Genomic DNA, 112,968 nt, shown 5'->3' with positions numbered 1-112,968 from the left:
TTAATAAAATTTATATAATTATGTAAATTTTTAGTATATGAATAAATTCAAAATTATATATATATACACAATACTTAATGTAAATTACGTATTAAGAGTTATAATTCGGAATTATTCATGATGTAAAGCATGTAGCATGATGATGTAATGTTTTAGAGTGATGTTTACATACTTTGTAACTCTGAAATGTTTCTCAAGTTGTTTCATCTGCCCTCGATTTAGCGCAATGAAAAGCAAACGGGGTATACGATCTACAACTTGTTAACTATTGCTAGAATGTATGTTACGATTTCGGCATATGCGATAAATAATTGGATTGTATAACTATATAACTTGAATTATCAAAATTTTTATAGTATTTATAATGAATTTATCCTTTAACAATTTGCATATTTATTTTTTTACTGGAAATTGGTTATAGTATTTGATAGTGAAGAGCTTATCGACAATTTCTACATTCTGAGTTAAACTTAATGGCATTAATTGCTATTTAAATAAAAATGATTGTTATAAGTGGCAATTAAATGAATAAACTTTGAATACTTTCTCTCAAATTTCTGTATTTTTTTTTTTTTTTTTTTTTAATTTAGAAAGTGAAAAATGTTTTGGAAAATAATATATTTGTAGTTTTTATGGGAAGAAATAAATTGAATTATCAGCTAAATATATTTTGCATACTCATACCATGTAAAAAATCCTAAAATATATTTAAATATAAGTGATTATTGAGTTTGTACGATGTAAATAAAATTTAAAAAATCGGCATATTAATTATCATAATAGCTAATTAATTAGATTTAAATGTAAAACATGAAGCATCCTTTCTGTACTGAATAAATATGAATGTTCTATATTGAATAAAAAATATTCAGTTTCTCTTATAAAGTGCTTAATTATTATTTCATCTTTTAAATTCACTTTTATAATAAATTATAATCATATCAGACAGAAATATTTCTAATTGCTCTGTCCGTTCGCTTGTCTGTCTGCTTCGGTACTTAATCATAACATTCAATAGAGAGTTCGAGAATTAATTTATTAGAGATAATCTCGTGGGTTTCCATCTGGTTGTCTGTCCGAAAACTTTTCGCAAATTAATAATTAAATTGTGTGACTGGTAGATATTAAATTAATATGGACGTTTTCATTTCGTAAAAACGAAACTTAATTAAGAAGAAAAGTGGTAAATGATTAAAAGAAATAATTAAGTGAATTGTTAATTAAATTTTCAGCTAAATTTTTAATTATTTTCGAAAACTTGACAATACCTGTAGTAATCAATGATTATAATAAAAATTATTGTTTTTTTAAGTGTTTATTTATATCACAGTACTTGATTTTGTATTTTTTAGTGATTCTATTAAACCATAATGAAAAAATTCTCGTCACCATATGGGAACTAAAGTAGTTTTCTCCAATATATTTACCAGTACATATTGGGAATTAATAAATACGAAATTATAATTATCATTGATTAAATTTAGCAAATAATACAATATACAGGATTGCCCCAAAGTTAATTAACAGAACTTTTTTGCAAAAAAAAGCATTCATCGTTAGTAATTTTGTCACAGACAATGTACGGTAGAAGTACGTTAAAGCGTTACAATTTGAACAAGAAGGATCTTATTTTAATAAAGTTTTTGGCAAATTTCATAGTATAAGTGTTTCAATAAGACAACAATTTAGTTTTATAATGGTTTTGGCCCACCCTGTACATTCGCTTATTTGTATGCCTGATAAAAAATTGAAGTGGAATAAACATTATCATCTATAGAGCAAAACCGGAAGCAATATCAACAATATAGGGTAAGAGAAGGTCACGTGCTGCATTACAATGCAGCACGTGACTGAAAGGTCACTTTTTAGGGTTTCAAAGTAAAAAATATGTTTATATGTTATTGTAAAATCAATAAACTTTTTTTCTTATCTTACTAAAAAGGGTATAATATAAATTGATTTATTTTACTTTATTAATGAAATACATAAAAGATGATGGAATACGTAAATGCTTTCTTAAAATATTCAATTTTAATTTGTAAGATTTATTTTTTATTTTTCTAAATTTTATATAAATCTGCCTAAAATCATAATATTAATTAAATCAATCATTAAATAAGTCGATGAAAATATATAAATTTATTTGAAAAATAACAACGATAACACTAGAAAATTATAGAATTAAATATAGAATGTTTTAAATTATAAAATATTGTCTTTATATTAATTATTTCCCATTTAATAAAGATAAAATTTTCAAATAATAATTATAAAAAAAGCATTTAATAACTTTTGCATGATCAGATTTTATTTCTAAAACCGAGTTTGAATCAAACTCATTTTAAGTTTTGTGTTCTTGAAAAAACTAATTTATTTTGTATAATTTATAAAATTTTCATGGTATAAATCTAATAAGATAGATATATTTTATACTTTTAATGGAATTTTATAATTAATTATGAATCAAATGCATGAAAAGATTAATAATAAAGACATTCAACAGTAAACGATGAGTGAAATCAATACCAGTACAATTTTAACACAATGACAATATTTATGTAATTTAAATAACTGAATAATTTTATTTTTATTGTAATTTTAGTAAGATTTGTGAATAGATTTAACATAGATTTATTCAAATTTAGTAAATTCAATATTATAAATTTACATAAATTAATATTAGAAGACAAAGTATATATAATGCATTCTCGATACAGCGAGCTCTCAAAGAATTGAGTTACTTATTCGCTGCTAAAGTCTAGTACATGCATAAAAAATAGAAAAAAATTCAGCAGCGAGTTTCTTAATTTTCCCGGCAACATTTAGTTATGCCATCTGTTACCATATTTTATTTTTGAAACTTTTTATATTTTTAACTATTATAAAATGGCAAATGCTTAATTTTTAGGGTAGGTATGGGTTTTATAAAAAAGTTGTAAATGCTAATAACGAGTAAAATCGTCATTAAGTCTGACCTTACTGGAGATACACGAACCCCATTATCTCTCCACCCCTCTCAACCTTTAACCACCAGAATTTAATAGCATCAATCTCCTAAAAATCAAACCTCCCTGCAAAATTTCAGAAATTTTCGACAGAAAGCACAGGAGATATTAAGCTTCAAAAAGACGGTGAACAAAATCGTGCCCTCCCCATACACACTAACATCCATACATATAGAGAAAACCCTTTTTTTTGTTTGTTTGTTTGTTTCTCGACGTTTCAATCTCCCTTGAGTCCAAAATTGTAAAAATCTCGGAGGAGTCGTGTTTTGACCTATCGCCATACTTTTTCTGTAATATATGACAAGCCGGGAAAGTAAAAATAGTATTGCTTCGGATATAGCAATTTTGTTTATCATATTGGGCGTTCACTATATCAAAAGTCTACTATAATTTAACAAATAAAAACAAAATACCATACAATAACGGTTGGATTTACTACTAAAAAATCTAGCAATGAGTTGCGTAACTTTCCAAGCATGTTTGAGAATTTATTTAAAAACATTTTAAAAATATATTTATTTAAAATTTTAGGCGTAAACGTAGAATAATAAAATATGTTTAAATTGTATTAAGGCTCCCAGCCGCCCTACACCTACACAGAGTTGCCTTCCTTATAGGAGACAATAGTCCCGAAAATTTAATTAAAAAAAAACAAAGTTGTTGGTGTGGGAAGCCCATAAAAGGTAGCCCACAATCGGGGATTAAGCGGGATTAAGTTAATAGTTTATATTAACTTAATCCCGCAGCACGGGGAGACCCATAGTTTTCGATAAATAAAAAAAAAACTATGTTGAAAATAAGACCTGCCACCAAAACCTTTTCGACTCTGTAGCTCTTCTATAGATGGAAATTTTTATTATTTTATATTGGAAAAGCTTGGCTTGTAAAAATATTCATCAACGTACTTATTAGTGTTTAATTTGGCTATTATACTATTGTACTGTACATTAAAACTGTATATCCTGCATCTTTATTTTTTTTAAAGCTTGTGATATTTTAAACGTTTCGCTTGAAGTTGCTGACAGCGCATTTTTTGCCGCGAAATATTGCCAACCTTCCTCTTATTCATTTGACCCACCACCCACCGGTGTTGCCCGACACTCGATACTAGTAACCATAAAAGTAGTATTTTGATCTCGTATCTACTCACAACTTGCATCTTTCTGCGGGCTAACTTCTTTATTACAAAGAATATTTTGTAATAAAGATATTTTGGTCTCTGTCACGATTTTTATTATTACAATGCATTGATAAAAAATAAAAATAGGCTCACAGGAGCGGCAGATTCAAAAATAAAAAATTTTGTCAAGATATAACAAAACATTTCTTTCTTCCATGGTAGTTGCTACCAATGAAAGCGTGCCGCCCTACGCCCAGGCATATTCGGCGTACCCTTTAATCCGCCTCTGTGTTTAAATATATAATTTATATTTAGTTAAATGTTACTTTGAAATGAATAGAGTTAAATTAAATGATGAATACGTCAAATAATCAAAATGCCAAGAAACAATATTGAAATTTACTTAAAAGATGAATTAATAAAATGAAAACAATATTTGTCTTTTTTGTATCGTATTTCAAAAAAGCTTTTACTGATCATCATTACATTATAGTAATCTATTAGATAATAAATTAATGTTTATTAACAAGACCATAGTTAAGAGTGAGGTCACTTATAAATTTACAAACATTTAGCAAAAAAAAAAATTATTTTTTAATGAATAGCACTTCTATTCACTAAATAATTTATGAATAAAATAAAAGATAGAGTGAAAAACATAAAAATAAACAATATGAATTTATTAGAATATGGGAAAAGAAAGAAGAATCCTTTCTACCCTCTAAAATTGCTCTCGTGCAACACAAGTGCGAGTAGAAAGATTATTTTCTAGTCTGAAGTGTATTATATTACCTTGTGTACATATATGAAATCTGAAGTACTAGATAATGTAATGATAAGATGTTGTTTTGAAAAATTTACAAAATAATATTATTTTCTAACCAATCTAATTTAATATTTAACAAATAAAATGATACGAGTATATGTGTAGTTTGTTCAAACCTCATAGGATTCTTCTGAATAGCACGAATGAAACTCGAGAACGGGCCTTTCCCATGAACATTAAACCGTTCAGTATCCATGCATTACTAATTATTCTATTCTATTTTGCATTGTTTGAAATACTTCAATTTACTTCCACACTCGATTTAGTGCTAACTTCAGAGACCAACCGAATAATGGCGCTAAATTGAAAATTGTAATTCTATGGCCTTAAAAAATGATTTTAGTATGTACGAGGGGATTAATAGGCTATACACGATACATATTTAGGTCCATAAAATATATAGGAATAAAAAGTATAATTTAATGTATTATTAAGACATATTTTTAGTGAATGTTAATTAAATTTATCAAAAAACTAAATGAATTCTCTTGACTAGTTTTGTATTGATAACTCAAAATTCAATTGAAAAAATTAAGAGATAAGGTAAACATTATGTAATTTTAGTTACTTTAGTTAAACTAATTTTAGAAAAAATATTTACAAAAACTTTTAAAATTAAATTTAAACTTTGACTTTTAAATACATAATAAAAAGAAATTAATTAATTTTTTAAAAATATATATAAATTATAAATTATTTTATTAGAATTATTATTAATATTTATTATTAAAATAAAATATAAAATAAGAATTAATTTAAAAAGTGATATTTTTATTGAGAGAATGTTTTTTTCTGTTAATTTTTCAAAATGTATTATATAAAGAAATATGAAAGATATATTCAACAATTAAGAAAATTGCAATTATTTAAACATTCTGAAGTGAAATTTTGCTACTTAATGCTGTTCAAACTCTGTTAATTAACTTTATATCATAGAAAATAATTGTAATAATGTTTTCAATTTTTTTCTAAGATAAAAAAATAAATTTATAGATCTAGATATATTTCTTTTTAAATCATTAAATTGTCACAAAAGTTTTAACGATCCAATAAAACTATTGACAATACAGTCCAATTGCTATACAATGTGACAATTTGATGATGCACAATGATATATTATTTTATTTAACTTTTTCATACTGTAAGTATTGTATGAGATAGGTTACATCGGGTCCAGGGCAGTGACAAATATAAAGGGAGCTATTTCTCTTAGAAAAAAAAAAATATATGTTTAAAATCAATAAAGAAAATTTAGAAATAATTCTTTATCCCTTATTAAGTTTTGTATTAATATTTTTAATATAAAAGATTAAATTTTTGGGGCTTCTCTGATTCTGATTCCTATTCGAATGGTCCTGACTACTGGACTCTCCTCTACCTGGACCTTATAAAATTTATTTTTAATGTTTTGTTCTTAATTTTTAAAATCGGATCAATGAAATTTTGTATAGAAATCATTAAACTAATCATTTAAAATAAAGGTAATTAATTTTCTATTTAAATTAATTATTTCGATAATTAATACATTAATTTTAAAACTGACAAAATAAATCAATTAAAAATGATTTAAAGTTGCTGGAATATTATACCTAAACTAATTATATGCTTAATTATGTTCGAAACTATAAGAATTTCGGATCACATCAAGAACTTTAATAAATTTCGAACAGATATTTAAAGTTTCCATACGAATACTTAAATAAAAATACAATTTGATGTGTTATGGTAAAGTATTAACATTAATAACCGTAAATCTCGTAGAAAATTGCAAAAAATTAAAATTTCCTGGGAGAATTGTTCTATATATAAAGAATGTGAAAGAATCATATAAAGAATGTGAAAAATACATTGAAATATATAAAAAATGTTCAACTAATACAGTGGACCTCAAAAATAGACACTTCTAAACTGCGATAATTTTATCAGCAAATTTTTTAATTTATAAACAATTTACACAAAATAGTCTCAAAACAATGGCTATTTTTGTTTTCCTCAATGCCTGTTGTTTAGAGGTTTGGCAATACTGTGTTGTCAAATTTGTGAATATAAACTAGTATATGCTTTAAGATACATATGCCAAAACATACTATATGGCAATGTCAGGAAATACTAGAGGTACGCCTTTGACAATCTGCATTGGGCACCTGGACCTACCTCTGGTATTTTTTTTTTTTTTTTTTTTTTGGTCCTGGGTCCTATGCCTAGACCCAGGACGAAGAGGCGGTTCTGAAATGGGGTATTAAAATAAACAGTGTTATATTTTCTCAAATTTTAAATGTCGTCGCTTTGGGGGAAGATTCCGTAACGCTTAAAAGTAACCGTCCATTTCTATCCTATTTGTATTTTTAAATATTCTTTTTCGAAAAAAAGGAAGCCAAAAATAAAATCTTGCACAGGGCACATGAAAAGGTACTGCTTGAAGGATGGAAAACGTCATGAGAGGCTTTTTAGTCTTTCTTAGAGCAGAAAAAAATAAAATAATTAAACCAAACCAAACTTTAAACCAAAAATTAATTTTCACTCGGATGAGGCGATTTTGCACTCCTATGCACTAACTAGTTGGATTGTTTTTATCGCGTGCTATAAAAAATTGCCCCATAACAAAAAATTGCACTAGACAGTCAGGCAATTTTCTATCGCCTGCTATAAGAAACGATTGCTAATTAATCGAGTTATTTCGATGACGTTTCTTAGTTTGTTTCCATGATGCATAATTCACAAGAGTTTTATTTTAAAGTAAGCTACACTTATTTAAAATAAAAACACTTAAGCCATTTAATAATTTCATAATTTAGAGTGAAATACTAAATTAATAAGTTATTTTTAATTATGTTTAAAATAAGTTATTAGATTATAATTAATAAAATCTTTTAAAAACTTTTGAAGACCTTTATATATTTAAGCTTAACGCGAAAAAATGTAAGTGATTATGACATCGTATTAGCGTTAAACATCAGCGAAACTGCAAAAAAAAAAAGAATTTAAAGGTTTGATGTTTCATTCGAATGAGTGTGTGTCATTAATATTTTAGAAGAAATTAATTACTTTTGCAGTAACAGGCTGTAAATTTTTTCTGAAACTAAATTCTGTCAAATGACTTAACCTTTACAAGAACAACCGACTTCATACAATTAATGCAAAGTTTTGTTTTCAAGAAAAATTGAAAGGCAATGTTTTGTTTTTCAATCCAAAAGAACAGAAACAAGCAAAACAAATATCGCTAATGCACACAGTGATCGTTTGATCATTATCCATGATACTGTAAGTGACATGTTAAGTCTAATAAATTCTGTAAGTCCATGATAATTCCTCAAGAGTATTACTCTTAATACATCAACAAATTATTTATTCGTGTTATATTTGAAAATTAATGTAATTCAAAGTCATCCAAATTTTGTTATTTTTATTATTTTATATTTAAATAAATTTATGCTTAGTTCGAACTCGTTTCAAAATAAATTTTAAAAATTCTGTACTAACGTATAATTATTCTTTCCTTGGATGATAGTTTTTGTTTAATTAAATCTATATTTACGCTTATTTTAATAAAAGATTAATTAATTAAATGAATATTTTAATGTATTTATTAATATGTTTAAGCGAATACAAGCATGAAATCTAATTAAAAGTTTGCAAGATAAATTTTTCTTATACGAAAACTTATACGAGAAGTTTTTATATTATTTTTGTATTATTTCAGGAAGCAAAATTTAATTCATATCTCTTCTTTAATTAATTTTAAATTAAAATTAATTAAATCAGCAAAAATATTTACATTATTTATAATATGCGGTTATGTAAAATCCACTTAGACTCAATAAAAAATAAGTACATAAATGATTAAGTATTCAATATGTTTATGTATACTTTGACACCAAGTCTTCAGCCTAATGGAACAATGCTTTAGTCTGTACACAAATCTATATTGGCAGGGAGAGATTATTTCGTTCTGATTCATTTTACGTACGTGAGAGGAATGTTAATTACAATAAACAACGTTGTCTTAACATGACTATTTTCCTTAAGGTTCAATTCACGCTACCTTAATTAGTAATGTCAATTTCTGTAATATCTTCTATTGGAGCGAGTATCGTTTAATGGTTTTAAAATGATTCTGCTTCGACTCGACTCTTTCATTTCATTTTACTTTTTGTAATTTAAGAGGAGTTTTGATTCTCTTAATTTTTACACAAAAGAATAAATCCTTCAGGAGTTTTTGAAGGGCCTTTAGGATTCCTCTTAGAGATCTTCCAACCTTATAGATTTAATTGAATGCACTATTTTGTTGTGTTCAATACAATTTGTTTATGTGGATGCTTTCGGGTTTCAATCCTCAAATTTCGATAAATAAAAATGAATTCTCATACGCATTCCTTATCTTTATTTAAACATATTCCTAAATATTATCATGAAGGAACACATCATTAATATGAGAATTGACGATTAACGTCCTTCATTAATGCAATGTTAATCGAAAACAATTAATTATGCTAAATATAAACAAATTTCGTGTTTCTAAACGTCCGTATAAGAAAATAATGACTCCTTATGAACATTCAAATTAATTATTCAAACCTTTGTAAAGCGCAAAATTATTTTAATTGAAGAATTTGCGGAATTTGCCATTTTTAGAGATTTAAACTTGCATTTTTTTCTACATTCTAAAGAATTGAACCTTCTCTTGCTAGCGCTACAATTTTAAAAACAATCCAGGTTTAATAGAGGAAAAGAAATGTTCTTTTTACATTTAAGAAAATTCAAAGTAATTTTCATTTTATAATACAATACTTTAATTTTTTGTATCAACAAGTATTACAAATAAGTTAATTATACAAATCTAAATATTACATGAGTAAATCTGCTTTTCATTATTATTTCTGATATATATAATCGTTTAATTTCACTAATTCTTCTCCTTTGTCTAACTTTCCTCAATACTTTTTCCATTTTTTCTGCGTGTCGTAGTCCATTTCTGCATCATATATGACACAAATATCTATTTTATACTTCTCAAAATTGGTTATTTTTTTTTTCTTTATTCTTATAAATAATTCTATATCGTCCCATATTACTATTACATTTTTATGTTTTCTCGGGCATGACTTGACGACAACTTTCCGTCAGATGCATTCCTCCTATGTTCCATTTAAGTAATAGCTTTTTTCTTTTCTTTTTTATCATTAATTGTATTTCGTAGACACTAATTAAAATAACTTTAAACTCTGATGAAAAATTGAGTAATAGATCCGACAGATTTTAATGAAAATAATTTTAAAATGGTAGGTATTTCATTAAGTTACTGTAAGACACGAGCCATTTGTAAGTGTTTTTAAACTATGAGTAATAATTAGAAGACAGTAAAACGTGTAGATTTAGTGTCTTACAAACATTAAATTTGCAAGTATCACTTCCTTCTAGTGTCTTTAAAACTATTATTAGTAACGTTAAAACTTTATAACTTTAAAACTATTAGGAAACTCTTTAAAACACTAGAAGAGAGTGATATTCGACAGATTTACGTTAGAAAAACTAGAATTAGATGCAAAGTCTAGATTAAATAGCAAATAAATTTTTACGTGTTTTATTTATCGCTCGTTACAAATGAATTTTTCATCTTTCCAAACTGATAAATTCAGTGTAGTGTCATTTAAGTTTATTGTTCTTCTCACATAAATAGAAAGTAACAGCCAGGATATATATCAATACATATAAAATAAAAAGTACATTTTACTTCATTTAATTTAATTTATTTTTTCTTCTTCACTGTCAATTTAGGGCGTTAGAGGTGTGTAAAATTTACTAAATTCCAAATACATGTACTTTACACACCATTCAGAAAATGCATTATTTGAATTAAAATTGTTAATGAATAAACGTGTTTCATATGTTCAAACTATAAAATATACGTTCAAATGCTAATATATATATATATATATATATATATATTTTATATAGTACAAATAACAAAACGCCTGGTAAGATTAGGAAAATGGAGTTATGATAAACAAGCTCTTCCATCAATCTGTAGAGAATAACAGAGACGGATGGAACTTAAATGCCTGCTGGCACATTTACCACTTATAGACGATATCTAAAATATTTTGTGTTTATACATAAAATAAAATTTACTTTTTGAAGAAAAGAGATAAATTTATCGCATAAATGATTATTTTTCTTTATATTGCAAGTACTATCAATGCTATAATTTACTGAAGTCTACATACTATTTTGTACTGAATCCGTGAACTTTCAGATTTTTTATATAGAGTGATCTACAAACATTTATAAAAATTTAATATTGTTAAAACGAAGCTATTTTATTTCGTTTATATTAAAGTACATACTGTATTTTTACAATTAACTTGTAAACTACGTATATGAAAATTGTGGATTAGCATTGATTTTCATGTTATTTTTCACAAATATTGAAAGGTATAAATTAAAATTTAATGCATAATTTACTACATCCAATCAGTATTCATTGTTATTTTAGAAATATAAGTGTTTTACTTATTATTTTAGTAAAAATAATGTGTTTTAGATGTCACTTCCCACTTTTAGTATGAATAAATTGAACTTTTGGCATATATAATAATATTTTTTATATTAATTTTAACTTAGGCCTATATTTATAATTATTAGATTCAAATGCTTGGTTTGAGTTATAAACATTTTCAGAATTAAAATATTTTTGAAAAATGAATCCAAAAAAATTCCAGCAAAGAGTTGCTTAACTTTCCCGGCAAAAAATTAAAAATTCTGGGTAGCGCAATCTGTTATGATATTTTATTATAAAAACTTATATATTATTATTATTATAAAATGTCAAAAAGCTTATTTTTGAGGGTAGAGATAAGTTTTATATTAAATAAAAATTGTAAATGCTAATAAAGAGGAAAATCTTCATTAAGTCTGACCCCACTCGAGACGATACATCACCCTTGTTTCCCCATCTCCTTGACCTTTATTCATTAAAAGTTAATAGTATCAATTCTTCTAACACACAAATCTCCCTGGAATAATCTTCAAAAATGGCATAAGAATTACTAAGCTTGTTTTTATTAAGTTATGACAAAGCAACACTTGGGCGATGCCTTCTGGGTGGTCTTTTTAACGGTAACTGGCCCTTTCCGGGCGTTACAGACGTGAAGAAAATCCGAAAAACACGCGGCCAGCCCGTCCTGGCGAGGCGCGAACCCACGACCGAGCTCCCAGTCTTTAGGAAACGGAACCGCTTGGCCACTGGTAGGCCAGAAATTACTAAGCTTCAAAGTGAATGAACAAAATTGTGACCCTCACACAAACACTAACATCCATACATAGAGAAAAACTCCCAGTTTTGTTTTTGAATGTTTCGGCGTTTACCTGAGTCCAGAATGTAAAAATCTTGGGGAGTCATTTTTTGACCAAATGCCAAACTTTTCCCCGTTTTATATTAATATAACAGCCGGGAAAGTAATATCCATACAATACTAAAAGTATAAATTAGCAATGGCAATATTAAAATTTAAAATTTTGATATGCGACTAAAAACTAAATAAATAAATGAATAAATAGAGGAAAATTTAAATTTAGTATTTATAAAACAATTCAGCGAAAAAATAAAATAAAATCGTTCATGTTCTGGTATATCGTTTGAAAACACCTCATGACCCCAATTTTTAGATCTATCGATTTATGTGGTGACAGCTAAAAGTCACGTATAAATCTCTGACATAAATCATTCTGAGGGTAAAAGAAAGGCTAAAAGAATTCCCGAATAAAGAGCAGTATCTGCATAAAGTATTAAATCTACTTAATACGTTCGATCGAAATTAGCAAAATACGAGTATCGTTAAGAAAATGCATCATTGAGGTTCGAACGAACTGAATTAAAATGTGATAATTAGTTCTAAAAATGATTAAATATCACATTAATCAATTAATAAATCTTGTGGTCTTCCGCAGCATGTTAATTACTATTTTACGCCATGAACATCTATTTTCAGCCGTCTCGCACAAGTAGAATAGGAGATTTAGTCCATTACCTTACATTGTCAAACCATCTGATTCTTCTTCCTTCTGCTCTTTTATTTTATTTTTCCAGCTGTTACAGCATAACACGGGAAAGTATTGTAATCGTGTCAAATTTCACCCTCAGAGTCCTTTGAAATCTCAACATTTCGAGATCCCTGAACTTAAAAAAGTGAATATATATATTCTCGAAATATGTGTGTTGGCTTTATTTTCTTTAATATCTCAGGTTTGTGTAAAAATTAAGGAACGAAATTTTGCATAATGACTTGTATATAAGAGGAACTGATGCTAGTAAATTTTGGAGTACAGAACACTACGGGGTGGAGTGATAAAAGGGGAGTCGTGTCATATTTCAAGTGGGGATCGGACTAAATGAAAATTTTACTCGTCATTGGTATTTACATTATTTTTTAAAAAATTATCTTTACATTTAAAATTAAGTCTTTTGCCTTTTTTATAATAGTTAATAATATAGATGTTATTTTTTAACATTTGTAAGAAATAGAAAAACGGTAATTCACTAGTCAATTACTGGTCGAGTCATTATATAGAAATATACAGGATAGTCCATTTTAATCAATTCACCAAAATAACTCGAAAAATACATAGCCTGTAAAAATATCATTGAACCGAAAATTTGACTTTAAGAGGGCCACAAGATGGAGCTATCGGTTTTATCATAGATAGCTTTAAAATCAATTTCATTTTCTTAAATAGAAATCCCCATTTTTTATTGCATATTATGATTTTATATCAAAAACAAACAAATTTTTATTTAAATCATTGTTTTAAAAGATGCACCCGTTAGAAGTTATAAGCTTTTGGACTTTTATGCAGCCACCACACAGTGCACTCACGAATCTGTGGAGATCGTTAAAAAAGAAACAATGCTTTAAAAAAGGACACTAGGACACTACTATTTGATGGAATCGCTCATTTTCTTCAAATAATGAACTGATACAAAACTAGTGCCACAGTATGTTAAAGCATAAAGAGAAAACGTTGATCAAGATTTCACAAAATTTACCTACTTTCCCAATTATCCTACTTTCGCCAATATTAAAAAAAAGTTAATAAAATTGTATTATGTTTGTAAATACAATTTGACAAAAACAAAGGTATGTTTTCTTAATACATAAGAAATGTAATTGAATGAGTAATTTTAACAAATGCTTTTGAGGCCCCATAAATGTAAAGCCAGAGTAAAAGTACCTTTCTGGCTCCCTGTGACAAGACATGCTGTAAGGAACCGAGTCCGGGCATTATTTTTATTTTATTATTATTTTTCGTTTTATTATATTTTGTTTGGGGCTTATGTTTAGTTAGGACGAAGGTTCCCCACCACTCTCTTATTAGTAACCAAAAAAGAAGATAATAAACCAACTCACGAAAGAACGAGCGCCGTAGGAAAAAATCACGCGCACTTGCGCTGCCCAGCGGAAATAAACAGTCCGCAGAAAAAAAAATGGAGGGGGAAATCCCCACACTCACTAGAAAAGAAATACTTACTAAACCGTTATAAAACATCCCAGAAAATTGTGCTAAATGCTTTGTAAACGGTTTATAAGATTTTGTCGGAGAATTGAAGCTGCCAGAAAGAAATTTGACGTAAAATAAGGGGTGTAACCTAGCGGAATTGTGACGTCACCTCACAGCATAAAACCAGCACGCTAACCGAAGACGATCGAGGTGTACTACCGATCGAAAATTAGGCGATCCAAGGTGTTTAAAGAGGAATTCGATTCGACGATAGCGAAAGGATTGAGGAAACAGGTTCCTAGTATAGTGAGGTGACGGATAGACGTTTAGTTCGTAAGAGAACTACTTAAGAACTATGAACATTTTGTTCATAGTTCTTAAGTATTTGATTTGTGGAATTTTCAAAGAGGAATTAAGATTAAGTTAAGCTAAGTAGCTGAGTTTTATTGTCGGGTTGACTTGTCGATTTTTGTTAATAAATTTTGTTTTGGATTATAGACAATTGTACATAGTTAAATTCGATTTACTAATTAAATATATTTGAAACTTTTGCTTTGACTTGATATTTGTCGTTATTCTTACTAATTTTTCGGTGCACGCGTAAAAGCCCAGGCCTGACAAACTACGCGGATTCGAGATTAAAGTACCGGTTAGGTTAACGGAAGTTTTACCGGCCGCAGTTAGTGTCGGTTTCCTAAGATACTAAAAATAGTACTTTACAATGCAACCAAATAAAACCTGCTGTGAAAGTGTTTTTAGGTCCATCAGTGCCCGAGTGGATAAAATCACTGAATACCGGTAGCTGGTCTTAGATTTGAGCCTAACCAACGTGGAGTTTGCTGGGTTTTCTTCACGTGTCTATTACCTAAATAGGGTTCGGTTTCCCATAGAAAGTCCTCCCGGAAGCCACCCTCCACTCATAATTTCTCATCTATTAAGCCTACGTAGAATACAATATACCATGTTAGTTTTTCATATCGCACTTTGTGTAAAAACTACATTTTATATAAAATTTAAACTGAAAATATAAATGATTTTTGTATAAATATATTTTTTTTAGTTTTCTGAAAAGCTATTTATATTTTAAAATGAATGAGAAATTATTTTGTTTTGGTATTAAATTGGAAAACAAACATATAAACATTTGCTGGATTATAAGCAGCACTGTATTTTCAGACAGTATTTTCAGCAAGTACGCCAACAAATATGGTACATGAAATCCTACAGGACATTCATGTATTGTACGTAAAGGTTTTGCACGTAATACTGTAGAATCGTGTAAAAGTTTTATAGTAAATTATATAAAATCCTATAAAAACTTTCATAAAATGCGATTTTATATACAATTAACTGCGGACGTTAAATATTAAAATTATAACATATTGATAAAATAAATCGACACGAAACTCATAAAACTTGTTAAATTTACCAATTAACCAGGAAATATGTCGATGTCTAATCGATTTTCCAAGTTTGTAAGTCTAAATGTACAGTACTCATTAATGTTATAAATATCATTACTAATATATTTGTTCACTAAGTAAGAATTTGGCTGAAAATATTGAATATAAGAGGAATTCCATTAATTAAACATTGTATCTATGAATTCCAAAGGTACTGTACATTAATGTATAATTCGTCCTACTTCCTAGAGATATTTATCAAATATTTTTTAAATGAGATTCTAATGAATTTATTCATTTCAGGAGCAGAAAATGGCTGCTTAAAGTAAGAAAATCATTGTTAAAATACGGGAATTGTATCAAAATGAAAGATTTAGTTGTTTGATAACTCGACATACGACTAAGTAAAGCTTTTATTTTAATTGTAAAGATATTCGATATCTTTCATCGTTGACTCAACCTATTGATTTTATGATAAATAAGTCGAATTTCTTCAATGAATATGTGCTTTATACCTTAAACAAATTTACATTATCCTTAATTAATTCACATTTAATTCATCTTCTGTAGAAAAAATGCCGCATTAATTGTCCGTACTAGTGTTAAACGTAAGATAATATCGTATTCGATATTTATCATAAAAAATGATGAATTTATCAAAAAGTGCCATTACACATGGGGAAAGTCCAATGTCTAGTGTCAACAAGGTGTCTCAAAACATAATTTTATAATTTTTTTAATGATAATCATTTATTTAATTTTAGACTCAGATTAGGAATCTCTTATAGAGCCATGTCCTATGAGAGGTGTCTTTAGCAAAGGGCAAAAACAGTTTCTGTATTTATAAGTACAGGAGTGACCCCCTGCAGTGACAGGTATCTCTGCAATTTCTCATCCGTAATATAATTTATTCTATTAATTTCTTTATTAATTAACGAACAAACTTTCGTTCCATCAAAAATAATGAAAGTAATTAATACATTTATCGATCCAAATCCAAAACCACTCCGATTATTTCAAAAAGACAATTTATCACTGACAAATTGTCATCCATCATTCGAAATGATCGTTTAATAAAGGAAATTCTAGCATTTCAGTCAAGTATAAAATGTATAAAACATTTACAAATATAGCTATCCGAAACAATATAAAGAATTTTTCTTTAAAAACTCCATATTATCCTGTTAATATTCATTATAAAATAGAAATTAAACTAATGAATTTATATACAGGTAAAATCCCAGTCAGCCCGAGTAACTGACTCTCTAGCAGATCCTACGCTGTCTGAGGCTAAAGAAGTGGATTTTCCTTAAAATTCTTTAAATAAGTGAACAATTTTATTTTTCCTTGCTATTCTTTACACATATATCAAACTCTTCACATAGTAAATGATTTACTTAATCCTTTGAGAGTTCATTATATCAGATTGTAACTGTATTTCTCTTAAATTACTGTGTAAATTTTATATAATACACACTAAATTCAATCTTTTTAATGTAATTATTTTCAATTTTATACTTTAACAACGCTGGTGCATTGAATTTCACACATAATTTGTGTACTTTTTACTAAATTATCTTATGTAATTTCTGTTTCTTAATATTTGTAATATTTAATTTTAAGTATATAAGATATTACTTTTTATCACTAATATTGTATTAAAACTAAATTAATTAATTTAATTTAATTTTAATTTATACAACTTACGTTAAATTAGCGCATGGGAGTTTTTATAATTGCATGTTTTTAGTGTTTTTGAAGAAAGTTAGCTTCAATTTTTAATTAATTTAAGCGATTTTATCGTTAAATCCTTCGTATTGTTGTTATACTAAACAACAATAAACACAATGAGCATCGAACAATGATTTTAATGAATTTAAGATGCGTGTTACGTAATCTTTGATTTAACTTCCGTGAAGCGTAGAATTAATTATAAATTATTTAAATTTGTATTATTACACTCCATGAGATAATTAATATCTGTTGTGTAAGATTCGGTACATTAATATAACTTAGGAAAATCAATGTATAGTACGCTAGAGTCAAGTTATAGAAAAAATACTGAAGAATAAATCTCGAATGATGGAATAATAAATGTATAAAATTATATAAAATTTTAAAAGTTGGGTAAGCGTTAATTTAAAATTAAACAAAAAGTATTTTTGTACAATTTATTAAATGTAATTAAGAAGTAAATGCCTTGAAATGAAGGAAAATGCGATCATTAACTGTACGAATAAAGTTATGACTTATGATCCTTTGAGAAAATGTATTTAAAAATAAATTTTCTCAAAAAATAAGTAAATGTACGAGTAAGTAAATAAAGATAATTATTTTCCTCTTCCTTTGAAGTTAGCTCTTTTAGAATATGAAATTAATAGCTTTTGTTAATATTTAGACAAAGAGCAAAAGAGATTCTAAAATTCTTACATGATGCAATATCTGAAATGGAAAGAGGGCAGCCGAGAACTTGTATGGGTCAGGAGTATAACGAGTCTCTTTTGCTATTATTTGAAGAAATGAAATAAGTGGAATGTTTATGTATAAAAAGAAGATTTAAAGACACACGGGCAGGAGCCATTACATCCCTCTACGTTTTCTTCAAAACCGAGAAAAACCTACCATAGAGGCCCACATTTACAAGTTCCCGAAAAACATCCCTTAAAAATTATTTATACCATTACATTTGTTGTGTGTAAAGAAAACTACCATTTTATTGTTAAATCTTGTCAAATCTTTTAAAAATATAATTATTTATCACTTATAACATACTATATTTTAAAAAGGCAAGTTAACGGATTTGCTGGATTTTGCTATTTGGTCCGAGCTACTTGCTTTTTTGAGGCCTCCTGTAATTTAAAATGTTCTGAAACTCGTCTAAAGGACCAACAAAATAAACAATTTTCAACTCTTAAAAATATAATTTCTAGACTTTGTATATAAATGAATCAAATCTTAAAATCTTTGCATCAAATTCGACCCTTTCAGTCTTGACCACAATGGAATCGAGCAGCATGGTTTAGAGATGGAACCGAAACTGTTCAGTTCTTCATCAATTATTGATGATTTTATTCTTAACAACAGAGGTATAATATCAAATAATCGTTGTTAGGTTTTCGGTAAGTATCTTTAATGTTTTTCGTAGTAGTCTAAACTCCTGCGAAAGAGCCCGTGCTTGCATATGTTTGTACATGTCTTGTGCTTCTAGAAGTGTTGTGTACTGTTCCATAAGTAATATCATAAACTTAAAGTCGGGCCGGTAAATTGCACAAGCTGCCCCGACTACGGTGTAGGTCTTTTTTTTTTTTTTTTTTTTTTGTTTTTTTTTGTAAAAGTTGGCAGTTAATAAGGCACTCTTTTTTTCTTTCGAAAAGCACTGAGAGAGTTACAAGAGTGTAAACTTGTCCCAGAGTGGGCTCATATAGTTAATCTATACCATTTCGGTTTATAATTTTAGTGGTTCTATTATATTTGTGTTGTATGTGTGGTGAAAAGAATTATGCTTACTTATGTTTTCTGAGTTTCCGGTTGGTGGTTTTACAGAATGACTAGTGCATTCCATTTAAAGGGTTATATTAAACCTCTGAGTATTCCAACTACATATAGCTTATTATACTAATCATAATAAAAATAGGGAGCTAAATCTAAACCTATACACAGAAAGGATACATAGTAAACGAAGACTTAAGTAACATATAATTACTAACACTAATACCCAAACGTAAATAGTACATGTAAGGAACACAAAACACAAGACAGTACACAGTTTTGTCTTTTCTTTATATATATATATATATATATATTATATATATATAATACACTCTGCCCTGTTAATCTGCACCCACTACTGCTTTCGTCTATCCTTTCGAATGATCAGTACTCCTCCTGCCTAGCACTGTAAGATTTCCTTACTGTAGCCTTCGGCTAGTTAATTATATTTTATTAGTTTATATATAATATATATTATATTTTATTATATATTAGTTAATTATATTTTATTAGTTTATATATAATATATATATAAACTAATAAAATATAATTAACTAGCCGAAGGCTACAGTAAGGAAATCTTACAGTGCTAGGCAGGAGGAGTACTGATCATTCGAAAGGATAGACGAAAGCAGTAGTGGGTGCAGATTAACAGGACAAAGTGCAGTAAAGTATAGTAAAACCTAACTAAGACGACCACCACAGTTCCTTCAAAAAGTGGCCTTTTAGAAAGGTGGTCGTCCAATACAGGTGGTGCGGTAATACCGTATTTCCGTACGTATTTTGCGCACTTTTTAGCCATTTCTACTAAGCAAACCTCGAGGTGAGCAAAAATAAACGAATTTTTTCAACGATAGAGCTATATTGGTATTGTATTTTATTCTTATCGGATAACGCGATTTACAGGAGTCGCCGTGATTTTGTAAGACAGATTTAATACCAATATTTTAAAGATTAATACAATACTCGCATTTTCTCGATTATAATTCAACTTTGTTTTTCCGACTTAATTACCGCGTTTACTAGAATATAAGACGACCTCGCATATAGGACGAGGTATGACTTTAAAGATCAAAATGAAGAAAATTAGATTTATTAATACGATTCTAATTTTACTTCGTTTAATCACAAATAAAATATCAAATGCACGTAAATGCACACATTGTCCCGCAAAAATTACTGGCATTTTAAACCAAGCAAAATCTTGTAAAATCGACAACGTATTTGTTCGTGTAAAGCAGAACAATCGGGAACCTGTTTTGACAATTCTTAACAGTCGAATTCACTCTTCGTCGACTACACTTACGAGTTTCTCCAAATTCTGATTTCCAAATAATCATCTGTTTTCACGTGGAAATGAATTAAAACTTATATCGGATTCCCGTGTAATTTTGGAATTCGATTCAAAAGCTTTGCTTTTCCTACTGCTATTCATCTTTCTCCTGACAATACACAAGAACGATTGAAACGACCCAGATAAAATACTTTTGTTTTTTAAACACTAGAAGGTGAGAATCCGGTAAAAAATACAAATACAGTCAAACCTGTTTTTATGCGATCAATAGGGACCGCATAAAAAAGTCTCACATAGAAAATAACTCAAAACCGTACGAAATAACTAGGAATTGCTTTTTTAAACGAAATCATGACGAGGCTTGGCAGCTACTTGGAATCTCGCCAAACTTTTTGGAATCTGATTTAGAAAATACGTAAATAATACAGTACATTTACCTTCAATTTACGCTTTGAAATGAATCTTATCTTAATGGTCCAGGAATGTGAAAGCACTTTGAAGGTTTAATTAACGTAATTAAAACAGCTGTCAGCACTTGACTGCATCGTCTTGTCTATCGTCTGTTTTACATATTTTTGTCCAGGTGGTGTTTTGTTGACTTAAAAAATAAATTATTTCATTTTTCGCATATTCATGCAATAATATTACTGTAATAGGTTCATTTATGCTATAATAAGTTTATTTAGCTATAATAAGTCAACGTGAGACATGACAAAACGCATGAGACTAGTCGCCAACTATACCGCACAAATAAAAAATCGCACAAAAAAAGACCGCAGAAAAACAGGTTTGACTGTATAGTTTACAAAAATTATACAAAAACAAAAAGAATCCTTCGCTCGCGCGTATAGGACGACCTAGGTTTTTTAAGCAGTTAAAAGTGGATAAAAACCTCGTCTTATATGCGAGTAAATACGGTAATTCAACTTGGTTCTTTTCGTTCGCTCCCAAGTTACGTGTATTACGTCATCGATATACAAGCGCACCCAGGGCCGGATTTACATAAGGGCATTTGGGGCCTGTGCCCAGGGCCCCCACAAAACTGAAAAAAATTATGTTTAAACATAATTTTTTTTCTATTACCGCGACAGCCTAGTGTGGCCTAATCATGAGGGCAACAGGCAGAGAAAACCAAACCCGGGAAAAAACCTATGAAACATCGGAAAATTTCGGGAAAAAATTTCACATGGGTATTTTTCAGTTAAATTAAAATAATTAGTTTTACACAATAAAATATATGTATGTTTACAATAACCTTATTTTTAAATGAAATTTACAACTTCCTAGTTCAAATCTAATTGAAAGTACAGTATTGTGTGTAAATTTTCTAAATCATCAAATTTGCCTACTCTTAAAGGGGGGACCCCCACCGAATTTGTGCCCAAGGCCCCTGGATTGGTAAATCCGGCCCTGAGCGCACGGTATCTCTCCATCACTTTAGTTTTGGTTTTGTTAGTTTAATCTTATTTTGAAAATAGTAATAGGCCACGATCCAAGTTTTGACTAACAAAGATACCACTCACTCCCTTGCTAGGGACACTCTGTTCTCTGCAGATCAGTCCAGTAATAATTATCACATCAAATGAATTAAGGGACACTGTGGCACTCCGGGTAACGAACGTGCAAGGAAGTCTGCATGTTCGTTAACCGTGGCTACCTCGTTCAGGGACATCAACCCAGTGTATAGCTATTTACCGGTCTCCAGATTAAAGCAGCTCCTCTGGCAACATACAATTGTAGAATGGCAACAAGAATGGGAGCATATCCCAGAGCAACACATTTCCCGGCAGTTCTTCCAAGAAGCCTCAGCTGGAAATGGATCCACCCTCACACCAGATGTCACAGCTGCTTTCAGAACATGGGAAATTCAATGTCTACTTACATTGGTTTCTACACAGTGACACTGACTTGATGTCCCAACTGCAATGTGTGTGATGGGTTAAAGCATTATCTTTTGTCTTGCCCACTGCTGGAAGACATTAAGGTACAAGCTCAAACTTTATGTTGAAGAAGATAACCTCAATTGGGCGTGTAAACTGGAAATTTTAGTGTTGAGTAAAACGTACTTTTTCCTTTCTCAAAGGATGGTCAAGCTTTACTTTAACAGAACACTAATACATTGATAAAGGTTTTCCCCACTTTTGGTATCTTTGTATTGCTGAAGATCTTATAATATGTTTATGCTTATTGTACTGTGCATTTACTCTGTGTCTGTTACTGTACAAGATCTGTACACCATTCTTGCCCTGGCGTCCATGTTCATGTGCAGTTTCATTTGTTTTCTTCAGGCCTTCAATGTACTTTCATTGTGTGTCTAAGTTGCACTAGGGTTGTACAGACTGTATCCTCTCATACTGTACACGTGAGCTTTTTGTTTTGACTAACCTTCACGCAAACTACAATGTCTTCAATTTCATGTTTTACCACATGACTCAGAAGTCATGATTTTATAGTTACGTGTATTTTGTATTCTTTTCTTTTTACACATACTGTCGGTTTTCATGCTTGGCATGTCACCTCTATGTACACTCTGTATATACAAGGTGCGTCTGAAAAGTTTGGTGAATGGTCCCATAGTTGAATAACTGTGCTGGTTAGGATGTTGTGCTCACGCAGACATAGTGAGAGACTTGCCAACTAGTGCCCCTAGCGTCAAAATCACGACAGTTAAACAGAAGTGCACGCAGCAAACAATGCAATGCAGTCAGTGTGAGAAGGAGTGTCACTGCAAATGGAGCAACGCATGAACATTACGGCACTTCCTCACTACACACCAGGTGACAGTTCTTCAACACTCTCCATATTCTCCAGATCTGGCACCTGCAGATTTCTTCTTGTTCCCTGCCTGAAAGGCCTACGCTTTTCTGACATTGCACAGATCCAACGTGTAACAACAGTGCTTCTTGCAATACCGAAAGAAGTGTTTGCTCACAGCTTCCAACAGCTGTACAACCGATGTCAAATGTGTGTTGTCGCTAATGGCGATTACTTTGAATGCCAGTAAAAGTATTTTGTTTGTATCTCTTGTTTCCTTTATTTTATGAGATCATTCACTGAACTTTTCAGACATACCTTGTATTCATCCTGACTGTGCCTAGCGATGTCGGACAGAATAAAGTTTATTTTCCGTGTGTCTGTTGTCTGCAAATTGAATAACCAGAGTGTTGCAATGGCCAAAAACGGCTAGCAATGGGTAAGAGATGGTTTTGTTATCAATGGATGAAATAAAAAACTGAAGATTTTTGTTTTTATTAAACAATGACATTAAACATCTTAAAAAATTTTTAGATCAATTTTCTTTGGAAAATTAACAATTTATATTACTTTATTAAATATATATTATTATTGTTGTTATTACAAATGAGATTAAAGCAGTCAGTGGTTTAAAACTCTGAATTTTTTTCAAAATGCAATGAAGGCGATACTAAAAGTATATTGAATATGGAATTAATTGACTTTTTTGTTTTCTTCCTGTTGTCTTAAGCAATCTTTTATGATTTTATCAAAGTTTTTGAGACAGAATACACCTATTAGACGAAAGGGTCCCATCAGAAGAATCTAAAATAAAAAATAAATATTAAAATTTGATATAAATTATATGTGTAAGTATTGAAAAATAAAGCTTTTAACACATTTTGGAATAAGATAGAATAATGTGACCAGTTTTTAAAGGAGTAAAAAGTCCTACATTTTAATGATACATTTTCATTTTTCAACATCATTTAGAGTGATACATTTTTCCAATCTTTCACTTTGTTTTTTCCTCTATACATTCCTGTATGTGAGATTCTGAATATTTTGAGCTAAAATATTCTTAAAGTTCATAGAAAATATTTTAAAATTAAATGTAATATTTTGATATTTTTATCAAAGCTAAAACTCAAAGAGAACAAGGAACAAATGTTTCCTGTGTTGACAGTTGGAGAGATCTTTATCAGCATGACATTCAGTCAGATGGTCTAAAATTTTAATCTCCATTGGAGGAGAACTTGAGTACATATAGGGGATGTGTGCCAAACTCGGGGCACATCAGTCCATCGTCCAGTATCCTCTTCTATTTGAATTGTGTGCCATAGCTCCTCATACAAGTAACTTCTGCCTAAAGGACAGAAGGTTTTCAAGTCAATTATATGGAGGTATTATAATCGGTATTTTGTGTAAACTCTCTCTCAATCTCACAATAGGGATTTAGGAATTTAATCTTAGGGATTTAACTGTAAAGTTGAATCATAGTTAGATTTTATTCAGTTAGTCCATTAGTATTCGTTTTGTTATTCATCAAAGTTTTTGTTAATTTGTTAATTGGACTTGACTCTAGTTCTCTGAATGGCTCTTATTGAGTTAACTATGCACTCCCCACTCGCTAAATTTTAAGCCCTCCTTTTAATCAGTATCTTAAGTTATTTTTATTGTGAGTTAGGATGCGAGATTTAAATAAATTCTATCCTAACTGGTGTCGGGAATCCTGACTGGGTGGAGATCTAACTATCCAAACCCAATTCGAATAGCCATCCTTGGACGTGAGATCGGGTTTAATCGCCCATGCCGAGTAAGCGGTCAGTTGAGATCAACCCCTGGTCCCCAGCTGCTCACATGTAAAACATCTGAATAACTAGAAATTTGACAGTACCAGATCTATGCTGTACCAAGAATGCAGAATAATGTGTAACTTCAGGTTATTAAGTGTCTTTGCTGTTTTCTTACTACAAAGCCTTATTCCTTATCTGCACTTTTCATGCAACCCAGATTTGGACCATCATAATTCTGACTGTTCCTAAAATTAAAAGTGTCAAAAGATCAACACTTCATTGGATACCAAAGTTCAAGTTTCCACACAGAAATGGATTGAAGAAAAATCAGAAAGTTTTCCCATGCATAGAATGGAAAAATTGACTGGAATCTTTGAAAAAAATGTGTTACTCTAAATAATGATTATGTTATAAATGAATATATAAAATTTAAAAAAACATTTTTTTACTACTTTCAAACTGGCCACATTATCCTCTCTTCCCAAACAAATTTTATAGAAATAGAGACTTTATTCAATCAACCAATCCTGATATATACTCTAACTTGTAAGTATAAACAATCATATATCATTTCACATGTAATAAACATAAGACTACTGTTTATTACTTAAATATTACATGTAATATTTAAGTAAAAACAGAACAAACAACTTATTACTTAGATGTGAATTAAGTATTACTCTTACTGTTACTGACTTAGACAGAATTATTTCTTAATTTCTGAAAATTATTTAAAAAATAAAGCTACATCTGTGAATATCTGCTTTATTTTTTATTGATTATATTGATATTGATATATATAAATGATTAAATATATATCCTTATAGAGCAGTATATGCTTATGGAAGATATTAATACAAAAGTACTGATAAGAATATCTCTATGGAAATACAATCAAAATTATTACTTTATGAAGTATTTATAAATTCATCCTTTTGGAAATGCCTGTGCTAGTTCAGCTCTTAATATCTTGAATAGAATTCTATTCAAGATATTAAGAGCTGAAATAGCAGACTTCTATTCTTTTTAAAAACTGATATTTCAACTATATTCTCCTTCTCATATTCTTTATGAGTAAACAAATTTCATGATTACATTTTACATAGAATTGTTCAAAAGTAATGTACCAGAGCAGCATTTCTCAACTGCTGGTCCGGCGGACTGGCACTGGTCCATGACCAGTCTGCGGGGAATTTTTACTGCTTTTCTTATTCAAAAAATTTTTACATAGAATTTTTACTGCTGAATTTTTCTTATTCAAAAAAATAATGAGGATAATAAAATTTTCATTTATTAAATTATGAGAAAAGATATTTTATACGAATTTTAAATATACATAATTTATGTTTTGCACGGCACCAAAGAGAAATTCTTGTGATGCATAATGTTAGGGAAAGTATTTACATCACTTGTTTATGTGTGATGTCATTTATTACTAGATGTTCGTTACAATATGTTTAACTGGATTTGACAAATATAAAAGTAAGTTTATTCATAATTTTTAATACTTTTATAGGCACTAATAAAAAAAACATTTTTAGCCCTTAATAACATGAACCGTGAACAAGGCATGCACTCTCATTTTTTGAATACCAGTCTCAGAAAAATGACAGTGAAACAGAATTTGGGCTTAAAAATTATCTTGAAAAACTCTGCTTCTACTGTACTATTTTAGATGCAGTTTTTTGCATTTTTAACTGCATTTTAGTAGGGTATGCCATGAGAATGCACATTAAGAAGGAATTTTTGAAAATTCAACTCTCCTAGGGAAAATGAGGAGAGAGTTAGTTTTAGTCGGTATAAAGTATAAATAATAACAAAGGAAAGTAAATAGTATACACATATATACATAAGTAAATAGTATGTACAGTACATATAGTATACATAAGTAAATAGTATGGCAGATATAGTATACATTTTGGAAATTAATAAATATTTTAATCATTTCCACTGTTCAGGTAACTCAAAAACAATAAATCCAAAATAAATGAATTTGAACGAATATTTGAATTTGTTCCAAATTCAAAAAATTCAAAATATAATGTTCCAAACAAGTTTTCTTAGATTTTAGAATTTAAAATTAATCATTTTATTTAAGTAAGGTTATCATAGCTCTTGCACCTGGTGAAAATGGGTAAGATCAGCTATATACTAATAATCTTAATTTTTGCTACTATTACTTTCTGCCCAAGCAATGCTGAGCTCATCTGCTAGTAAAAATATAATCTATGTCTTTCAGAAATAAAATGGCATTTAAAAAAAATAATCACAATCCAAAATAAACATACTATTATTAAATATATAAATAATTAGAAAGTTTTCTTTATACAAGTTCATATTCTGTTAGAAACCAATAATTTTTTTTTTACTTAGTGCTGTAAAATACCTGAATGAACATCTGAGACAAAGAGGAAATAGGGGACATGCCACAACATAAATTACTTATCATCCATCCTTCTACGCCAATAGTACTGGAAAATCTTCCATCCTAAAAGAATAAAATAATTATAATTAAAATAAAAATTGAAAGATGTACACAATTTGTTAAAATAAATGTCAGAAAAATATTATTTTATATTTTTGAGAAGTCAGTTTATCAAGATTTCTTCTTTTGAGTAAATTTCTTACATTACATGCAACAAATAAAAATTCAATTAATTTAATTCTTTAATAGAAGAAAACTTGAATGAAATTTTTAATGGATCTATGTGTGATGATTTTCAATGTTTTGAGTAATAATGATCTCAAAAAGATCATTATTACTCAAAGTCCATTTAAAGACAAAATATTTGTTGTAAATTTTATAAATAATTTAGAATACATCTTAATATTTGTGGAAATAATTCAGAAAATCAATCAATCAGTTTGTTAAATCCAGAAACTTGTTTTAATTTTTATAATCACTCTACAACTTATTCCATTTTGCTAAATTGAAAGAATGAAAAGAAATATTCCAGTTTGTGACTTTTTTAAAATGTTCCCCGAGAAATTTGCTGTATCTAATAAACTAAAACGTATTAATTTTTTTTCTGAGATTTAGGTTTAATTACAAACTATTTATTCTATTCTAAAAATTTATGTACTGTTTTAAAAAATTCTAAATTACTAGTTGATATATAAATCAAAATACATCTTGAGATAAAAACAATGGATATATTTTTCACAATTATAACACCTTATTAACATAAATGAATGTAACTACATAATTTTAAATCTAAAAATCAATATTCACCTCTTGTAGTACATTAATGTGAGAATCTAGGGGCAAATATTTTAGGTTAAATAGAAAATATTAAAATTTGTCAAAAAAGAAAACGTACATTAACCATAAATGAACTTTTGTTTTTGAAGGAAGTTCCTGATTTTATTATCAAGTCAACAAGGAAGTTTTTTGTTGCTTCTCTCCTCAGGTAACTTGAATAACCCCCGATGATTGGTTGGATGACTGTCCTATAAATAGAGTTCACACCAACCTCCAGAGCTGAACTGTAATTGGAACTATAACTCTCAAGAAAGTTGGTGTTCGAATGAAAGGGAGAAAGGGAGTTTTCCTGCCAAATATAGGAGAATGTGGCCAGCTCTGTGAACACTGACCATAACACTAAACTCTCTCTCTCAGGTTAGATTTAAGGGAACAGAGTATTAGATTGTCGAATGGAAACTTTGTTTATTTGTTCTTATTGTTGTTACTCAGGTATTTAATATATATAAATATTATATATATATATGTTTTAATATAAATAGTTTATTATTGAATTAAGTCTATGTGTCTAGCTCCAGCTCTATTGTCAGATCAAAACCCCTCCTGCCACTCGGATTTACCATTTAGATTTAGCCACCAGGGTCTATATAAATTTTGCTATATCACAAGTTAGGATGCAATTTTTTTTCCTTTTATCCTAACTGGTGTCAGGAATCTTGATGTAGATAAAGATCTTGCAATCTCTCAGTCTTTTTTTTTTAACATGATGGTGGCATGTAAGGTGTTAGCTACCCAAATTCAAATCTTATTCAGATTCTTGTAATTTATTGTTATATATATATTGATATATTTCCTATCTATACTATATTAGAGATTCTTGTTCAATAAAAAATTAAAACAATGGAGATCGATAATAATTTTAAAATTGTATTGTAAAATTCTAAAAATAAAGATTATTCTCAGATTAAAAGTACAAGTAAGAAACTACTCTTTTTTAACTGATTTTGAGTGATTTATATTAGAGAACAGAAGTTTAACTAAAGAGAAATACGATACTTCAACCATAACCAAATTCTTGTTGTTTATTAGATTCAAAAACTCCAAATGCATTTTGCTATTGTAGCCTCATCAGTGGATAATCCAACATCAAACAACTAGCTCACTTTATACTGGTTATTCGTTCCCAGCATGCATCGACATTCATACCGACATTTTGGTTTATCAAATTTGCATATTCAGTAATACAAAAATGTTCTATAACTCTTCTTTTAAACCAGTTTTCTACTTTATACAATATTTTTACATTATTCCTATCAATATTACAATGACAATTACTGCAGTGTTGGTACCAAGGTGACACCTGTCTTTTTAGACGAATTGCTGCCTTGTGTTTCCTTTAGGCATGTCCCAAGTAGACTGGAAGAAAACTCGGACACGCCTAAAGGAACAAGGCAGCAATTCGTCTAAAAAGACAGGTGTCACCTTGGTACCAACACTGCAGTAATTGTCATTGTAATATTGATAGGAATAATGTAAAAATATTGTATAAAGTAGAAAACTGGTTTAAAAGAAGAGTTATAGAACATTTTTGTATTACTGAATATGCAAATTTGATAAACCAAAATGTCGGTATGAATGTCGATGCATGCTGGGAACGAATAACCAGTATAAAGTGAGCTAGTTGTTTGATGTTGGATTATCCACTGATGAGGCTACAATAGCAAAATGCATTTGGAGTTTTTGAATCTAATAAACAACAAGAATTTGGTTATGGTTGAAGTATCGTATTTCTCTTTAGTTAAACTTCTGTTCTCTAATATAAATCACTCAAAATCAGTTAAAAAAGAGTAGTTTCTTACTTGTACTTTTAATCTGAGAATAATCTTTATTTTTAGAATTTTATAAATATTAGAGATTGGTGTATTGTTCTTCATTCTTCACTCCATTCCACAATGATTCTATTGTGGTGGCAGCTGGATAGCCAAAGCAGTAAAGATGTCAGTCTACTGCTCTAGGACCTTAACTTTAATCTGGGTAAATATAAATTTATCCAGATTCAAGTTAAGCCTTATAAATTTTTCTTTGGCAGTCTGAAACATCAAATTTGGGTGGTCAGATGATGACCACTCCTAATTTCTGAATGATGAATTCTTATATTTTAATATTTTTTCTGTTATCTTCATTTTTTCATTCACAAAAATTTACAATTTTTTTCTAAAGTAAATTATATGCGTTAATAATTTAATATACATATATACATAAATGTAATGGTAATACTCACCAAAGAATCATTAAAAATGCATTTTGCAACTATTTCTGGTGATAATACAGCAGCAGTTTGTGAAATTTGTTTTGTTTCAATTGGCTGCAAAAATTAAAGAAAATATAATAAATAAAAGAAATTAAAAAAATATATTAAATTTTTAAATATCTAAAATTTTGTTTCTTATAATATACTGAAAAATTACTAAGTAAATTCCTTAATAACCGATTATATTTTTATTTTTAAATTTTTATTTTAATATTTTATCTTTGCATTTTTAATTCTTTTTTAAATGAATATGTTATGTGATAGTTTTATTTTACTTATAGAATTTATAACTTCATTGACAAACAGAATAGGGTTAAAACTTTTTTCATCAAAATTGTACTTATACTGCTTTATACCAACATTTTCAACCTGATCAACAGGCCATCATCAGGTTATCAAGTCTCGAACATTTACAATTGTTCTATATTCGAACAAACATGCATTAACAAATTCAAATTTTAAACGGGTTCGAACATTTTGTTAAAATACCAAAATATACAAAAATACAAGTAATCCTATAAATACATAAAACTGAATGAATCAAAATAAACAGAATAGAACAAAATGAATAAAAATACAAATTTAATAACATAACATATAGAATTACATTGACCGCATGCTATGTATCAGATTTTAACAAGCCATTCCTGATCATATATTTCCAGACTGATGGTAACACTGTGGCATTCTTGTAATTTAAACATTTGCCAGTAAGGCTAGATTTATATATTTCAAACTTTTCTAAACTCAATGCCAGAGTCGATGAACACACTGGTGTATAACAATCCTGGCCTCAGCCCATTGAACCACTGAACCATCCATTTGCACCATTCTGGATAGTGCTGTAGAATCTGATTAAGAAATCTGATTAAGAGATTTAGTGAGAGATCTGATTAATCTGATCAGATATTTCTGTTTCTATATCAAAATTACTTTAAATGTATTCTAACTGAAGTAAAGTAAGATAAACATTAAAATGTGTATTATTTGTAACAAAACTTCATGTAAGAAAAACTTTTCAACACACATCATTAAGATTAAGAATACAAAAATATGTAGAGTGGGCACAGCACTCATTCTCAAGTAACAGCATTATAAATTAAATCTGACCACAAGTAGCACTGGATTAAAGAGATATTTTTTAAATTATCTCTTTAAACCTATATATATATATATATATATATATATATAATGTGTGTGTGTGTAAAGTAATAAAAATTTATTATATACCTTTGTTTTTTGTTCTTCAATAAATCCAGGAGTTTCAGTATCTGGCGGATAAGCAACTGTAATACTAATACTGTATGGTTTTACCTAATAATATAAAATAACACAATGTATTTTTTATTTTAATAACAACAATATTTAAATAAATATTTTGACTTACAAAACACAGTATCAGAATAGAAGGGATTAAAAACAAATTGAACATTGTTATTATAAACTGTACCATACAAGTCAACTTTTCAAGCCAGCAAAATCTTCAATGTTTAACATTAATATTTCAGTTCTGGCAACTATGTAAGTCTAATTCAAAGCTAAAAATCTTGAATTTTAAACTTAATTAGATTTTACATTTGATAACATAAGTCATATTCTATTTTCCTATATTAAAATATAGGTAAATATTTTAAAAAATATTTAAAATAATTTATTAACTCTAATGGCAAATTTTTGCTATTTTCAAGTGCAATTTTAGATAAACTACTTATACAATCAAATCATATACAACCTTTTAATAATAAGTTTTATAAGTCACACTCATGATATAACAAAGTTTATAAGTAATATTATGATTTTTAAAAATATAAAAATATCACAAATATATAAAACTCCTTGTTTCATTTTTTCCTCTTCCATTGTTTCAACACACCAATAACAGTCCAAAACAATTTTCATATATGTAAATGACCTTTTATTGGAGACACCACCTCCAACTAAACTGCAAATTAGAAATAGCATCCTCTAGTAATTTTTTGCCAATATCACAACATTTAAGTAAAAATTAAAACTTGGTCCACGGTTTTTACATCTTAAAAAATACAAAAATATCACTAATGTGCAAAAATTGTTTTGGACTGTCACTGATGTGTTGAAACAGTGGAAGAAGAAAACGAAAACAAGGAATTTTTTTTATATTTTTTAAACAAAATATATTATACAATTAAACCTTGAATTAAAACTATGAAAAAAAGGAACTTTCTTTTTTAAATATTTCATACAAGATTTTGTTTAAAAAAACTGTTCTCATGTCATGCTGTTCAAAACCAAGAAAAATAATAAAATAACAACAGAATTAAGAAATATAATGAGCAGCATACAAAAAGATATAACTCTTTTTGTATGCTACTCATTATATTTCTTAATTAAAGACATTTTATAATACAAAAGTACAGTGAAACCCTCTAAAAGACAATCCCTCATAAAGACAACTTTTGATTGAAACCATTGGTAGTTGCAAAGTAGAGACTTTACTATATATTTTTTCTGAAAAATTATTGCACTTTTTTATGGTATTATATTAGATAATTTAGTTATACAATTAAATAAAATTATCCAGGAAAAATTAAAATGTTAAGAGATAAATGTATGTTAAACTAAATAATCTTTCATTTAATTTTTTAAAATCAGGAAAGTAATAAACTCTGTAGTATTTGCAGAATTTATATCACTAGTCCATGTATATTGACTGAAAATTAAATATAGTTAATTAAATTTTTTAAAATACTATTATATTATATTTAAAGAACTTATCACACAGTAATATAATATATGCTAAAATAGTTCAATCTATGATTATAAAATTGTGTACATCCTTTAGATCATTCTAACATGTATTTTAGCAAAAAATTTACAGCCCTCTCAGTTAGAATATTTTGGCCTAAAAGTTTTTTAAAAAAGCTGTATAACAAGACTCATACAACAATACAACATCCACAAGTTTAAAATATAATTATACAACATAACCAAAGTTAAACATATAATGCAAATAAACAATTAGCTGTTGACAGGCACCATACATTTAACATTTCTGTTCAACACTTCATTCACATTACTATTACTATTGATGGAATCTTAAGCTAAATCAATAGTAATAGTTTTTGTTCCTAAAATGAAAAGATCATGATTAGAAATATACTGAAATAAATTAGAATCATTAGATAATAAATGAGGTAAATTTGTTTTAAAAATACTTATTAAATATAATTTTACTAATAAAATTATCTAAATAATAATTCTATTAGTTTTTAGGGAGTTAAAATATATCCTAAAGTTTATTGATATATGTAAAATAATTCACACATGGAAAAAGTAAAGAACAAAAAAAATATAAGTGTAGAAAGATTTTATTTTGTATTACAGTATTTTAATTATGAAATCAATGAGCTTGTGAATAAATATTCACTAACTATGTAAAGCAATATCAATGTTATATTATTATGTGATGTATCAATCATACACACAAAAAATGAAACATGTATGTAAGTAGTGAAGTATTGAACAGAAATGTTAAAAGTATGATGGCAATCGACAGCTAATTATCTATTTGCATTATATGTTTAACTTTGGTTATGTTATGTTGTTTAATTATATTTTAAACATGTGGATGTCCTATAGTATGAGTCTTGTTATACATTTTTTTTTTTTTTTAAACTTTTAGACCAAAAATTTTAACTGAAGAGAGCCATAAATTTTTACCCAAACTGCATTTTAGAATGGTCTAAAGCAAGGGTGTCAAACTCAAATTCCTTGAGTGCCAATTTTTTGTCTCGAGTATGACAGCGGGCCAGATTAAATATAAAATACAAATGTAATACTAAGTATAAGTAAGAAGTATATAAAAAATAATTTTATTAAAGAAAATAAGTTATAATTTTTTTAAGTAGAGAGGTATTAAACTGAAATAATATTTTGAGAATCCAGAAACTTGACTTCTTTTATACTTCATTATCTCCTCAATGTTTGGTGTCAACGATGTTGTATTGATTTTCAAAATAGACTGAAGATGTTCGTCTGTAAGTCTTAAATGGTATTTAGATTTATTAATCTTCATTGTTGAAAACAATTGTTCACACACACATGAAATTCCGAACATGCATAAAATGCGGGCAGCACGGTTCCTTAAGTTGGAATAGCTATTTGATTTTTGAAGTACGTTATATAAAATTCCAATATGTCAACTTCATTGAACTTCTTTTTAAAGCAGTATCATACTGCAAATTTATTAGTTCCATTTGCAAGTAAGTTGGTGCTTTACCAACATCAAGCATAAATAGATCATTAAAAAGAGGAAAGACGTACATATTGAGCTCACGAAAATCTGCAAAAGAACTGTCAAATTCAGGAATAAGATCAAGAAAACGGTTAGAAAAATCTAATAATTTATCTGCATTGTAATGCCATTTTTATGAATGCTAGGGTAATGGTCAAGTTTTTGTTCTCGCAGCTGCAACTCTCACAACTTTAATTTTATTTCAAAAGCTTGAACACTTCAGTACAGTTGTATAATGATTACATTTTTTCATTCAAGTGTTCCGTCATATTTACTAGGAATGCAAAGTCAAGCCACCATTTATTGCTGTGTTCAATCTGTGATTCCACTATTCATCACTGTGTGATTTAGGCTTCTACTTCTAATAAAATTAACTGTTTATGGGATTCACCTGATTCATTTTCAGCACTTTAGAGACCAAGGCTTCTTGATGTACAATACAATGAATTCCAACAAATTTGGGTCATTCACCTTTAATTTCATTTAAAATTTTGTTTCGTATTTTCGTCACAAAACCAGCATTTTTACCAACCATGGATGGTGCACCATCTGTTGTAATACTGCATAATTTACTTCAATCAAACTCATAATTTTGTACTAATTGCTCAACTGCTGATCTTGAGCTGTGGTAGTACTCTTCAAAAGGTATGCACTGCAGCAACTCTTTTGTGATGGTAAAATCTTCATTAATTCCATGAATAAATACAGTAAGCTGCGATGTATCTCTGATATCTGTACTTTCATTGGCTGCTACGGAATACCAGATAAATTCTTTAATTTTATCTTTAAGTTGAAAGTCCAAATTTTCTGCCAATTCATTTACTCTGGAAGCAATTGTATTTCTAGTCAGGGGTATTTCCTGAATCACTTGTTTCTGTGATGGGAATAAAATGTTGGCCACGTCTAGCATACATTCTTTCAAAAATCTGCTATCACTGAAAGCTTTTAAATTTTTTGCAATCTTTAGTACAATCAAATAACTAGCTTTCATTGCATTCTCACTGTCAGTTTATGATTTTTTTTAAAATGATTGCTGCCCTGCAAGTTTAGTTTTCAAAAATCCCAGTTTTTCTTGCCTAATTTCATCTGTAAATAACTCAAACTTGTCTTTATGATTCGTTTCATAGTGTCTTTTCACATTAAATTCTTTACAAATGACAATGATCTGATTGTGAATCAAACAAAGAGCTTTCCATTCAATAAAAAAATACAAAATTTCCCATTTTTGTTGGAAAAATCGGAACCCACTCTCAACTTTTCTTTTAGTTGACATTGCACTGGTAAAAAATTTTCAATAAGTACAGTCTATTAGGCTGGACTTGCACTCCGAGAAGATAAATGCAAGAAAGTTTTGCTAATCACAAAAGTGTTTCTAATATGGAACAAATTTGCCAGATGTTTTTAGCTTTTATAGTCTAAAATTTTCTAAAAAATAGCCCAAAAGTAGCCAACTAAAAAAATTCATTTTTAATCACCTGAGATTTGACAATAAAAAACAAATTCGTACTTTTCCAGCAAAATCTTTAATCACAGAACAAACATTTTTACAGGTCTGTAGACTGAGCCGAAAATAAGGATCGCAAGACTCAAAATACAAGCATAAACTGTAATTTACTACTAAGTCGAAAACACTCATTTTATATGCAAAATAGTGCAAATTCTGCAATAAATGATCTTGCCAAAACAGACTTTAATTTGAAATTCAAAAAATGAAATAGAGAAAACATAATGTAAACAAGAAATAAACACAAAAATAAATCAAATAAAATAAATCTCTCTAAGTAATATGAAGAAATAAAAATAAAAACAACAACAATAATAATAATTGAGTTTAACAATTTTGTTTATTAAGTATTATTTGTTTAAGTACAAAATATCACATTTTCTTTTGTATCAAGATAATAAAAAACAAACAAATAGCATTATTGAATTAATGTCGCGGGCCGCAACTAATTACCTCTTGGGCCATGACTGGCCCGCGGGCCATATCTTTGACATGCCTGGTCTAAAGGATGTACTGTACATAACTTTATAATCATAGATTAATATAATAAATGCTAAAATAGTTCAATATGTGATAAGATCCTTAAATATAATACAGTAATATTAAAAATTTAATTAATAATAAGAGAGCAAGAAGTTAATTGTAATAATTAAATATAGTTATTTTTTTTTAAAATAATAATAATGCATACCTCCATTTGAAGACATTCGGCCAGTCCTTTTAAAGCAAATTTGGAAGCAGAATAAGCTGAAAAGCCATATATGCCAAATAAACCGGCAATAGAAGATACAAATACAATTATTCCTTTTCTTCGTTTTTTCATACAGGGTAACACAGCTTTTGTTGCTTGAACACTCCCAATATAATTCACATCTATCATACGCTATTAAAAATAAGTTTACTGAAGTTATCCTAACTATTTTATACTATGATTAAAACAGGTTCTACAGTCTGTCTATGGAAAGAATCAACTTGGGTATTAACCAATGAGCATCAGCATTGATCGCTGCTAGTTATGGCTAGCTAATTCTGAGTTCTTCCTTATTTGTTAAACATGTTACTGCCATTATAAACAGTGTTATGGAAATGTATTTTCTTAGCATAAGGTTGCTGTTGAGAACAAATCACACAGGAACACTTTTAGTGGAAATAGGTTGGTTTATTGATAGGAAAGGATATGCATTTCGGGTTTAATGCCCCTCTTCAATCCTGTTATAACAGATTTATCAGCAAAATTATTACAGAGTCATATTTCAATACAATCAGTAAATCTTTACTGATTGTATTGAAATATTTAGGATACGCGTACAAAGGTTTATAGAATAAAACATAATTACCTGAGATTATAGTGACAGTTAGGACAACATGACTCGTGAGAACACATAGGTGAAAAAAGGGGAGGAAAGTGGAGCTAAAATTCTTTTAGCTCAACTCTTATACATACTAGAACAGTATAACAACATGTGCTAGAATAAAAAGGGGGTAAACTTAAATATAAAATTAAGTACAAAAGTAAGAGGTAGAATTTTTATAAAATTAATAAGGGAATAACTGTAGTGTGAAATAATTCCAATGAAATGTACAAAAAACATAGACCAGATGGGAGAGGTTAAAAAGATGTGAGTATTTCCTGTATCATTCACTAAATGTTTGGTGTGTTGACCTACACAGTGGATTAAGATGTACTACCTCCCTCCCTCTATCGTATCCCACTGTGTAGGTCAACACACCAAACATTAAATATGAAGAAGTTTGCTATAGTAGTTGTTAAAAGCAAGATTCTGTAGAGTTAATATATGCTATAAAAAATTAACACAATTAATGGAAAAATCATTCTGGCATCTAGTGAGAGAAAACAAAATAAAATTCACATATTGCCTGATATATTAAGCAAAAAGAGTTGACATTACTAGGAAATGTGCTGATTGATTTAACTGAAGCGACATCACATGACACTCAAGTTGATTCTTTCCTTAGATAGACTGTAGATATTATGTAGAGCATAATACATAGCTCTAAGTAATGCACAGAGCTGAAACTGTTCATAAATGAACAAAAATGTTTCTCTTAGTAAATAAAAGTTTAGACTACTGAATTAAGAATTCTGTTTTAAGTAAAAATAAGTTTAATTTAACAGATAAAAAAAAATCTCGAATAATTAAATTTAAAATCTTATCTTAAATAAACATATTGCAAAATACATATTTTTTTTAATATTCCTATTCAACAAGTTTGAGATATTGTTTTTTGTCTTCTTGTTCATAACACCGAAAGACAGTTTTATAACCTACATTAGTGAGAATTTAGGTGTTCATTATTATTTATCTGTTAATCTAAATAAAGTAAGACCCCACTTAATGCTGCCTTGATTAACGCTGATTCAATATAACGTGTTCCGCTCGAAGCCTAAAAAACGCTCAAAATTTACACTAATTCAAATTATTGCAGCATTTCATTGATTCATATATAATATGTTTATTTATGAACACAAACCAATCAGAAAAAGATGGCAATTCGTCATAGCACTGTACTTTCCTTAAATCTTTGTTTGTTTGGTGCAATTTTGGAAAAAATATAACATTATGGATGCCATAGGAAATATTGACTCGCTTGGCAAGAATTAGGCTAACTGATAAATATATAAATGGAGTGTGGAAGACGTTATGGCTGAAGGTATCCAAGAATTCGCAATGAGAATAACCTATCGCTGTATCGTTAGGTTGACCAAATTGTCAACCTAATCAATACAGCAGGACTAGGAGATGTAGACGAGCAGGATATTGAGGAGTTACTGCAGGTTTCTGGTGAGAGCCTTACCAATAACAACCTTCAAGAACTGGCAGAACAAGGAATTCATGTGCAACTGGAAAATAGAGATTCTGAAAACGAAGAACCCAAAAAATTTCTACAGATTTCCTTAGTAAAAGTTTGGTAACAATAACCAAAATCTTTGATCAAATTGTAGTGAATGATCCAGATTTTGAAAGGAGTGCAAAAGCAAAACAAGGCATTTTGGATGCAATCTTCCACTACTGACATTTGCTCAAGGAAAAAAAAGTGACAAATGAAACTACACAACTTTATCAAAAAAACAAGAATTTCAGAAAAGCCAGGACCTTTGTCACAAAAAATGAAGTTTCGATTTCTGTGTGCATATGTTTACATGTTATTTAACATATATTATTATGTAAATTAATATAAAAATAACTTAAAATTATAGTAAGATTTGTTTATTTTTGTTTGCATGTTCCACTTTCCCTATTTACTCTATGTTAAAATGACCTTGTTTAATGCTGTTTCGCTTATCGCTTTGTTGTCTAGGAACACATCCCGTGTTAAGCAGGGTCTTACTGTAATTAATAAACTAAATTTTCATTTGACTTCAAAGTAATTAATTATTTATTTTAAATTAAAATAAATACAGTTATAGCTAAATATAGCTATAATTTTAGAAGCAAGTTAAATAAATAAAATTCTGTTCTTTAGCAGGAAGGAAAATTCACTGAGTACGGTGTAATTAATAATGCCATACACAGCGAGTTTTCCTTCCTGCTATTTAAAATTTGGCATATTTAACTATTTAACATATTGTATTATATTCTGTCCTTTATCAACAAAATATTCACTGACAGAGTATATACTGTATTTTGCAAAAAAGACAATTTTATTCTTAAAACATTTCTAAATATTTTACTTATTGAATAAATATAACAATAAAAAATTATATTTAATTTATAAAATTACTTTAAAATCTTCAATAGATATGTCTTCAAATTTTTGAGCAAATGCTGTTCCTGCACAATTGAAAAGAATATCAATGGGTCCCAACTGTTCTTCAGCCTATAAAATACATAAAATTTAATTTTTATTTAATCTTAAATTAAAAATTAAAATCTCAATATATTTTAATTATATATGTGTAAATATATGAGTATTTCTAGAACTGATAAATAAAAATCAGGCCAACTTAATCATAGCCTAACAATGCAAAATGTGTTTACAAAAAGTAAACAATAAAAAATATTGCTGTGACCTTCATTGAAAATTTTAAGACTGCATCAAAACATTAAAGAATGAAAACATCAATAATGGGATTAGGTAAACTAATGTAATCACATATGTCATCCCAGTTGCCTCATTCTCCTAGGAATAGTGTTTCTTTCTTTGTCTATTGAATAAAGTTTAAAGTTATAAAAGAAAATATTTGGTTAAATTAGTCTGTAATGTTAGGTATAATAATGTATTTATTCAGAAACTAGTTGAAAATGTATATTTTATTACATAAACAGTGCACTTAGCAGAGATTTCAATCTTAGTTTAAAATCTCAAATTTACAAGTTTAAATGTAAATTTGATTATTTGAATATTCCTTTCTTGTAATGATTTATTACCAAATTTAAAAACCTGAAGATGACCTATGATAATAGGTTGTTCAATAAAAATGTTTGTTCAATAAAAAATGTTTTCTCAGCAAGCATTAGATGGTGAAGTAAGATTGTATGTTTTATTTTCATAGAGTTACAATATTATAGAATAATTTAATTGAATGTGTTTTTGGTAACTTTAAACTTAGGCTTTTTAAAACTTTGTAACTTGATATTATTAATTATTTTAATATTTAACAGACTAAACATAACAACTATAATGTTACAGTTTAAATTTTAAAGTTTTGTAATAAAATCTTTTAATTATAAAATTATTTATCATCATTTGTTTCAATGTAAAAAGCAAATAATTCATCAAATAGCTGAATCATAATGAACCTATAGATTCAAATGTTATGCATACTAAATCATATATATGAGAATATGTAAAAATGTAAATAACTTGTTTTAATGAATAATTATTCACTTTCAACTAAAATAAACTGTCTAATAATAGCATTGAGTTGATGTAATGTATAAAATTAGCTATGTCATAAGGGAGATCTAAATTTAAAAACATATGGCATTATACTTTTGAATCTATGTCTTCAAGCTGTTGTTAATTATTAACCTTATTTATTTTTTCGTGCATTGCTGTTTACTTACATTAATAATGTTATCATGATTAAGTAAATTTTATTCAGTAAATGATTACTGATAAATTTCTTGAAAATGCTATAAAAATAAAAGTTCTTATTAATCATTATACAATTTTTCACTTCTTACAATCTGTTTAGCAATGAGAACAAGCAAAAATAATATATTATATTTTATGATATTCAATTCCATTGCAATGTAATTTTTACTAAATATCTTTTTCGTTATCAAAAGGATAATAAAAAGTAACTTATAATTACTAAGAAAATTTTATTCAGAAAATTTAAGAATTAGAAATAATGACATAATACTATTATATTTAGCCAAACCCTTAATACTTTTTAGAAGCTGGATTGGAAATCTTTCTAATCAGTTAATGTTTGATTGTAACTGAATTTGGCTTTGAGGTGAGACAGGCCAGAATGCTAAATTCAAAAATATTTAACCTGATTAAAAATAATATATTTAACTTATTTTGTCATAATTCTTTGTTTGTATATAGAATTAAAGTTTTGAACATAAATAATAGAAAGCAATTAATAAGAAAACAACTTTAACTTTTTTATTTAAGACTATCTATACATTAAATGAAAAAACTGCATAAATATTTCTTATAACTTAAACCAGTTCATTACAATATGTTAGGGCTTATCACACAAGTGAATATGATCACAAAATTTCTTAAATTTATTATATATTTAAATCTACAAAATAAAGACGTTTTATAATAATTAAAACTAATATGTATACAATACATCCAAAATGCATTTTGGATTCTAAAATAATCCCCCTTCAGTTGGTATTTCGATAAAACTTACAAGATAAAAATACATAAAAGGCATCACAATTAAGAAACTGATGTTATCTCACTAGTGCCATTCAATAAATTCTATCTTTTTTATGTTTTCTATAACTAAGCCAGCCATGGAAAGTTAATTGATGCTTTTGAGGATCAATCCTTCAGAAACATTGATTTGATTGAATAAGAGTGATTAGATATTTGAGTGCTGGCTATCTGAATTAAGTGATTGTTTAATTAATTTTGTTTCTTTTATTAATTTGATAAGAAACGTATCACTATTTACTCAAATTTAAATAAAATAAACTTATCTATTTTATAATTTAAAATAATTGACTAACTTACCTTTTGAAAAACAACTTCAACATTTTCGTAATCCTTACTTATATCAATAGAAAATATTTTCACTTTCTGAATAAACAAAATTTATTTATTTGAATTATTGCATTTAAATATTACATTTCCAATATATTTTCCTTACTTGTTTCTGTTTATCTACTGCATAGCTTTCAACTTCTTCTTTAGCTTCTTCTAATCGAGCCTAAATAATTAAAAAAGATAAATAATGCAATTAATTAAAATTTAAATCAATTAAATTATGATAAATTAACCATTAAATAAATATAATGTTATAATTTACCTTATTTCGTGCTATTAAAGTAACATTTGCACCCCTAGATACTGCTTCTATTGCTAGTGATTTACCAATGCCACTTGATCCACCTGTTACCTGTATCATACAATTTAATCATTGTTTAATCATTTATAAATAAAAATGAAAAAAAAAATCAAATTTTTCTTTTCAATTCTTTTTATTTAAAAATTTATAACATTAAAAAGATATTTGCCTATGTGGCCTTCTCTATGACAATAGAGCTGCTGAAGTTTCTTATGTATAAATTAAAATAAAAAGATTAAGGAACAATTTAAAATATCACTTCTTATTTAAATAATATATTGTAAAGTTTGGCATATCCATAAATGAAATTTAGAATTTCTGTTTTTTTGAAATATTTAAGAAAATTTTATCTTTTAAGAGCAAAATATAAGTAAAATAGTGAATCAATTTTGTAAAATTAAGTACAAAAATTTATTTTGTAAATTTACATGTATTCCTTCTAGTGACTGGACATCAAGATCCTATCCTAATATTCTCATTACAAATAACAGAGCTGCTTTTCTGAACCATAATTGCAATGATAAATATGCCACAATGAAGTAAATTTTACAATTTCTTTCTGAAAGAGAATCTTTTCTTTATATTTTAATGAACTACTCTTTATATACCTATGTCATCAAAAACATCACAAAAATGTTTTAACGAAGCATGTATTTGTGTATCTGAACTTGTCATTACAAAATCAGATAATTTGCAACCTATATCTCAGAAAAGAAAAATAAAAATATATTTTCAATAAAGGAATCTGTAGACCAGCCAGTCAGAAACTGTCAGATATTGGTCTACTGCTGGAGGATATCAAAATATAAAACCTAATCTAAACTCTTAAAAATTTATCATTAGCAACACGAATTGAGAAAGGTTGTCGACAGCTTGTATGGGCCTAAAGTAGGCCCCTTTAAACATTTTATTTTTTTTGTCAAATGAAAATGTGTAGAATGTTTCTTTATTAATAAAAAGTAGTCTTAAAGGTCAAATTTTTTGTTAGTAGAAATAACATTAGTTTATAGGCATAGGAATCACTACAAGTCCCTAAGTGTTCTCCAGTGAAAAATCCCCAGCTCTCCCCTTCTCAATGATCCCAGATCAAAGTAATCATATATCGTTCATCCCCATACTTCATTCACACTACTCGATATAACCGTATATCAAATTTGTCAGTAACACGCGAAATTGTGGTTTTGTTCTACAGATGCACCCGTTACAGAATCTCTCATATATAGCCTTAATGTACCGGTGCATTAACTAATCAATCATTGTTTATTCTTGGAAACTTTATAATGTAGAATATAATGCATGTATAATGTAATTTAATGTTGTAATTTTCTATCTTCAATTTGTCTTTACAATTTATACTTACTCTCATAAATTATTAAATAATAATAAAGCAAATAATATTTAATGATTCAAAGTACTGTACATATTTCAACGTTTAATGAATACTTTAAGTCAATTTACATCAAATAACTTTAAATTCATAATTTAACTAATAATAAATAAATCTTTGATACGAACCAATACATGAAACGAAGAAATATCTGTACTATTTCTCATATAAACATCGAATAATAAATTCACAAGGATAAAAAATAAGATAAAAACACCTAGAACTAAATACCACATGATCTCGATCTAAACTGCATTAAAACAAATCTCCAAGAGGCATTTATGCATTTTATAGATGGCGCTGTAAGTTTATAGGTAAAGGAAACGATGTCGATGACAAAAAATCAAAAGATAATGCCAATGTAATATATTTTAGGATTTACTGGATAGGTGACATGGAGAAACTCGAGACATCTTTATCGATGTCGATGTATTTAGCCTTGGGCGAGCAGGTTTCAGCGCTAATATGTCACAAATAAAAGATTATAATTGATTTATTATCGAGAAGGGAAAAAACTTGATAAAAAGCACAAATAAAAAAGAAAAGTGTAATAAAGAAATTAAATTAAACTAAACTAAGGTAAATAAAGTAAACTAAATTAAAAAATAAGAAATAAGAGAATAATAACATAAAACCAGCTCGCATTTAAGCAGGAAAAATCATCGATAAATTGGAGTCGCTCGTTAAAAGCAGCGGCGTTTAGTGGCACGATGGCCTAGCACTTTGGGGAGCCTGGATCGAATCCGGACGGGCCGAAAAAAAATCTTCAGGAATTTTTCGGAGGGGTGGTCCGACGGGATGTGTCGACCCCCGTCCTTCACCACCCCGGTCGCCCCAGTGTCGGCCTGGCCGAACACATAATGGACTTGCTAAAAGAGGCCGTCTTAGTGCCCACGGGGCGCTAAGAGGGCCTCTTTTTAATTATTTTATTCATTTTATTTATGTACTTTGAGTTTTGCCATCCTTATTTGAGGATCAATTTGCAGGTCTGCTTCAGGCCTGTAAATTGGGCCGAAAACGTTTTTTTTTTGTGATTTAAGTTATTACCCGAAAAGTATGGAAGGTATGTTTTATGGTTTATCGTCAAATCTCAAGTTATTTATTTTAAAAAAATGTTAATCTTTTTTTTAGTTGGCTACTTTTGGCTACGTTTTAGAGAATTTTTGACTATCATAGCTAAAAATATCTGGCAAATCTATCCAAAATAGGGTTTCTCATTTCCTGGTCTTTTGTTTGTCTCGGGATTCCGTGATAAAAGTGAACTGTTTCCCGGGATCTCGAGAAATCCCGGGATAAAATTAATTATTTTTAAGACATACAAAATATCTTGAAACCAAACGATATAATTATTTTTCTATTTTTTAAAGTAATTTAATACGTTCTGCAACTTTCAAAATTATATTAGTAATACTGTGTAAGATATATATTAAAAATTACCTTTGAATTACGTAGAAATAGAAAAAATTTATTAAAGTTTGCTGGAAACTGCATACAACAACAAAAGCAAAGATGGTCAATACTCCGATCACTCAATCTAATTCTTATTTTAGTAATGAAAAGTCTTGCTACCGAGAATGCCTTTTCTGATTCAATTGATGAGATTGGAATCGTGTTTAATGCATTTAAGAGAAAACAAATATTATGTGTTTTTCACCTGTATCCTGAAAGATTTCTAGTTCGTTTTCAAGATTATAGTACTTCTTTTGTTCTCTAGTATTCTTGATTTATCTACTTCGACTGCTTTAATAGAAACATCATAGCTCAATAATTCGGCAATTCGTTTGCATTTAATAACTAGGTTGATGAAGAAAAACTTTATACTTACAGACTACGCACTCATTTGTATCCTTGCCCGATTTGCACAACCTGGCGTTACAGCTACGCAGTTACTGAAGCTACTGGGCATAGTTAAAAATTAAGACAGCATAAGCACAATTATTCCAGATATTACTGGTAAAGAATTTTGAAAGTCTTGCCACAAATAAGCTACGTATTGATTATTGATCATTTGTGACGTGTCACAACAAGCAAAAATTTAAAAAACTAATAAATAGGTTTAAAATGAATAAATACAAATGCATTCTGACAGTTTGAGTTAATTAGTTAATTAGTTAGTTGAGTTAATTTGAAAAATTTCCTCAACTTTAACATAAAATAAGAAAAAAAGTGAATTTTTAAGAAATTTGCGGGATTTCCCGGGATCCCGTTTGAGAAATCCTAATAAAAAAGAATTTCGAATGTTTACAGCAGACTCTCCTTATGCTACAGCTAGAACTTTGGCTCCAGCCAAACTTAGGACTACACGCGATCGAAGCGCTAGAAGTGGCAGAAATATTTATTAAACCAGAATAGTAGCATTACAGCTCTTGGAGGCGCAAGGCAAGGTCCTAGATCAGAGTTTCTCAAAGTGGGCGATAACGCCCCCTTGTGGGCGGTGAGTAAATCTAGGGGGCGCTGGAGGCAGGGTACTGAGGTGACCAAAGGCAAAAGTTGGGGGTCATTGACAGCCGTTCCCTTTCCTCTGTTAAACTGATAAGAGAAAACATTGCATTTAATGGTTTTCAGATGTTGAGAACAATGTACGGTAAGGGCACAAAGTGTGAGATTTATAGAAAAGTTTTCCTAAGAATATTTCCAATCCTTTCTCACATAAGAATTCCTTTATATATTCCATTCACACAAAATGGGTTAGGGGGCGTTGGATATAACTTTATGGAACAAATGGGAGCGGTGGATCGAAAAAGTTTGAGAATCACTGTCCTAGATTATAAGGTTGCCTCATAGAGAAGAAACGCTTCTCATTGGTTGCTTATTTGATGTCACTCATAGTCGAAAACGAAACATCGTACTGTCCTTGTGGTAAAAACATTACCGACCAGAGGCTCGAAGCTATAAATACACGCTAATATTTTATTAATTACGATTCTTACCTAATAAAATATAAATAAAAATGGATTATAAGTAAGAAAAATGTGGAATATTGAGCAAATCTTCGCAGTTTCTAGGTGCAAAGTTGAAATTAAAATGCGCTTTTCTACTTTGTAAATGAAATCGATTTTATCTATTTTATGATATTATAACAACAATAGTTTCTTAAAAGATTAATTTTGGTAAATTATACGTAGGTGATTTATATATAAGTAAATTAATTTAATTTATATCGTCAAACGACTTCTTTTTTAAAACCAAAAATTATATTGGTCTATTTTTTAATTTTTAATATTCATTACCTAAAACGATATTATTTACTCATAAATATACAAAAATAACTTTGTCAAACGAACTATTTTTTATGTTATAAAGATGTTTTTGATATCAATGTATACAAATTAAGTGTTACATAGAAATAGAATTAAAAGAAATCAAGTACAAAGTTTTTAAAATTTTCTATTGTTATTACAGTTTTTAAAATAGAATTTTCATTTTTAAAATTAAGATGTAAAGTTTTACAATCATTACATTTGAGATATTCTTGTGGTTTATCCTGTTTATTTACATCTAAAAGTTTTTCTATCAGGTTTTTTCTATTTCTTTTTAATAAATAATTCCTTCTTTGATTTGACTGATTAATATTGCCATTTTCGATATTTCCTAAATTTACTGTCGGTAAAGTTTCCTTTAGTTTAGGTTTTTCCAATAAATCTAATAATTCGGCTTTTAAATTTCTCTCAAAATCATTTTCTGTGAAATGATCAGAGCAAACATGACAAGAATCGTGATTGAATTTGTCTTTTACAATTATGAATCCATTTTCTTCTTATATTGGATAATTATTGGATCTTTAGGAAATCTAAAATAACCAACTTTCCTGTTTAATAACTTTGTGTTAGGATAGCTGTTATTACAAGTTGCAACAGCACATTGTTTCTGGCATCTAAAAATAATAATAATATAATTTAGCTATTTTTTTATTTTCCCAAATATATCTAATCAAGATATATTCTGAAGTAGAAAAAGTAGTATTAACATTTCTTACATAAAAATTATTATACAAATAAAGAACACTACAATAAATTTATACTATGTATAAAACACTTTTATATTTTGCATTTCTATGCATTTTACGTAAACATGCATATTTTAAGAAAGTTATATTAATTAATGATAAACATTTGGAAGCGGTGGAAGCAACGCTTCCACCTTCCAATGACCTTCCCTTGTATTTTATAAAATATAAATTTTCATATTTTAACGTACTTTGCATTAATTAAAATTAATATTTTATTATAACTGCATTATATATCTTTTACAAATTTCTATACTACATGCAAAAAAAAAAAAAAAAAAAAAAAAAACGATAAGATTGCTATTGTATATTCGAATAATTCGGTGGCGGAAGGAGTGTCGAAACCGGGTCAGTTTCCAATCAGTCAGATTATATAGGCATTGGCACTTGCAGTTTACAGAGCTCCAACCTCACCCGGTTTAGCTGGTAGAAGCAACACACGCGTAAAGCATCCAATTTTATATCTCGGACCGGTTTTGAGCTGTTAGCCCCTGCCTGCTAGATATTCGGCCGCCCTCGCCCGATTATGTGAATCATGAGTAGACTAGATCAATGACGGGCAACCCCCGGCCCGCGGGCCAGCTACGGCTCGCGAAAAGTTTCTATCCGGCCCGCGAGATCTTTAATAGATTATTAAATTGAAAAATGTAGTAAATGTAGTAATTAACTTTTTATTTATTTATTTCATATTTACAGACTGAAAAAATTACGAGTCACAAGAAGGCGTCAATTAACTACTACGGCCCGCGGAAAAAACGTAAAATTTATTCTGGCCCATGTTATAAAAAAGGTTGCCCATCCAGACTAGATTTATAACTTAACCCAACCGATAGGAGTTTACTGGCATGTTTTTATGATAGTTCTGTACAGTTGACAGGAGTTTAAAAAAAAATCCATTAAAATATTTGATATATTTATTCTGCATTTATTCTGCTCTCCCATCTTATATTACTTACGGATTTCAATGTTAAACCAGTGATATTACGATTTAGTATGTCCCATCTGCAAGGGGATGGAGAAAAAAATGTGTACAATTCTTGTATAATGCTAAAAAAAAATAACTGTTACTTTGGCAGCATCATTTACAACCAAATTTAATGAATGAGACGCACGAGGTATAAAAAAAGCTCTAGACTTTATTTTCCTTAAATTTACGATTTATGTATCGGTTGTCATAAAAATTTCTTTCCACTTCTTTCCCAAGACTACAGATATTCGAGTACAAAGTAACCGGTTTCGACTTATTTCTACTTAAGAAGTAGTTAAATAATTAAGCGATTAGGGAATTAGAAACATAAATAAAACCCTGATGAAAGAGCCGAAATTTTACTTAAACAGAAGCTTAACTGAACCAATCTCTTGCCGAGTACAGTGGGGACTGATCTCTTCATAATATTAGATGTAATAAAGACAGAAATTTTTCCAGTTCAATGAGAGTGACCGAAAAGTTGTAAATTTTGGAAATTTCCGTGAACACTTGGTCCTAAAACGAATTAGTTAGAAAACGAACGACGGACAATCTGTTAAGTTTAACATATTTAGATTTTTACAGCTATGGTGAGAAACGTTTAAAATTTACAACAGCCCTGTCGCGTTCTTTGAGATATACTAGTGATGCAACAAAAGAGGCATTTGACATTGACCGGTATCGGCACCCTCGGGATTTGGCACGCATACACCTACCTGGACCGTCTCTGATTTCATTCATTAGTCACTCGTAGAGAGCTATTTCACTAAGTGGATTGTTTTAAGTTTTAGAAAGTAAAGAATATTTTGTTATTTTTATGTACGTTTCTACACAAAGTTATATTTAATTATAAGTTTCTTTAAAAGTATATTCATACAATTGAAGAATTTTTGTACTAGGTATGTATATTCATCACACATTTTGTTTTACCAAGTAAGCTTTTTTTATAATTTTAATTTTAGCCCTTATATCGTGGCTAGTGATTAAAAATTTTATTTTAAAAAAGTTTTGGCTCAAGACCATATATTGAAAAAGAAAACATTATTAAAAGAGAAAGACCAATGCCTAAATTAAATATAAATACGTCGACAAAAAAATTTTGACATTTTGATGATAAAATTTATGACGAATGACGATTCTTTCGCAAAATTGAAGCAATTTGGAAATCAAAATAAAATAGAATTTAACATTGGTAGACAATATAAAATAAATATTGAAAATTATAACAAGATAATTACGATTAATAGATATATCTAAATTAATAGATGTTACATGTTTTTTCTCAAAGCAAGAATTGGCATGTAGAGAGCATAGGGAATTTATTGAATCTAATAACGGAGGTAATTATATTCAACTTTCTTATTTACTAAATACGTCAGATTGTGAAGATTCGTGACGAGGTGTAATGGTTTCCGCGAACAGACCGACACAAAATAATAATCGAAACACGTTACTTTTAACAAAGGTACGATTTTATTCTCGTCAGAAAGAACAGAAACAGGTTCTTTATGGATCCCAACTTTACAAAGAAAATCCTTTTACAGTCGTTCAGTCTTTAAGCTTAACGAAAGGGCCCGCTCAAAACGGAACCCGACAAATTATACACGTGCAGATCTTAAAACTAAAACTTATTCTACTTATAACTAAGGGGAAGAACAAAGGTATTCGCATTTTTCACCGGATGCTCGTCCTCTGGTGTTTAAAAACAAAACTATTCTATCTGGGTCTTTTGATTAATTCTTGTGTATTATCAGCAGTAAAGATGAATAACAATAGAAAAAGCAAAGCATTCTGTTGCGTTCTAAATTGCAATTTCAAAGATTTACGGGAGCCTAATATAAGTTTTCGTCTATTCCCACACGAAAAACAGATGACTATTTGGAAATCAATCGGTTATATTCAGAGCCGTAACTTGGGTATGGCCAACGTGGCTCCCGCCATAGGCGCCGATTTAATAAAGGCGCCAACGAGAAGGTTTTGGAATAATATGTATTCGAAATTAATAACACAAAAAAACTTCCATAATTATATATATATATATTTTTTTTTTAACTCTTTCCGCCCTGTGGGCACTAAGAGGGCCTCTTTTAGAAGGCCCATTATGGGTTCGGCCAGGCCCACAATGGGGCGACCGGGTGGTGAGGGACGGGGCCCGACATATCCGAACGGACCACCCCCGAAAAATTCCTGGGGATTTTCGACCCGTTCGGATTCGATCCCGGGTCCCCAGAGCGGCAGGCTGCCACCTTGAACGCTCGGCCATCCGGCCGTCTCCATAATTATATTTATATAGTATTTATTATCTGTAATTGTTATGAACATATATTTCAGAAATAAACCACCATTTTTATTTTTATTTAATAACAAAAATTAAAAAAGCGCGTCATTTTTATTCTTGGCCATAGGCGTCCAAAATCCTAGTTATGGCACTGGTTATATTTATGAGCTTCTCCGAATTCTGAAAGAGTGGATTAGACTGTTAAGAATGGGCGGTTTTCCCGATTGTCCAGCTTTACATAAACAAGTTATGCTGTCAATTTTAAAAGATATTTTCTTAAAGTTTAAAAAGCCAGTAATTTTGTGTGGGACACAGGGATTTAAGCATTTCGAAGCCCTAAACTGAACTCTGTAAGTCACCTTACCAACCATTTACACTTTTAGAAGTCAATCATAAAAAGAAAAGAATTGAATCAGACTGTCTCTCTGATTCAATACGGTTATTGGAAGAAAAAGATGTGAGGTTTCACTAGTCTTCTGTTTTATAACTAAATTTCATTAAACTTTTTTACCCATTCCATTAAAAATCTTTTTTAAAATTGGTTTTATCATTTTTTTAAAAAAAGATCTTATGTTAATTCTTAGAAAAAAATTAATGAAATACTACACAAAATAAAAAGTAAAGTATATTTTGTTGGTTTGTAAAAAAATGTTTATTACAAAATTCGACTTTAATTTTTTTTTTTTTTTTTTTTTTTTTTTTTTTTTTGTACAAATGTTTGAGGCTCTTTGAAAGTCGAAGCCTAAGCAACAATTTACATAGCTTTTTACTTGTAAATCCAACCCTGATAGGACAATGTCAAAACTGATGTTTTTAACACAAAGGGCACAAATATGTACAGTATAGAACGATCTTGCTCACTTGTTTCGATACCACATAATGAAGTATCCCGCTAGCAATAATTGTTTTGCTACTATAAAATTTCTTGATAAACAGCTACAAGCAGCATATATCATTATATCGGACAGTAATATATGATTAATTTTACATTACTAGTTACAAGCGACCAAGATAAAGTAGCCATTTTGTAAAAATTCTGCGCCCTCTATAGTTCATAAAAAACGCGAATACATGTAGAGATAGAAATAGACGAAGATTGAAATACTTTGGTGGGATACCGCTCTTGAGTCCTGTTTGATTTTTATAGGCTTCCCGTGTTCTTGGTGAATCTCTCACTCTCCCGTCGTATCCTTTTCTTTTCTTCTGCTGCTGACTTCACACCCCGGTCGAGATCGCTTCTTTTTCACACCTCTCTCCGCAGTCCAGTCCAAAAATGATTCACTTTCTCTCGTCCAGACCCTCGGCGTCGTCCCTTCTATTGTTCTATTCGTTGTCTCTTTCTTCGAAACGATAATCTCACTCAAAGGGTAAAAAAGAGTGGTGGGGAAAGTAAAGAAGGATAGATAAGACAAAAGAAACAAAGGAATTGCTAACACTAACTTATATTACATATTAAAAAAATATATAAAATACGCGAATAATATGGCCGACGGCCACAAGATAATCTATTAAAAATACATTTAAAGAAGTGTACGAATTTTACTGGCTTATCGAACAAACGAATACGAACTGGTCCTGACGCGCAATTAATTGATTGCTCTTGTAAGTCGGCTTCTTACAGAAACACAGCTTCCCTATCATCAAATGTCACGGCACGCCACTTATAAACAATATTTCTTTTTTACACCTCAAGTTATTTTAAAAGTGTTATCGGCCAGCTTATTATTTATCGGCTATTTCATCGTGCAGATACTATTTTTGTACACGTAGAAAACTATTCTTAGTATTTTAAAGTATTTTAGTAATAAATATATTTCATCCGTAATCATATTTGTAATTTCTACAGAAAAAAGTGTAAAGACTACAACAAAATATCAAACGGCTCTAGGAACAGTTTTGTTACTTCCGTACAGTGGTGTAGCGTAGTGGGGGCGGCAGGGGCAGCCCGCCCCGGGCGGCACTTTTAGGGGGCGGCATTTTTTTACAATAAATAATAATAATATCTTGTAAAAATTTGAACCATTTCATTCCATATTTTTTTCGTACCTACGATACGGACCGATTGAAATGAGCACGGAATTTTTCATTACTTATTCTGTGACGAAACTGGGGAATCTCCTTTCTTTAAATGAATGTATAATAATGACATCTTGCTCATTGTACTGACTGACAACACCGTCTGTACAGTACAGACGGTGTTGTCAAGTCAGTACAAACTGTATTGGATTCCCCGTATTTTATTTAAGAGGGGGGCGAAATTTTCCTCCGCCCCGGGCGGCTAACACCTACGCTACGTCACTGCTTCCGTACAAGTTTTATCGATGTAATTATCATGATTATGTTTATTAATAGTAACAACGATAGATATATTGGTAAGAAGAAGAAGAAGAAGCAGCAAGGACCAATATACTATCGATTCTGATAAAACACAGCAAGTTACAATGGACAAAATATGGTGGTTTGATAGCCGGTCGCCCCATTGTGGGCCTGGCCGAACCCATAATGGGCCTACTAAAAGAGGCCCTCTTAGTGCCCACAGGGCGGAAAGAGTTAAAAGAAAAAAAAAAAAAAAAAAAGCCGTAAAGAGTTACTTTTATATAAAATGTTTAAGACAATGGAAACAATTTTAATTCATTTATTAATATTTACTGAATAAGCATAAATATTCATTTATATTTAAAAATAATATCTATTTTATGATACAAACAATTTAAATTCAGAAATAAAACTGTTGAAAGAACAACTGTTAGATGGCGTTGTTGTTTAAACGCTGAATGTCACATGGCGAAAGATTGAATAATAATAAACCGATGATCTGTTTTGGATTTTATTTTGACAAATATAAGAATGGATCTGTTGGTTTTAGAGGGAAATTGGGGATTACCAAGTGTTGATCCAGTTTGCCTTCAAGTTATGGTGAGCAAGATTTTATCTATTTCCAATATTCAATTCTTGAGCTATATTTACTATAAGTGAAAACTGAAAATTTTATTAAATAAATTTGAATTTAGAACAGAGAGAATTTAAAACTGTAGCTATTATCTTCTTTTCAAATCTAATTTTTATTAATTTCATTAAAAGCCAAGAAGAAAAACGGAGTTAACTTTGATGATAATAATATTTTAGCATTTTCTTTACTTCGCTGTATCTGATATTTTCTAATTCTGAAGTCTACAATAAAGATGAATGAAAAAGAATTTTAATTAAAAAAAGATTTTTGGAAAATTTTCTAGTATTTGTTTTCCTTTTCCTTTGGAGGGAGCCAAGTTCCCTTGACCCCACCCCTCTGGGTGCACCACTGTATATATAACCTGCACTTACAGTATCTTTGTTAAATTTTTAGCATGGTCAAAAAGTAAAAGTTAAAAGATAATTAGTCAGAGCTGCCAAGAACCAGTGTAGAGTCCAGGATAAAAGTCCCTTTTGTCCTTTGCCAGCTTTCTTTTGCCTTTTTTTGTTTGAATAAATGAAATATACAGAACTAGAAATTCCCCCGTCAAGCATGACTGAATACTTTTTGCAAGAAAGTAGAGATTGAAGGATTGAGATTAGAGATTTCAAGACATTCAAGAAAACTTGCTAATATTTCTACAAATTAAGTAGTTTATACTATCTATTGTAACATAAAGAGCAAAAAACAAAATTTCAACTGGAGTGGACAGAAATAGTAGGAGATAGAGAATTCACTTACACACACAAACAAATTATGGCCTTTATATTAAAAAAATATTAAAATCTTTGTTTATAAAATTTCTTTATACACCACATTCTGAGTAAACACTCCATTGCTTTTTAAAATGTTCCCAATAACAAGCTTGTTAAATCGTTACTTCCAATTGGATAATAGAATGTCATGTGGTCACTATAGAAAGATTTTTAAAAACATTTGTTATAGAAGTGCCATGATCATCCATCATTTTTTTTTTGTTTTTTAAAGTTTAAATTTTAAATTTAATGAAGTAAGTTTAAAATACTCTATTTGCCAAAATATTTAAAAATGCAACTTAAGGGAAATTCTATCATTAAGCATGAACTAAATGAGGTCACTGACATCACTGCAACATAAGTGCAATCACCAATCTCAAATTGATAAAATGTTTATTCTATATCTAATATTTCTGCAAAAGTAAGTAGCCTATACTTTCTCCTTGAACATAACACAAATATTACCAAAATTTCATCTGGATTGGACAAAAATTGCAGGAGTTATAAGGAATTCGCATACACTTGGCAGCTTTTATATTGTTAATGATTCTTTATTGATAAAAAGAAGTCTCAAACATTTTATTTTTACTAACATTTGTTTTATAGGAGTAGGAGATTTTCCTGGGTCCAGGGAAAAATCCTAATCTTTCATTTCTGATAATCTTGGTGACAGTTAATTATCTTTAAAACAACAATGCTAACAATTAAATGATCCTAACTCAGGTGAAAAATATAACATTTGGAACAAAAATATTTGTTCTATTTGAATAAAAGTACTTCAGAGATGGTTTTTGCCAATAGTATAATAATAAAATAACACTTTATAACTTGTGGGCAAATATTTGCTTTATTGTTGCTTTTTACATTTTATATTAAATAATGAGATTGCAAAGGCTGTTAAAATTTTATATATTTGAATAGCGCATTCTAATAATGATAAATATTTACAAGAATGGGAAAAAAATGTAACATGAAAGCAAAAAGAATTAAATTCAGAAAACAGGTATTTTTTATTTTATTGTAGACTTTTTTGTTACAGAATGGAATTATTTTATTTTGGCATTTAAAAAAATACTTTTTTTCCGTGTTTGCTGATTTAATTCCTTTTAAAAATGTTTTAAATGCGTGTTCTTTGTATTTAGTTTCTTCAAATTTGTAATTCTTTTATTACAGAAATTTGGTTTTATTTGGAAAAATTAAATATTTATATGCATTATTTAGCCTTTTTAATGTTGTTATATTCATTTTAGTTTAAAAGTCAAACTCCAAACATGCAAAAAATGCATTTTTTAAAATTTAAATTTGAAATTAATCTGTTATTTATTCATTTATTTTAAATTCTTTAACAATGTATATTAAAAATTACAGTATTTTTATCTAAGTTTTTAAAACTGTGTTAACAATAATTTTCTTTTATTACAGGCTTACTGTAAATTTTCTGGTGCTCCAGTTAAAATAACAAAAAGTAAAGGAATAAATCAAGTATGCTGTAAGTACTTTTATTTTTTAATTGCATTTTCTATACATTTCAATATATTACCAAAGACATCTATAATTAAATTTATTGTTGACAAAAACTGTTTAAGGTGTTTCAAGCAAAATTGTTTATATTCTTAAATATTTTTATTTTATAATATTATCTTTATAAAACTTCTCTAAAAGAAATATGAAAGATGCTTTAATGAAGATAAATTCTTCGTAAATTCAGCAAGAATCACGGAAAATGTCCAGATATTTTCAGGTTATGATGTCCATCTCCGAGAAGTTCCTTTGTGTGGAGATTGTATTAACTAAAACAAAAGCATTTCTGTGATGATGATAAATTATATTATTAACAAAGTTGTTTATGTAATTAAAATTAGAATATAAATTTTAATCAATTAAAAATGATAATTTTTTTGTTCTTTTAATTGGTTTTAAGTGACATTTATTTAAATTTTTAAAATTACTTAAATAAGCTTATTGCTACAACATTGTATTATTAACTAAAATTAATAAACAACAAAAATTGGAAATATTGCTAAGCACAAATAACAACCTTGTTCTTCTTTTGGAATAAAAATTTAATAAACACAAATGCTTTTGGCCTAATTTATAGGCCAATATCAAGTCTAAAATATAATATAACATGTTCTTATGTATAATATAACAAGTTCTTATGTTGTATTTTGGGGAATGCAAAGGCATTTCATAATGAATTAACCATATTTGAAAATCTTTGGAAGATCAAGGCATTTAAACACAACTTCTATATATCTAAATATTTAAGATTTTACAGATATTAAAATTAATAAACTAAACATCATATTAATTCTGTACAAAAGTTCATATTACAATCATATTTGGCCATCATGTTTATGCATTGTCTGGGGGTTATCATAAAATGACGGTCAAGCTGCTAATAGCAATTAGAATCCTTGAAATTGATACAATTTTTCTTCTTTGGTGCTTTGAATATCTCAGGAATTTTTAAGGCTCTGATGTGGTCATATTGAAGGCATACTGAATTAATTTTGTCTCTCCAAGATTTTGCTCTTATCCCTGAGTCTGTGGCATACGTGGCTAAAGTGGTAACTAGTTTGTTTTTCCATGTTATTTTAATCTGTTGGCTAGAGACCTGTTAGTAGCGCCAATGTATACATTATTTTAACACCATGGAAATGCTTTTGTGTGAATTAAATACAATTTTCATAGCTTGGAACAGTTACTGTTTATTTTCAATTTTTATTCACATTCACAAATTCACTTTGAAATATTATATTTGGATTAATAATATTTGGATTATTCAATTCAGATATTGCAGTGGATACTAAAGATTATTATTTGTTATTGCAAGAATTTATAAAACTGTAGTTTTATAAATAATATAAGTTTTGAAAAGAATTACTTAATTTTTATTTCAATATTTATAAATCACAAATATATAAGTAATAATGAACTTTATTTAAATCTTTCATTGACTCCTTATTTTAACACTCAAATAAATTGTACTTAATTTAAGTCAAACTTGCTATTAATAATGTAACACTTTTGGCGTCCTTTAATTTAGAGTTAAAAAAAAACTCCAAATTAATTAAAGGACTCCAAAAATGTTACATTATTAGAAGCAAGTTTGATTTAAAATTAAATTAAATTAAACTTACACATTAAAATTTGATTTATAACAAATCATATATCCTCATTTTGTGTTCTATTTTAAAATTAATAACAGATTCTAAAGACAAAATACTTAATAATGCCATGAAGTCAGCTAATTTTGCTTATTATGAATGAAATGATCTCTTTTCTGATCATTTCTGATTGATCTCAAAATTGGTAAGGGACAAGGAACAACATCCAAATGAATATTGTCCATGGTAAATTGTAAAGATCTGGATGACTTCTGAAAATGGATTCCACAATAGTAGACTGACACTATACCACTGTACCACACAGCCAGATGCTTGCGGTGTGTGGTATAGTGTCAGTCAATTAGTAAACCTTTGAAACTTTTATTTAAAATTTAAATTTATATATAAAATTATTTGAAAATTTTTTTACATATAATATAGTTATATATCTATGAGATAACAAATTATTTTTAAATTTTATTTTCTTAAATGATCTTTTACTGAATTTTGTTTGAAATTTAATAATCTTTATGTATTTTAGATGATTTGCCATATTTCACTCATGGATTAAATATTAAATTAACAAAATTTAAAGATATTATCGCACATCTGAGAAAGCAGGTAATAATATTATATTACGTAAATATTATTTAAACATTTTAAATAATTAATATAATTAACTAAAACTTTCAGAATTATTGTGCAGATTTTGATTTATCACAAAAACAATGCTCAGATATTATAGCATATTCTTCACTGTTAAAAAATTCATTATATCCTGCATTAGTAAGTGAAAAAATGTTTAATTTTTCAAATAATATAGGATCTTATTATTGAACTAATACTTTGAGTTTTGTTTTAAATTATAGTTATATATCTCATGGATGGATGAACAGAATTATACAGAAGTGACAAGACCATGGTATGCAAAAATACTTCCTTTTCCATTAAATTACTTTATTCCTGGACACATGCAACGTAAAGCAATTAAAACAATTCATTCCCTTCAAAATTATGAAAATATTAATGAAGAACAAAGAGAGACTCAAGTAAGTAAATATGTAAATCGGATAATCTTATTGTACAGTATTATTTTACAGATATAATTAATACTTGTATGACATTAATTAAAAAGATTTTATTTCATTGAATAAATAAATACTTTATGGCTGCAAATAATTCTCCAAATAGAAGTTCACAATAAAATTCAATAAAGTCAAACATCTGCATCAATTCTAGTGAACAATAATCAATGCCTTTACAAAACCTTAGTCATTACACTATTATGAGAAAATTATACCTTATAAAGCTATTTTCTATATTGTGGGTCACAGGATGTTTAATTCCAATAGAGAATTTCACATCCTTTCTTTTAGAAGATTGCTACTATCTCAGAAATACCATAGATACAATTAATAGTGAATTTCTCATAGTGATTAGGATACATAAACCAACATCTACAAACCCAATGTACATATTTAACTACTATCAGACTGGAGGCTTGAGTAATGTAACTGGCAACACATCCACATGGTACGCAGAAGTTGCAGGTTCAAGTCCCGCTTTGATTCTTTTCTTCCAGAATTTTCTAAATTATTTAATTTTATTATAATTATTAAATCTAATAAGAGATTGCACCTAACATCTCCCTCTAGTGACAAATTATTTAGTAATTAATTTAAAATAATTGCTATTTAATAGCTTGATATATTCTGGTAGTTGTTAACTTATTATGAGGTTAGGATAGAAAATGATTTGTCCAATCAAGGTTAAACTCTGAACACAATGTTATTAGAAACCTAAGCATGTAAATTACAGGTGTTTTTAGATGTGATTCAGTGAGTAGAAGTGAAATATAACAATGCTATCTGATTGAACAAAGTTCTGCACTTTTGGATGCATTTAATTAGCCAAGAAAATTTTATGTACAGAATTGACTTCAATCATCAATGTAATCACCAACACTTGTTGTTGACCACTTCTTGCCAACACTTATGCAAGGAATGGATGCCATCTTGATAAAACTCTGGCAGCTGCGACTCGAAGAGGTTGGTCAGGCTGGCCTCCAAGTTGGCTTCATTGTTGAACTCCTTGCCAGCCAGGTGGCGGTCGAGTGTGGCGAACAGGTGGTAATCGGAAGGTGCAATTTCAGGACTATACGGTGGGTGGGGCAAGACCTCCAGTTCATGTCCAGTAGCTTCTGGCGGGTCTGCCTAGCCGTATGTGGCCGTGCATTGTCATGCAACAGGGTGGTGTTCTGGTGTTCCGGGTGGGTCTCCGCCAGTTTCTGCTGCAGACGTTGAGTTGTTCACAGTAGAAAGTTGCATTGATGGTTGTATTTTGCAACAGCAACTCAAGCATGATGATTCCTTTAGAATCACAGAAGACAGAGAGCATGATCTTCTTGGGTTAGCGATCTCCACTTATGAAGCATTCGTACCAATCGTATGCAGTTCTTCTGGCGATAGTGTCCGGACCTAATGCAGCATTGATGTCAGTGATAGAATTGGCCACTTTTTAGTTGGAATGATAGTCATAAACGAGCAGGAAAACTTGCTCTTTGGTTAGCAGATGTTAGTTGGTCATGGTAAAGTAGTGTGAGAGGATTGGATTTGGTATTTTCTTATAGCACGTACCCCGACCTGTTTATATACTACCATGGAACATTCTAGAATGTTCCAGAAAAAAGTTATTCTAGAAAGTTCCAAAAAGTGCAAGAACTCAATCAGATACATTAACAATTGATAATAATTATTAGAGCTATTGAAAGAGAGCTATATAGTCATTCTGACATTGCTATTTATAGTTGATGTGTATTATAGTTGAACAAAAAATAATGATATACAAAGGGTATTTTTTAAATAAGGTCCGTTTTTTGATAAGTAGAAAAATACTGTAAATATCGTTAAAATATATTTTTTCCCATAATTTACATATCTTTATCTACTTTTGCAAAGCATGCTGAAAGCACATGCTCATGCACACTACTGCAATTGCATGTCATTCTCACTCTCATTTACAAACGGACCTTATTTAAAAAATAGCCCTCGTATTATAGTTCAGAATTCAATTCACTGTAATTTATAAACATACACATTACAGATTTTTGGACCATTTATTTTAATTTTTTTCAGAAAGAATCTCAAGTATTTCCTGCTTTTAGTCCTTTTATCCTTACTTTTTAATTTGTTTTCTGATCCAAATATTTGAAGTTGATTGACAAATCTATAATAGTCAAGTTTGTTACATTAACTAGATCATTTATTTTATTCAAACCTACAATGTTTTTGTCGAAGCTATTGACAGCTTGTAGGGGACCTAGGAATAGCGTCAGCCATTTTTCCATTTTGTTTTTGAATCAATGAAATATGTAGAATGTTTATTAATAAAAAGCAGTCTTGAAAATTTTGTTTTGTTAGTAAAAATAATATTAATTTATAGGAGTCTCCACACTACAGATCCCTATTTCTTCTCTGGGCTCAACAAAAAATTCCCAGCTTTCTTCTCTCAACAGCCGGGTTTTTATTAATTTCAGTTGTTATTTTGATTTTTACTTTTTTTACTTTCACATTTATCACTTGATTTGACAAGGAGCAAAAAATTATTTAATTATTAATAATAATCTGAAAAATTTGTAATATTAATACGTATTCTTTACTGTTTGGTCCTTATTAAAGATTGGTCTCTGAAAAGTAGTTTCTTAGTATAATATTAATCTTTAATTATGAGATTATTTAAAAGATTATTTTATTGAAAGAATCTTTTATTTTAATTTAATATGAGTGACAACTTCAAACCTTTAAAAAATAATGTAAATTAACAATGGCCAAGTGAAAATGGTTAATGAGGTCTTGCCATTTTGAGCAACTCAGGTTTCAGTCTGAGTTGGATGCTTAAGAATTTTGACTCGAGAAAAGACTGACTTTACAATGGGCATGAACATTCATGCTTATAAATTAATGTAACTTATAAGCATTAATATAAATTTGATGATAAAAGTTTAAACTTTTTATTACTCTAAATAATAATCATTAATTTTTACATTTAATTATGTCAATATATTTTTATTTATAATTATTTATTTTATAAATATTACAACATCTTATAACTTAATGCACCTATAACAGTGGTGAAACTTGAATAATGCAAATGTTTTCAGCCCAGTTAATGGGACATCCTCAGGTATGGACAGTTGAATTTAGAATCAGGACTGCAAAGTTTGCTTTGTTCAAATTTCAATACTGTAAAAATTGCATTAATTAAACTGATTAACTACAGTAGATAGATCACCCTCATTTTAACATAATTTTTATTTATTTTGTATAATTATGATATTTTAAACACACTTTCATGTTATATGTTTGAATTATCCAAATACTATTTCCTTTTTATTTCAGATATATAAGAAAGCAGAAGAATGCATGACTTTACTTTCAGAAAGATTAGGTGAAAATGAATTTTTTTTTGGGAAAAGGTAATTATTTTAAATATGAATAAATGAAAAATATCAACTGAGATCTTCATGAATACATTTCCTCAGTTAGTACTGTATAATAAAAATATTTGTTTAGATACCTAATACATTGCTTAAATCATATTACAGAATAAAAAATTTACTACTGTGGTTTAGATTGATTTGTAGAAATTTCATTGATAGATAATATTTGAATGAAAAAGTTTTATTTATATTTAACATATTAAATCTATCTATAACATTTAATAACAGCAACAATTACATAAACTATAGATTAAATTTATTCACAGTAGGATTACATTGTGTAATTGAAACATCTATCTTTAGTTTACATCTCAATAAGCTAGTTATGACATTTCCAATATAAAATATCAAATAATCTGGTGTAAAAAACAGTTTTAAACATTTTAAACTCCATGAAAGTTTTGGTACATTGAGAATAGTAAGAAAATAGGTTTCTATGCCACTTTTATCAGTTGATTGAAAGTCAAACATTTGAGAAATTTTGAAAGTATTCGCATTATAGCTGAAACTTTAGCTTAGCTTTCATCTGTGGGCTATAGTTTTAGCTACAACTGTAATACACTCAAACCTGTTTTTATGCGGTCTTTTTTTGTGCGATTTGTTTTGTGTGTGATTTTTTGTGCGCGGTATACGAATTTCAATCAAATTGGTATACTGCACAAAAATAATTGCACAAAACACATTGCACATATAAAAAATCGCACAAAAAAAGACCGCACAAAAACAGATTTGAGTGTAGTCAACTTGGTTCATGATTTTTAGGCATTTAACTTTTTTAGTTTATCAGGTTATTGATAACCAAAGTGGATTTTCATATAATTGTTGAATTTAATTGTGAATAAACCAAGCCTGACTAACATAATTAATACAACAAATCTACAAATTCATATTTCTGAAAATGAGCTTTATTTATGTAACTTCAATAAAAATATGTTTAAAAAAATTGGTTCAAAATTAACCTTTTAACTGGCAGATTTGGTTTTTGCTTGGTAGGTTAATTACAGGTTAATTACAATAAGGTTAACAAGTAGTAGAAATTCTCAGGAGTGTTCATATTACCAAAAATAGCAGGGTAAAGTCAAATTGAAATTAAAATTTGACTTTACCCTTTTACAGCACAAACAGATATTTTAAAAATTTTGATTTTTAAAATATTTTTAAATGATTAATTAATTAGCCAAAATTATTTACTTATTGAAGTTGTTAATAGACTATCCTAATGATAAATTCATGTAATTATTAATTTGTGTATTGTCTAGTCTGGTAGAAAATCTTACAGATGTTATTATTTGGAATTTTTAAAAATAACTTTAAAATTCATATGTATAATTGTAACTCTAACATTATGGTGAAGATTATGATTTTCCACATGTTTGGAGGAAAGAATTTAAAAGAAGAAAATGATTTTGAAGGGAATTAAAAACATGAAAAGATAAACAAATGCAGGGGATTTGAAAATGTTAGGAAATTTTATGTGATTAATTTGTTTTATTCGATTAGAACAGTTAATATTCTTTCTTTTATAATGTACTATATATGAAGAAATTGAACTCAACTGCCAAAATCCATCTAAATATCCAGTCATCCATCTGAAAACCTCCAAAATTTATATGATTTATTTAAACATTGCATGAAGTTTAGATTGTTTAGTTCTTGGTATAAACATAGATACAAACATCCATTTCTAAAAAATTTACATATCTTAGCTTTGAACCTTTAATCTAGTGAATTAAGAACAATATTTTAGCAAGCTTTCTTACCAAATTGGCATAATTGCCTAAGGAAGAATCAGTATGAATTTAAAATTTATACATGTATTTTAAATGATATCTAATGTTAGATTATTAAAACGGTATACTTTACAATTTCTATAATTTAGCCAGTTAAATTAGTGCTTACATTAGTGACTTAACGTAAATAAATTAATATTTATTTAATTGTAATAATATGTATAATTATTCATAGTTTTGAAAATTCTATTAAAATATTTTTTATATTTACTACAAGAAATATTTTATTACATTTAAATTTTATGCACAAAATACTTATATTTTCAGGCCATGTTCAGCAGATGCATTAGTATTTGGATACCTTGCACCAATTCTTAAAATTCCATTCCCAAATGCAGCTCTTCAAAATTATTTAAAAAGTTGTGATAATTTAAATCAGTTTGTTAATAGAATTTTACAAAGATACTTTCCAGTTTTAAATGAAGGTAAGAGTTCTGTTTAAATGTAATAAATTTTGTTTAACACTGCATTGAAACTTATGATTAACTAAATAATAAACTCTTTAATTTGCACATACAAGAATATTGTAACAAATTTGAGCATGTTCAGACATTTTTGTCTATTTTCCACAGTATTTATAGATCATAAATAAAAATAAAAAACTTTAAATAAATTATTTTTATTCACATAAATGCACTAAAAAGTAAAAAATACACTTTTTTCAGCTTTCACACTATTCTTGGTATTATAATCAAAAGTAAAAGCCTGGGGTACTCATGGGAAACCCATAAAAATTGATAGAAAGTGTAACTAAGAATATTTCTAAACATGAACATTCCATACCATTATTTTTGGTTGCTTACTACCAAGAATAATACTGTGAAAGCTGAAAAAATTATTTTTTACTTTTTAGTGCATTTATGTGAATAAAAAGCATTTCTTTAAATTTTTTCCAAATATTTTTCATTTTCTATTTAGTTTTATGTATGAAACACTGAATTATCGAAATTCTTCTTGGCTTAGCATTTAAGTTAATTGGGAAGTGGGTAAAAATTGAGTTACAAGATTTTATGTAGACAGTATGACTAAAAATAAGCAAGGCCTTGCCACTTTTGCCAACTTAAAGAGCACTTACAATTTATTAAGAGTCACATAGAACTATCTTTCATCAGATTTTATTTACAAATTTTGATTGTTTGCTAATTGCTAAAATTATTTGAAAACTCTAGAAAAGTGTATTGTCATCAGGAATATATACATATGCGAAGTTTCAACTAAATTGGAAATTGGGAAGTGGGTGAAAATTTAGTTATAAGATTTTATCTGGACAGACAGCTGGCAGAGTTGGTTAATAAAAAGAGTAAAGAAAAAAAAGAAATAGTTTTAACTGTGAGATTAAATCAGAACTTAATTTTTCTATATTAGAAGCAATCTTGATTATTCAGCTGCAATTTTTGAATTGCAGACCTATAAATTCCCACTAGCATCTGTCTTGTCTTTCCTTAATCTCAAGAATGGAGTTAGCTAGATGAAAGTTGAGACCAGATACGGAAAGTTTAGAGACAGGAGGCCCCAATTAATTATGTATGAACCTCTGATTTAAACTGGAAGTTATGTCAGTTTAATTCAAAAATTTTCTCCGGAACAGAGTTAGATAATAGAGTTAGAACAGCATGATTTTATTGTTAACAGGCAAAGTATGATGTACAAGATAGTATTAAAATCAAGAAGATTGTGATGAAAAATTGCAGCCAGGCATTGTGACTATGTCACAATAAATAATTGCTTATTTACATGACCAAGATTTTCCCTTCCTTATTTGTTTTCGTGAGATTTTGCCATTGTTGAGACACTCACCTTAACACTTCTCCTTTAATAACTTTATAAACAATGTGAAAATTTTCTTGAATTGTTAACTTCCTGACAAATTTATTCAACTTCAAATTGTGTATTGAATAAATGTCAAGGAGAGAGGTACACACAGGCTGATTTAAAGTACTAAGGATCCTAAGATCAATAAACATCTCTAGTTGAGATTGAATTCTGCATTGACAATTAAATTAACACCAACTTTTTCCCATGGCCCAAGAAAGTCTCTAATTTCACCTGGAAACAGATAAGGGACCAATCAAGTTGTGAGGATTTGAAACAAATTGGAATGTTAGATTGAGGGACCCAATCTAAAACCATGTTCTTGGGACACAAGGCTCATTCTCTGATTCCATTTTCTGCCCTGCTCGTTGCATGTTGCCTTTGGATACTTCTTATTTTCTCCATTACCTCCAACTCCTTCCAACTTCACCAAATAATCTTCAAGGTGTGTGTATATTCCTTTCTGACAGACTGTCTTTTGAGTCACTCATAAAACTTTACAGTGAACTGCTCAGTGATTGTTCTGGGAAAATGAACTTTCCTTTCAGAATTGGTATCAGCATCAAAGGAGCATCAAGGAACTATTTTTTGTACAGTTTTGACCAGACATATAGTATGTGAATGTCTGTCTCAACAAATGACTTTTATTCATAAAAATGAATTCACCTTTATTCCAAATTTATTCACCCACTTTTGTGACTTCCTTCCACACACACCATCCAGTCATGATTCTTTCAATCTCAAATTTAAAATTTAACCCTTTTATTTCAATATCTGACTGTGACAGAAGTTGTATGACTTCACACTTTCTATTGCTGTAATTACATATTTGAAATGATCATGGACCAGCTAGTTGTGAGATACTATAAACACACCTTATTGATATCCGGCAATGAGTTTAATATATTAAAAACATTTTCAACCTATTCATAGGTCTTCTTCAGTTAGGAAAAAAAAAGAATTCAAATAAATTAACAATCTAGCACACAACCAACATTCTAAATTTAAAGTTTTAACATAAACCAATAAAAAAATGTTCCAATGATATGCCTAAATCAAGAGTTACAATCATCAGTTCTAAGAGCCTCTGGTGGGCCTTTAGAAATAATGCTGTGTAACTCTAGAAGGACCAGTGGACACTTCAGGTAGGTTCTTTATCCAATCTATAGTTAAAATTAATTTATAACTTATATAGTAAATAAAGGCATAATTACTTACTTTTAGGCAAATTTTAATGATGATTAATTTATTTAACCTTAATATAACTTAAAAATAATATGATTTAGGCTAAATTTTGAAAGCAATTCTCTAAATTTTACATTTTTAACTATTATTAAATTTATCCAAAGTTGTAGTTCAGTTTTTATATTTTGTCTTTTTAACCATGTTTTTATTATTCTGTTGCATTGAATTATTCTGTTTGTTTAACTTATCTGTAATAAACATCATATATACTTTACTTTCAGGTTTATTTTTCATTTTCTTTCTTTTAATAATTTTCAATGTTAAAAATATTAAGTTATTTAATTTTTTTTCAATATTTAATTTTTAAGTAAAATTTTAATAAAACTCAATATTCTAAGAAGAATTTGAAACATAAAACTAAATTTTGTTTCAAGTAGTTTGGAAGATGAATTAGAAAGTATAATTTTAGAAATTTAATTAAGTAATTTTAACATTGACAGTAATTTAATTTGTTATAAATTAATATAATAAAATGCTCAAAAGTCAGTTAAGTTAGCTCAAAATTATTTTAAGAATAGTTAAAATCTATTTGGAAGAACTGCATACTGCTGATTGTGAACAACAAGCATGTTCCAAACCAGTTTCAACTATTAAAATATATTTCAGTCAACCAAATTTTAGGATATTTTATATTGTAATAAAATTTTTTGATGTTATTTCACATATATTTATGTAAAATTATTTAGTTTTTAATAATAATTTAGTATAAGAAATATGCATATATAACAATGTTAATTTTTAGAAATTAAAATTCATAAATAAAAATCCTTTAATTTTGTATTAAATTTTCAATATTTAAGTTCAAACATTAAATAATTTATAAAAGAATATTTTAAAACTAATTCAAGAATATAATTTTAAAAGCTTTATTTTCAGTAGTCAAAGCTGAAAATACAAAGTTTGTTTTGATTGTAGAATATTTAAACATACACTTTAAGTTTGACATAATTTAAATTTTATATATGATAAATAGATAATGTAAATAACAGCTTTTATCTACATCTGTATATACGAATTTTTCTATGCAAGATTTATCAACAAGTTCAATATTTACACTACAAATTTATTGCATATTTTTGAATAGTATTATACATATTTGATAATACATTTAAATTGCTTTTTTAAACTTAACTGTATTCCTTTTAAGAAATATTTATTACTTTTCAGAGAATACAAACAGCAAATCAAAAAATGAAACGAGTCAGGATTTTCCACACAAGTGGCGAGATATTATATTATCTGGAGCTTTTGCTGCTTCTGCTATGGTATTGTATGCTTTTGGAAGCGGATTAATCAGCGTAAGTAACATTTTATATTGATAAATATAATTTTTTATTAATAACACTTGATTAAAGTTTGTTTTTTTATAATGAAAAGTTATTCTAAAATCTTTAATTATGGATTCCTAGTCTTATGTTTGCTTCATTATATTACTTTTATTTGTCAAAATGAATATTGATTTTGCAGATATTAAATTATAATTTGAAAATAATATCTATAATGAATCACAATATAAGTTTAAAAATTGCAGTGAGGACTTTTATCTTCAATAAATGATATTTGTTACATTAGTTGTTCAGTATAACCATGTAAAATAAATTCACTGTTATAAAAATACTTTTGCTTAATAAAATTTACAAAGAAAAACATCTTATATCACTACAGCAATTAAAATTTAATGAACTCAAAACATTTTCAGTTCAGTCTAATGGATCTTCAGTTGAAGAGCACAAAAGCAAAATAGAACTAAAATAATCCATTTAACATTCATTTTTTGGTTGTTTTACCCAATTTCTTACGCATGGTATTTCAATACCATGTTTTTTTTTATGCATTTTTTTAAACTTTACATTTTGTATCTTCTATTTCTTTTTTGTTCTGTAACTGAATAAAGATCCATTAAACTGGGTCAAAACGTTTTTGAGTTCATTAAATTTTAATTGGTGGAGTGATATAATGTGTCCTTTTTTGTTTGTAAGTTCTTTCTCAGACAAAAAATTAGCACATATAAACTGGAACTATACTGACAAAATTCACAACAAAGTTCTTTCTCCAGTTTCTAATGTTATTTACTGTTGAGCTGTATTTTTCAAATGTCTGTCTGTCCTTTGTTAATCTTGAGAACAGAGTTAGATGAAAATGAAAATTGAGACCAGATATGGAAAGCTTAGGGGCCAGAAGTCCAGTTTAAAAATTATATAAATTTAAAGTAATTATAAGTTAAAGTAAATGTAAAGTAAATATAAAATTAATTTAATGACTTAATTGTTAATTAGGAGAAGTATGATGTACAGAGGCACCACTAAAATGCAGACCAGACATGAAAAGCTTAGGGGTCAGAGATTCTAATTAACTATACACAAACTTCTGGTCTGGACCTGAAGTAACATGATTTTTTTTTTTTAAATTAAAAGATAATAAAAAAATTGCAGCCTGATATTATGACAATGTCACAAAAAACAATTACTTGTACTTAATAAAATTGTTTGAGAAGAAGTAATTCAAATCTAAGAAGGTACAGTTATCTTCTGGTCCCTTTTTGTGAATTTCCTTAGGATGATTCTTACGTCTGAGTAATGTGTATAAAATGCTAATGCAATTTTTTAAATAATTGAGTAAATTATATTGAAACTTGATCTATTAATATAGGTTTACTTGAACAAGTATTATCATTTTATGCATGTATCATTTGCAAATAGAAATGTAATATAATGAAGAAATGCAGTAAGAGTCAAAATGAGGTGATGCTTCTTCAAAAACAATTGAAAATCTTGTAACCTTTTCTCTTTGTACTTCACTTTGTACTTTGTATAGTAGATTTTCACTTTATTGTCACTTGCTTTGACTCCCTGCTTTTATGATTAGTATACATTTTTTATTATGATTTATGAAGTGTCAAATTTAAGTAATTAGTTTTTTATTTGCCTTGTCTGTATCATTATTATACAGTGTTATAAGTTCAATTTATGACATTGAACCTATGGGAAAGCAGTTCTATTTATAATGGATCACATTACAATAGTTTTTCAGAACCAATTAAACTTAATGTGTATTTATTATAATATCCACATGATTTCAATTTAACTATTAAATTGATAAGTAAAAATAAATTTCTGAATACCTAAATAAAGAAATGAATGTAGTAATTTTAGTTTCTAACACTATACCCATTGTTTTTTAATTATGAAAGATATTAAACATGTAATGATATTAGATAGATTCCTATAATAAAATTAGTTTATCTAATAAAATATTTTATAATTTGTAATAAATTTTCTATATTTTATATAAAATATTCAATAATTTAACTTGACTTCATTTTTCCTTTTAGTTACAGCTATATTACGATATGATTGAAATTCAAGTTGCTCTGATTGATAATTTTAACACTATTCAACTGTAAATGCTGTCTTTATACATACATTCTAAATGAAAATTGGTATCAAACATATTTATACTTAATATATGATTGGAGAACCAGCCAGTAGCTATATCATAAGACAATCTGGATTTGAACACAGTCCTGACCACAAAATTTATAATAAGTAGTATGAATCCTTGATATTATTCTTTATTCCTAACTTATGTGAATTAATTTCATTGTAAGTTACATTCACCTGTAATTGTGGATGACCATCTAACTTTAATACAATGTTGCCCCATGTTAACAAATCTATCAATTGATGAATCATTAGGAATATATATTTTGAGGAAATCATACTTTTATATTTTATACTTTTTAGATTAAACTATTGTGTTCAGATTATATCACTATAAAAATATATATATTATCTAGACATTTAGTTTAGATATTATATATTTTTGTAATCCTTACATTTTTTTTTATATGCAAACAAAGGGACTGAGAGAACACTATATCAAAAAACTAAGTAATATATATATATATAAGTTTAATTATTATTTATAACTAATATATCAAAAGTATGGGTTTAAAAATAATTAATAAATGATAATTCTTGAATCCATTTTCATTCTGTATTAATTAAGGAGTACAAGTAGGTCTATACTTATTTTAATGACAAATGTATAGAAACCAATAGTAGAAACTAGTAGAACATAATAATTATTCAAAACATTCTAATAAAGTCAGCTAAATGGTTTGATAACAAGGCAGTATTCTGTCACTATGATTGATTTGTATATGAATCACATAACTAACAAATATATGTATTGATTAATTTGTCAGTGCAAGAGATTAATACAGATGTGAGGAACTCTTTTAATCAGAAGACCACATCTTATTTTACTATTTCATAATACATGTTGTGCTATTAGTTGCATAAGCGTAAACATTCAGCCTATATGTACAAAAAACACGCATATAAAGTTATGTAGATATCTTTTTGGAATAACAAAAACATATTTTCTTAATTCAAAATCATAACAGCAAAGTTAAATTTATATCATTTTATATTTTATCAGGCTTAGTTCAGCCAGATAAAATATAAAATGGTAAAACTATAAAAAGCTTCATACAGTGTGAAATCTGCAGGTTTCATTCACCATTTCTGCAGTAGTAATTTTAATACTATACAGATGGCATACACCTCTATAGTCTATTAGTGTGATGATGTCTCAAATTATCATGTTAATCAATATTTCTTTCTTTTACAATTATTATTTGAGCATTTCAAGGCAAACATAAAAACTGTGTTTTTTTATAATTTTATTTAATCTTTATATGAAGATTTTTAAAGTTATTTTAACTTATAAATTTGCATGTTATTGTTGTTATTATATAAAATTACTTAAATTTCTATGAATTATTATATTAATCAATCAATAAATATGTATAATTTTTTAAAAATATTATGTTGTATGAGATGTGTGAATCAGAATATAACATTTTAGAATATTAAATGAAATTAGAATAATTTCTATAGGTTTGTATAGAATTTTTTGAAGTACTAAAGGAAATACAAGTAAATAAGGTTTGTAAAATATTAATTTTGTGTTTCAATTTTTTTCTGGGTGCAGTCAGAATTTTTGGCAAATTTAAATTCTATGCATTTTATTAATGAAAATTAGAGAAATTAAATGAATTAATAATGCTTGAGTTGAGTCCCAGCTTTCCCATTGAATGTATGAATGTTTGTCCACCTCATGTATAATTTCTAACTCTTTTCCAGGTTATGGACTAACATTCCTTAGAAATATTTTGATAGATTAACGATTTTTAACGTTTAATCTTTTATTTTATTTTCAGGTAGAAATTGTAAATGATCAAATTGAATCAGAGGAAGAGAGAGATTTTGAAGAAGACCAAAAGAAATAATGGTGTAGTTTTCATTAACATTTAACAATTGTGAAATTATTTTATAGGAACATTTTATAAATGGAATTAAAATTAATTCTAGAAAATAAAATAAAATAATATATTAGTTATTTTCTTTGCATTTCACTAGTAATTAAGAACTTTAAAAAGAAATAGGTTTTCATTTCATGCTGTTATTACCATTGAAAGACCATATAAATAATACATAATAAATATTAAAATATATAATTAAAGTATAAATAGGCTGCATGTGATTTGTAGGATTAAAATTTTTAGGGTCACTAGTGTAAAAGTTTGGGTATCTGATATACAGTTTGGTCCTAGAAAGATAAAACCAGTTTCTAATTTTGTTATAACTTTGGAAAATACAAACAGGAAATTGTTATAGACATGCTCATTTAAAAGTTGATATTTAGGAATTTGACAATTAATTCATGTAGTAGTTATTTATGAAGAAAAAATAATTAAAATTTTACACAAAACATTTCCTATAAATAGTTGTATTTGACAGAGAATAAGTAATATGTAAGTTATTTCAATTTATTGCAGTTTGCTCATCTACCAAAGCTTAAAAATTCAAAATTCTGATATTCTAAAAACAGTAGCTTTCAATATAGCTATAGTAAGAATAGTATGGCTTGAGCAAAATGGCTCGTCAGTTCTAGAAAGAGGAAAAATGATTGCACAAGCACAAAGGCTGTTTAACAAGACAAAATGGTCAGAAAAATATTCTGACCATTTTGTCATGGAATAAACTGTTCATATCTGAAATATGTTTTAAGATTGAAAGATAAATATGGAACAAAAAAGATTGATTAACCTTCCTGATTAATTACAACATTAACTTAACAACGATTTATACTGCAAGATGTCAACGTGAAATCTTAGCAAGAATGATATTTTTTGTCAAAATCAGCAGTTGAATTGTTGCATTATGTTCACATCTTCAGTATATGAAAAAATTCGCATATCCAGGGGCGGATCTACATAGGGACTAATAGGGCTTAAGCCCTGGGTCCCGAAGTGTCAAGGGCCCACAAAAATTGAATTATTATCATCATAAATTTTTAGTACTTTTTCATTAACAATGAGTACTTATCGTATAGTTAAAAATAGTTAATGATAATTTATAGTATTATCAATATTATTATTATTATTATATTATTTGTTTTATTGTAAATGGGGCCCCATTGGATTTCAATAAGTCCTAGGCCCCGGAAAACCTAGATCTGCCCTGAGCATATCATAATAATGCTTGAAATGTCCAAAACAAAAACGACGTGGACAGATTCCTAGCAGAATGTGATTTAAACTTATGAAAACAATTTTAAAAATAGACCAGATTGACGGCAATGTTATTGGCACGACCTTTGTCAAGACCAAAGAATCTATTCAAAACGGCAGTAAGGTAGTTGCTTTGTGATGGTCTGAGTCGGCTTCTGTTCGTTTTTGGTAAACTCCAATTGCAATGATTAACTGAGACGAATGTTCGACATTACCCTGAGAGTAGAGGTCGGAATTGTTCCAGATTCGGAACTCCTAGGAACGTTTCCACACCGAATGTCAAGACAGTTTCGGAACTACTAATGCATTCTTCATTTCTTATTTTTATTAATATGATTTTTCACAGAATAGTGAACTGTTTATCTAAATTTGAACTTGAACTAAATGAAAATGTTCTACGAGTTTTTAGGAATAATGAAATTGGTTTTGAGTATTTTAAATTTATAAAGATATTTTAAAAATTTATATTTTTATTAGAGTTCGTAATTGTTTTTATTGTTAACTAGCAGATACGTCTGGCATTGCCTGGCCTAAAAGTAAGAAGGCTAAACGTTAAAATGAAAATCATATTTAAAGTTTGGATATTTTAGCCTATTAAGTTTATCATAACCTGTCAAGGATATCAATTCAGGAAAAGAGTAGAGTCCAAATTTCACGGAAAACTATTTTCCTCAGGATCCCAGAGAATAAGTATAAAAAATTTGGTGCAGATTGGGGAAAGAGTTTAGGAGTTAATAAGGGAGACGAAATAAGGGGGGGTCTGGGTATCAGATTTCATGGAAGTCTATTTTCTACGTGGGTCCAGAGAGTAAGTAAGAAAGATTTGGTGCAGATCGGTCAAAAAGCTAAGAACACAGAGAGAGGCATTCTATTATCTTTCATACAAAACCGATGAGGAATAGTCTACTCCAACAGTTCCAGTTCCAGATGTTGAACTGGATTTCCTACCTGATTTTAGGGAATCATTCTTGCAATAGAAGAAAATAATACTAGTAGATGCTTACTTTTTTCATCGGAGTAATGCACCAGTGCATACATTAAACAGACTTGTTAATGAATTTTTGGCAAGTGGAATTTCAGTGCTCACCAATGGCGGAGTGGATAAAAACCACTGAATACTGGCAGTTAGTCACGGATTCGCCGCCTCACCATCGGACAGGCTATGTATAGTTTATCCGGTGTTCTTCAAGGGTGTCTAACACCTACTTAGTGGTTAGGGGTTACAGTTTTCCACAAAAAGTCCTCCCGGAGATATTAGTTGCGTTGCCGTAATGAATACGAGGAATAAAAAGAGTTGGGATGAGATTGGTGAGATTGGTGGGAACCAATCTCATCCCAACTCTTTTTATTCCTCGTGTTTATTATGAGTTCATCCAGATTGAGTGCATCTTATCAATAAATCAAATTGAGTTTTAAGTGTTAAGTGACCCTCGATGTCCGCTGATTTCAATACTATGGAGAATCTTTTGGGGACATTGAATCGAGAAATTCACGTTATGGATAATCAGTGTAACAGTGTTAATGACTTAAAGGATGCTATTGTAAAAAAATGGGAAGTGATTCTTGTTACTGTTACGAAATCTGATGAAATCTATGCCCAACAGATTTTGCGTTTACTAAGAAATTAGATGTGTATCTATATTAACAGGACAGCCACTTTTCTTGTTAATGTGATCATTAAAGCAACCAGAATTATGCAAATTTTAAGCCTATATTATGTAGTTGTACATTTACAATATAAAAATGTGTGTGTTTTGTTAAATTTACGTACATTTTCAGTATTTCGAGAAGTGACTCAATTTTTAAAGGAAAAGTATGATGTACGAGTACAAGGGCAAGCCACTACCACTACTAATTTGAGGCAGAGACCATATATTTTAAATTAAATAATCATTTAAAATATGGTAAAATTGCAGCCCGGCATTGTTACGATGTCACAATAAATATTTGTTCGTTCTATTTTGTTTTTCTAAAGAACAGTTTGCATTTAAAATTGGCCATCGTGGTTGTTTTACTTAGACATATAATAATCTTTACTCATCACATCGGCAATGCCAGATGTGATGAAATTTAATCGTAAATATATTTTCAGGTTGTTCTGTCAGGGTACTCTTATCTGGTCGAAGAATCTTAAAATATGAAAAACTTCTCTCAACTTCTAGAAACTACTGGCTACTAGAAGATACTCGCAATGGATAACATTTTACCCAATAAATACTGTATTTCATAAATTAAGGTGAATGTAACAAAACTGTCTAAAATTCTTTTTAAAAAATAAATTTTACGCACAAATACGAGATATGTCAAAAATTATCCAAAACATGTATTTTTTAAAAATATTTACAATTCGGAAGAACAAACAAACGAGGACGAGAAGCCTCAAATAAAAATCTGCTCCGCCCGTAAAAACTATTTTGTTTCTGAGGTTGTGAAAGAAGAAAAAGATGTGAAGACTTTTATTGTTTCTTCCGAATTATGAATATTATATATATTTATTGTCCTTGGTCATTTCATTAATTTTTGTATTAATTGAAATATTTAAAACTTATTAGTTACTATTATTTGTAAGCCGGATGGCCGAGCGGTTAAGGCGACAACCTACCGCAGTGGGAACCCGGAATCAAATCCGGACGGGTCAAAAATCCCCAAGAAATTTTCGGGGTGGCTGTCTGGATGTATCTGGAGCTCATTCCTCATCTTCAGTCTCCCATTAGTGGGCCTGGCAGAACCAGTAATAGATTTGCTATTAAAAAAAACCCGTCTGAAGTGTCCATAACACAGGGAAAAAGCTAGTATTAAGCTAGTATTAATCATTGAATATATTTTGAAATTCTAAAAAATAGTCGAATTTTGAGAAAGCTCTGTCGGCAAAGATTTTTCGATGTCCCCTTGTATTATTATTATATTTATGTTTTTTAATATATTGTTTTTTCTTTACAACCGTAACAATAATTTTTACTTTCGCCAAGAGATTTTCGTCATGATTTTAGGTAAAATTTGATAATTTCGGCAACATTACGTCATAATTTTTCAACTCTCCATATTTGGGAATCGAGAGTGCTCCTTTTTAGCAAGCCCATTATGGGTCGGTCAGAATTAAAATGGGATGGCCGTGTAGGGGAGAACGAGGTCTGACATTTTCGGACGGACCACCTCTGAAAAAAAATTTCTGAGATTTCGACCCGGAGTTGAAAAATCATTGCATTAAGTCAACATTTCATCAATTTGTATGTAGTAAGATGGTTAATTGGTTTTAATATTCTAATTGTCAAGTGCCCGTCAACTGTCAGTGTTCGGTGATCTTATCCACTCGGCCACTAGTGAGCTAGAACGATGTACGTACGTTTAGGTTTTAAAAATGTTTATTTAATTTAAATGATTTTGTATTTTTAAATTTAAATTTTATTGGGTGTTTTTAATAAAAGTAAGTGTTACGAGAAGCAATTTTTTAATACACATTATAATGTGCTTTATTCTCTGGAAACTCAAAGACCTTACCAACACAATTGGGATTCGCGGACCAGAGATTAAGAAACCTTTGCCGAATTATCTCAGGTGTCGAGCAACAAATGTTTATGCAATGCTCAGCATTAATAGTGGCAAGATAAACTTATCAATTTATTTAGCTTTTCTAGAAGTTTTACCTCACCTCTCTTAATAATCTTACCCATACCTTTTTTTATAGCTACACTTTTCTTTTGCAATTAATTTATACAATAAATGGTTCATTTGTAGTTATTTGCTTCTCTTATAAAAAAAATTAAATATAGCTCTTGTAATCAGTCATAACAGAAACATTAAGTAGATGATTGTTTGCTTCTTTGATATATCATGTTTCTTTATTTTCTGTTTGATTACATGATTCATATGAAAAGGAAAATGTTGTTAGATGTATTAATAGTGTAAAGTATATTGCCAGAAGTGACTAAAATCTTAAATATAGATTAAATCTTTTCCAAAAATTCTTATTTTCTCAATATTAGGATTTTAATTTATTCTTAAAAGTGTAGCTTAAAATGGAATATTCCTATTTTTAATTTCTCTTTCTAATAGTATCACTTTTCCGGCTGTTATAACGTAACACGGAAAACTATTGCAATCGTATCAAATTTGATTATCCGGGTTTTTTGCAAATCTCGACGTTTTGAGACCCCTGGACCTCATAAAGCCTCCCAAAAGAAAAAAAGTCTGCGTGTATGCGTGTGCTGGCGTCTATTTCGTTTAATATTTCAGGATGGGGTAAAGATTAAGAATGAAATTTAGCATGGTAACTTGTATTTTGAAATACGAATGTCAAGGGTGGAAAGACAGAGAGGATCAGGTATCATATCTTGAGTGGGATCGGACTTAGTGAAAATTTTACTCGTTACTGACATTTACAATATTTTTAGAACTCATCTCTGCCCTCATTATTAAGCATTTTTTGGCATTTTTATAATAATTAATAACATAAAAGTTATTTTTTAATAATGCCATAGAAGATGGCGCCAAACACGTTTTTAACTTTCAGCTAGTTCATAGATCTTTTTAAACTTAAATATCTTTTAATGGAAATTTTATCAAATACAACAAAATTACTCCTTTTAAGTTTTTTTTTTTATTGCTAAGTTTTATTCCCTAGTCTAATTGAAAATTATCAGACTTCCTAATGTCCCCTTAAAGTCGAGTCGAGCGAGGACTTTTACTAGCTTTTTTCGATATGATTAGAAAATGAATGATTTTATGTTAATAATTCTGGGGCATAATACATATCTTAATACCTCTTCCTCAACATATTATATATGTTACCTACATATTATGCGTGAAATCCAGACATAATCTAAAAATTCACATTATACCATCAAATGATACTTTGAAGATAATTTTTGCCAAATGTGGACACCTATTCTCTTATTCACCTTAAACTTCCTGATTCCATAAACATAATTGGAACTGTCATTGAATCGTTTCAATTAATGACAGTAAAAAGATCTGTGTGAGACTGAGAAGGAAAATGAATTTAATTTTCTATTCGTTTGGTTTACAAATTGCAATTTTCTAACGCCAATGTATTTATTTCTGTTAGTTTTTTTTTTTTTACTTGTCTTCATGTAACATTAGAAGGAATTTAACAATTTCTACAATCTAATTTTCAAATTGAATAGCTGGTATCATGTTTTAAGTAATTAGAAACTTTGTTACAAGTAATTATTCTTTCTAGTATAGTAATCTCGTGATATACTATTGCTACGAAGTCGTAATTATAATTTTAAAGTTTCTTTAAATATCGATTTCAATCCAAGGATACTTGATTTTTCTTTGTATACGGGTGGAAGATTAATTTAAATAGTTATTTTCAATATTAAATTAAAGGCTAAAATTCGAGTAAAAATGTATAATAAAGTACGTTATCGTGACTTTTCGTTCGTTAACATTATAATTAAATTACTATCACCATTTCTCATTTTTTTTATTTATAAAATTAATGAAATTCTTAATTAAGAATATCATTAATTTTAAATCGATAAGAAGAGTTATGCTTAGAAAAAATTATACTTATAAAAAAATTGTAATCATATTTATATAACATCATCAATATATAATATAAGATTAAAAATGTTATCATTGTTTAGACGCGACAATGAATATATGAACATACTTCGTGAAATCGCTCTATCTAGAGTGATCTTTTTTTTTTAATATCAGAAAATTCACAAAAATGGACGAAAATAAGTTTTTTTTTAATTAAGAATATTCTAATCATTGAAATATTTGAAAAAGTAAAATTGTTTTCTGAATTTTGAAATTAATTTTAAAAATCTTTACAAAATTCAATTGAGAAAAGAATAAAGTTAAGAAAGAATAGATGAATAACATTTATGAAAATGCTGTATTTAAAGATTTTATTCGGTATGAATGCGATGAAAATCCAATGACCGTGACTTCGAACTATTGTAATTGGTAAGTCATATTGTGATCAAACCGAATATTTAACAGGTTCTTTCCTGCTAGTAATGTTTAAAAATTTTTTTAAAGTGAAACGTGAGTTTAATTAAAGTGATGTCATTGATATTCAATTGTTTTGGAAACCAACCAGTGATATTGAGTGTAGAATTTATTATTTATTATCAAATTCTTCTAAATTTTACTCGATTTTCTGTTAAGATGAAGAAATATTCTCATATAAGCAACATATATAAAGCTACAACAGAACCATCACACACCATTGGGATAAAACCGCCTAGGACCCTGTGAATAGAAGGATCCTGTGATGGCTCTAAGCTCAGAGCAAAGTAAATAAATTAAAAAGTAAACTTAAATGCTTAACTTAGATAACAATAATTTTAATGCTTCTGAAGGTAAGTGCTTCATAATGACTCCTGCCTAGGACGATCGGACTCTGCAAGAGTTCGGCAAAGCGCAGCTGAGCTATTTGGAAATGAACTAAGCTGCGCCCATCAAGACCTATCTAAGTTAAGGTCTTGATAGGCAAGCTGAGAGCTAAGCCGACCTAAGCCGGAATGTGTTGCAGAAAAGCCCATTTTGAAATTAAATTGCATCTGTAATAATAACGAACCGGAACTTAGCTGATATGAGATTCTGGAATGCAGCTGACAGTGAGAACTGAGCTAACCGTCGAAATTCTGAGATATAGCTCAGCTCAACTTAACTCATCTGGTAGAACTCTAGCTTAACATTATTTAAATAATTTTCCATACCCCAGGATACAATAGTAAACTGGTCAAGAGCAAAAGTCAATTTATAAAAAAGTTCATAATGAAAGCATTAGTCGTCCCTGTATAATACAATCTTCATACAACATGCACAATATATTTAAGACATACGACACGTGTTGCATATATTGGAAACAATTAAAAATAATTTGCTTCTTATGTAACTTACTAATTATTATAAAGCAAACGAAAATGATGTTAAATCAAATATTTAATTTTACATCTGTTAAGTTTTTCATTAAAAAAGTTTATTGTTATAAAGTATTTTATTCATTTATTATATATTATAATTGTTAAAATTAAAAAGATCAAATCAATCGGGGGAATTGATTTAAATTACATTTTTTACCGTTTTACAAAAATAAAACTAATAATTTAAAATAAGAACATGCTTCAAATTTATTTCATTTTTATTTAAATGTTATTATTGTATTTTATTAAATATTAAAAAAAATCTTTTAACAAAAAAGTACAATTTTTTTTTCTTTTTTGTTTGTCTTCTTTGATATTTTTTATCTGTCATCTCCCCTTCGAAAAATCATTTTCAAAGTCCTCTAATGGGATTTCACTATCAAAACTGACAAAATGTCGACAGTTACTGTCAGTCTGCTCGATACTTTCTTGTCAGAAACGTGTTATTGCTTCACTTTACAGCTTTATCTATCGAAATTGTTAACTTGAACTGTTACATAATATCTTATTATAAAGATATTTAGCTGTCTATTACACAAGTCTACACAGTATTATAAGTAACGTGATTTTTGATTAAAGCATTACTTATAGGGTTGCAAAATATTGCATGTAACTAACAAATTGTAGACATAAACACACTCTTTTATGATACGATCAAGATAATTGATCTTAATTCTTAAATACAAATATAATTAACTTCTATCGTGAAATACAGGGTTGTTACTTGCTATATTTTAGAAAAATTCTTCAAAAATACGTATTTTTTAAAAGACTTTTTCGAAGGATATTATTTAATTATTTATTTCTTTAAAATTAAAACTTGAGAATGTCTTAACTTCTTCGTTAAAAAGTTTAAACAGCATTATAACTACAAACTCAAAGATGTAAGCAATGTTATGAAATGAAGATTGAAACTCCAAAAAATATTGTGAAACGAGGTTCCAAGAAGGGACTAAGTTACATTGCAGTTATGAATTTCATTCTCATAGCCATAACGATAACTCAGAACATTCTAGCTGATAAAGTCAAAGAATTATAGCTCTGAAAACATTCCATATAACATCTTAAATGACAATTTATAAATTCTGTTTAAAACACGATATCATCTGGCATCGTAGACTAATTATGAATTTATTTAATAAAAAAATTATTAACATTTAGAATATAAAATTTGAATTTATCTTATAATAAATTAAAATTCATTTAATAATTTAAAATGTGATTAATTTTATATTATCAAACCTATATATTTTTATAGAATTTGTAATTTAAACATATAGGATGATTTATGACACTAGTGCCAAACTTCACCTAAATTTATAAAATGATACGATAAACGACTTTGTTCCCATAAACAAATTTCCAGAAATGCACTGTTGAGACTGTAGATAGACAGGTATTCGGTATACCAGGATGCCGTGCAATGAGCATTACCTATATACAGATATGGGGTACAATGAACTTTGACCCATGCAATGTTGAAGTCACCCATGCAAATGGGTGACACCTTACAGTTTTCACCAGTTCGATAATAATCTGTCAACGTGAACACGTACAGTACATTACAGAAAAGTTAGTAGGCATGGATCGCATATATACAGAGGCTGTGACAATACCTCGACAGCAGAACGCCTGAACGTATGCATTTTCTCTACGGTCGGCATAATTTGCCTGAGAGAGACTGGAATGTTACAGTGTATACAATATGTCAGAGTGAAATTTGACTAGTATGTATGGTTTGAATGGAATTATCGACGACATTGTCCTCATAATCTCTTGGTCGTAGTTTCACTTTCGTCACTCTTTCACTTAGCCGAAGAATTACGTTACAGTTTTGCTGTTTTCATTTTCAATTAAACAAACACCATTATTAATAAATTTTTCATTATTCTGTAAATTAGTAAAATGAAAACACCAAAACTGTAATCAAAACTGTTATTTTTTAGCTAACTAACAAGAATAACAAAAGTGAAACAATGACCATGAAATATCGTTGATATCTACCAGGAGGTGCTCATTTTGCGTGCGCAATAGGTTTTTCTTTTAATCGTTGTGCACATGATGTCACCATCGAGAAATACGTGAGCTTTCAACATACCGTGGTGATCTTTGTTCGTTTACATTAGAAATTAAGTTTTGGTGGGTGTTCGGAATACAAGTATAAGGTAAAATTTAATATTTTCAAAGTATCTGTTAAATAGTAGTGTGTTGACGTGTGAATTTTTTAGTTAGTGTTCACTGATCAAGTTGAATAATGTGTGGTAGTCTGTGAAAATTACAATCAAAAGACTAAAGCAAGTAATGTAATTTATCATTCTTTCTCTAAGCATCCTACTCTTGGAAGTAAGTGGATTCATGCCTACTAACGAGAGGACAAAGTCAATGTTGAAAATGCAACAATTTGCAGTGCACACTTCTTTAAAGAGGACTACGAGAGAGATCTAAAAGCAGAACCCTTAAATATACCTTCCAGGAGACCATTAAAGCCTGATGCTGTGCCATCTTTAAATCTAGCTCTTGTTACATCTTCGGATGTCCAATGTAGAGCAAATGTATAAGATATACATAGCGAGAGAATCGAAACGTGCACTGAACAGACTCTCACCAAAAAAATTAAAAAATAAAAATAAAATTGGCCAGTACATATTAATAGAGATGCTCGTTGGCTTTCTTGGTCAAGACGCTTTGAAAGACGTGCTGCTTCTCCTGCTCAAGCGAATATTGTTTCAAAATAATGGCGCACTAGCTCATTTTTCTTGCAAAGTTCGCCGCTTCTTGGACATGAATTTTTCCAGCCACAGGTGCAAACTACATAGATGCAGTGCTGGCGCGTTCATACGACTTCATCTCTTTATACTTTTTCGTGAGATCATCTCAAAGCGCTCGTGTACGAGACCCCTGTCAGCAGAACGGGAAAGCTGATAGGCAGAGTCGTTGCAGTGTTTGACCAGATTCGAGAGATCTTGACATTTGCCATCGAGTTCGACAAATCTTTAAGCAGTTTTGTAAGTTGGGACATCAGTTTTAAAAGCTGTTGTAAGTGACCGCACATGATGCATTCAGGACCATTTCCTGTATGTGATCTGAGCAAAATGCAACCTGTCCAGCGATTAACGGCATATTTCCAGACAACTGTTTATAGATCAGTTATTTGCTGAATCATTATACAAATGTAAGTAAAGTATGCGCCGTTGTCATGAATAAAAGCCATTTTATGTAAGCATCAATGTTTAATTTCCACTTTTCATATGGTAATTATGCATAAGTATTGACAAAATACATTTAAAATCTTTAAAATTAGGCTATATATTACAATTTTCGGTTAAAGTTTACCTAGGGAACCCCAATGGCCGCGCTTCCGGTAATCTCGACGGCAGGCGATGTTAGAAATTAGGTGTAGGTGGCGCAATTTTTAAATAACGCTATCGTATGCAAATTTTTTGTTTTTCGTGACGGCTCGACTGCTGCGAGTGGTTTTTTTTCCCACCAGTTAAACATTTTTGAAGAAAAAATGCTACTTTCTGCTATTTTTAATAGTAAATAGGTAAGTTTTTATTCCGTCTACTTTTCGTGATGCAACGTGCAGCAAATTTAATAATTCTATCGTATTCGTAATTGTTGTAAGACGTTTTTTTCTTTTTTTTTGGCGACAAAATGGAAACTGCATACATTAATTCTGAAAATTTTTGGATTAATTGCACCTCCGGTCGTTTCTTTAGATTAATGTACTCTGGTTACGATGATTTGGCAATAGATAAGAAAATGCCTAGTGATGTGAAATTTGCAATATTCTCGAATTTGCAACATGTAGAAGAGGTATGCGACAAATGTGGGAAACGTCGTAAATTAATGTATAGAGCAGATAAAAACTCTGTATCGATGCGATGTAATGTTTGCAAGACGAATTATTCAGCTTTCCAAGGAACCTTTAAACGGAAATGTGGTCGTTTGTCGTGGGAGAGTATTTTGTCATTTATCTGGCACCTACTGTGTTTAGAGTGTTCGCTAACTGTTGCTGCTGGAGCTTCGGGAATCTCCAAAAAAACACCAGTCGACTGGGCAAACTTTTTACGTTTTGTTATGATGGTTTCCATTAATAACCTATGTACTGTACTTTTAAGATTGGCGGGATAAATGAAGTTGTGGAAATAGACGAAACAGCAATTGCAAAGAGAAAATACGAGAAAGGTAGAAAATTGAAGGGGACGAGGTGGGTTGTAGGAGGTGTGTGCAGAGAAGGGTCCGGAATCGAGCCGAAATGAAAAGAACCGGAGTCCGTTCCAGCTGCTACACAAAGCGACGAGTGTAAGAAGGGGAAAAAAAGTAAGGCACATTCGTGTGGCGAAACTAAAAAACGTGTAAAAATATCAAGTAAAAAGAGAAACATCAGCGATAGGGATCGCAAATCAAGGAAAAGCGAGAAGAAACGGAAAGGAAATGTATGACAGAGCGTCAAACACGTGAGTAACAGTTTGTTTTATATTTCATAGCTAGCTGAACTTGCAAAATAATCTTAAAACATTTATTTTTTACTAATGTAATTATTATTTTTTCAAAAAATTATACATACTAATTAATTTACATAATTTTTTGAACGTAGTACGCGTGCGTAGTACAGCAAACAAAATGGCGACCGGAAGTGCGGCCATTGGGGTTCCCTAGGTAAACTTTAACCCAATTTTCTATATTTTAAATTTTTTTGTTGCATGTAAATTATCCTATTTTTTAGATAGGTAGATAATTATTACATTTTATAAAGTAGCAATGAATATATTTATTTATAATCGCAATTTTTTATAGTCTAAACCAGTGGTCCCCAACCCTATGCCCGCGGGCACCATGGCGCCCGCCAATCGTTTTACGTGTGCCCGCCACTGTGCGACCACGATAAAAATAAAAATATTTCGGTTTTGAATAAAATGCTATGTAAAAGTTTTTTCACTTTGAATGATTAACCATTCAAAAGTAGAAATGGCGTCCAACACAGATGAAAGCAGAAAGCGAAATGCGACCGATCTCTTTTTCCCCTCCGCCAAATCTGCACCAATGCAATTTCCCATACCTGAAATGAAGTAAAACGGTCCGTTCTGAATACCGTAAAATCAAAGTAGGGAAACGTGTAGGGCCCGTAACTTGGAGTGACCTACAAATTTCAGCAGTCGTTAACTAAAAAAAAAAAAAAAAAGAAAGGTCAACAGCTATCCGTGTGTCAGAAGTAATCTCCGCCACGATATCTCTGGCACCGTCTACAAATATTTCTGGGTGTCACCCATGCTAATGTCACATTATATAAGATTTGTTTAGAAGCAACTTATTTAAATGGGGCCCCAATTTAAATTTGTCTAGGGCCCGCTAGAGGCTTAATCCGGCGCTGTTAACTATGTCCAAATATAAATTCACCTTGAAAAAATAAATGGTGCCCGTCGTCCAGCCGGTATTCTAGAATGTGCTCTTACGTACAAAAAGGTTGGGGACCCCTGGTCTAAACAATGATCGGAAAACCATGCGATATAAAGAACATATATATATCATTTAATTAACATATATTTTATACACTATAAATATAGAATACGATATTAAAAATACTCTTTAACATCTTAATAAATGTTTAAACATATATTTAAAGTAAAAAATATATCATTTTGTGGGATAAATTACTTTGTAAGATTTCATTGTCTGCTTATTTCATAGTGAACTCTTTTAATGTATACTTTGGATGGAAAATACCTAAAACACTATCTGATGTAAACTCGTTACTGTGACCAAAATTTAAGCATATGGGGTGTGTTTTTGTTGGAAATTTATTCGCTAAAGTTTTGTTATTGAAAGCATTTTTTACTTTTAAACGAACGTCTCTGTTCATGAACCAATAAATTATAGGATTTATAGCACTATGGGCGTGTCCTAACAATAGTGTAAACGGTAGGAACACTACAAGAGATGGAGATGGATAAAGATCTACATAGAAAGAAGTGATATTGTAAGGCAACCAGCAAATAACAAAACAAGAAGTCATGCCCATTAGTAGATTAGCCAGTTTTCTTCTGCTTTTCAGACCCGCATTTCGCTTCTGATTTCTGTCAGATGTCTTGCAATGTGCCTGTCTGTCTGACATCTGCAAACTCGAATGATATATGTCTGAATGATACGAATTTGCAATAGTATTAGGTGGTGTTGGGGGAACGTCGAACGAACAGCTAGATTTACAACGGAAAGATTTCTGTCTAGAATTGTTTCTATTGAGAAATGATGACTTTTCAGTAGTACATAAGGTACTACTGACTCCAGAATGGCAAACAATCAGAACAGTACAGGGAAGGACATAGACTATAATAAGAGTTACGATAGAAAAGGCTCTTCTATTAACATCAGAGTTCCATTGTTCTATGCAAAATTTCATGTGTATCGATCCCAAGTGTAATTCTTGCATGGTCCGTGTAAAAACCATAGGTAATGATATGAGTGACGCTATAGTCCAAACACTTATAATCATAACCGCAAGCAAGAAATTTCCGCTAATTTTCTTGTACAAGTTGGGGTATCGAAGAAAAGTGTAACGATACAGACTCAGAATGGTTAACGAAAGTGTCCCCGCTGTTACGGCCATTCCTATTGAAAAAATATACATATTTACGTAATTTTAAAACTAAATTAAAGAATTTCGAAATTCTAAACTTACCTTGAAGATAGGAAAGCATTTTACACAAGGTTTGCCCCAAGAGCCAAAGTTTAGTGGCACTCGTATACGCAGTAATGGGACAACATATCAAAATGACAAGCAAATCGGCAATACATAAATTGATAAAGACTCGATTCCTCGCTTGATTTGGTACTTGCTGTTTAGTTTTGTTTGCAAAATATATTATAACAAAATTACCGACCAAACCCAAAATGAATACAATAGCGTAAAGGCTAATTAATGCTATTACTGTGATATTATTGATATTTATAAGGCGCGTGCGAAATTCGTTCAAAATGACTGTTACGTTGGTGTAATTGTCCTTGAGGAATGGAGGATAGAGGTGTTCTTTCATAGGAATCGATTGATGTAGATCAAGATTTACGTCAAGTCCTAATGTCTGTAGAGATTTCAAAGGTGAACTAACGTTGGACAAGAAAGACATCATGGAATCTGGAAAACATATATAATTATTTAATTTAAAAGTTTGATAACGTAGAATTAAATAATTTATTTTTTCATTTTGGGATTTTTTATTGCATTTAAGTTTTTTATTTTTCTAATTTTTACTTTTTTTATTTTTATTTGCGATTTTGTTTTCTGTTTTTAAAAACAAATCAATACAATTTATTTTAATCAGGATAAATCAATTATCAAAAGTAAATGAATAACATATAAATTACCATTCTTAAAAATATTTTAGACAATTTTTAGGACCTTGAACCGTGTTAGTATACAAAACAAAAACGTTTTTTAATATACCGATAATTATTTTCTGCTAATTTTAGATAAATATATCTTAATAAAATAACAAAGCTTATATAATTTTGAGGTCAATTTTAAGTCAAAATATATACTTTAAATTGAATAATTAAACAGATAATTGAATATAATCCTTACTCTCAGATTAATTCACGGTAACATTTACATTTAAAGCTATTATAAAAGTTTACGTAATATCTTAATTACTTTTATTTTTATATTATACTTTATCAACTTCACTTTCCTTTGGGGGATTTTTACTTTGAAAATTTAAAACTAAAATTTATTACAAAGAATTTTCTTTCTTAATCTTAGATTTTTCATTTTTGTATTTTTTTAATGTCTTTATGTTTTGAACTTTTAAATTAGCGAGGTTGAGACCGAAGTTTTAAACGCGAAAACGTGTACGTCGGACGTTCAGCGCCGCTTTCCTGTAAGCCTAGAAGTTTGACAATTGCGTTTGGAACGTCGAGCATGATTCCACTGACTTTCCAAACGCAATTGTCAAACTTCTAGGCTTACAGGAAAGCGGCGCTGAACGTCCGACGTACACGTTTTCGCGTTTAAAACTTCGGTCTCAACCTCGCAATTAATTCTTTTAATTTAAAATTTTTATTCGTTTTTGAATTTTCTCACTTTTTTATAAAAAAAGAACATGAAAATGTAGCCAAGAAAGAAACGTATCAATTAAATTAATACTATTCTTAAGCGTAGAAAATTAATAAAAATATTTTATAAAATTATTATTTAATTTAATCTAATTTTCATTTTAAAAGATAATTTTTATTAAATTTAAAAATAAAGTAATTTTTAAAATTAAATCTCAGCATGTCCATTCACAAACTGAGTTTCGTTTCAAGGTGAAAGTCACTAGTGGAAGTCCGGAATTTTATGAACTCTTAGAGAATGTATTTAAAAGGTTCACTCTTTGTTGAGTTGAGGCTCCAAGGAGGCACAATAAATGTTAACGCACATTGTCCTATAGTTGACCGTCGCGGTGGTCGTTGTCCTCTTAGACAACGCGCGGCTCATGACCCCGAGAAAACAAAATAACTTTTGGGAAGGTTGGGCCATCTGCCTTATAGTTTGGACCTGGCCTTAAGTGGCTTTCACCTTTTTTTGAGAATTTTTGGACGCTTTGTTAGTAGAGAAGAGCTGCAGATGTAGTTACCAGGCATTTCTGAATGGCGGTGGAAGTGTATAACGAAGAAATACAAAAACTCTTCACACTGTACAAGTGCCTAAATGTTCAGAGAGAATACGTGGAAAATAACCTATGGTATGCAGATGTATAATATAAAAATTTTTCATTAATTCTTTATTGGTCATTTTTTAATTCTAAAACTACTTTTCGAACGATCTTCGTGTTCATTAAAATTAATATATTGAAATAATTTATTGATAAAAAGCACTTTAAAAAATATACAAAAGAAACACTCGAAATAATTTGTTTTGCGAGATACGTCTCTTAAAAGTATAGTAATTTATTAAAATAAACTTTAATAAGATATTATTGCTTTTTATTTGTTTTTATTACTTACAGTTTTTAAAAATAAAAATAAAGATAATAAATTGATGAAATAAGAAAATTATAAAGCATAGTAAACTGAAAAATATCAATTTAGAAACTTTTTAAATCAATAAAATAAAAATTATTTTTAAACTAAAATATTCATTACTTTTTATTTTATAAGTAAAATTGAAAAATTAATGTGTTTTCTCGTAGAAAGCAGACAACGGAAATGTGAGGTTCCTAAAATCGAGTCGAAATTTCGACTAATTATAAAAATTCCTAAGACGGGAAGTTCGGAGGTCAAATCGGATGTCGGTAGGGTAGACTCGACAGAAAGGAAAACATTTGTTCTAAAACAAATGCGACGCGGTGATGAATGACAGAGGAGGGAATGTCGACTGAGTGAGAGGGAGCTTTGTCATGATGCTCATATGTATACAAGAGTCGAGGTGTAAACAATCGAGAAAAAACGGGAGGACTAATGACCAAAAGGACACCTGTTAGGTCGTGTGGGTCTTAAACCATTTGGGGGGTAAACGGATGCAAAACATCTGGCAAATCGGTCAAGACAAATGTCCGAAAAAGACTATAACGGTGTAAATTACGAGTGCAGGTGTTAAGACCCCGTCAGCACCTCCCAGGCCTTACCCGACCCGAATTGGTTCCGGTCTCGCTTGGAGACAGAAGAATGACCAATCGGGGTGAGGGAAAAGGGACACAAGACCAATCAAAAAGGGAAAATTCGAGGGAAAATCGTATAAAATCCCCGAATCAATGTCGAAAGGCAAACAAGAATATCGAGTTTTCCACCTGTCAAGAAGTGTTCGTCAGCACGTCAACCAGCCGCCCACTGCGTACGCCAACATCCCTCTACCGACTCTACGGACTCGTCTCCCCCAACGCCCCAGGGCACACCACTTCTGGCATCATCCCATATCCGATCACCGTCATCCGGAACTTCTTATCCAAGACGATGTAGATCGCACTTTGGGTTATTATTATGTAAGTTACTTTTAATGTTAAAATAAACGGTTCTCGTAAGACACTTGTCATTTTTGTCTCTGCCGCCACCATCAGTCCCTAGGTTCTTCCTGACGCGCAATTAACTTGTTGCCCCTAAGTCGGCATCTTACAGGAACATCTAAAATTACAATAGTTTGGCTATAGGAGTATAATTAAAAGTGAATTATATTGAAAAGTAAACAAAAATATAAATTTAAATAAATAAATTATTACAGTCGGACTCCGTTTATACGTTTCTCAGTTGTACGCTGTTTGCAATTATACTTTCCTACAGTGGTGAAGATGTGAAAAGCGAAAAATTTCAACACGTTCAAAATTTTCTCTTTCCACGCTTTGTACTGTGAAACAATTTTGCACAAATAAAAATCGCTTTTCGGTTTCCCATTCGTTTTCATTATTCACTCTCAGTATGAACTAACTTTTATAATAGCTCTTATTTTCTTTATATAATTAAGGTTTCGGTGGAAGGAGGCAACTGGTATCACATATTGTACCAATATTCGACAACTCCATCGGAAAAAAACAAGAAAAAAACTAAACTTGGCACTGTACAAATTCAGTTGTACAATGTCAATTTGTGACGATAATATTGGCTCTGAAAGTGATTCAAAAGTAGTTTCACTTGTACGTTTTACTCACTTATACGCTATTTTTCCGTTTCCTTCAAAAACGTATAAATGGAATTTGACTGTATTTCCGTTGTATTCTAGTAAAAGTGAAAAACAAAAAGAATTAATTTATTTCACAAATCGAAATTAATAAATTATGTACTGTATAATAAATATGTAAAAAAAGTATAGAAATGATATCTAGAAATTTTAAAAACAGCCTGTACAAATTAATATGAATTTGAAATAAATGAATTAGAAAAATAAGATTTAATCATATTCGGCTTAAAAGATAAAAAAAATTACGGATAGAAATTTTAATAATGAGTCCTATTGTCGTTTATAAATAATTTTTTTTTATATATAGAGAGGGATCAAAGTATACGAAAATTTGCAAAATTCAAATAGAATATAACTTACTAGCAGATGAGCCCGGCGCTGTCCGGACAAAAATAACAAAGATTAAGATTATTAGATTATTTCGTACTTCTAACCCTTCTATTATATTATATTATACAGTACAGGAGGTATCCCTAATACAACACGGTTTCGCTTTAACACGGTTTTGGAAATCCTTGAAAATTTCCCAATTTTTAAGTGTAAACTTCGTTATTCGATATATTTTTTTTATTCAAGTAAGCACGCGTGTTGTCTCAAATTTGCCAGTGAATTTTAGAATATTGAAATTTTCAAATTATTTTGTGCCTTTCGTCATGTTTATTTTAATGAAAACTGATAAACAAGGAAGAAAAAATTGCACTAACTTTCCTATCAACGTCGTGGTTGCTTTTAGTCCTTAAGACTGTCACTGTTTTCATAGATTAATCTTCATATTTAGTAAAGTTTATTTAAACATTTTTAGGTAAGTGTTATTAATTTTTTTTAACCGTAGGTATTACTTACCCACGAATGATTACTTCATTCGTAAAAATGACGAACGGAATATAGAGGCATATCGGTACTCGAACAGTTCGGTGTCCGAACTCGAATTCTGGAAAAAAAATCGCTCGGTACTCGTCTGAACAAATGCGACTCGCTAGAACAAATTTTCAATTAATAACATATTTTTAATTCGTCATTCATAAAATTTTTATGATAAAAATAAAAAAATATGAAATTTATATTATACGATATCTTAAATTTTTTGATATCATATTTTTTTTCTAATGTTAACTCTAAGAAAACTGTACCATTCAAAACCGAATATCAAATGGTAATCTGCTAACGAATCAAATCTCACAAAAAACGGACCAGATATTTAAACTCGGTACCCTTGAAAACCACTTAAAACAACTTTGTGCTGGCTTGTAACCTAGTATTATGCATTTTTCCTATTTGAATGCCACTATCCGCCGGTTTGTCAGAAAGAAGGAGCTGTTGCAGAAGGAGGTTGAAGTAATTCGACCAAAAGTAATCGTTGGCTTTCTCCTGGAAAAGAGGACTGTCAACAACGACTAATTAAAATACTGGTCTACTATTAATATTTGAAAAGTGATCCGTGTTAGACAGGTTGTGATGGCCCCGTTTTGATCGAAGTTGCTAACCTTAACGTCCGAAAGACTTCGTATAAAACTTGTTTAAATAAAAATAAAAAATCTTGTAAAAATGCGAGAATAATTGCTTTTATGTGATGATAAAGTGTTTAAATTTTGGCAACAGATTTTATAAACTACGAAAGTATGTTCTCGTAAATATCACGTTTATAGAAAAATTATTGGGCTGCAATTTGAGAAATCTGTAGATCTATACATTTTGGTTAATGTTACCCTTGGTGCCAAGATGGCGGCTCGTCTCTGATTCCAGCAAGGAAACAGTGGGACGCACGTTCTAACCTAACCTAACCTATTCTAATAAATTACCATAATTATTAGCAATCAAATTATTTGAATAGGTTAGGTTAGGTTAGAACGTGCGTCCCACTGTTTCCTTGCTGGAATCGGAGACGAGCCGCCATCTGGGCACCAAGGGTAACATTAACCTAAATTTTTACTGTCTTTCCTCTAATCGTTCTTTCTTATTCTCGAAAAAGAAGTTAGATAGATGAAAATCGAGAACAAATATGAAAATATCGGGGCAGGAAATCCTGGTAGTTATATATAAACTTCCAGTTTGGACCGGAAGCCACGTTACTTCGATTCAAAAGTTTTCCCGAAAGGAGTTAAATACATTAACGGTCGGCAACCGGTGGTCCGTGGACCATTGATGGTCCGCGAGAAAATTTGGATGGTCCGTAGAGAAATTTGGACATTGATCAACTTAAGGTTACGCGAAGTATTAAGAAAGAAATGTAAAATGCTTAGTTGCTTTTTTTTCACTCATTGGGAGTTTTATTCAAATCTAAAACCAAATACGAAGTGACTGTTAAATAATGATAAATAATGAACAATAAACCATATAGTGAGTGCGATTGTCGTCCTTCGTGGAAAAGCGCTAAGAATATATAAATTTCTTTCAAACAAGCAGTAATGAACTTTAGGTTTGCATTAATTTGTTATAATTAAACACGCGAGTCTCATATTAATATAGTAAAATTGAACTTTTATGATCATTATTCTACAGATTTTCTATCGTTTAAAAAAATTTATGATGGTGGTCCGCGGGTTTCAAAATTGTGAGTTTAGTGGTCCGTGAGGTCAGAAAGGTTTCCGACCGCTGAAATAGATGACTGACCTGACTCTGTTGCTTACAGGAAAAGTATGATGTACAGGGACAAGACACCACAAAAAGAATTGACAGAACATTCTGACGAAAAGTGCAGCCCGGCATTGTGACGATGTCACTATAAATAATGGCTCGTAACAATTAATTTGGTTTATTTGGTTACGGCAACGCATTACTTGTGCGATCCTCTGAGGGGAATGCATTCCAGGAAGATTTTTATGGGAAGCTGGACCTATTTAGGTGTTACTAACCTGAAGAAAACTCGGAAAACTACCCGTTGGCCATGCCCGAACCCACGACTACCAGTGTTCGGTGGTTTTATCCACTCGGCTAGTGAAGGGCATTTTTTAGAATTAAGAAAGTGCCGTTCAGTAATGAAAAAACCCCGTTAGATGTGGAAAATTAAATACTTTCCACGGGATAACTTTTGATTCTACGCAAGCAAGTGCTATATTCTACCGTCTCAGTATTGATATAGCACGTGTATTTCGCGCTATGTTATTGTCTCAGTAATTAAGCGAATATAATATATAACATTTTAAATAATATAATTCTTACAAGAAAGGATATATAGTTTATTTTCTTAAATTTTTGTAAGTGTAAATCGGCTAATCGAATGTAGATAAAAATTAATTGATTTATAGAAATTCAATCGATATTTTTGGGTTACGACATTATCTAAGTTGGAAGTATGTGAATGTAACTGTCGAGTTTCGTAGCAATAGGTGGAACGACCTAGAAATGTATAGTGAAGAAACAAACAAACAAACAAACAATCATCCTCGTTTATATCTATAGATAGAAATGTTAATTGCTCCAGTTTCTTAGTGTTAAGCACGTAAATAAAATTGACTTGTAAGTGAAAAACACGTAACTCTATCAAGATATTGTGAGAAAATCTCACGAAAACAAACACATTAGATCTCAATTTAACGGAAAAAATTTCCGATTCGTATCATATATGAAAATTAAAAGCCTGTTAATTTGACATGCTTTATATATATAATTAGATTAACAGGTTATCTCTTTCTTTCAAATCCAAGAATCACCATTCTTGAGAACATCATTTATTTGTTTAGTTAAATACAATTAAATTGTATTGTGCAAGAAACGTTTGTTTGTTTATTTCGATTTAAATCGTATACTAGTTTATTACAGTCTCAAAACTACGCAATAATACAAGTAGGAGTCTTTTATGTAGGAGTAAACTTCTCATACATATTTTACTTTAATTACACAAACTTATCTAAATATATAAAAACAGATAAACTAATTTGTCAACTTTTAAACACACTTATTCGAAAAACATACTTTATTATAAAACGGACTTTCCGCTTTAATAGACACAAAGAGCGAACCGTTAAATCAAGGTTTTATTGTATTAAGATTTACTGAACCTGTATGATATGGGCTAAATCAAATTTCGAATAGAGCAGCCCTCGTAAATTGCTAATAAGTACATGTAAACTCTATAAATATTAAATAGGAAACTCTTCAGCATTTATAAATTTTTAATTACAGCATTTTTCATTACAAATGATATTTTTACCAAATCACGCAACTTTCACGCTCTCAAATTGATGTACTGATCACATTACTACATGTAATTTCTATTGTTGAGGTACTAGTTGAGATGCTTCTCAAACTTTCTATGTTCAGGAACCAGTTTTTTTTTTTTTTTCATTCCAATCTCTCGCGGACCAGTATTTGTGTAAAATAAAAAATGCATTTGAACTTCGTTTTCTTCCGTTGTATGTATAAAATACTTAACTTTAATTTTTAGTTTCTGTTAACAAGAAAAATACAATAACAAAATTTGGTTTAAATTATTTTGAAAATCTTTAATGTACTTTAATTTTAAGTTATTGTTATATTAATTTGCATAATAATATATGTTAAATAACACATAAACATATGCACACAGAAATGTAAAGTTCATTTTTTGTGATGGTCCTGGCTTTTCTGAAATTCTTGTGTTTTGCGATAAAGTCATGTAGTTTCATTTGTCACTTTTTTCTTTCCTTAAGAAAATGTCGCTAGCAGAAGATCGCATCCAAAATACCTCGTTTTTCTTTTTCACTCCTTTCAAAATCTGGATCATTCGCTACAATTTGATCAACAATTTGGGTTATCGTTACCAAACTTTAACTAAAATAATCTGTAGAGAAATTCTTCAGGTTCTTCGTTTTCAGAATCTCTCTTTTCCAGTTCTACACGAATTCCTTGTTCTACCAGTTCTTGAAGGTTGTCGTTGGTAAGGCTCTCACCAGAAATCTGCGGTAACTCCTCAATATCCTGCTCGTCTAAATTTCCTAGTCCTGCTGTATCGATTAGGTTACAATTTGGTCAGCCTAATGATACAGCGATAGGTTATTCTCGTTGAGAATTCTTGGATACCTTCAGCCATAACTTCTTCTACACTTTGTTCGTGCATTTATCAGTTAATTTTTGCCAAGCCAAGTTGATATTTCCTATGGCATCCGTGATGTTATTTTTTCCAAAATTGCACAAAACAAACATAGATTTAAGGGAAATACAGCGCTACAACGAATTGCCGCCTTTTGCTAATTGGTTAGTGTTCGTAAATGATCGTATTATAACACGATAATTTACAAATATATACGAATCGATGAAATGCCGCGATAGTTTAAATCAGCGTAAATTTTGAGGTTTTTTTAATGCTTCGAGCAGACCACGTTATATCGAATCAGAGTTAATCGAGGCAGCATTAAGCGAGGTCTTACTGTATTTGATATATAATATGGTGAATGTCTGAAGTTACTTTACCAAAACTTTACTATTTATATAAGTTATGATGAGAGAAAAGATTACGGTTTGTTTCCAACATTAATTTCTTAAGTGGTAAAATATCGTCGATGGGATCGATATTTTAGAATTTCTTACACGGGAGAACTTATAAGGTGGGAACTTGTTATGGGGAAAATTTTAACACACATATTATGGTGTAAATGCCAGGACCGGAGGAATTGGACTTCTTATGCGGAAAACCTCTTAGGCAGAAACTTCTTATACGAGTTCTGCTGTAGTTAGATGACACTTTTTGGTTTCACTTTTACTTGTAAATTAAAACCAATTTGTTTTCAACAATTTTAATATTCTGACGATAGAACGAATATTTTCAAATATTCGTTCTATCAACTCAATCTAAAAGAGTAGGTCACGAAAATAAATAAATAAAAATCTTAAAATTTATAATGTTTTTTTGTCATACACGTATTCATTATTTATATAAATTGTTATGAGGCTGAAAGTCCTAGTTCTTATTCGAACGGTTTCAGCCTTCTCCCTTTCAATTACGAAATAGACTAAACTAATGTGATATGCAAATAAAAAGTTTTGAACGAGGAAAAAATGAGCTAGAGGAAGTGATAAGAGAATGGTATTTGGACTTACGTATGAAAATTGAGTTTATTATAACTTAATTTACTATCAAACTTTGTCTTTCTTTTCTTTTATATATATTCAGTATATAAATCTTGTTGTTCTCTTCTTCCTAAAAGCATAACACTTATATTTTCCAAGACAGATGTTCAGATTAATTAGTTTTCTTTCTTGCTAATTCCAAATATCTCCAACCTTTCGTGGTTGAAATGACAAGCTAAATACGAATAGCTCATTAATTAGAACTTGTCCGAAATTTTTTGCATTTAAAGAAATAATAATAATCTTCGAAAGATAAATGATAAAATTTATGAAGATTAAATATATTGTAATATATTGTAAGTAAAATTCATAATATATAAAAGAGAACATGACATATTATAACTGTTTTATAAATATGATATATAACGTGTTGTACAAAATATAATATAATATAATTTAACTAGCTGACCCGGCCACGCGTTGTTGTGGCTCAAAATGTATCTATTATAAATGTGTAACACTTCCCCCATGGGGGAATTTCAAAAAATCCCTTTTTAGTGTATATTCTGTTGACGTCACCTATTAAAACGCAAAAAACCGCATGTAAAATAGTATGAAATAGAAGCCGAGTTCTTCACGGTAAGCCTTAATCCTGTCCCTTTCCCTGCTGGCGAATATCGAAAAATCTCTTTTTAGAGTATATTCTGTTGACGTCACCTATTAAAACGCAATTAAAAACGCAAAAAACCGCATGTAAAATAGTATAAATAGAAGCCGAGTTCTTCACGGTAAGCCTTAATCCTGTCCCTTTCCCCGTTGGGGAATATCGAAAAATCCCTTTTTAGTGTATATTCTGTTGACGTCACCTATTAAAACGCAATTAAAAACGCAAAAAACCGCATGTAAAATAGTATAAATAGAAGCCGAGTTCTTCACGGTAAGCCTTAATCCTGTCCCTCTTCCCCGCTGGGGAATATCGAAAAATCCCTTTTTAGTGTATATTCTGTTGACGTCACCTATTAAAACGCAATTAAAAACGCAAAAAACCGCATGTAAAATAGTATAAATAGAAGCGGAGTTCTTCGCGGTAAGCTTTAATCCCGTCCATCTCCCCCCGTAGGGGAATTTCGACATGTATATTATATAAAAACACGTGCATATTCGAATGCAACGTTGTGTCAAAATTTCAAAGGAATCGGTAGGAACAAACAAACGTTGTATTTTATTTATATAGATAGGTAGAAAATGATCTGCTTAGGTCCATTCTCACTGAAAAGCATAATGCCTTACAGAAAAGCAAACTTAGGTCGTCGGAAGTTAGCGCCATCTGTTGGACATAAAAGCCTTAATCCATATATAAATATATTTTTGAAAGGGGGGAAATGGTGATCTTCACATATGCCACAAACCTTCGTGGGAATGTATTAAACAACTTCCCAAAGTTTCATGGCAATCGGATTAAATATATTGTAATATATTGTAAGTAAAATTCATAATATATAAAAGAGAACATGACATATTATAACTGTTTTATAAATATGATATATAACGTGTTGTACAAAATATAATATAATATAATTTAATAAACATAAATTTTGATACAAAAGAATACTTTTTAAGTTTAGTAAAATGTGTAAGATATACTATTCAATATATTACATCAACTTGACTACAGATCTACTGTATTTAATGTAATTTAGACATATAAAATTTCCAAAACCGTGCTTCGTGCCATTGAAAAAATATATTTTTAGAGGAGACAAAAACATTTTCTCTTTTGATGAAATTTGTGTAATATATTCATTACATACTATATTTTCGATTTATTTTTGATTTATTCATGCATACTGTATCAAATATAATATTCAACTGCATGAATTTACATATAAGTGATTTTATTTGTTGTTTCACGTTCATTACTTTAGAAAAAATGACGAATTTTTACTTTTCCGGCTCTGTTATATATAAAAAGAGGGAAAGTATGGAGATTGGTTAAAAAATGACCCAATCAGATTTTTACATTTTTGACTCAGGAGACCTTGAAGCATCGAGAAGTTCAAAAATATTCAGTGGATGGATGTTTGTGTGTGTGGAGGGAAGCACGATTTTGTTCATCCTGTTTGAAGTTTAATAACTCCCGTGTTTTTTATCGAAAATTTTTGAAATTTTGCTGGGAGATTTATGTATTAGGGAGGTTAATGCTATTAAATTTTGGTGGTTAAAGGTCGAGGGGTGGGGAAATAAAGGTGGATCGTGTGTCATATCTTCGGATAATGAGGGACTTAATGATTATTTTACTCGTTATTACCAATTACAATTTTTTTTTTTTTTTTTTTTTTTTATAAAACTCGCCCTTACCCTCAAAATTAAGCCTTTTGCTATTTTATAATAATTAAAAATATAAAAAATTTTTAATAAAATACCATAACAGATGGCGCTGTACGCAGTTTTAAAAGTTGCCGGAAAAGTTAAGCAACTCGTTGCTAGATTTTTGATAAAATGAATTTCGTTAGTATCCTTACTTTGTTAAATATCATTTTTTATTACATATGCTTCATTTGAAAATTTATAGCTTACTGATAGTTCTATCAATGTAAATAAACAGATAATTTATTAAATAATCAAAAAACAAAAAATACGATTTCTTTTCAAATAAATCCAAAATTTCTCAAAAAAACCTGTTTGAAAGTGTTTTTTAGTTAAAAATTTAATTAATTATTTCAGGAAAGTGAAAGATAAAATAAAAAGTTGCCCTTAAAAGCTTCCATTAAACTTTCATAAAATCATAAAATCGATATGTTTTTAAATATATGGCATAGTTTATTAAGAAAAATAAAATTAACGATTCTAAAATGGAGAAAATTCGTTTTCTTCCTTATTTTCGTGCTTAAAATATAAAACAGCGAATGCTTATTATAAATAATAAGATAAATTTAGAATGGAGAAACCTATTTAAATAAAAGTAAATAATTATTTTCTTCTTACAATTGCTGTTTACATCAGTAGGAAGAGTGGAAACAAATTCACAATAAATGAGATAAAGTTTAAAAATTCTTTAGACATTTTTATTTAAAACATTATTTAAAATCTTATAACGATAGTTTTATAATATACTAGCTGACCCGGCCACGCGTTGTTGTGGCTTAAAATGTATCTATTATCAGTGGCGTGCCGTCATTGGAAGCGATGGAAGCGCCGATTCCACCTTCCAATGACCTCTCCTTGTATTTTATAAAATATAAATTTTTATATTTTAACGTACTTTGAATTAATTAAAATGAATATTTTATTATAACTGCATTATGTATCTTTTACAAATTTCTATACTACATGTGGAAAAAAAACAATAAGATCGCTATTGTATATTCGAATAATTCGGTGGCGGAAGGAATGTCGAAACTGGGTCAGTTTCTAATCAGTTAGATTATATAGGCATTAGCACATGCGGTTTACAGAGCACCAACCTCACCCGGTTGACGGCCGGATGGCCGAGCGGTAAAGGTAGCAGCCTACCGCTCTGGGGGACCCGGGATCGAATCCGAACGGGTCGAATAATCCCCAGGAATTTTTCGGGGGGTGGTCCGTTCGGATATGTCGGGCCCCGTCCCTCACCACCCGGTCGCCCCATTGTGGGCCTGGCCGAACCCATAATGGGCCTACTAAAAGAGGCCCTCTTAGTGCCCACAGGGCGGGAAGAGTTAAACAAAAAAAAAAAAAAAAACCTCACCCGGTTTAGCTGGTAGAAGCGACACACGCGTACTGAGTCCAACTTTATAACCCGGACTGATTCTGAGCTGTAGTAGGCTTTGAAAATTTAAATATTTTTGCAAAAGTTACGCAAAATCCTTACGACAAGTGGTCGTTTTAGTTTTAGTTTAGTTTTAGCATCGACATTGGATCGATTTATCGACATGTTTCTTATTTTATTTTCTGTTAAAAATTAATGAGTTTTCATGTTTAATTGTGAAGTTTGAATGTTATTTAAATAGATAATGAAATAATAAAGTTATGATTTACATTTATTATATAAAAATAAAGCAATAATAAAAAAATCAATTTATTATAGATAAATTATCAAATATAAATTATTATTAAAAAACGGGGGTCACAAAAAAATTATGAAATATTTGGTGGGCCGCGAGTATAAAAAGGTTAAGAACCATTGCCCTAGACCATCACTGACGCGCAATTAACTGATTGCCCCTGGAAGTCGGCTTCTTACAGAAACACAGCTTCCCTGTCATCAAATGTCACAGCACGCCACTGTCTATTATAAATGTGTAACACTTCCCCCATGGGGGGAATTTCAAAAAATCCCTTTTCAGTGTATATTCTGTTGACGTCACCTATTAAAACGCAATTAAAAACGCAAAAAACCGCATGTAAAATAGTATAAATAGAAGCCGAGTTCTTCACGGTAAGCCTTAATCCTGTCCCTTTCCCCGCTGGGGAATATCGAAAAATCCCTTTTTAGTGTATATTCTGTTGACGTCACCTATTAAAACGCAATTAAAAACGCAAAAAACCGCATGTAAAATAGTATAAATAGAAGCCGAGTTCTTCACGGTAAGCCTTAATCCTGTCCCTTTCCCCGCTGGGGAATATCGAAAAATCCCTTTTTAGTGTATATTCTGTTGACGTACCCTATTAAAACGCAATTAAAAACGCAAAAAACCGCATGTAAAATAGTATAAATAGAAGCCGAGTTCTTCACGGTAAGCCTTAATCCTGTCCCTTTCCCCGCTGGGAGAATATCGAAAAATCCCTTTTTAGTGTATATTCTGTTGACTTACCCTATTAAAACGCAATTAAAAACGCAAAAACCGCATGTAAAATAGTATAAATAGAAGCCGAGTTCTTCACGGTAAGCCTTAATCCTGTCCCTTCCCCGCTGGGAATATCGAAAAATCCCTTTTTAGTGTATATTCTGTTGACTTACCCTATTAAAACGCAATTAAAAACGCAAAAAACCGCATGTAAAATAGTATAAATAGAAGCCGAGTTCTTCACGGTAAGCCTTAATCCTGTCCCTTCCCCGCTGGGAATATCGAAAAATCCCTTTTTAGTGTATATTCTGTTGACTTACCCTATTAAAACGCAATTAAAAACGCAAAAAACCGCATGTAAAATAGTATAAATAGAAGCCGAGTTCTTCACGGTAAGCCTTAATCCTGTCCCTTCCCCGCTGGGGAATATCGAAAAATCCCTTTTTAGTGTATATTCTGTTGACTTACCCTATTAAAACGCAATTAAAAACGCAAAAAACCGCATGTAAAATAGTATAATAGAAGCCGAGTTCTTCACGGTAAGCCTTAATCCTGTCCCTTCCCCGCTGGGGAATATCGAAAAATCCCTTTTTAGTGTATATTCTGTTGACTTACCCTATTAAAACGCAATTAAAAACGCAAAAAACCGCATGTAAAATAGTATAAATAGAAGCCGAGTTCTTCACAGTAAGCCTTAATCCTGTCCTTTCTCCCGCTGGGGAATATCGAAAAATCCCTTTTTAGTGTATATTCTGTTGACTTACCCTATTAAAACGCAATTAAAAACGCAAAAAACCGCATGTAAAATAGTATAAATAGAAGCCGAGTTCTTCACAGTAAGCCTTAATCCTGTCCCTTCCCCGCTGGGGAATATCGAAAAATCCCTTTTTAGTGTATATTCTGTTGACTTACCCTATTAAAACGCAATTAAAAACGCAAAAAACCGCATGTAAAATAGTATAAATAGAAGCCGAGTTCTTCACAGTAAGCCTTAATCCTGTCCCTTCCCCGCTGGGAGAATATCGAAAAATCCCTTTTTAGTGTATATTCTGTTGACGTACACCTATTAAAACGCAATTAAAAACGCAAAAAACCGCATGTAAAATAGTATAAATAGAAGCCGAGTTCTTCACGGTAAGCCTTAATCCTGTCCCTTTCCCCGCTGGGGAATATCGAAAAATCCCTTTTTAGTGTATATTCTGTTGACGTACCCTATTAAAACGCAATTAAAAACGCAAAAAACCGCATGTAAAATAGTATAAATAGAAGCCGAGTTCTTCACGGTAAGCCTTAATCCTGTCCCTTCCCCGCTGGGGAATATCGAAAAATCCCTTTTTAGTGTATATTCTGTTGACTTACCCTATTAAAACGCAATTAAAAACGCAAAAAACCGCATGTAAAATAGTATAAATAGAAGCCGAGTTCTTCACAGTAAGCCTTAATCCTGTCCCTTTCCCCGCTGGAGAATATCGAAAAATCCCTTTTTAGTGTATATTCTGTTGACGTACCTATTAAAACGCAATTAAAAACGCAAAAAACCGCATGTAAAATAGTATAATAGAAGCCGAGTTCTTCACAGTAAGCCTTAATCCTGTCCCTTCCCCGCTGGGGAATATCGAAAAATCCCTTTTTAGTGTATATTCTGTTGACGTACCCTATTAAAACGCAATTAAAAACGCAAAAAACCGCATGTAAAATAGTATAATAAAAGCCGAGTTCTTCACAGTAAGCCTTAATCCTGTCCCTTCCCCGCTGGGGAATATCGAAAAATCCCTTTTTAGTGTATATTCTGTTGACGTACCCTATTAAAACGCAATTAAAAACGCAAAAAACCGCATGTAAAATAGTATAATAGAAGCCGAGTTCTTCACAGTAAGCCTTAATCCTGTCCCTTTCCCCGCTGGGGAATATCGAAAAATCCCTTTTTAGTGTATATTCTGTTGACGTACCCTATTAAAACGCAATTAAAAACGCAAAAAACCGCATGTAAAATAGTATAATAAAAGCCGAGTTCTTCACAGTAAGCCTTAATCCTGTCCCTTCCCCGCTGGGGAATATCGAAAAATCCCTTTTTAGTGTATATTCTGTTGACTTACCCTATTAAAACGCAATTAAAAACGCAAAAAACCGCATGTAAAATAGTATAATAAAAGCCGAGTTCTTCACGGTAAGCCTTAATCCTGTCCCTTCCCCGCTGGGGAATATCGAAAAATCCCTTTTTAGTGTATATTCTGTTGACTTACCCTATTAAAACGCAATTAAAAACGCAAAAAACCACATGTAAAATAGTATAATAAAAGCCGAGTTCTTCACAGTAAGCCTTAATCCTGTCCCTTTCCCCGCTGGGGAATATCGAAAAATCCCTTTTTAGTGTATATTCTGTTGACTTACCCTATTAAAACGCAATTAAAAACGCAAAAAACCACATGTAAAATAGTATAATAAAAGCCGAGTTCTTCACGGTAAGCCTTAATCCTGTCCCTTCCCCGCTGGGGAATATCGAAAAATCCCTTTTTAGTGTATATTCTGTTGACTTACCCTATTAAAACGCAATTAAAAACGCAAAAAACCACATGTAAAATAGTATAATAAAAGCCGAGTTCTTCACGGTAAGCCTTAATCCTGTCCCTTCCCCGCTGGGGAATATCGAAAAATCCCTTTTTAGTGTATATTCTGTTGACTTACCCTATTAAAACGCAATTAAAAACGCAAAAAACCACATGTAAAATAGTATAATAAAAGCCGAGTTCTTCACAGTAAGCCTTAATCCTGTCCCTTCCCCGCTGGGGAATATCGAAAAATCCCTTTTTAGTGTATATTCTGTTGACTTACCCTATTAAAACGCAATTAAAAACGCAAAAAACCACATGTAAAATAGTATAAATAAAAGCCGAGTTCTTCACAGTAAGCCTTAATCCTGTCCCTTCCCCGCTGGGGAATATCGAAAAATCCCTTTTTAGTGTATATTCTGTTGACTTACCCTATTAAAACGCAATTAAAAACGCAAAAAACCACATGTAAAATAGTATAATAAAAGCCGAGTTCTTCACAGTAAGCCTTAATCCTGTCCCTTCCCCGCTGGGGAATATCGAAAAATCCCTTTTTAGTGTATATTCTGTTGACTTACCCTATTAAAACGCAATTAAAAACGCAAAAAACCGCATGTAAAATAGTATAATAAAAGCCGAGTTCTTCACAGTAAGCCTTAATCCTGTCCCTTCCCCGCTGGGGAATATCGAAAAATCCCTTTTTAGTGTATATTCTGTTGACTTACCCTATTAAAACGCAATTAAAAACGCAAAAAACCGCATGTAAAATAGTATAAATAGAAGCCGAGTTCTTCACAGTAAGCCTTAATCCTGTCCCTTCCCCGCTGGGGAATATCGAAAAATCCCTTTTTAGTGTATATTCTGTTGACGTACCTATTAAAACGCAATTAAAAACGCAAAAAACCGCATGTAAAATAGTATAAATAGAAGCCGAGTTCTTCACGGTAAGCCTTAATCCTGTCCCTTTCCCCGCTGGGGAATATCGAAAAATCCCTTTTTAGTGTATATTCTGTTGACGTACCCTATTAAAACGCAATTAAAAACGCAAAAAACCGCATGTAAAATAGTATAAATAGAAGCCGAGTTCTTCACAGTAAGCCTTAATCCTGTCCCTTCCCCGCTGGGGAATATCGAAAAATCCCTTTTTAGTGTATATTCTGTTGACTTACCCTATTAAAACGCAATTAAAAACGCAAAAAACCGCATGTAAAATAGTATAAATAGAAGCCGAGTTCTTCACAGTAAGCCTTAATCCTGTCCCTTTCCCCGCTGGAGAATATCGAAAAATCCCTTTTTAGTGTATATTCTGTTGACGTACCTATTAAAACGCAATTAAAAACGCAAAAAACCGCATGTAAAATAGTATAAATAGAAGCCGAGTTCTTCACAGTAAGCCTTAATCCTGTCCCTTTCCCCGCTGGGGAATATCGAAAAATCCCTTTTTAGTGTATATTCTGTTGACGTACACCTATTAAAACGCAATTAAAAACGCAAAAAACCGCATGTAAAATAGTATAAATAGAAGCCGAGTTCTTCACAGTAAGCCTTAATCTTGTCCCTTCCCCGCTGGGGAATATCGAAAAATCCCTTTTTTAGTGTATATTCTGTTGACGTCACCTATTAAAACGCAATTAAAAACGCAAAAAACCGCATGTAAAATAGTATAAATAGAAGCCGAGTTCTTCACGGTAAGCCTTAATCCTGTCCCTTTCCCCGCTGGGGAATATCGAAAAATCCCTTTTTAGTGTATATTCTGTTGACGTACACCTATTAAAACGCAATTAAAAACGCAAAAAACCGCATGTAAAATAGTATAAATAGAAGCCGAGTTCTTCACAGTAAGCCTTAATCCTGTCCCTTTCCCGCTGGAGGAATATCGAAAAATCCCTTTTTAGTGTATATTCTGTTGACGTCACCTATTAAAACGCAATTAAAAACGCAAAAAACCGCATGTAAAATAGTATAAATAGAAGCCGAGTTCTTCACGGTAAGCCTTAATCCTGTCCCTTTCCCCGCTGGGGAATATCGAAAAATCCCTTTTTAGTGTATATTCTGTTGACGTACCCTATTAAAACGCAATTAAAAACGCAAAAAACCGCATGTAAAATAGTATAAATAGAAGCCGAGTTCTTCACAGTAAGCCTTAATCCTGTCCCTCTCCCCGCTGGGAAATATCGAAAAATCCCTTTTTAGTGTATATTCTGTTGACGTAACCTATTAAAACGCAATAAAACGCAAAAACGCATAGTAAAATAGTATAATAAAGCCGAGTTCTTCACAGTAAGCCTTAATCCTGTCCATCTCCCCCTCAGTGGGGGGAATTTCGACATGTATGTTATATAAAAACACGTGCGTATTCGAATGCAACGTTGTGTCAAAATTTCAAAGGAATTGGTAGGAACAAACGAAACGTTATATTTTATTTATATAGATGGATAGAAAATGATCTGCTTTAGTCCATTCTCACAGAAAAGCATAATGCCTCACAGAAAAGCAAACTTAGGTCGTCGGAAGTTAGCGCCATCTGTTGGACATAAAAGCCTTAATCCATATATAAATATATTTTTGAAAGGGGGGAAATGGTGGTCTTCACATGTGACAGAAACCTTCGTGGGAGTGTATTAAACAACTTCCCGAAGTTTCATGGCAATCGGATAAATGGTGTGATAGTGCATGAAGGACAAACACACACACACACACACACACACACACACACAGACATACATTCATTTTTATATATATAGATTAACAATTTTAAATTTAAAGGAAATTCATTTTTGGGAATTTAAAATTATCTTTATTGAGTAGAATGCGATAGAAAGTCATTTAAAGTTGAAAAGTTTGTCTTTAATTCTCTTTAAAAGTATCTTTCTAACACAAAAATAATTTTTATTTAACTTCGTTTAATAAATTATACCTGCTTAACAATTTTAAATATTAATATTGAATTTGAAAGATTTACAATTAGAGTAGAAACTTCATTAGAATGTTTAAAGGATTTTTCTCTCTCTCTAACTTGTAAGTAGAATTGCAGTAGACTAATTGTGTAATAATTATTTGTAATTATAAACACAAAATTAGTAAAAATAATTAATAATTAGATATTTTCACGTTTGATTTTGTTATAATTGCAATTAAAATTACATATTAATACAGATTAACTTTATTTATCTTATCAACTGTCTTCTAGATTAGTGATTCTTAACCAAGAAGCACAAGCACCAGACTTCTGCGAAACAATTATACACTTTTTATGTTGTACTTCCTAATCTAAACCTATAATGCTTTTATATTAATAAATGGCAAAAGATATAAATTATGTATCTTAATCGTTTAAGCATTTTCTAAAATGAGGTTAAATAAATAAAGCTACCCTAACTCTTAAACAGAAAAAAGCATAAATGAAGTTTTCTTAGGAATGCAAAAGTGCGTTTTTAAATTCAAGAGATGCAGACGGCAGAAAAGGTGTTCCACTGTTCTAGGTCGTTCCACCCTTTGGAAAGAGTTATCTATACAATATTAGTTATTTAATCTGTATCTATAGTCTACAGGTATATGTATAGGTAACATTTTACAAGAGTTACCTATACTAAACCAGACTATAATAAACTATAACAAACTTTACTGAATACACTATTTACTTATACCAATCTAATCCAAACAAAGAAAACGTTGAAAAAACACTATTGTTTTTCAACCTTTAAAAGATCGGAAAATATCATCATTTTTAAACATTTTCTCTAGTTTGAAATCGTCTCTTGACCTAATAAAAAATCTAGTCCAGTGGCTTTCAACATTTGATTGTAGCAACAAATTTCTACGTGTATCTCAAGATTTCTCATATTTGATAATTTATTTAAAATTTATTTATTGAGTATCAAAATTTATTTAAGTCATTGAGTATCAAAATTTATTTAAGTCATTGAGTATCAAAATTTATTTAAGTCATTGAGTATCAAAAATAACTTACATATAATGCCAGCTCCGAAAAAAAGATTGAAAACCATTAACTTAGAAGGTATTCGGGAATCCACTATTTGGGGAACACTGATTTAACCAATTAGCACTTAGTAAAGTCATATGTACTCTAATCAATATTGAAAAAGTATTGATTAGTGGTTGTTTAATGATGTTAAAATGGGTCGTGACCCATAAAAGAATGACAACTCCTCTTACGAAAATGATGCATTAAGATCAATGAGGAGAAATGCCTGTTATTTTAATTAAAATATTATTAAATTCCTACTTAAGAGCTTTTAATTCCATTAAAAGGAATAAAGGAAATAGAAATTTGAAAAACTAATCTACCGGCATATTTTTTAGTGAATAGTTCATAAGGAAATTTTGTAAGAATGAAATTTACTTAATTTTTATAATATTAATAAAAATAAGTTTATTAACAAATATATTCTTATATGATTTTCAGTAGATTAATGCGATGGATTGCAATGATCTTCAGTATATTAAATAGATTAAATCAAAGAATCGTAGGAAGATCTCCAGTTTAAAGTATTGAAGTATCGCATTATGTCTAAATTTATGCAAATTCTTAATCGATATGCCTTGTAGGAAACTTTAATTTTATACAGATTTGAATCGAAGATAAATTAAAATGAATAGATTCCAAATAGTAATACCTGCCCTCCCGTTTCGTTCAAGAACCCATCTTTTAAGCGGTTAAAAAATTGATTAGAAAATTAACAGATACTCAGTTTAACATGTTATTTTGTAAATTCGCAATGTGAATTCATTATTTACAGTTAAGTCCGTATCACAGGAGAGTAATTTGGTCCAAGCCTCACATTTACCTGAGGCCTGAAAAAATTATTAAAATTATTTATTCCATTAAATTTCTTGTATTTAAAAAAGAATCTTTATTCTTATCAAATTTTGTTATTAAAAAATATACAGTAAACACAATATTTAATATGTTGGAGATTGTGCTGCTGTGGTTTTTATGTTGGAGGCCTCAACAATGGCCTGAGCCTTACTGATCTCAAAGTCTCAGAGGCTTTAGTAACATAAATATATTAGGGAAGAAAGTTTATACATATAATTCATAAGGTATAAAACTTAATTACTATACTAAATTTATAAATCGGGCTTAAACGTTCGTATAAAAAGCCCGAGAGAGTCAATAGGAGGCCTTAAATAGTTACAAATATGGGTCGCATTCATTGTAAAACTATATATTTTTATACTTGAATTAGAGCCGTAAAACAAATAAAAAAACATTTGCATATAAAACACTAAAATTAAGGCCCTTCTATCTCAAGAATGAGAAAATGGATTTTTTATAAGCAATCTGCTTATAAAATGTAAAAGCACAGAAGCACATAAGCACAGAAAATCTTTCTGTGCTTATAAAAAAATATAAATTATGCCTTTAAGATATTATTTAAAATATTTTTAAATAAGATTTTTATTTTTATGTAAAAAAATTCTTTAATAAAACTTTATTATTATTTAAATCAATAAAACATATTTTAAAAATACTTTAAAAAGTTAACAATATGGATTTGAATTTGAATGTTTCTTTTCAGAACTTTTAAATTACAACATACGCATAATTTTGGAGCTTACAAAATATTTTACAGCAAAAAATAAAACGTAGAATCGAGGTAGTAAAGGAATAACCATGTTACAGAGGACAAATATTTGCTTATATATTAACAATGTTGGCCAGAAAACTGTTTTATATTTTACATTAGTTAAATATTATAAATGCTAAATGTAGCTTCATTGGTACGATAAAATATATCTTATAGACTTAGTTGTTCCAGAGCATTGCATTTAACACATATATGAAATAAAGAAAACTCAATGGAACCACACAAATTACAATTTGAATTATAGAATTTAATATATCTTTTCCTGAATCCAAGAGGATATTTATTTAATCTTATCTGTGAAAAACATCTTTTAATTTAATTTGGTACTTATAATATGTCACCTCAGCAGGATGTTTAATAAATCTTTGATACAAGAATGAAATGCACATTTAATTAACAATTCTTCATCCAATAAAATACTTGTATTATAAGCGTTTGCCATTAATAAGTCAAATTGTTGCCATCTAATTCAAAAAAAGATAATAAAATACCAAAATCAGCCAATATTGTATCTAATTTCAAAATCCAATTATTTAAATGATTTAAACTATTACGTTTTAATTTATATAATTAATGTATAATGTTTATTAATAATAGACCATTAGATTTTTAATTAATCCATAAAACTTTATCTTTATTTTAAGTATAAAAGGGAAGATAAAAAAAAAACCTATTCGTTTCATTTTTTTAACATATAACCCGGTACACTCCATTTCACTTGAAATAAGCGCATACAATAGAGGGGAAAGTACTACAATTTCAAATAGTCTAATCTGATTTCGAATGTTATATAATGTTTACAATGAAGACATCTAACAGAAATTATTTATTTATGAGACTGTGATATGTATACGTAAAGTGTTCTTTAAAATCATTATTTTCAGGTATACAGCACTCCCAAATACACAACCCTTGGGACAACTAATAAACGAATATTTTGCAGATAAAATTTCGTTTTTTTTAGTTATTATAACTTTTTTCTGAATATTATCTGTGTTTTTTGAGGATTTATCTTGTATTATAAAGATTTTAAATATTATCCTAGATAATTGACTTTGTAAAACCATTTTATTAGGAGCTATGCCATCAGTATAAATTAAACAATGTATTATTATTTCGTCAATCGACAAACCGCCCGGTTCTTAGTTAAAAACATGGTCTGAATCGTAAATATAATACAAGTTAAACAACAAAGAGACTAATGGGTCTCCCTGTAATAGCTCTCTGTTAACAGTGAAAAGAGGATATTCTTTACCACCTTTACTACAACTTTATTGTTAGTAAATAATCCTTAAATAATTTTAATAAAAGCGGTATCAGTTTCATCTTTTTGTAATTTTTCACACAGTTTTGATCTCAAAATTGTAACGAACACTTTCCAATTTCTGTAGAAGCTGCAAAACCTTTTATGTCTTTTGTGTAATTTAATCTGTAATATATATTCTATATATATGCATAATATAGATTATGCATATATATAGCATATAATTTCACATTATATTCATTAAACTAAATAAATAAAATTATAATTTTCAAATATGGAATGATTATTTTATTTATGAATTATTTCATATATAAATATGAAATAAATTGTAAAATAATTATTTTATATTAAATATTTTTAAAATAAAACAATTGAATTTATATACTTTAATACAGTAAAAGTCCAACACGGAACCTGAATAAAACGGACCTATCTAAACGGAAAAATTCTTCTGACAATCGCTGCGATTGTCTATATTAAGAAAAACCTGTTAAAAATGGAAACTTGTTAAACCGAAAAAAATATTCTGTACCACGCGATTTCGGTTTAAGCAGGTTTTACTGTATAATAAAATCCTAAATTACAATAATTACGATTTATAAAAAAAGTTATAAATAAAAATAATTTATGAAAAATAATAAATACTTTGATTAATTCTTTTTATATATAAATTTATTAAGTTTTCATTTATTAGAAAAATTTATATTTTTTAAGCATGTAAAGACAATTAAAAATATATTAAGTAAATGAAGTAAAATTTTTATTTATTTTTTAAAAAAGAGAATAATGCATTTTTTTATTTTATTTTATTTTTGAAATGTTTTGCAAAACATAAAAAAAGCAACAAACTTCTGAAAGGTACATTCTTGTTAGTTTATATAATACACCTTGGTATCATTGTCCCCATACATTTC

General features: G+C 29.6%; 3 protein-coding genes across 4 annotated transcripts; 1 reads left to right on the top strand and 2 right to left on the bottom strand.

Moving 5' to 3' along the window:
• Positions 1 to 23,925: 23,925 nt before the first annotated feature.
• On the bottom strand, positions 23,926 to 44,628 carry Kdsr (3-ketodihydrosphingosine reductase). Its single transcript, XM_067282999.1, has 10 exons — positions 44,466 to 44,628; positions 42,912 to 43,001; positions 42,753 to 42,812; positions 42,617 to 42,682; positions 40,196 to 40,291; positions 37,143 to 37,334; positions 31,905 to 31,988; positions 30,645 to 30,728; positions 27,548 to 27,649; positions 23,926 to 24,190 (listed from the first exon to the last, which is right to left on the bottom strand). The coding sequence occupies exons 1-10, from the start codon at positions 44,571 to 44,573 to the stop codon at positions 24,080 to 24,082; spliced, it is 993 nt and encodes a 330-aa protein (XP_067139100.1). The 5' UTR covers positions 44,574 to 44,628; the 3' UTR covers positions 23,926 to 24,079.
• Positions 44,629 to 54,356: 9,728 nt separating this feature from the next.
• On the top strand, positions 54,357 to 73,240 carry LOC136985677 (metaxin-1). 2 transcript variants are annotated; one of them, XM_067283000.1, is made up of 10 exons: positions 54,357 to 54,504; positions 56,716 to 56,782; positions 58,945 to 59,024; positions 59,097 to 59,189; positions 59,273 to 59,452; positions 62,801 to 62,877; positions 64,959 to 65,116; positions 68,916 to 69,046; positions 72,653 to 72,700; positions 72,976 to 73,240. In XM_067283000.1, exons 1-10 carry the CDS (start codon positions 54,436 to 54,438, stop codon positions 73,042 to 73,044), a joined length of 972 nt encoding a protein of 323 aa, XP_067139101.1. In that variant the 5' UTR covers positions 54,357 to 54,435; the 3' UTR covers positions 73,045 to 73,240. The 2 variants fall into 2 exon arrangements, with proteins under 2 accessions (XP_067139101.1, XP_067139102.1); XM_067283001.1 differs by lacking the exon at positions 72,653 to 72,700 and having other exon boundaries at positions 72,976 to 73,238.
• Positions 73,241 to 86,913: 13,673 nt separating this feature from the next.
• LOC136985661 (neuropeptide receptor npr-1-like) lies at positions 86,914 to 87,987 on the bottom strand. Its single transcript, XM_067282985.1, has 2 exons — positions 87,913 to 87,987; positions 86,914 to 87,842 (listed from the first exon to the last, which is right to left on the bottom strand). The coding sequence occupies exons 1-2, from the start codon at positions 87,929 to 87,931 to the stop codon at positions 86,914 to 86,916; spliced, it is 948 nt and encodes a 315-aa protein (XP_067139086.1). The 5' UTR covers positions 87,932 to 87,987.
• Positions 87,988 to 112,968: the final 24,981 nt, after the last annotated feature.

This window comes from Centruroides vittatus, unplaced genomic scaffold (assembly GCF_030686945.1).
Source record: "Centruroides vittatus isolate TY-2023 unplaced genomic scaffold, ASM3068694v2 contig_975, whole genome shotgun sequence".
NCBI lineage: Eukaryota > Metazoa > Arthropoda > Arachnida > Scorpiones > Buthidae > Centruroides > Centruroides vittatus.
The sequence above is the reverse complement of the archived record's forward strand: the minus strand, read 5'-3'. Positions and strand labels throughout refer to the sequence as shown.

Coding starts and splice junctions, on each gene's coding strand:
- Kdsr (XM_067282999.1), bottom strand. CDS start 44,573: ATGTGGTATTTAGTTCTAGGTGTTTTTATCTTATTTTTTATCCTTGTG. Junction 31,989..37,142: donor CCGAATGTCTTCAAATGGAG/GTATGCATTATT, acceptor TTATATTATTAG/GTAAAACCATACAGTATTAG. Junction 30,729..31,904: donor TTGAAGAACAAAAAACAAAG/GTATATAATAAA, acceptor TAATTTTTGCAG/CCAATTGAAACAAAACAAAT.
- LOC136985677 (XM_067283000.1), top strand. CDS start 54,436: ATGGATCTGTTGGTTTTAGAGGGAAATTGGGGATTACCAAGTGTTGAT. Junction 59,453..62,800: donor AAGAACAAAGAGAGACTCAA/GTAAGTAAATAT, acceptor TTTTTATTTCAG/ATATATAAGAAAGCAGAAGA. Junction 72,701..72,975: donor AGGAAATACAAGTAAATAAG/GTTTGTAAAATA, acceptor TTTTATTTTCAG/GTAGAAATTGTAAATGATCA.